This window comes from Lonchura striata, chromosome 13, assembly GCF_050655825.1.
Source record: "Lonchura striata isolate lonStrDom1 chromosome 13, ASM5065582v1, whole genome shotgun sequence".
In the NCBI taxonomy this organism is placed as follows: domain Eukaryota; kingdom Metazoa; phylum Chordata; class Aves; order Passeriformes; family Estrildidae; genus Lonchura; species Lonchura striata.
This window is the reverse complement of record NC_140715.1, coordinates 11,175,921-11,317,668: the sequence shown is the minus strand read 5'-3', so window position 1 is coordinate 11,317,668 and position 141,748 is coordinate 11,175,921. Positions and strand designations below refer to the sequence as shown.

The window sequence follows — 141,748 nt, the reverse complement described above, 5'->3', positions numbered from 1 at the left end:
TCTGAGCACATGTCATGTAACCCATGAATCTCAGAGCAGAAATAACAATCAGTTGTGAACAAGTAGAAGTTTTCTGACACGCTGGGGAGGTCAGGGCTGTTATCCTAACAAAAGGAAGAAAAGTGCACCTTGGGAACAGACAAAATAATCATCTCTGCAACTGTGAAAAGTGGGATTTTCACTATGTGGGGGTTTTTGTCATCATACTACCAGGGTAAGAGAAGTCACATCAAAGGCTCCCACCTCAGCTCTCCTCTCTTTTTTGTAAGTTTTGTTTCCTGTTTTCCTTTGGCACTTTGAATCTTTCCCTGACCAGGTGAGTTTAAACCTGCCTGCAGCCATTGTCAGGGAGCTTCTATCCAGTAAAATTGGTGTCTTCTTACTCTGAGACATCTTTTTTTTTGCTGCTCAGATTCTGGACCCTGACCTGGGTTCAAACTAAAGTCTCATAGGACCAATCCGCATGGCTGAATGGGGGAAAACCTCTGAAACCCTGAGTTTGGAATTGTTCAGACCCAGGAATTTGAATTATCAGGATGCTGAGCTGTAGGATTTGGTTTTGAATGTTTTGCTGTTATTTGAACTATTCTCAATTACTCTCCAAAATCAAACCAGTATCATTTGCTGCCAAAAATATTTGAGATCAGTGAACCATCAGGTGGCAACGACTGACAAAGCAGATTTGGAAGCACATGGAGTTATGCTTCCAAGTGCCATGGAGGGAGCTGAGGACTGGGATGCCCCAGGAGGTTTTCCTGAGTCCTGGCAAGCCGCACACGTGGCAGGAACTGGGGGAGTGGAGGGCAGGAGTCGGGAAACTCTTGGGAAAGTGTCATAAATACCTCTCAGTATTCCCCGAGATAGCAGAGCCCATACATGCACTGCTGGTTGCAATCACCAGCCTCTGTGAGAAATTGTTTGTCTTGGTCTTTGCATTAGGTAAGTGCCCAACCCAAAATCACTGATAACAGCAGACACCAAAAAAAAGGGGAAAAAAAGGAAAAAAAAAAAAAGCCAAAACCAGCCCAGAGACAAGGTCTCCTTGGGCCCCCAATCAGCAACAAAAAAGGCAGCAACCAGACAGCCATTTAGTGAGCATCTCAAAGCTATCTACCGTCTGCTGGAGGGGCTTTAAAGGCATCAGATTTGTGTGTTTGGCTCAAGCCAAGTGAATTGTAGTCTAAAGCTTTTCCTTGAATTCAAGGCTGTGTTTACTGCAGTCAGGGCGAGGGGAAGGAGGCAACCCCAAAGCCCTCCCTCCTCCTCTTCCCCCACCCTGCAAGCCCCAGGCTTGAAACTTGATTTAAAAAAAAAAATACAAGATTGAATTTCAGTTTGCAGGATTAGGGAGATGACTTTTAGGGGCTGCTTGTTGGAAAAAAAGGAAAGCAAAGCAGCTGGGAGGGATTAGGCTGAGCTGGCGTCTGCACTTTCAACTGATTCAATTTTGCTCCACAAGACATTGTATCTGAGCCTTTCTGGAGACTATTCAAAGCAAATCATTTTCATTTTACCATTTGGTAAGTGATCAGAGTCTATTTTTAGTGTCTTGGAAGCGTCGGGGGTTTTCTCTCTATCCTTTTCTTTTATTTTAATTTTTCTTTTCTTTTCTTTTTTTTTTTTTTCCTTTCTCCGCTTTCTTCCACAATTGAATATCTGCATTTGGGGCATCAAGAACAGGCATGTTTGGAGGGAATGTTTACCACAGCCAGCAGCTTAAATTTATTTTATGCCTCACTTACAGAAGAAAGGGCACCAGAGAGAGAGGTTGGACCTGGCAGGGCTGTCAAACCACTCTCTCAAAAAGTCTCCCAAAGCCCAGACTCTGCATCAGTTTGGGTGGCTTTTTGGGTGATTCCTTATGATTTTGGCAGATCCCAGCAGCTGAACATGGGGCTGTTAGCAGAGGTTGGGGTCCCTGTGCCCAGGAGCTGTTGAGCAGGAGGGGAGCTGGGATATATTCGAGGGTACAAGCTGATGTTTCTCCAGGTAATCCCCAATTCTCCCTCCCCCTGCAAGGTTAATTTTACAACTCAGAGGTGTTTTGCAATATCTTTGGTGCTTTTGTTGCATTTTTCATTGAAAAAAACAGAAATCAGAAAACATTAAAAAAAAGAAAAGGAAGAAAAAGTTTTACCACTTGGGAGAAAGACTTCTGCTTTCAGTTTAAATTCAGTTTTCCCACATTTTGTTTTATCTTAATTTCACTTTACTGCAAACAAAAGAGTTTGAATGGTGGTTTTCTCTTTCTTTCTTTCTTTCTTTCTTTCTTTCTTTCTTTCTTTCTTTCTTTCTTTCTTTCTTTCTTTCTTTCTTTTCTTTCTTTCTTTCTTTCTTTCTTTCTTTCTTTCTTTCTTTCTTTCTTTCTTCCTTCCTTCCTTCCTTCCTTCCTTCCTTCCTTCCTTCCTTCCTTCCTTCCTTCCTTCCTTCCTTCCTTCCTTCCTTCCTTCCTTCCTTCCTTCCTTCCTTTCTTCCTTTCTTCCTTTCTTCCTTTCTTCCTTTCTTCCTTTCTTTCTCTTTTCTTCCTCTTTTTTCCTTCCTTTTCTCTTTTCCTTTCTTTCTCTCTTTTCCTCTTTCTCTCTCTCTCTCTCTCTCTCTCTGTCTGTCTCATTCCTGGAGATGTTTGGTCTGCTACATTGCTTCACAAGCTGAGATCCTTCTGCAAAAAGGGGCACAGGCTGGGTGAGGGTCTCACAGCATCCTCTGGCCCTCCACAAACACAGCAGCTCCCTTACACTTTGGGGAGGATAAAGGCTTTTGCAACCAATGGTTAAAAGCCTTTCTCTTGCTGGCCTTGCCACAGATTCATTGTGTGCCTTTAGGGCAAGTTATTTATTGTCTTTGTGCCTTCTCTTACATTAAATGCTTGTAGCAGAGAACAGAAAATGATAAATGCTGGGGCATTTTCCATCTCACACTGTATTGCAAAATATCACTTTGCTCCAGGAGCAGGAGTGCCTTCTCTGCTTCCTAACCCTGAGATGGCAGATAAACAATGCAATATCAAATGCTGCATTTCCCAGTCAAAAGTCCAACCTTGGGACAAGAATCCTTCAGGTTGAATATTTTTCCTTTTTTTGTTATATTCTCCACAATGTTTTTTCTATTAAATGTGTATAAAGAACTTGATTTGAGTAACAGGGTGCAGATTGCACTCTAAATCAGCTGGGTGAGTTTATTCTGTTTAGTCTGTAAAACAGGGGAAGGCACTGTCCATCCCTGAAGGGCATCCCTGGCAGTGTGGGGTGTTTGGAGGAACATGGGCAGGAGCCCTCCTGGCACCACCAGCCCTTTAGCACACACAGGGCCACTCACAATGCAGCTCAAAAGGATGGGGCAAAACAAGGAGGAGGAATGTAATAAAACACCCACTCTGTGCAGGGAGGAGAACTGTGTGCAAAGCCCTAAGAGCACCAGATCCAGAAAATAAGCTGTGGGTGAAGGCAGGGACACCATCCCCTGCCTTCAGGAAGGGAAGCACCTTCAGGAAGGTTTGGTGAGATGCCTAGGATCAGCTGTGCCTTAAGAAGGCAGAGAAAACCTCTCCTGCCTCATTCTTGCTGTCCTGGGCTCAGGCTGCAGCCTGTCTGGGTGTTTTGGCCACAGCAATCCTCCACCCAGAAGAGCCAGGCAGCAAGAGCCTTGTAATAGCAACAGTCCTTTATTCACAAGAGCAGAAAAGGGATCTGCAGGCAGGGGGAGAGAAGGGGGTGGGGGGCAAAACACAAGTGATCTTGTAAAAGAGACCCTTAAAAAATGCCATGCATGAAGGCCCTTGCTCCAGCTTTTTGTTTATCAGTCTGCAGTCAGAAGAGGAGAATGCAATAAGTGCGTGGCACACAGGGAACCAGAGGTAGGAGGGTCTCTTTTAATAAAAAAGAATAGACCTGAACAAAGAAAAAGTTTCTGCTAAACTGATGGTGGCAGATGGCATCAGCCCCACCATGTTCCCTTTCAATTGCGGGAAAATATAGTAAAGCAATTTAATGAAAACGCTTAAATAAGCAAACAGTGCAGTTAATTGAACCCATATGCATTAGGAAGGAAATCTAAAGTATACTGATTCATTAAGTTTTATATAACTGTAAACCCCCAGAACCTAAGACAGAGTAAGAAGCCATGATGAAGTGCCAGCTAGAAGGGGACCTTCTACCCAGCTTCACTTCGATCTGTTTTGTTATGACAAGAACAAGTGGTTTTAACAAGTACACCATAAATCAGGAGTGTGCACTCCAGCCTGGAGCCTTCCAGGTACCAAACTCTGCTGCAAGCTCACATTCCTTTTCCTCTGATAGACTTTTTTATTTTCCAAGACAGAAATAACTGGAACTTGGATGCTGCCATCTGAAAAGAAAACGAGCAGGAAAGCGCTGGCCCTTGAGGTCTATATTATATTTTTTTTATTCAAGAAAACTTGGTGTTGCACCTGGATGATGCTCCCTGAGACACTTAATTGAGGGCTACATGTCCCTCACATCTGGCTTTGGCAGGTAAAACAAACTCCTTTTTTTGGCAGTGAGCATGGTTCCCCAGCTGTGACTTTTGGACAGAAATAGGATAGACAGAAAGCTGGGCCTGGAAAGGTGACTGCTATACTCACAGTTTAAAAACTACCCATAAATAAAATCCTGGGGAGAAAGCAGCTCTGGCACCATTGAAGGAAGTTCAAAAGTTCCCTTTGATTACCAGAAAGGCAGAACTTCAGATCAGATCAGGAAACCTCTGGGGATGTTTGGTTCAGGATTTGCCTTGTGTGATTTGGAGCTGGAGGTATCGACCCTGTTAGCTGCTTTCACTGGGCTTTCCCTGGCTCATGAAACAAGATCCATTCAGTTTTCAGAGAAATCTGGTTTTCTGCAAATAAAATCTGGCAAGTGATGATGAACTGATCCCAAGGCACAACTGTGAGCTGGGTTTTGGATTTTTCAGTGATGCTGATTCAAAATGTCATCACAGTGAGCAAAGACCTTCATCCTCAGTGATTTTGGTCTGAAAGGAAGGGGCCCTACAGCCATGAGAAGGGTCTCAAGGTAATTGGAAGGACATCCAGAGCATCCAGGCTGGTCCAGGAGGTCATCAGTAACCTGTGGAGACACTGAGGCCTTTTCCATCCATATTCACCTGCTATGTACAACTCAGCAGATAGAGGATGTAACAGGAGAAAAAACTACACAGGCAAAAAATTGCAAAAATTAACTTTTCATTCATACGGGTTGACAATGGATGCTAAATCATTGCATAGTGCAATTCTTCTTACTCAGGACTTAAAAAAAACCCAATTACTTGAAAATGAGCAAAAAGAAAGCAGACATCTTTGACAAACATGCAGAACATTATGGAAAATAAATTATTGATTTTAATAAACAATAAAAAAGACAATAAATTTTGAGGCTGAGACTTCATAGAGATTTACAAATATATTGGGTTTTTTGTCTCTCTACAGGTGGTGATGTGGGGATCCCAAGGGATGGGGAGTGATGGGGACATGGAGTTGCTTGTGGTGACCTGACCCTACCACCCAGAGCACTTTGGCCATGCTGCAAGAGATGCAGCCCCATTCTGAAGGGAAAAGTTCTGCTGGTAGGTGACTACTGCAGCCCCTGTTTGAATTTCCTGGATGTCAGGCACAGTTAATGTCAGGGAGACAGAGGGAGAGCTGAATTGTTGGCCCCAATTCAACAAGCCACTTAAGCACAAGCTTAGCTGTAAGTACGCACTTAAGTCCCTCCTTATATAGCAGAACATATGTTAACACCTCGCTGAAGCCTGGGCTAAGTGCATGCTCAAAGTTAAGCGTCTGCTTAAGAGCTTTGTTGAATCAGGACTGTTGTTTACTTCCAACAATTGATGTCTCCTGGAATATCCACAGTTGTAGCTGCAAACCTCTTGCATCTGTTTTCTCTTAAGATTATTAATCGAGTCATTCTTTAAAAAACACACGGTGACACAACCCGTGACAATCTGCAATTGCTGCCTCCAGGAGAGCAGGGAACCAACAAGGCAGGAGCATTTCCATAGAGATGCTTCATGCTCTTAATTTTTCCATTTTATTCTAGGGAGTTTAAGGGAAAGCAAATGTGTTACAAAACAAAGTGGAAACAAAGTGGAGTCATCAACAATAGAAATTATCCGAATTTAACTTGATTACAAGAAAATGTGTTTCCAGTTTTAAGAACTGTAGAGATTGCTGGAATATAGACTTGTAAATGACAAATTGCTTATTGAATATGTCAGGTTAATATATATACATGCAAATCACATAAGTATAAAATTGGTCCGATAAATCGAACAGCTATGTCAGGAAATCTTGAGCTATTGGACATGGCTTAACCCCATCATCAGGCAGTAGAAGGGACATTTTAGGGAAATAAAGGAAATTCACAATATGTGTTGTTATTCCCATTCCCAAGATGATGAGCCCCCAAAGAAATAATGCTCCTTGTTAATGCTCCTTGGACTGTAGTGAGTCTGGGATGTCAGGGTGCTCTCAGGAATGACAGACAGGTAAGGCACAGAGCAACGTTTTGGTGTCTACCCATCTTTTTTTTAAGTTTATTTTCTTTTGCCTGGTTGTTGAGCATCTGTCCTGTGCTCTGCTCCCCTTTAGGAACAAGGTTGCTCCTTCTGTTTCTCCAGGCAGGTGTCCACATCCCCATTCAGGTCCCAGGGCAGATCTGGGGACACGCTGAGGTGCCACAGTGTCCCCAGAGAGGAGGGAGCCCATCCCAGCTGCAATTCCTCTGCCTGGGCTCAGGTCTGTCACCAGCTGTCCTGGCCCTGCTGCATTTCCCAGCAATGCTGGAGACTTAGACCACAATAGAAGGAAATCACTAAAGCTGAATTGCTCCAAGTAAGTCCTCAGCAGGGTTTGACTGGTAAATATTTAACAAGGAGAACTCCCTATCCTCTCCTGGTACGTATTAAACTAATACATTTATTTTAACAAGGGAAACGGTTTCCCCAAGCTCCTGCTCAATTTGAGTCCTTGACTTCTACAAAAGCCTCAGTAAGGCTGGCTTCCTGGGGCTCAGTAATTCACTGGGACTAAACGAGAGATGGCTCTGAGCCATGAACTTGGAGTCTGGAGGTGACAGGACCTCCCCAAGGTTGGGGAGAGCCCGGTACTGGGGTTTCCATTCCCACCTGACTTCAGACTGGTCCAACACCCACCTCAGGACATCCCTGCCACCACCAGCTTCTGACCACTTCAGCCATCCTGTGGAGCCAGGTTGGCTGTATCCCACCTGTTTTTCCATGTAGTTTCCATGTGCTGGAAGCAGTTCTGATGCCAAGTTCTCCCCACAAAGCTTTGCAAAGCGCTGGCTCCACCAGCACCCACCCCACACTTCTTCGACCCCCAGTCCTTTCTGCTGCCTGTCCCCATGCTCAGATGGAGCCGGGTGTCACGGGCAAGGGCACGATGCTGGGAGAGCGAGCAGCTCGCATTCCTTGTCCCCACCTGGTGATGCTGAGGGTTTATTTCCCCTTGGCTCTGCTCTTTCCTCCATTCCATGAACCAGAAGGGGACTGGCACCCCCTGAGCAGAAGTGCTTTTACAACCAGTGATCTTCTGAGATGCCCTAAACCATTTCTCCTCAGGAAACCCTGCTGAGCCATCTCCTCGTGCTTTCTGACCTAAGCAGGACACACTCACAAATGCAGCCCCACACATGGGAGTTTGGTTCTCTGTAAGACCTTCCCACAGGACTGGGGCTCTGCCCACTGTGGGCTGTGCTCCTTTGTGCTCCAAGCAGGAAGGTGGCTGCCTGGTGAATGCTGCCTCTGCAAAGCATGCCCAGAACAGCCCACAGGACATGTCCCTGGTGCCACAGCCCACCCATGGGCACCCACAAACTGCATGGCTGCTCTCCAAGGCGTTGCTGCTACTGGGGGCCCCAGAGATGGTCCCATCCCCTGCAGGCAGTGGAGGCTCCTGGTGCTGCTGCCTGCCATCCCAGCTGGCAGGGCCCAATGCTGCCCTTGAGGGCTGCAGGCAGCTCTGAGGCTGCTGGACTCTCTCTAGTTCTCTCTAATATTTGACTATACTAAAATTTTATACTAATATTTTTTCAGATTTTCCTTCAAGGAAATAAGAATCTCTGAAAGCAACTCCCAACTTTGCATCTTTGCTCCGAGCCATCCCATGACTCCAGCACTTCCACTCTGACTCACGGGTAGAGGGCAGGTTTGAACAACTGTGGCTGCTTCTGCCAAGGCAATTATGGCTCCTGGCATCACAGCCCAAAAGTCTCTGGGAAACTTTCCCTGCTCAGCTTACCCTGGTTGCAGTGTGTGAGATGATGTCTGACATTCCCAGGAGAGATGCAGGCACTTGAGGGGGAAAAGGGAAGATGTGGGGCCTTGATGCATTGGGAAGAGCTCCCTGGTTCCATAAACCATCTTCTGCACACTTGGCATCTCTCCCCATGCCTGGTGGGTAAGTAGTGCTGGGAGATCCTTTCAGGTGATGCTGTGAGCATGAAAACATCCAACAAAACTTGCTGTGGTCTGAGCACCTGACTTCTTTTCTCCTGCCCCAATGATTTGACACATTCACTCTTTGTCACCACTAAAACGTGTCTCTGAACATCCGTTCCCCAAATATTCCAGTCTGCCTTCAGTTCTTCCCAATATTTAATAAACACACCTCTTGAAAAGGGCTGAGGGGAGACAAGGAATGTTTACCTTGCCCTCACAAGCAAACAGAAAGTCTGTCCCTGATCCCATCCCCACCTGTCCCAGCCCACAGCAGGCAGCAAGGTCTCTCCCACTGCCAATAATATCAGTAGGAAAATCCTTTCCACTCTGCTTTTCTGGGATTGTGATTCCAGCAAGCCTTACAGCAGCTTGGCAGTACAGTAAATAAGAAACAGATTTCCAAATGTTTTGATTTACCATCTTTCCTTTGTCGCATCTGAGCCTGGGGGCTGAGGACCTGACTCCAGAGAGTCTCCATCCAGATCACCAACCTGCACCCACAGGCAGTAACCCACGGTGAGGCAGGACCTGGCATGGGCTCAGCCTGCCTGGGGATATCCCAGAGGAGAGCGTGCCACGCAGAGCAGCAGCTCATCAGGCCAACAGAAATCCACAAGCATCTCTACAGAAGTGCCCAGTTCCAGTGCAAAATGGAAAATTGGACAGAAAAGAAGCCACTGGAGCACATCCCATGCTGAGGGTGGTAAGCCATGAAACATTCACCACAGTTGCTTCTGTGCTGGTCTGAGATGTTGTGCTGTTCCTCTTACCATTGTCCCAGCTGCATTTTCCCCAGACGCTCTTTCATAACTGTCAGGATTTTAATGACAGTCTCAAAGCACTGGGTTTGATCCTCTTCCCACATTAGCATCAGTCCAGATTAACTTCATCAGTTGGAACAAGCCCTGGTGCATGGGCATGCAAGAAGAGCACAAATAGCAAGATTCAAGTACATATCCTTTTTATAAAAAAAAAAAAAACATTTTCAGGACTTTTCCTAATCTTCTTTTAACTGGGCTCTCCACTTGTTGAAGTAGGGGGTTCCCACTGAGCTCAAACCCTTCCCTAAAATATTCCTTGAGGTGGCTGCAGGTAGCATGACTTTATGCATTAGAGCATGATGCTACCTGTGATCAAATACAGCATCCATCTGAAGATTACCTCTTGTGCAGAGTGAGGCTGGACTCCACTCAGTAGTACAATTTTGGAACAAACTTTGAGCCCTTTCTCGAGCAGAAAATCTCTGTGGATGCAGTTATCTTGCAGAATAAAGGCTATTTTCCCTGTCTGATTCACACAGGTGATGACTAAGCTCATGAAGCATCTCTCAGCCCATGTTTTATTCACAGACCTTTCATCCAACACCTTCTCTCAGCACAGGAAAAAAACATTCTGCAACCTAATGGTCGCAGAGGGAAACCTTTTCTCTGTCCATGCCTCACTTCCCAGGGTCTGCAGCCTTGGAGAAATAAGTCATGACCCCTCAAGGAAGTCCTCTGGAAAAGACCAGTCACTGGGCTGCATATAAAACCTCCAAACTTTATCCTCATAAATAAATTTTTCTCTTTTGAATACAATACTTCACGCATTGCAGATTTGGTTTTTGAATACGTCAGAGTCAGTTAATGGGCTCAGATTAGTCCCAGCCTGGTTTCACCAAAGCCAAAGTGGCAGCAGTAAGAGACACAGCCTCCAACACCAACATGCCTTTGAGCAGAGTCCTGCTGTCTGCTGTGCAAGGATGACTTGCAAAGTAGGCAGATAAAGCGTGTGGTTATGAATTTCGTAATGCTGGCACTCAGATGCCATGGTGCAGGGTAATCCCACGGATCATGGAGAGAATATTTCGAGGGCAGAGCTTCAAAGCAGTGTCTAGATGCTGCAGGAACTGATGCTGGCATGGATTTATTTCCCAACCCTCATTTTCCCTACTATTTTTTTAGCTACTACAGCCCTTGTTTTAATCCCAGGTGTCAAAGCAGATCTGAGGCAGTGAGTGCCGTGGCTAGAGGGGACAATCCCTGTTTCCCATGAATGTGTGAGCTGGACAAACACGGAGCGAGGATCTGGAATTTGTCACCCTCCAAACCAGGCTCACAGGTACTTCTCATGCTGTTACCCCTTGTGCAGGCACTTATGAACCTGCTAGAGCCTCACAGCAGCATCACAGCTCTGTGTGAGGGGGTGCTGCAGGGTGGTAGGCACAGGCTGGAAAGCAAAAAAAGCGTGGGCAGCTCCTGTGAACAGTCCAGTGGTGTCCAGAATCCAGCCATGGACACATGCACACGGTGTATGATCACACACCAATAAATAAGACAACAGAGTTATGGTGGGCAGTGCTTGATACTAAATAGGCAGAGTCCTATTGGGTTATAGGACAAAATCAACATCACCCTGGTGAGTAACTTGGGAAGTAATTAAGAGCAGTTTTATAGGTGCCAGGTCCCGCTGAGCGATAGACCAGTAAAACTGTGTCTGAGTCTTCTGAGGGATGGATGTGAGGATGGAACACACAGGCCAGGCTCCGCTGCAGCTGGGACAGGTCTGCCCATCCCCACCCCTCTGACACCTGGAGAGCTCAGGGCACTTCACACAGGACCCAGTTACCCTCTCACTCCCATGCTGCACATTCTGGAATGGCTCCACCTGCTTTGGAGCTGATTCACACAAGGTACTAACCAAAACTAAAGGGCCATGCTCCCAAAAGGTTGGACCAAAGTCTTTAAGCAGTTAAGCTTTGAGAGTGCACTGAAGGAGTGCTGCTCCCAGGGTGGGCATGCTCTGCATCCCTCTGATCTGACCACCAAACACCTCCAGGCTGGGCATCCAGAAATGGAGGTGACCAGGAAGAGCAGGGTGTTTTCCCAGAGCCAGGCTTTGGGTTTTTGCAGTTCAGCCTCAGCAGAATGGGCAGGAGGCTCTTTCCAAGATGCCAAAAGGAAACACAGCAGTGGGACCCACCCAGCATTGGGTCCTCGCTCCCTGAATCCTGCAGCCAGCGCTTGGCTGACCCAGCACCAGGGCCTGGGGAGCCAGCTCATGTTCTCAGACCAAGGCAACATTTTTATCACGCCAATTTAAACCATTAATAATTGTCTCCCAAACCCTCCCAAGCTTCCAACATTATGTAAACAGAAGTGAATTAAAATTATTTTTTCCATCGCTGTTTGAAATGTGTGATGCTTTTTCTAAACTGCCCCATGAGCAGAAGAGAGAGAGGGGTTTGAAACAGTTCCCTGGCCTCCAGCCAGGTCCCAGCCAGTACTTTATATCTCACTTCAAGACAGTCAGAGCAAGGGTTTAAGAGGCTTTGAACACAAACAGCGTGAGGTTGGTTAAGTCCTGCTTTGACCAGTGGCAAGCAGTGGAGACATAAACAGATTTCATTTGAACTGGGCTTAATGTAGCTGGGTTTACAGAGTCCCAGCTGATTTGCACATACATCAGAAGTGGTGTACATTTCGGGTGGCAGCGTGGTCCCATGGGGAGGGCAGCCATCCGTGTGGGTGCCCCGGCGCTGGCGCTGACCCCCCGTGCACCTCTCAGCAATCCCCACCGCTCCTTTATCTGCAAAATGGAAAGAGTTGACCTACTTCACAGAGCAAACCTGGAATCAATTAATGTCTAGCCTGCATTTAGGAGAGGCAAAACACTATATAAACATTATGTATCATTTAGCTTCTGAGGAAAAGCCATCGCCTGACAAAAGGGGCCTCTCCTTTCTATTTTATGAAGTCTGGTTCACACTGGTGCAGGCCTCCTTGACTCTTTTGGCCTGGTCCTAATTTTTCCCAGCCCGGATTGCAGGAGACTTCATCTCACAAAGTACATTAATTTGCCTCATTAATAAGTGGGGGTCCCCTTGCTGAGAACCCCATTTCTAGTTTGTCTGCCCAGCGAGTCTCCCCAGCTGAGGGGCAGCATCACACGGCCTGTTGGGCACCAGGGCGGCTGCTGGATCCTCCCAAGACCAGAGACATTATTCACTGCCCTGCCTGCCTGATCTAAGGAGCTGAGCAGCATCCCAACACACCACTCTCTGAGCAACCTGTGCTAGTGCCTCCCCACCTTCACGGGGAAGAATTTCCTTCTAACATCTCATCTAAATCTACTCTCCTTAAGCTTAAAGCCATTCCTTCTTGTCCTGTCACTTCACGCCCTTGTAAGCAGCCTCTCTTCATCTCTCCTGGAGCCCCTTCAGGCAGTGGAAGAGGATCTAAGGTCTCCCTGGAGCCTTATTTTCACTGGGCTGAACAACCCCAGCTCTCTCAGTCCATGGTCAGGTTAGAGGAATTTACCACTCTCTGCCTTTCAGACAGCTGATTGTGATGCCTGGCCCCTGCGTTTATCCCGAGTTACTCACCACTGTCTTTGGTGCATTCTCCTGCTATTAACATTTTATTTTCTGTTTTAAAAATACCTCCATACCCTTTATGACAGGTGTCTCTTCACATTGGTTGCTGTCCTGCAGTCTCCTGCCCTTGCACACCATTCCTGCAACCTGTCTGAGCCCTTCCTATAAACACAGGAAGGCTCAGGATTGTTTTTTGCTCTACACAGAAGTTTTCTCTCACCACCAAAATAATGAAAACCAGGATAACCAACAACCCACATCCTGAGCTGGGGGTGCCAAGCAGTGTGATGCTGCTGCTGCTGCTGCAGGTGCAGTGCTGCTGGTGAGAGCCAGCCCTGCATTTTTGGGCACCCAGGGGTAGCAGCAGTCCTGGCTCATGGACTCAAGGTGACCCTTGTCACTCACACAAACACAAATGCTGCAGGAATTGTCCCTGTTCAGTGACAGCTGTGGGGTGACCCAAATAGAGCCAGTGATGCTGATAACTCAGTTATACCCTTTGTAGAGGGATTTGCTAATCTAAATAAGTAAAGGTCCTTTAACTTTGGGCTCATTAGCTCTGAAACCTGCAATAACTATTTCTGGGGATAGTGTTTGCTCCCCCTTGTTTGGCTCTGGCCTTGAAGCCAGCACACAAGCAAACCTGCAATTCAGAGAAAATTCCAAACAATGCTTTTTGTGTCACCCACAGGCCACAGAGCTGGGAAACCCCTAGTAAAAGAAAATTTTAAGAGAAGGAGAAAAAGTTTAAATAAATAATTATCAAGAAAAACCACCAAGGGATTGTACATGCAGAGTTATGTGGGCTATAATTCTGGAGGAGTGAACAGAATTGGCATGGCTGGGGGATGATCAGGTACCCCACAACCCACTGATTTTCCATCTCACTAGACCATGTGCTGTGGAGATGTCAGAGAAAAGCAGGTTTTCATCCCGTTTCTCCACCAAAAGGGTCACATCATGAATAAGAGCACCACATATGTTTCCATCATGTTGGCAAAGTTTTAGGAAGTATCCCTCATAAAACACAAAATGATTACAAATGAGAACATGAAAAACAAATTCACCAGGAGCTTGTGTCACTGGTTTCTCCCTCACCCTTTTACAAGGAGCTCCTGTTCTCAGCTCTCAGCTGGCTTGGGGAATGCTTTGGGGCACAAACACTAAAAATGGCAACCCAGGGCTGGGACTGGAAAGGCAGATTTTGGAGAGCAATGCAGACGAGATCTCTGGGGTTGGTGAGAGGCAGGCACAGCCTCAACAGTGGCAGGCAGAGCTCTGCAAGATCAACCCACTCTGCTCTGTAGGGGTGCATCAATAATTTTGCTTAGATACTGCTCACGTTGGGGTCTCATTTATTTATTTTATGGAAGCCATAAAATAGTGAAAAGAGGATATTTTCTAGAAATTCTGCCCTGTGATGGTGGTGAGGCACTGACACAGCTTGCCCAGAGATGTTGAGGTCCCAGCTTGGAAGTGTTCAAGGGTAGGTTGGACAGGACTTGGACCAGGACTTGGTCAAGTGGAAGGTGTCCCTGCCCATGGCAGCAGGACTCAAACTAGAAGTTTTTAAGGTTCCTTCCAACCCAAACCGTTCTGGGATTCTGTGTTCCTCTGGCAATGCTGAACTCCCACTGATGGTGCAGAATCACAGGGAATGGTCATACAGAACTGAGAGAAACTCACCTGACGTTACAGCAGCAATGCCATCAAAGGACAACAGCCAGGGCAGAGGAGTAGCCCTGAGCCCCCAGCAGCCCTGCTGCAAGGCACACAGCCCTCTCCCCACACCACCCAGCCACGAGAGAGCCAAACCCCCAGACACCCATTCCTGCAGGCACTCACTCCCTTTGGGCACCCCCCCCGTCATTTCTTGCTCCCTGCAGCAGCACAAGAGCAGGACACCGAGCTGGGGGCGAAGTGAAGCTGTGCAGCCAGTCCTGCTCTGCTAATCCCCACTGCCTGCGTGACTGCAGGGTCAGGGTGCCTCAGCCTCCATCATCTCTGGCACATCAGCCTCTGCCATCCAAGTCACCGTGCCCGGCCTTGGGGAGCAGCTCTGTCCTGGCACACCTCGTGCTGCACGCAGGAACGGCTGCTGCTCACGGCTCTCCTCTTCCCTTCTCCGGTTCCCCCGGGCTGTGTGGGTGTGTTTGCACTAGAACTGCCAGACGAGGCCAAGCAGGTTGTTCCAAGGTGCTAATCAGCACCAGGGCACAGGACAAGCTGCTTTGTTCCCGGGGCTCACAGCCCGTTCCTTAGCGCGGCTCGCTTTGCTGACTCCGAGCAGCTCCTTTGCTGTGCCCAGGCTGCTGGTCTTAGAAAGAGGGAGCTGGCAGGGAGAGCAAGGCAGGCCTGGGCTCTGGGCCCAGCTTTGCCACAAGGTTTCCAGGAAAAGGACCTGGGCTGTGATCTGTTCCCAGCCCGCAGCTGCTCCAGCTCTCAATGGTGAAGTTCCTCCCTCCATCAGCAGCTGCCCTCAGCCAGGACCACAGCTGGTGGCTGCACTTCCACCCATTTAGCTCACAGAAAAAGAAAAGATATTTACAAAACGATTTTCAACCATAAAAGCTTATTTGTCAATCATTCTGGTTTATTTCAATGAAGGTTTGAAGCACAAGTTGTAGGCAGAGCTCCGACAGCCACCAAGGATCGCGCTCTGCCTAAAAGGAATTTAACTTTTCATCCTCTCATGATCTGGTGAAGATTTTACTTTCATGACTTCCACAATCTCTCCCAATATGCCAGTACATTCACAATGGCAATGCTGCAACCTGCAGGGAGAGAAAAGCATGGTAAAAAGATCCCCAAATGCTGTGCAAAATGGGACAGGCACATGGAGAACTTGCACCCTTGGCAAGCACCCTTCCATCCACCCAGCAGAGCAAGGAGCAGTGAAGACATCCCAAGTATTTTGAGTGATGAGCCTCCTGACTCTTTAATATCTTTACTCTCTTTAATAGCTTTCAAAATAATTTTCTCCCAAAAGATCAAAAGAGGCAATCCAGGAGTTGTTTTACAACATGTGCCATGTGCACACAAAACATTTGCAGAAGCCCCAGTCCTGATAAGTGATAGGGAGGAAATAACACAGAGACTCCTGACAATAACCACAGTCACCTGGAGTTTTGGGTAAAAGGGAATTTTTTTATATCCAGGGAATTTTTTCTGGACTCCAGGCCACACTGTGGGTTTTTTAAACAATGGGTATCAAGCTGTGATCACAGGCTTGAATCACATTAAGGTTAACCCAAGATATGTAAAACTCAGCAGTCTCCATTTGGGGGATTTGTGGGAGGTTTTTCCCATTACATGGTTTAGACTTGCTGCCTGGGGTTAGTTGCTCCCCACACAAGATCCAGAGAAGTCCATTCTGAGGGAAAGCCCAAAACAGCCTGGACCAGTGCTGTAAGAAGAAGGCAAGTCCTCCTCACCTTCCAAACTTTAAAGCAAGCACATTCTCCAACCCTGCTGTCCCCATAAATCTGGAATGAGCTGTCATCTCTCTCCAAGGTGTGCTGAGGGGAGGGACACGTGAGCCAGACCAGGAGGATGGAGACTTGCTCAGGACATGCCAGGGCCAGGTACAATGAACAACAGTGAAAACCAGTGACTTTTTCAGCAGGAAATCACATTTAGGATGAACTTTGATCCCACATTGACAGTACATGGTACTGGGAAATGACATTAATCTCCTGATGGGAACCAAACCAGTCTATTTCCAGCACAGGACATATGATGGTACCTTCCTAGGCTCTCAGCACCACCCATGCTGAGGGCAGACACATTTTCCCTAGGGAAAACAGACTCAAAACATCCATTTGTTCCAAGAAAATAATTCACTGCCTCTGAAGGGTATCTTGTTCTGTGACTTGGAGGCTCTCTTGTGAGAGCTGCTCCACCATTCCTGTTCAGTGTGTCATCTTGGAGATCTAGGAAGGGCAAATAGAGGTCAATAAATGGGATAGTGAAACAAAACCCATCCCTAATTATGATATCAGAGTGGCACTAAGTCATTTTGATGTCATCCAGCAGCTCACTGAAATCTTCAGTGATTTTGTGCTGTAAGAAAGAACAAGCACAGGAAGAAAGCACTGTCAGCAAGAAGGAGGTGAAACTTGGGATTGTCACCCCATAGAACCTTCCACTTGTTTCACACCAGATTCTGGCTGGAAAGGGGGCTGTCTGTGATCCCCATCCCCAACACCCTTTTGGAGAAGGCAGATGTGCCAGGCAGGGCAGGAGCTCCTGGGTGCTGATGGAATGGGGATGCTCATCGCAAGGGAGCAGCCTGGGGTCTCTTCAGTGTGGGATCCAAACCACTGGCCCACTCAGCGTGCTACTGACCCAGTGACTCTCTGGCCCAAAGGCAAGAACACTCTCCACCAAGGCATCCTGAAATGTTTTTTTTTTTTTTTAAATTACATTTGCTAAAAGCAAGAATGAGCAAAATTGGAGTCACGTTGATCTAATAATTTACATTTCAGTGACAGCTTTACTGCTTTTATTTCAAGTCAGTTTTGCAAAAGCCCTTTATCAAGCAGTGCAGAGCTCTCCTGCAGAACAGAGCAGCATTTTGGATGTGTCACTTCACTGGGCTGTGAGAGCACGGGAAGGAGCACGACCTCCCACAAGTGCTCACAGAAAGTGAGGCCAAGCCATTCTGGACAGGGTTCTTGGCTTGCCATGACCTAAAAGGGCTTCTTTTTAAACTTCCCTTTGAAGTTAAACTCAGACAAAGCACAACAAAACCGATCAGGAGCTTTCCCCACCTTTATGATACTTCAAGGTCTGTGCACCGTTAGAATACTTTTAGCTGCACATGTGATGAACCTACCAAGGAGGTGTCTAAGATTGACAACCTGGGTAATTATAAAAGTGAGCAAGGAAAGAAAAGGAAATTTTTCCTCCACTGAAAGCAGTCCCTTCACATCTTTCCCTGCTAAACAACATCTGACATCTGCAGACAGAGCTGACTGCCCACAGCCCACCTGCTCCAGTGAGATGGGGTTGGTTGCTCATGTTCTGAGCACAAACTGGAGATAAGCAATATCTCTGCTGCCCTCAGTGCCTGGCTGTTCCTCCCCTGCCATGCAGGATGGATCAGGATGAGAGACAGCATTCTGCAATCATCTCTCACCTCTAAACCTGCTGAGTTTGGTTTGAACTCCTGGAGGAGCCAGCAGAGACCTTTCCTGCCTCCCTGCACACCAAGGGCTCCAGCCTGGGACTGGCAGGGGAATAAAAGCCATTTCAGCCCCCAAAATCAGGTGACATTTTTGCCAGGTTATATCATGACATTGGGCAAGTTTGGGCTGGGGCACACATAAAGAAAAGCAGCCACCCAGAGCTGGTGATGACTGGGGGGCCATAAAACTCTCCCAGCAACTGCAGGCAGGCAGTGCCTCCCATGCAGGAGCATCAGCGAATTTGGGGCTGCCAAGGATCCTTTGCCTGCTTCAGGACCTGCTGCAGAGTCCTGTGAGTTCTTATTAAGAAGGAGCTTTGTGGTTCACAGTCTGCACAAACAGTAAACTACATAGGAATTAATCCCAAATATATTTTTAAAAAGCAAAAAAGTTGTTTTTTTTTTTAAGGTTTTCTTTCCTTCCCCTCCCCCCACTTTTTTTAACAGAAAAACCTGGCCTTTTGAAAGTTTATTTTGAAATTGAAATAAGGCTGAGTGGGGCCTACACTGAAACAGGGATTGCAGCTAACAGAACGTCTCTGTATGGAATACAACAAGGAAATTATTTCCTCAAGGTGGAAATTTATTGCTCCAAGGTGGAAGGCAGAGTGTTTTAAAGAGGTTTTTAATTAATAAAGGGAAGCGTGCCAAGAATGTGTTGCGTGTTTGAGCTCTCTGCATTAAATACTGCTAACCTGTTGAGGGCTAATTTAGACTTCAATTAATAACAATACACACAGAGGCATAAACAGCCTCCTGCACCTTCAGCAAAATGCATTTAGATGGCTCTATCACATTTTAAACAAATTTTAGGCAAAGAGGTTGTCTCTTGGGGTGGCAAGTAGCTCAGGGCACTTGTCTCCTCAGGTCAGGACACAAAGCCAAGTACCAAATGCCCCTGGAGCTGGAGAACAGCAGTGTGGTAGGGCTTGGCAGGATATTTATAGCATCCCTGGAACAGGAAGGGACTGTGAGACACTAAATAATTTTTTTGGGCATTTTTTTCCCGCAGTAATGCCATTCTAGGCATTCTCACCCAAAGCCAGGATGCAATTTCCCAGTGGTTCCAGTCCCTTAGGTGTAAAGTCTCACTGACTTCCATCAAAACCTAATCCTGCATGGCCCAGATTTTCAAAGGCATTTAGGCTCTTAAACTTGCAGATTAGTGCTGGGTGGGATTTTTTTCAAAGCACCTCAACATTTTAAGTGTCTCAAGGGGGAATGGTGCCAAATCTTATCCTACAGGTTTTCTTCCTCATGGTCCCCAGGTAAGGCATCTCCTGGCACTGGGTTCCACAAGTTCAAAGTGTGAGGCTCCACCAACAAACACACGCTTACCCTGATTTAAATTTCTCCCCATTCTGCCATGCATCAATTTTCTCTCTTATAGACAGTCAGCCCAAACTGGAGCATCTAATCCCCCATGCCTAAATAATTCATTATTTCATGTATTTCTGCATCTCCTCCCTTCTCCCAGCAACACAGAATAATTAACATATAAAAGTCTGGTGATAAGTGAAGTTTACGATCCAAACTAGAGGAATGAAGGCTCAGAAGTGAACATTATAAGAGCCCTGTGCCCATAAACATCCCACTTCTGGTGGGCTACCCAGCCAATTAATTACAGGCAGAAATTCTGGCTGAGCATTCATTGCTCACATAAGCTCCTTGCTGAAAAATAAACCTCCAGAGTCGTCAGGAAAAAACCAAGTAGGAGATGGTGTGCTGAAGAGAAAAATACACACAGACCAAGAATAGGACATGACCTGTGTTTTATAGGGTTTTGGGGTTTTTGTGTCTACTCTGCTGTAGTAAAAAAAGAAAAAACCCTCCCTTAGGAAAAAAAAAAACAAAAGACCAAACTGTGCAAGAATACAATGGCCAAGCCATGGGGTTCTCAAAAAATCAGAAATTGTTACTTTTCATCTTTTCTCATAAGCTAATACAAGCATCAGCCCCTATTGGGCCAGGTGGCCCTGACACCTGGGTACAGGAGAGCCTCACCTGGCTCCTGGGTTTGGATCCCCAAGCTCCACACTCATCCCTCTGCTGTACTTGAGGAGCTTGAGCATGCAGAGGGGCTGGAAACCTTGGCTGTCCCCTCCAGGTGGGTGTGTGCAGTGCTGTCCAAGGTGAGACACATGGGGCAAAGGCAGTGAGGAGCACGAGCTGAGATCCTGGAAGCCCAGAATGGTTTGGATTGGAAGGGACCTTAAAGACCATCTCATTCCACCCTCTGCCATGGGCAGAGATGCCACCCACTACATCAGGTTGCTCAGGGCCTCATCCCACCTGGCACTGAGCACTTCCAAGAATGGGACAGACACATATTTTCTGGAAAACTGTGCCAGTGTCTCATCACCCTAGGAAGAATTCCCTTATCTAATCTAAACCTGCCAGTGTAAAGCCATTCCTCCCTGTCCCATCACTTCAGGCCCGTGTCCAAAGTCCCCCTCCAGATCTTTTGTAGCACTTTTAGGCACTGGATGGGGCTCTCAGACCTTTTCTTCTCCAGGCTGAACATCCCCAGCCTGTCTCCAGAGCAGAGCTGCTCCACCCCTCTGAGCACCTTATTGGCCTCCTCTGGAGCTGTTCCATCAGGCCCAGACCTCTCCTGTGCTGAGCACCCCAGCCCTGGTCCCAGTGCTGCAGGGGAGGTGCATGAGAGTGGAGGAGAGGGGGAGAGTCTCCTTCCTCGACCTGCTGGTGTCTGATTTTGAAGCAGCCCAGGGTGCAGTTGGCTGTCAGGAGCTGCAGCCACTCTCTCAGCAGGGGCTGGGATTTGTGTACAGCCTCAGCAATGCTCATTGGTGTAAACAGCAAGATCTGTGACCTGGAAGAGAGGGGGAGATGAGCCCAGACAGCTGCCTGTGGCAGCCAGACCTTGTACACTGAGCCAGCACTTTCACATTAAATGTCCCAAACAACATCTCTGCCCACAGGGACCGTTTCAAGTGTGAGGCAGCTCACTCTGCCACAGTCACCATCGGGGACCTCTGCCCAGTGTGGGGGTCCTGCCCACCTCTCCACACACCGTGTGCCCCCCTGGCCCCTCGGAGCCTGGCACGTGCCACTCGCTTCCCTGCAGGGAGCCTGGTCTGCCCCCAGAGCTCTTGGAAACCTCCAATGCTCATGACTGGCTTTCCTGACATTAGCCAGGCCTGGCTATATATTACTGGGATATACAATTAAGGCTCAGAGGTTTGCATACAGTAGCTGGCTTTTGTAAGACAAGGAAATCAAGGAGTGTGACCAAGAGGGATTTTTCAATGGGCAAATTGAGTATTAAAAGGGTGCTTAAGCCAGCTGAGCCAAAGACACAAGGAGGAAAGGGCTGCTTAGTAAAGGAGCAAACAATTGTGTTTTAAGAATGGTAAGTATCAAACAGATGAGGGGATTTGAAGTTGAAATGCATTTCATACAGACTCTGGGCCAGTGCAGGCAATGGCACAGGAGAGGACAGTGAACTGGCAGCCAGCCCAAGTGCCCACAGGGGCCAAACCTCCATGCCCTCCATCCATCCCCTCCAGGCCATAGCACATGGGAGTACACCTTGCAACAGCCTTAAGTAAATGCTATAAGGATCTGCTGAGAAAATTGGAAGCAACACATGCATCACAGGAAGGATCTGGATGCTCCTTGTGCCATTTCCACAATGAAAACATGAAACAGCTGGGTGATTCTTACCTTCCCCAGCTGACTCTTGGCACAGCTGGGAAGGTGGAACTTGCTGTTTGATGTCACCCCCTTATGAGGTCACCTCAGAAGACACCACACAGGCAAATGCTTGGGCAAATTCCTGGACAGACAAAATTCTGGCATTAGCACAGGCTGATTATTCTTAATTTACTGGGTTTGCACTGCTGAGCAGTTTAGGCACATCTGCTCCAGTCAGGAGGAGGAAATCAGCCATGGCAATGCTGTGTGGACATGGCATCATCCCTGCTGCTATCCCAGGGGAGCAGCCTGCCTCCATGCCACGGTGGGAGCAGCCAGCAGTGAGATGGAAGGATCCCCCCATCCTGCTGGCTAACAGCAAAATCTGATGAGCACTTCCATGAGGGGCTGTGCCTTTGAGCTTTAGGGGGTTGTCCTCCCTTCTTTCCATCATGTTTGGAAGCAGTGCAGGAGCCCAAGCACAGACCTTTGCTCTCCCTGGGACCCTTCCTAAGGCTCCAGCATCCTGCAGTCCATGTGGACTGTCTGGCTGTGACCAGAGACCCTCTGGCAGCCATTCCTGGGCTCTTTGCAGAGTTCACTTGCAAACGAGTTGCCAGTTCCTCACCAAAGACTCCAGCTCTGTGACAGATCTTCAGCCTTTATGTAAACATGTCAGTGGGACAGCTCACATCCATGATTGCTCCTTGCCTTGGACCTTTAGGACAAAGAGCATTAACAATTGCCAATTTACTTTGGTTAGTCAGCAGCTCTGTGCTGCAACTCTGGACACTCTGTGAGCACTTGTTCCAGGACACACACAGGTTTCCTGAGGTGTAACTTTGAGCAAGCCACAAATATTTTGTTTCTTGGAGCAAACAGTGGCGAAAAATTGAAACTAGTTCATGCAGAAGAACTCATTAACTTCATTTAATTGACAATCCCCTCATTACCCTGAGGCTGAAAGGGCCAGAGGAAATGCACACACCTAGAAGAAGCTGTGGAAAGTGCAAAGCTTTTAAAGTTGCTTTTTGCAGGATTGAAAAGCCCCTCAAAGAAGGAAAAGGCAAAACAGGGCTGAGGACCTGGCAGGTTACAAGACAGCACAAAAACAGTGCTGGAGCAGGGATGGGGCAAACCCAGATCCATGGATGCTGCACCCCTAGCCTTGTACTGAGCCATCTGGCGCACATAGACCAACCAAAAATTCCAATGGGATCCACCCTGTGGTTTTACCCTGCTGAACCCCCAAGGCCTAGACAAGGCCAATGAAGAGGCAGCAATGACCATCACAGCAGCCCAGACATGTCCAAGGGGTGCTGTGATCCCTCCAGCCCCATCCTGGAGCCAGGGATGTGTCCCGGACATGTGAAAATTAACCACAGCAATGTATCCTTCCAGCCCGGAGAGCTGGCTGGGTGAGGACAGCTCCTCATGAGCCTTCTCATGTCCAAACTGTCTGAGGTGAGAGGTTAATTAATACAAACCCCACCTCTTCAGCCACCCAGCACGAGTCTGGGCAGCCAGTAGGAGCAGGAGGGACAGGAGGAGTGACTGCCTCCAGACTAAGCCGTAACTCACAAAATTTTGCTTTCTAATGTGTTCCTGCAGAGCTCTGGAACCCCATTCCCAGAGCCCCATAGCACATCAGATGCCACTGCCTCTCATTTTAATATGATTTTTGCAGTTTACTGGACCTGAGCTCCCACAATGGGGAAAGGGATTATTCTCTGGCCCTGTTTCAGAGCTGATGCTGTGAAGGTCTGATCTACAGCCGAGCAGGAGCCGAGCAGTGATCCCAACACACAGCACACTGCAGGCATCTCTTCTACTCTGCTCTCTCAGCCTTGAGTTTTTGCTTTTTAATTTCCTGTGGCCACAGAGCACTACTGGAGGGTCTCCCAGGGACAGTGTTTCCCATACACCATGGTCAAGGTTGGTGGGGGTGACACAGTAAGTTTTATCAGTCTCAGCACAGAGGAGTTGCCAGCAAGAAGGCTGTTTCTGGTGCATTATCCAAATATTTCAAGCTACAATGAGCCTTAAAGCAAAAATCCACCTAGCAATCTAGGGGAATATTTAACCTGGAGACTGGTGATCTGAACATGGAAGCAAACAGGGAAAGGTGACTGCAGGAGCAGCAACACTCAGCCTTGGGGTGCAACTCTGTGGGTTCTTGGGGAGCAGGTACCGAGCTGCCCAGGAGGAGCAGCCAGCACAGCAGAGGAAGCTGCATTTTGGACAGCCCATTTCTGAGGCCCATCTTCACAGAGGAGCATAGCTCCAGCAGGGCCACCACCTGGGAAAGGCCCAAACCTTGTACACTGGCTACTTCTGCTCAGAGCAGAGCAAATTATGTTCTTCTCAAGAGGAGCCTTAGGCTGAGTTTTCTGGCCCCAAACCAGCGCCTACCACTAAATCCTTGATTGTGGATGTCCAAGTTTGCTGTAAAGTTCCAGCTCATGGATATTGTGCATCCCTTCCCCATTACCTATTTTTATATTATTATTTATATTTAATAGCAATGCTCACCTTGCTTACAAGTCTGGGATGCCCCAAACTTCATTATGGCTAAATGACTAAAATTATGGCTAAACAACTAAAATTATGGCTAAAGAAACACTGACCATAAAACAAAGCATTTCATAGCTTCATTCCCAAGCTTCATCCTTCTCATTCCTGAGTATTTTTACCTCTTTGCTGGTCAGGATTCTCAACACCCCCAGCACAGATTTGTGCCATAGCCAGACAGTGCAGCTCTCTGAGCTGAATTAGTTGATAGGGATTTTTTTCCTCAGAGTATGTAAATAAATATCAATATTCTAAACCAAAGACCTCCCAGTAACTAAGTATTATTTATCTTAAATTTATCTTCAAACTAAACAGCTTTGTCACATATGTACAATAATAAAGAAACAAATTACAAAGTAGGAATTTGATTTTATTGGTTTTATTCAAAGCCAATTCTGAACAACAGACTTTACACACTTTATTAGAGATGCTGTCAAAACTTTGGGTGAAGCTCATTTCACTTCCCCACCAGCAACAGGAGACATCACAGCCTGGTTGTTTGTTTTAGTTCTATTCGCTCTTCACAGCAATGACCATTTTCAAACCATATCAGGGAAATCCTCCACTTCACTGGGGAAAGGCACTTGTGAGAAAAGAACAGCTGAGCACGTAGTTTGAATTTGGGTCTTTTTAGGTATTAACTTGATATCCCAAGCAGGGTTACTGACAATAAACCCCAGCATCTTGCTTCCTGTGTGTGACCAATTAGCACGTGATGGTGTGTTTGCTAAGGATTTACAAAAATATCTTTCTCATTTTATCGACAGTCACTTGGGTGGCAGCTCATGGCATTTTGCGTCCCAAAATATCTGAGAGACCACACACCTCGCACGTAGCCCCGATATAGATTTTGGCCCTCGTGCATCTCGCTTCCCGGTAGCTGGTGGCTGTGCCGCCGGTGTCATGCGAGCAATGCACTCCGGCATTTCGGAGGTGTCAATCTCCCGCAGCGCCGCACCCGGAGCTGCTCGCAGGGCATGACAGAGCACGCTGGGGACATCGGCAGGGGCACTGCAGGGGGAGAGGCCCTCCTGCAAGCTCTAAGCAGGATGAAATCTCCCTGCCGGCGCTGGAAATCTGTCTCGGGGAGGATCATAGGATAAAAACAAAGACATTCAAACCACGGAAGAAACTATTTTAAATGTTGTCAGTGGGATCTGCAACTCCTGCAATAGTGTTTGCAACGAGTAATTCTAGCTATGAAAAAAAAGTGGGTGAGCATAGCTTCAGTCAAGCCCAGCTTAGCAAGAATCCTGCTAATACCGCTTCCTTCACCGCCGGCAGCCCTGGCCAGGGCTCTGGGCACTTGGCCAAGCCAGCCCCGGCCTGATCCAGCAGGTACTGGAGCATTACAACACCAACAGTGGCTCAATCCTGCAGGGAGCTGGGCACTGACCTGGCCAAGCACTTAAGCACATGCTTCATTTAATGGTGTGGGAGCTGGGAGCTCACTGGGACATTCTGTATTTGCGGTACCGGCGCTAAAGTTTTCAGCAACTCCAAGATCCAGTCCTGCACCTGGGAGTGTCCAAGCCAGCCTGGGTGAGGCTTGGAGCAAACTGGTCTAGAGTAAAGTGACCCTGCCCACAGCAGGGGGTTGAAACAAGATGAGCTTTAAGGTTCCTTCCAACCCAAACCAGTCTGAGCTTATGTGATTCTATACTCTGAGACGGGGAAAGGCTCTTGAGCAGCAGCTCTGGATACAGCTGTTCCTGCCAGTTGAGCTGCAACTCCAAGGACACATCAGCAGCAGCTTGCACTGCTCTCCCCAGTGTCCTTCACTGGCAGAGATGATGATAACAAGCCAGAGGGGACTGACCTGGCCAGGCTGCTCGTAGATTGTTTGAAGTGCAGAGATGTACAAACCTATAGGAAGGAAGTGGCCAGGCCTGGGGGAAGCTCATATGGCAGCTGCCACCAGTCCCTTTGAGCTTGGGAAACACCAGCACACATGGGTGGGCTCCTGGTTTCATTCCAGCACAGTTTAGTTTCTAAAAAAGGACTGTTCAAAATTTATTTATTGTTGGTTTATCCACTGCATCCTCCTGCAGAATCAGCAATGGGAAAGGACAAGCACAGGTATCCAAAGGAGCCTCAAGACTAAAATACTGAAGGTCAGAAAAGCTCAGCCATTCCTTTTACAAAATATCTTCCCTCTATGGGTTTTGGAAATCAGGATTACAAGGAAAGAGAGATACCATTTGAAAACAAAATATAGGTGCACACTGTATTAAAGCTATTTATATCCTGATTAAACTGAGGCAGCAGCTTTGTCAATAAACTGAGCCAGCTTCACATCTCTCTTGGTCAGCCCACCGCAGTCATGGGAAATCAGAGTTATCTGAACCTGTCACAAAGGAAAAGAAGGAGGTTACAAAGGCATTTTGATCTCTGACATGCAGGCAGAACAGCAGTTCATTGGGAACGTTGTGTCTCTCTGCAGTGAGCTGGTTTTACTTGGTGCTCCTGGCAAGCACCAAGCTGGACCCTCCCTGCTCATGTAAACCAGAAGATGCTTTAGGTGAGGAGGCTTTACAGAACCTGGAATCTCACCAGATGAACCCTTCTGCAGAATAACACAGGCTTTGTATTCTTGGGTTTCATCCAAGAGGAGGTATCTGATTAAATAATTCACTCTTTACATTTAAATTCCATGGATCAGTTTCATGAAGAACCTGGGAATGTGACCAAGCTGCCAAGAGCTGGGTTAGGGGCTCATATTTTGTTAAGAACCAGCATCCCAAAGGTGAAAAAATTCTTAAGCTTGGTGCAGATTAATTAAAAAAAACATAGGTGACACAGCTGCCTCACAGGTCTGTTTAGACTGAGCCAGATGACAAGCTGGGCATTATTTTGTCCTGCCTTTGACTGAGATTTTGTGAAGACTCAAAAGGAAAAAAAAGACAAATTCTGAATATCCTAGAAATCCAAGAGAATCAGGAAGAGTGGGTGATCAGGTTTTTTTCCCAGGCATCATTTAATGTCCTCTGAACAGGGTGACATGAAGGGCTGATGAGTAAGAGTCTCTGCTGGGAGTTTCAGCTGCAAGGAGAGGTGGGATGTCCTGCTCTGAGGATGATGGTCTGAGCTACAGGCTGCTTGTCCACATGTCCTTTCTTCTGGTACGTTTTTAGTGGGATTGGCACATATTTACTAAATGCTACAACAAACAATGTGATACAATGCAATGAGAAGTATTACAAAATAAAACTGAAGGGAGAGCAATAATTTCTCCCTTCACACAGCACCTTTCATTCGAGGGTTGCAGTAATCCTTGTAACCCTTGTAAATACGAGACCACCATCAGTTAGGTAATATTATAAATAAACTTTATAAGCTGCTATGTTGAGACATAGGAGCCTACAATTTTTAAAAAATCAGATCTGAATTGAGACTGCCAGGCTCCCATTTAGGTACCAACTGTCTGCTACCCTACACTGCTGAGTTCCTGACCTGCTGCACAGACAGGAATGAGAGCTGGTGAGTAGTTTTAAAACAGTCATTTATTCAGGTTGGCTAAATAAAGTTTAAAGGCTTCTGTTTTATTTTTAGATCTCAGCCAGAGAGGTGAAGCCACAGGCCCCAACCATACAGCTGGCAGCAGGCGCAAAGGGCTTCATTCTTGATTCCTCACCACTGCAAATCTCAGCATCTCTTTAAATTCTCCAATCTCTTTATAGAGACACTTCTCATTCCCTTACCTTGTAGACAAGCAACAAATAAAGGCAGAGAGAATGGGCTGGTGGTTTGGTCTCCTTAACTCTACTGCAGTGTGAATAACTAGGGCTGAACGTGTTACCTTGCTGTAGACATTAAACCATTCCGGGTGGTGATTCATCTTCTCTGCTTGTAGAGCAACACGTGTCATAAATCCAAAAGCCTAGGGAAACAGAGAGCAAAGAGGAAAATGCTCTTCTACCAACCAGGATTGGCAGTGGATTGGCAAGATTCACTTAAAAATCTCAAAATGTCCTCAAGATGCCCCAGATGGCTGCACCTTGGGTTTTGTGTGCTAGGGGCATTTGAACTTCTTATGCCACTGGAACATTCTCAATAGGGCTGAAATGATCCCCTGCAGACCCTGGTAAATCACCCTGCTCAACGTGACTTAGCCCAGGACTCAAAGCTATTGCATGACATCAGTGATTCTACCTCTGGCATCAGCAGGGATTTTAAATATCCATCCCAAGTCCCCTATCCCCTACTGCATCTTAGAAACGTGCCATTTTTAATTAAGCACCATGCCACTGTATGACCAACACTGCTTCCAGAAACACATCCCTCCATTTAACCATTTTGCTATTTATTTTACTGCGGAGAAAAAGGCAGCAGGTGGGCCTGCCCCTCTGCTTTATGAGACATATTTTCCCTTTAAATGAGTTAAAAGAGGTTTTCCAATCCTCTGTCCGTACACGCTCCCCCAGGACACAGGTTTTATCAGAGGCTCAAAAGGAAAATAATACCAGGCTCTTGCCAAAATACTTAGGAGCAAATCACTGCATTATAAAGAAAATTAGAACGTCCATGCAAATCAAGACTGTAATTATGCAGTGGGGCCTGAAGGGCCTGGGAGCGTGAGCAGGACGCCTCTCAGCAGCAGGCTTTGTTCATACCAAGCTCCATCCATCGGGTTCAGGACCTGAATTAACATGCAAAGCCAGAGAAACATCCACATTACAGTCTGGTTCAGATTATAATACAACAAACCCCACAAAACCATACCTGATTTAGGTAGGTTTTTAGTGCTAATTTATGGAAGAGAATGTATATAGCCCACATTCCACCAAGTGATGACCATTTCAAACAAACATGTGGTCAATGAATAACATATAATGGTTGATAATAGTTTCAAGTCTTTTTCCCTCTCACAAATTGCAAAAACCTTTAAGGAAAAAAAAAAAGAATTGGTGCCTGGATGAAGAATGACTTTGTTGGTCTCTTTGCCAGTCAAATGAATGCAAATGTTATAATCAGAGAAAATCATTCCAATGAGGTTTGTCATTTGGAAATCACCAAACTGTCAGCAATTAAAAAGCTTTTTTTTCTTTGACCTAAGAGCTTTCCAAAATTCAGGAGAATCTAACTTCCCTTGAAGCTCTCGCTTGGTTTAGTTTTGCTTTGAGTGAACAATTACTTTTAAAAGTTTGCCCATGTTTCAGCAGCATGCTTTGAAGTAGAAAGCTGCAAGTTGTGCATCAGATGTTAGCAATGATTTGGAAAACTTCTCCATTAATAGTGATGATTCAAATGCTTTTAGAGTGTCCAGCGTCTTCATAAGAATGCTATTTCAAACACAGCAATCTATACAGATATATCCTCAAAAGTTTAAAACAGTGATGTGTCTGCTACCAAATTTCCTGTACAGAAATAAACAGCAAGGAAAAAATAAAAATAAATTTATAAAACCCCCTAGCAGGTTTGCTATGCTCTATTGGCATCTGTTCATCCCAGGAACTCACCCGCCCGTGTACACACCCAGGTCACACTGCAAACAGTCACTGATGGTGAGACAATAATCATTGCTCCAACAGAAGTATAGAGAGAGAACTTCACAGGCAAATTACTCTAAGAACTTAATTTGCTCTATAGACCTTCCTCCACAGTTCAGATGACAAATACTCCTCATTAGCAGACCACCAAATCCCCCCAGTCAGTGCACCAACACAACATCCCACCGCCCCTTCCCCACAGAGAGTAGAGTCTCCAACTGGATAAAATGGACATTGTCACAAAACTGTTCATCCCACCAAAGACTGCTCAACTTGAGGCTGTCCAACTATGAAAAGGAATAAATTCCAGCACAGAGGACCCTATTCAGGACACGTCCTGCTGCTTGTTGCTCCAGCTGCCCACAGCTGTCCCAGCCAGGACAATCCAGTGTCACAGTGAAGGATGAAGCCTGCTCGCCTTTGTGCATGCCCTGCTCTGCCTGGAAACATTACCCACCCTCACTGCACATTACCCACAGCAACTCATTCCTTGCATTTTGGTTTACTTTAATTACACACAAAATGTATGTCTCACAAAAAAAATGAGCTATGGTTCTACTGAGCAATTTCACCAACACAATCTCCATTAAGGTCTTAAATACTTCCTTTACTAATTAAATGAATTGGAACACTATTGTTTATTAATCACCTTTATATTTGTAGAGCCTTAACCTTTCTTTGGGAAAATACAACTGGCTCTGGAAGGAAAAGATCTTTAGGTTTGATTAGATATGAAAACACTATTACACAAAATCAGTTTGGACATTTCTTCACGTCTTGAAACTTGATCGGTAATTTGGTCTAATTGGTGATCAAGGAAACTATCTTGTGATCAATTAAAGTAATTACTGCATTCCGGCAACACAACCAACCTTAATTTGAGCAGGAGTCTGCACTTCTTCAAATTTAATTAAAAATAATGGAAATTATTATGCAGTCTGCAGTGCAAGATCATTGTCAAGACTGCACTGGTGGGCAGAGTTTATCAGACCATCACACATTTCTTGATGAAAGTGGGACAACCACTTCACTCATGACAGTGAGACCCAACACAGTCTTGACTTTCACTCTATTAATAACAGGGAACTTCAATCCCTTGGCCCCAGATGAGAACTTTATCTGGTTTTTCCCTCAAAAACAAAAATATGGGAAAAAGAAAGGTTTTGTGTATTTTCTAGAAGCCATAAAAATGTATTAAAAGAGACTTTGATGTAGAAAATATTATTATGTATTCTGGTTTTTCAGTAATAGGCATATTAGACACATTTTTAACCTAACCCTTTTAGGACATTTGGGCTAAAATATTATCCAGACATTCAGGCAACTCCACATGTAGACCACACCACCCAAGGAGTGGCGGAGTGCAGAGTCCCTGCAACAAACCATGAAGAGAAATAAAAGTAAGGAGTGAAGCAATCCTCCACAGACAAGACACCATGGGTGCACTGCTATGTCTCCTCCCTTCATGTCTTTTAAGATCATGAAAAAAGGAACTAAAAACTAATGGTGCTTCAGCCATAACATCACATCTAAAATGTTTCTCAAATACTAGCGGCCCTAATATGTCTCCATGAGATAAAAATGAGGGCTACTCTTAGAAAAACAAGCCAACCTAAATAAGTGAAAAAAACCCAAGGTAAATTTAAAAAGAATTCAGCTTTCTCATGATGTTTTCTGACTGGTCAAGCTGCTCTTGAAACTGATATAATCCACTATCACAAAATGAGACTTAATGTTACTTTTGTTGCCTGAGAATGGGAAAACCAGCGCCAGACACTTTGCTGTCAGAACTGGGAGGAAAGATGAAATTCCATCCGCTCCTCTGCCCCGCCCACGCTGCACAGCCCTGGGAGAACGGCGGGATCCCGGAGCTAATCTGCTATTATTCTTCCTTTCACACTTCTTAAGCAAGGAATCCATTCATCTTAATGCTTTTTAAACACGCTGCTTTTGTACAATGCTTGCCAACATTATCTTGATGAGTTATACATCAAAGGCTCACAGGTCGCTGTGTTGTGCTCATACATCACCCACTGCAAGTCCCCCGTGATGGATCACTCCCGTGCATCTCCAGGAGAAAGCAGCTGACAGCACTTGACTCCAAGTGGAGATATTTAAGCAAAACAGCTGAAAGGCTCAACAACATAACCATGAACACTTTTTTTTTTGTTGTTTGTTTGTTTTAAAATGAAGTTTGCACTCGGGCTTCTTAAATCCTCTGGACACTCAGCCAAAGAAAGCATGTGATAATCACAAGTACATTAAGGTTTCTGCCTCCCATCTGTCATTATAATGCTGGAGGCAGCATTAACCCTGACCTTCTGCAGTGCGAGGGCTACCTGTCTTCCCTTCCCCCGCCTCCCAGGCTGCATCTGTACCATTTATCAGTGGGAAATTAATAAATTACTCAGGTTACAGTGACACTGACACACAGGAGATGACTACACCTCATACATTTGCTCTCCACTCACCTGAGTAAAAAGTACCCAGGGTACAGCATGTATTCCCCTTAGAGTTTGACACTTGTAACAATAAAATCAATCACGAAGGTTCACTCCCAAACTCCAGAAGCTTTCACATATCCAGCTGACATTACTAACAGTGAGCTACAAGCCAGCAGATAAAAGGAAAAAGCTCTTTAAAGTCAAGATATTTTAAGTCAGGATCAACTGCTAGTCATGAGGGCTCTCATAACATTTTCTCTTGTGCTCTCAGGAAAAAAATGGGCTTTGTTTTATTTTTATTCTATTTACTCCACCACTATATACTTTTATCATATAAATATGCATAAATCATGTCACAAAGCTACACTCTTTACCTGAAAATTGCAACATAGTTCAAACACAAAAAAAAGAAGACTCTAATTAGTATTTAGGAAGCTTATGGCAGCACAGCAGGACAGGTACTCATTCCCAAAATCATGGGAAATCCTGTACTGGAATTCTTCCCTGTTGGCATCATCAGTCTGCCTGAACCATCCTCAGGGACACTAGATCCACATGGCATTACGTATTTTCCTCCTCCTTTTTGTCTGTGTCTGGATTCATATACAACATAAATCAGGTGAACATCTTCTCATTGCTTCCCCCTTTTTAACATCAATCCATGAACAGCGGGACAGTAATTAAGAATGCAAATAATCATGCACCAAAACAGAGCTAAACTCAGTTTACTCATGTCCCCCATCTCTCTGCTGAGGCCTCAAGGCATGGACAAGACAGATCAGGTATTGTGCCTAAAATTCCATACTCTCTCCAGCCTGGCATGGGCAGTCAACAGGGTCTGAATGTGAACAACACCTGATGAACCACTGGTAGAAATTTGTTTTTCTCCTCTTTAATAGGTCAAGCAATAAAATATTGTAAACAAAGACAACCTTCCCATTCCACAGCATCACCTGGGGTAAGCAGTGCTCTTTACTCTGAAGGATAATAATGAGGGGAAAGGATGAAAGAATAATACTAAAGACATTCTGGCATGGATTGAGATGCCATTTCTGTCTTTGTAGCAATATCTGAAACTTAAAAACTCCAAACACCCACAACTCCAATTTCCAACTGAATTGTCAATGCTTTTCTGTGTTTAAATGTTCTTTGAAAATCCAGAGCTCATCACTCGCACCCCCCATACTTATCTGCATACATCATTCACACAAAAATGCAATGCTGCTTTACCCTCTAAAAAAAGTTACCTATTTACATTCCTGTTGCAGCTGTAAACATTGCTGTTAGATGTGCAGCAGAGAATGTGCAAACCTTTACACCATGTTCTCCAAAGAATGCTGTTTCTGTCTCCCAACACTTGTTTACAATTATGTCTGTGAAGAAACCAGCTTGCCAGCTCTATATCAAACATTTTTGACAGCAAAAGCACAAACACTGATCTATTCTAAGTAGTTTGCCACTCCATGTAATCTTGGAAAAGGCATTCTTGCCTTTGATTCTAAAAATGTTTATACTTCATACATTATGCAAATAGTTTTTTTATATTAAGAAATAATGCAAGCAAAGCTCAAGTTAAATTAAATTCTTCAACAATAACCTTGCCAAAGCACTGATTTTCCTATTTAAAAAAATTATTCCAATTTGTTGATCTTACATTGGATGAAACATACTGTAACAATCTTCATAATTTATGTCCTGTTGGGACACTATGATTTAAAGTAACATAATACAGACCAGCATCACTGCTAATCTAAACCACCTGACCAGATAAACAACAGTTTCCCCTTCTCTCTTCACTGAGAGTATTTCTGTTTATTGTCATATGATTTACCAATTTGAAGAGCATGAAGAATAAATGGAGGCAGAGAGGAGGGGAGCTGGGAGGCACAGCCTTGCCTCGCTGGGGACATTTCTCACCCAGGTACCGGTACAATGTCCAGAGCCGCAGGAGATGACAGAAGGCAATTTCAGGAATGCTGTCCCAGGAAAAGCCACTTGTGGCAAAGGGAAGTTTGCACTCACTCAGCACCCTCTTGACCCAGTGCAGCACTAGACACATCACAGCTCTGACAGTGCTTGAGATGCAGCTCTGCAAAGGGACTGGAGTTCAGGGCTTCACCTTCCCAGCTCAGCAGTGACTGAAGCTATGACATCACAGAATCAGAAGGGCAGAACAGTCTGGGCTGGAAGGCATTTTAAACACCATCTAGTGTGTTTAAACCACTTAAACACCATCCCTGCCATGGGGAGGAACAGCTTCCTCTATCCAAGGTTGCTCCAAGCCCCATCCAAGCTGGTCTTCAGCACTCCAGGAATGGGGCATTCACAGCTCTTCTGGGCAACCTGTGCCAGAGCCTCACCATTCTCACGGGGAAGAATTTGTTTCTATATCAAATGGAAATCTACCCTCTTTCACCTTAAAACCATTAACAATCATAAAGCAGATGCAAGCGTCATTTGCCCCATCTGAGATTTAACCAATTTGAAAAGCAAATTCAATTATTTTGCTATGGTCAATGGACATGGATCAGTGCAAGGAAAGGGACTTGGAGGAAGGTAGAAAGCACTCAGCTGCTGCATTGCAATGCTGCTCCTTGCTTTGCTCTCCTCAAGCTCCTTAAATATGTAAAAAACCCTTGTGTGCAATCTGCACAACAAACCTCAATGTGATCTTTTCTAAGTCTGTTTATATCAGGATTTTAACAACTTCTGAATTTAGGCCTTCTTTCTCTTACTGATAATAAGACACAAAATGTTACATTGTATTACCTTCTTCTTCATTACATCTTGACTTTTCCAGCAACCTCCATGCTGATGATATTTTTTCCTATTCTCCTTTATTATTATGATAAGTGATTGCACTTGCAGTCACTTGCTGTTCATTGGTTTTCCTGAACAGAACACAGATAATATTCTTGGTGATTCAATAAACAGGCTTCACACCAAAACTGATCACCTGTTCCATCAGAAAGATTTATAGATGTGATGGAGAAGAAGAGAGAGAACATGGAGATGTCTTAAGGCAGCATAAAAACTTTTTGGAAGTGATAAAAGTTTCAACGCCAATACAACCATATTACAAAATATTTTCATTTGTTTATAGGTAGATAAATATGATAGCTGCCCATAAAACTTCTGCAAAATGAGTAGATACCCTAAGTCCCAACCACACCTGCAACTAGGTCATGTGGTATTTGTGATGCATCATTTCATATCAAAATACAGAAAATAAATGCTTTAATTTTTCTTTTTATCCCCAGGTCCCTCAGCACTTATAGACTAATTAATATTATTTTTAAAACCTGTAGATCTCTAAATTACATTTTCCAGGTAAAAAAGAGGGAAATAATCCCAAGTTTCAGGACTGAAATAGAACATGGCAGAAATCCTTCAGCCATGTCATAATCTCAATGCAGCTCTCCACGTCCCAAGCTATTTTTGTGTGCTTTTGTTAAAAAATGGAATATAAAGGTTTCCCTTAGGAAGTTTGCACCAAAAAAAAAAAAAAGCTATCTCAAGAAACATGACTTTTTAAAATGAGCTTTTTGCACCCTACCTAAAAACACGAAATAACACAGTGAATTCCCCATTAACTGGGCACCTGCTAAAGTAATCAGGCACTTAAAATTATAAACTCTCTTGGCTGCGCAACTGAAAGAACAATGATAATTTGACTTGCTAAAACTAATGTTTGGTCCAGCAAATCAAACCCTTGGCTGTACTGTAATAAAGCCATCACACAAACTACAATAAAAATAAAGTAGTAATAAGGTGCAGGGAGTCCCCAGTTCCTTCTGAATTCAGGCACCTGAGCCCTCTGCTAAGGCAGAGGGCAATGAATCATCCTTGACAGCACAGTGCCAGCCCATGACATGAAGGTATCCTAAACCAGAGCAAATCAGAATGAATTTAAGTCAATGTTCTACTTCTAAAAGTTTCTCAAACCCTCTGACTTTTACAGAGTGCAGGTATGGTGTAGAAAAACAGAGAAGTTCATTATCTCATCATGCCATATTTTGGATGAAACAGATTTGACTGGAGCAGAACAAAATATTCTGCAATTTTCCCCAATGTTTGTTTTTACTCATATGTGAAGGAATGATTTCATTCTGCAGACATGAAAGTGAACTTCATGTGCCATCCATGCTGTTGATAACACAGGGATGCTTAGACAAAATTCTCCTTGGTCTTTTGGCCAAGATTACATACACTATCAGTTTAATATCCAACATCTTCTCTGCTGAGCATCCAAGGGCAATCATATCCTGCCTCTGATAATCCTCTAAATATTTGCCATTTATGATCCTAAGAACACATCAAAGAGTGGTAAGAGATGCTTTGCTTTATGATGGATTAAGAGAAGATGTTGGTCTCATGACCATTTCATCTTTCACTATCCTGTCAGCTTTTTTGGTTTAGTTTGTTTTTTTAAAGACAAGTTCAGCAATTCAAACACGCAACAGAGAAAACATGATGGAGATTTGAGGAATTTGGACAGGTCTTCCCATCATTCTCTTGGCCAAGCAGAAGCTAAAAAGATCTAGAGATTTGCAATAAAGCAAACTAAGGACCATTTACATCAGATCTAATCAGGGAATCAGCTGAACTGCTGAAGGTATCCTACTGTACTGTCAGAATGAGTTTTAATGTTTGGACACCTTTCTAGTAGAGGAGTTTAGATGATACACAGGGGCAGTGAACTCTGGAGGAGACTTACCTGGGCCAGAACTAGCAGGTTGCTAAATTATATTGCACCATAAAATTCAAATGTTATTTGGCAAACAAGACTTTTCAAGTCTAGACACAACAGATCATTTGCGAAAAAACAGTAGGACAGACCAAGAATTTTCCCAGATAAGATGGGGTATCCTTCAAGCTCCACACAGTCAGGTCCCTTGCCTGGTTTGGCCTCTGGGATCTGTGGGTCACCTCGACCTGAGCTTCATCTCCTGTCTCTGCTGTTGGGAAGAATGGCTGGAGCAGGTCACAGAGAAAAGGATAAACGCAGCTACATTAAGCTGTGTTATTAAAACAAGGCTCACCTAACTGCCAACAATTCAGGTACTCAACCTCAACATTATCCACTGTCTTCAGAGCCCACCTTATGCTCTAAGCACATGCCTGGAAGTGGCAGAGTATGTTCGATGAGTGAAGTTTTTGTTGGTTGTTTTCTCACCAGAACACAAAGGTTTCTCTGGGCAACCCACACTGCTTGTGCATTGTTCCATCTGGAAATGGAGACATAGACTCAGGAAGGGAGGCAAACAGTAATTCTGAGTCCTCTGGTGAACACCAAATTTCTTTTAGAAATTCATATGAGCACAACCACCAAGGGAAACCCTTTGTACAACTCTTGGGTTTTTTGTTAGATTGGGCATTACAAGACATGTGCATAAACCAAACATTCTGGGCTTGTACAGTTTTTGCTCACTATGAGCACCCACCCATTGCAAGACAGAGTAAATGTTCCCTCAGCCAGGGACACCTTGGACATACACAGACATACATTTAACTGTCTGTTGTTATCCTCACCCCAGTCCAAGGAAAATCGCAGTAGATCATGTAATCAGGACTTTTCCCTCTGATCCTAGAAATAAATAACATTTTCCTTCAAAGCATCCTTAGCAATAAATAAACCAAACAGTGCAGTGCTGACTTAGCACAGGGCTTCCCACTCATCACTGTGTTCCCACCAAACCCCTCCAAGACATCACACCCAGCTTCTTGTTTGTCCAAAATGACTTTTCATCTCAGCCAAACAAAACTTAAGGAATAAAGGGCAAGGGGAAGAGCAAGAAAGGAAACTCTCCTCCAAAAAGCCACGTGAAGTGGGTTTGCAGCTTTATAAAAGAGGGCTAAAAAAACCTCCACATGCCTCGCCCTGATAAACGACGGCCCTGCCAGTGGCTTTTCAGAGCAGATGTAACGTTTTAGCCAAACGTGATTGTTTGTGAAAGAAATAATTCTGATCAAAACCCGAAACTGCAGCCAGCAGAAGAGCTGCACTTCGTCACGCTAATCCGCCCTGACGGGGAGCGGCGAGCGGAGATTCCTACTGCGAGAGGAGCAGATGCGAAAGGTCAGCGCTGGCCCGCGACTTCAAACCCCTTAACGTGTAAAACAGTGTGCATTAAAGCCTGAACCGGCTCACGGCGGGATTAACGGATGTCCGCTAAGTGGGTTTGATGTGCTTTTGGTGAGTAATGGTTAATTTTGAAATAGGGGCGTTGTAGTTTTATTTTAGTTTATTCTGCCAGCCGGAGTCCATTTTTAATTACAGCTGCAGAGAATAATATCCCAAAGCGTGTCGCTCCTTTGTGGGAGTATGGGAAAGTGAGAGCTGCTGGTGCTAAAGGCAATTTACAGTTTGAAACTGTAGGCAGGCATTGCTCCAAAAACAAGGGGATGCAAAAGGTTAAACAACCAGGATTGCATTTAACCAGCATCATTCCAGTCCCTCCATAAAAACAAATGTTATTGCATAAAGGAGTTTCCAAAAACCAGTTTTCCTTAACTGAAAAGATAAAAACATTCATCTAAATAACCATTTTTGTCAAAAGAGGCAGTCACACTTGCATTTTCCCAGATGAAGCTATTCAACTGAATTCAAACCTATTGAATTTTCCGTTCGTTTTCCAAAGGTGTTTTATCATGGGAAGTGCCCAAAATGTAGCTAAAATTAGATTGACTTGCTCCCATTTATTGCTTTGAGTACTGTCCATATGGCTGATAGAACATTATTTACTTTGTTTAATTGAAACAATCAGTCTGTGCAGCTAAAAAAAAAAGATAAACTCTACTTTTGCTACAAATCTACAAGACAGCTTGTGAGATCCAAAAGGCATTTTGACAAATAATTTCTTTTGCATCTTCAGATCGATGCATGCAACAAGTATAAAACAAATGCTGCAATAATTTTTACTTGAGTGATAATAAATCCATCTGTTAAGAAAAGCATTTGTATTGGAGTCAACTGGAGAGCAGCCCAAAGGTCAACTGGGCAGATTTTAAACAGTGGAGTGCATAAAAGGAGATACAACAGGTCTACTGAGGGGAGAAACTCAGCAATTAGAAACACCACACCCCACTAATTATAAACAATAAAATAATGGTTTGTTCTAGGGAGAAATATGCTTAGCTCATCAAGAAAATGAGTATGCCAAATTACAGTTAAGTCACAAAAGGAAAAAAAACAAAACTGATCCAAACTCTACCACAGCCAGGATGGCACATTTTGCATGATGTAGATGAAGGACATATGCCCATGTGTGAGTCTTCAATTTAAAGATAATTATCTTTATTTAAATTATTAATATTGTGATGTTTTAAATAACCCTGGTGGCCTGACACCACTGGCAGTGCCACAATGAAATTATAATGGTGATGTGGGTACTGTAACAGCACTTGTCATAGGCAGGTAGGACACAAGCGTGGTGGCATCTGCACACACCCACCCTGGCAAAGAGGAGATGGGATACTCAACAGCACAAGGAGGACCCATCACCTAAAGGGGATACAGGAGAGACAAGCGGGGACTTCTTACTAGGGCATGGAATGACAGAACAAGGGGGAATGGCTTCAAACTGACAGAAGGCAGGGTTAGACTGGATACTGGAATGAAATTCCTCCCTGTGAGGGTGGGGGGACCCTGGCACAGGCTGCCCAGAGAAGCTGTGGCTGCCCCATCCCTGGAAGTGTTCAAGGTCATGTTGGACAGGACTTGGAGCAACTTGATCTAGTGGAAGGTGTCCCTGCCCATGGCAGGGGTTTGGAATGCGATGAGCTTTGAGATCCCTTCCAACGCAAACCATTCTAGGATTCTATGAGTTTGTATATGGCAGGCTATGATGGCTGCGAGAAGAAAATATATACCTTATTTCCCAACTCCCAACTCCAAGGATTTCATTTCTTCTTAGAAACAATCAGATAACACATTTCCACCAGTACAGACCTCCAAGCTTTGCATAACCTCTCACCACTGACTGCCAATTAGCTGGAAGCATCATTGGACACAGGACATGCTGACCAGAGTTCCAACATCATCTCTTCCTTCTCCAAGGCCAAGGAAGGAGAATCATAAGCTTCCAAACAAGCCATCTCCCTGGAACCTCTCATCTCATTTCCCCCAGACCCTGCACTGCACAGGCAGCGCAGGCAGGTGGATCATGGCCAGATCCCACAGCTGCACCCTGACCCGCCGACTCAGAGGCGAAACTCTTATTTACTCAGTCAATCCCAAGAATAAACCCAAGGAAGGTGTGACCATCCAGGAATCATATATTTTTACTGTGCTCTGCTCTGAGATACCTGATGTAGTTCATTGACTGTGTTTTGGCCTGCAGGTTAACCTCTGCCAGTCCCAGAAACTTCACTATCAGTTTCTAATAAAAGAAAATGTCAACAGGCAAATATGCCCAAAATTCATTATTTTCAGATACAAAGATATTTCCAACTCTGTAAACCCACTCATAAATAATTCTGATTTATTGTAAATCGGTTATTGTATTCATAAACGCTGGGAAGTTAGCGAACAACATAACTACCAACATAACTACCAAAGTTATGAAATACTTTCATAACTTTGCAGGTGCACAAATCACAGCATATGGGAGAGGACTCAAAGGATAATGGAAAATGAAGCAGTTTCAGAAAGCCTATATGAAAACTAGCACCTACCTAGCTGGATAAAAAAATAATTTATTTTTAGTCGACAGGCAATCAAATGCAAAACTCTAGCAGAAGGAGCTGGCAGAGCACTACTACATTAAAAATAGCTATTCCTCCCAAAATGTATGAAAACAGGTCCAACTTTCGATTAGCAAAAGTGACAGTTGGGCTGGGGCTGCTCAGGCTTTGAGGTTAAACACAACTGACACAGGCTGCACCTGAATCCAATCACTCCCCGGGCCCCGAGAAGATTCACACGCGAGGACTAAATTTGTCACAAATGGGTTGGTTTCCGATCCTCCTGCAGCCAACTTGCTTTATTCTGACCCCCATTTAACAAATCAACTTAATGGGCACTGGGAGTGCTATAAAACTTAACAATGGAGTGATTTTAACTTTTAAAATATAGTTATGAAGCAAAATGTTGGAGAGCTCCTTCAATACTGGAAATCAAATTAAAACTAGACATTTTTTAACAGTCTTGACAGATATAATCCTAGTTACCATGTAAATTTATGGTAAGCTGCTGTGATATTAGCCACAGGTGCTACTTTTAATATATGGCCTGCATCTGGCTGGGAATAAAATATCTCAAGAGGACTGAAAATGACCTCACTATCAGACAATGGAGAAGAAAAAAAACCACAAGACCGCTGTGGCATATAAAAAGCTGGAGATGTGGTCCACAACTGAATATTTACCATAAAATTCATTTTAACTCTGCAGATTGTAAGTTAAAGGATATAATGTTTTCAATACATAAAAGGCGTGGACGTATTTTAGACAAACAGCCAAAAGATTAAGTACATAAAGTGGAAACAAAATACACTGCCTATATGTATAAAACCAAATTTTCCAACCTTTGATGAATGTAAAAAACAAAGCAATGTGCCAGGAGTAGAAAAAGGAAGGACGGACCCAGATTATATTGAAGGCACTGGCACCAAGTACTTGAAAGAAATCAAGAGTATGCATTGCATATCCTACCAAATTTGTTTGGATGTGGAACTGGGATCATACAACAAGAATCATCAATTTAAAGGGACAAATCTGAGCATGCCTCCCTACAGCCAAAAGAAAAAAAATTTGCATCACCAGGAGGGAGAAAAAAAAATGCATGTACCATAACATGCTCTGTCTGACTTTTTTCTCCCAGATTCCAACGAAGAGAGACGGCAAATCTGGAAAGGAAATGCAAAGTGAGAAAAATAACTTATTTAATACACCTAGATTTTTTACAGCACATCTTTAAATATGTTCTCAAAACCCAAGACACAAATTGCACTGAGACACATATGCCTCTAATCTTAGTGCATAGCATTTCTGTATTGTCCCCTCCACTCAGACTCATCTTCCACCTTCACCCTCTTCCCCCAAAAGACAAAAAATGTATCTGAAATAGCTTTAAAACTCTTAGAGCATTTGATTTCCTGTCATTTTAGAAAATGACGTTAGAGGTCTTATGGAGACTTCCTACAGAATCTTTTTTTTTAAAAAAAACAAACTTAATTAAAAACTTACCCTATAAAAGAAAGCAGCTGTAAATTCTGAACCTGACCATCAGCAAACTTGCCCACCTTTGTAATTTCCTAACTGCATTTGCTGCCTTGGTGTGATTACCTACGGAAACGCAATCACACAGGCAGTTGCCCCTTAAACCCTCTGGTCAAATCCAACCAAGTTTGACAAGAGACATGGAAGTCTCAGAGCTAAGATGTTCCTGCAAATTCAGGGAAAATGAGCAGCTGGATACAGGACCCAAACTGAGCACTTGGCACCCTGCACTCACAGCCTTTTGCAGCTGCCCACCCAGGCCAGGAGTGGGCTTGAGGTGAAACTGGGAGAAATTCACATCTTTAAACCAGACCTGTCCCTTCTTCCAGATCACTGCTCCCAAGGTGAACTGACCTGAAATGCTGGGAGAAGTTACCAGCATGACCTGAAGGCATAAACTAACTTTCTATCCCAGTTCCCAATTTTGTTTGAGCAGACTGGAAGCAGAGGGCTTGCTCCACTGGAAGAAAACCATTTTGTTTCAGTAGCACAAAGATCTGAATGGATGACAACATCACTTCATGGTGCTGGACGATGGCCTGAAATCCTCACCAGCCACTCTTCTCTGCCCTGCAGCCTGGGAGAGAGGCCCCAAAGAAGCTCCCTGATGTGGCTGTGAGGTGTGTAGAGGCTCATGAGCACAGATGCACAGCAGGAATTCAGACTTGCCATGGAGTGCTCCAAGCCCACCTCCTCTCCAAAACCTCACTCACAGCCAAAGGTTTCAGCCAAGAACAAGTTCCTTTGGAAAAGGGACTCAGCCCAAGGGCTTTGAGTAAGTGCACCCCATCGAGGGTCCTGAAGGTAAAAGACTGCAGTGTTAACTCATCACAGCCTACCTGCCACTCCACAGTGGCAATAGTTCAGTGGCATATGGAGGAAGAGAGGCATTGGTGCCATCAGCACAGCTCTTCTGGACACAGAACTCTCCTCTACAGCTGAATTGCATTTTTCCCTCCACCACTGCTGTGTTTATTTTATACAAGATGCAGAACACCAACCCACCAGGAGCCTGCCTCACATACTGGGAGCATACATACAGTCAGGACTGGTGCTTGGTGGGCATCCACAGCAACAAAAACAACCAAGCACTTTCAGTAGAAACTCCAGGCTGGCTTCCAGCTTTTTTCAGAGAATTGTACCACCGAAGTCCATTTTTGTGAAAATGTATCCTCAGACTAACAAACACCATTAGTGCTTTCAAATTCTGGGTTACAAACTAATTCTCTGAGCCAGAAGTGTCATTAGCTTGTCAGCCTTACAAAGGCAGCTCACTGCTGACCGCTTTTAAGTGAACTAATCTCAGCCTGAAAGCTTCAGGAATCTAAATAACTCTTGTTTCACAGAAGTTTCATTTCATTCTCATGCTGAAAATAATATACATAAACCAAGCTCATGTCTACACATTTGCACAACTTTATAATAAAAGTTGTGTTTATATTCTTAACATCTGTTGACATACACAAACTTTGTAAACCTGGCATGGATTTTGAAGCCACAGAATTTTCCATGCATCATGAATATTATCTGCAAGAAGCAATAAAAAAAAAAAGCAATGAATACATTAATCATACCAATATCATCTGCAAAACATAAATTTGAAATACCTTTCATGTCAGCTCAACTACTTTTTTTTTTGCATTTTTGGGGGTGATTTTTTTTCCACACCTGATTTTACACCATCTGTAAAAAGGCAGGAAGAAGATCACTGAGGAAATGACATTTCTCAGTCCTTTGACTTTTACTAAACACTTTAAATCCTGTAAATAGAATATTTATTGCATTAAATGAAAGCAGTTGTATCTACAAGTTCCATTTTTTCATTGCAGGATGAAATTCTCCTAAAGTACAAGGCAGGTATAGCTCCACTTTTGCCATTTGTTTCCTAGGTTGTAGTAAATATGGTGTTTACTGATAGTCATTATAAATACAAGTATATGTGCATAATTTAATAAACTTAAGCATACATGCATAATTTAGATTTATTTTCAGCTCCAACTTATCGAAAGGCAAATACCAGCTAAGGATCTAATGCCCTTGGGATCTGCATGTTGAGCCTGCTCCTGGACTACAAGAACAGAAATGATTTCTGCCCTCTGCAACAGCAAAGGGGACAATGCAGTAAATCCACAAAAATCAGCATTGAAATTCTGCCCTTACATGTTCACATCTACACTTGATCCAACCAGAGCTGCCCAGAGCACCCACCTGCAAGGCTTTTTCTCCCAACTGGGGGCAGAAATTTCATTTTGAACCCAACTCTCAGCCTCTGCTCTTATTTCTGCCTTACATCCATGAAAGCAGCTAAGCATGAAAGACACTGTTCTAATATCTCCCAAAAAATTCAAGTGGCACTTCTTTAAAGTACTCTTCCCATGACTACGGGTACCAGAAGTATTGACATATAGTTCATCATTTACCAACAAGGTAATTTAAATATACTCAACTTCCTATACTGGTATGTGCTCCATCCACCTTCAAATCAGAAAGACATATGGATATTTACCTAAGCTGGTAGGTAAGACAAGTCTACACTGTCAAAAAAAAAAAAAAATACAACTTTGTAAATTTTTGTCAAAGTAATGTGTTTTCCAGATATCTGCTGGTGCAGGACATTGATTTGTCTCCTCACCTGTCTATTGGCAGACAGGGACTGTCTAAATCCATCTGATCAAACTGAGTTACTAATTTACAGTGGGAAAAAACACTTTTTAATTAATTTTGAGGGCAACTTCATTTCTAGTTGCGCTGAATCAACAAAGACTTTGACCACAACCAGGCAGAGATGTAATTTCATGAATATTCAAAGTCAGAAAATCTCTGCTCTTCCAAGGGTCACTTCTATCCTGCCACATTCCTGGTTGCTCCAGCTCCCAGCTGCTTACACATCTCACCAAGGCTTCCTGTGAGCTCCCTCTCATGGGCTTCTCCCCTTCACTGCCCTTGGAATGAACTGATTTGGTTCTATTTGCTCTGTATTAACATTCAGGTTAAAAATGTACTCAGGGTTATGGACATGCTCCCTAGACCAGTACTGTCCTGCTAATGAGCTGGATTTTTCTGCAGTTGTTTTCTCTTTTACTTTCTCCCAGCTCACCTCACCCACCTTCTCTCTACTGCCTGAACTTTCCTTAATATGGCAACTACTGAAACAGTCAAAACAAGGGTCAGCATTACAAATTGTTGTTTATCCAGCTCACTGTGGTTTCCTAAAACATCTTGTTCTGGGTTTAGGCACAGCCATATAAACAGCTCACAACACAGCTCTTTGTCCCTGCACACACCAATAAACCCACAGCATCCCCAAACTGGAGCTTGTCATGTCCCTCTGTAGTGAGGGAAAGAACCAGCTTGGTGAGACCCATCATCCCAAGAAACCCCTGGAAATTCTTTCCCTCCCAAGAAAGAGTTCACCCCTCCCTCAGAAATAAAACAGAAAGGAAATGCATCTTCTGGGAATGTGACTTTTTCTAAGCAATGTCATGATTCCTCAGAAGGGAATTTTCAGTGGAATGTAGCTGAACAGGGATCTCAAGACAAATTCAGTATTTCTAAAGCAAGTTTGCAACTAATGTCTGAGACAAGTTCTTGTGAGTGTGAGATGTCACTCAGGATCCTGTTTCCAAACAAAAACCCAGTGAGGTAAATAAAAACCAGCACTGTGCAATCTGTGTGCCAAAGACACTGAAAGATAGCTATTACAATTCAATCAAGGATATACTAGAACTTTGTCTTCCTGTTTAGAAGGTGAAATGTTTCTGTTTTTCCCACCTTGCTTGCCAAAAGTTTGTTATTTCTTATATTTACCTCTTTTTTTTCACGTATTTCCCTGAACAAAAATGATCCCCACTGCCCATCACTTATATATTTCTAGCATTTATTTATCAGTGCTAGTAATGGAAAAAAAAAATTCAGGATCAAATACTGCTTTTTCTGATTCCACAATACCAGCCTTGCCTCTGACCTGAATATTAGAATCAAGAAACTGTAACATTAGAACAAATCTACTTATCAACTACAACATTGAATTAATTTACTCTACCTAATGAGATCAGAATCTGAGAGCAATTCATCAGGGCAAATCCAAGAGGATTTGGCCCCACCAGGATACTCCCAAACTTCTGAATATAAATATTTTCCCATCAGGATCATATGGAAATTAAAGCAATTACATTTCCTTTATATTAAAAGTGGCATATAACAATCATTACCTGATTAAAATTTTTGAAATTGAACTCCTTGTAGATGGCATCTCTTTCACCCAGCTCAGACCAGCCTGAAGCTTTGAGATCCAGTAAAACTTGATTCCTTTCCTCTGTCGTCAACCAGTGAGACTGGGAGGACTGTTGAAAAAAAAAAATAAAGGCATGGCACAAGTGAGGCTGAGGTTTTCTTTTGTACATCAGTAAGAAAACCACATTATGAAATTGTGGTTATATATGGTGCAAAGGTGAGTATATGGAAAATTCACTGTACAGTTTCTTACCATTTATAATTTCACAGACCAGCTTAACCTAAACCAGCCAAACCCTGCCATTTCTATTTGGGCAGGTAAGTTCAGCCAAATGCTTTTTGTACAAAACTAGTGAAAAGCAACAGACTCCCAGGAATGAAGATGGACATCAGCATACCTGTACCCTTGGTCTTCTGAATTATCCAGATGCTGTAACATCACATTTAATTTCCAAATGTTCCATTCTGTCTGGTAAGTAAAGGATGATTTACATTATTTGCTAAATGTACAATTATAAGGCTAAACAATATCAGGAAATACCTATTTCAAAAGAGAGAAGAGAAACAGGAGTTTGAACTCTACCTACTTTTTATTTTACTATTTTAAGAAAGTGGGGATGGACTTTGAAGACAGCACATGCTGTGGACTTCTACAAGGAACAAAGAGCTCTGTAACTAAATCAAAATAAAAAAAATGTCAATACATGGATGAACCTGCACACGATTACAAAAAGTTTGAAGCTACTGGTAAAAGCACTAGATTCTGTAAAGCACCAGTGTTTAAGTATGGTTTACTTGAAGTGACAGGAGTCCTCCTGATGCCACTGGGTGCACAGACATGACAGATTAACACTCTGCTGAAATATTGGAATCAGGGGCTGAACCACACACAAGGCCAGAGCCAGACACAGAGGAATGTTCTGTGGGGCTTTCGGAAGAGGTCTGATACCTTTTCTAAAAGTGGGGACTAAGATCATGAGCCCTTCCTCAGACCACATATTCTGAGAGATGGGTCTCTGACTCATGATAAATGCAATGCTTCAGTGGGAAGAACCTTTCTCCCCAGCTACATTCAGACTGGCTTAGTCTTTATTTTAGCAGCTGTCTCAGCTTTGTGAGATCCTCCAGAAAGGCAGTTTTGCTCCAGAGGTTCACTCAGACGTGGGAGGCAGCGAGGACCAGCTCAGCAGCTCAGGAGTTTTCACCTTTGCCAGCCGGTGCTCCAGCGGGAGCCCCGGAGCCACCAGATGGGGCTGTGAGTCTGAGCAGAACAGGAATTAACGCAATTAATGCGACCTGAGCAAGGCCTTAAGATACACGAGGGCCAGAGAGCAACATTTTCACCAATAACATAGGATAAAAAGCCCCACATGGAGTAAATCAATCTAACAGCAATACTGTTATTGTTTGTGTTTAGGGGGATACAGAGCTGTAACAAGAGATGGGTTTTACAGGCCCCAAACTGAACAAGTTTAGGGTCATTACACTTCAAACACAATGTTAAGCTTGCAAGAACACAAATTTCAGATTTGTCATTGCTATCTATAACTGCAGTCATAGGCATAAATTTCTTACACTCTTCTTTTTTATTCTTCCCCAAGCATATACAGAAATCACCAAAGCTAAAGGCTATGTTGAAATCTACTGTTTTATCTGGCACAAGATTAAATTAGACTGCAAATGTACAAAAAAATCATGAGGGTGGAGGTTTTTTTTTTTGAGACAACAAAGTCCAGGGCTGCTGGTGTCCCAAACACAAAGTCCAGCTGGCACAGATGTCCTGTGCCAGCTCTGGGGACACTGTGGTGCCCTCCAGACACCTCACCTGACACATGGCCATAGAGAAGACATTGAAATTCGATCCTATTAAAAAATAGGGATACTGAGACCACATTTTATGCAGGCCCTGCTGAACACTGAGCGCGTTTCACATTGTGGAGGCCACGTCCTGAGTCAGCCCCTTGACACATGACGATGTTCAGAAATGGAGCAGAATGCAGGAAGGAAGAAGATAAAGTGGGAGACTGCAATGGCTTTTCCACGCTCAGCCCTCAGCAGCTCATCACGGGCATGGCCAGACCCCAGGGAAGCAGGAACGGGCACCGGGTGCCAGGGCTGACCGAGCATCCGAGCTGCGGGCACCCAGCGCACCCTCAGCGGCTGCTGGCTGCTGGGACTGGCCGAGTGATGGATACTGTTTGTTCAGAGGAAGCTCAGGCAAACAGTCATAACTTAAAAACAAAATAGAATTAACTCTCATGCCTGAGGGGTGAGGGTTGAACCCTGCACCTGCTGTTCACTATGAGCTTTGTGTAAAATAAAATAATCAGCTGTGAGGCGGGAGAATCACAGACTGATTTGGGCTGGAAGGGATGTTAAAACCCATCTGCCATGGGCAGGGACACCTTCCCCTCTCGCAGGCTGCTCCAGCCCCATCCAGCCTGGATGAACACTTCCAGGGATGCGGCAGCCGCAGCTCCTCTGGGCAGCCAGTGCCAGGGTCTCACCATTCCCACAGGGAAGAACGTCTTCGCGATCTCCCATCTAACCTTCTATCAGTGTGAAGCCATTCCCCCTTATCCTTTCCCTCCGCGCCCTCGTCCAAAATCCTCTCCAGCTCTCCCCATGGCTCTCCCCATACTGAACGGTGCCAAGCAGGTCTCCCCGGCGGCCTCTCCAGGCTGAGCAATCCCAATGCCCCAGTTCCGAGGGAACAGGGCCGGGACTGACCCGAGCGCGCTGCCTGCCCATGAGGGGCCCGTCCGCCCTCGCCCTCACCCTCACCATGGCCGCGGGGCTCCCGGCGCCGCCCGCCGCCCGCCGCGCTCCCAGCAGCGCCCGCCGCAGCCCGGCCCCGCCGCCCGCCATGGCCCCGCCGGGCCCGCCCCGCCAGACCCGCCCCGCCGAGCCCGCCGGGCCCGCCCCGCCGCCCGCCATGGCCCCGCCGGGCCCCGCCCCGCCGAGCCCGCCCCGCCGAGCCCGCCGAGCCCGCCCCGCCGCAGCCCAGCCCCGCCGAGCCCGCCGAGCCCGCCCCGCCGGCCCCGCCGCCCGCCATGGCCCCGCCGGGCCCGCCCCGCAGCCCGGCCCCGCCGGACCCGCCCCGCCGGGCCCGGCCCTGCCGCAGCCCGGCCCCGCCGCGCCCCGCGGGGCAGCGGGGGCAGCGCGGGGAGCGAGCCAGGGGAGCGGCCACCGGCCAGGAGCGAGCAGGCTCAGGCACCGCATCGCTCTGGGCCGTGCCCTGCAAGGAGGGGGGGGGACACCGATCTCTTCTGCCGTGCCTGCAGTGAGAGGACAGGAACTGGCCTGAAGCTGAGACTGGAGCATTCCGATCAGATGTTAAAGAAAACCTTTTCACTGTCGGGGCGGCCGGGCATTGTTCCGGCTGCCCAGGGAGGCGGTGGGGTTGCCAGCCGGGAGGGGCTCCAGAGGCGCGGGGATCGGGCGCTGGGCCATGCGGTTTAGGGGCTGGTCTGGACGGTCTAAAAGGTCTCTGTTAACCTTGATGTTGCCATGATTCGTGACACCTACCCCGGAGGAGAGCGGCCGGCCGCGGGTGGATTCTGTCACACAGTGAGCGGGCAGGTGTCATTCCCACCCCACTGAATCAGCCCCGTTCTGTTTGTAAAAACATCCCTGGTAGCGGTGTGGACGTGAGCACCGGGACAATCCAACCCTGGGCCTCTCAAACGAAGCAGATGGCCAAGGCAAGAATGCTCCAATCTATCGTTCACGGTCTTTATTAATAACATCCATCAGGCTTATCTTCAATAACACCGAAGTTTTACCAGTGCAGTTTCCTTTTTGGACACAGATATACATGACCTCTTGGTTTCCAGAGGAAAAGATAGAGCCAGCAGAGAAATTAATGAAGGGATTACATTAATTACATTGCGGGGATATGAGCTATCTGTTGAAAAATAAGTCTTAAGACTATCTTTGTTTTATGTTAATTTGCTCTCTAAACCACCCTATTAGGATACTTTGGCAAGCCTCCACCATGATAAATTTTATGCAATCACATAATCCAAACCCCACACAACATACCAGCCCATACCTTATTCAAAGCCCTCCATACTAATCATATCTAAAAAAAACCCATAAATTCTTTATGTAGCCTCAAGTGGAGAGTGTGGAACTAGCAAACATGGTATTAGAAATTTAAATAAACATCAAGGCTGGTCTTGCTATTTAGGCAGGTGAGCTGTAGTTCAGAAATTGCATGTTTTTACTTCTGAAAAATACATCTTAAAAGGTTACACTAAAAACCTGATTGATTTTTTTTAAAAGGACAATTAATACAATTTCATCCAACGGGAATGTGGTAAATAAGTTGTATACACACACAGGAATAGTGAGGTGAGCTTGGAAGTGACTCTAAATCTCACAGAGAATTGTTACTAAGTCAAAACTCAGAGTGAAGTGAATGAGAAAACCAGCACTGAACCCCAGTGCCAGAGGTGGGAACAGTCACCTCCATGGGAGTGAAAAATCATTTAAAACATCTTCATAGTTCATTTTATGGACAGTCAAACTAACGTACCAACACCTCCCTTCACCAGTGTTTGCCTTGTAGTGCCACACACAGACCAATGTGCTGTAAAAACCTTCCCTGATCTACAAATTGGAACTGCAACACTAATTACATCAAAATCCATTAAAAATAAGTAAATCAGAGCAGCTTAATAAATACTTTAGTTCATATTTTTTCATACTTGTTCACTTACCACTGGAATCGCTACAAATGTTCTTGTCACAGATTCAGTAGTTCATAAATAAAGTCAATTTTTAGTCATTATTATAAATTACAACCAACAAATTCAACAGTTCATTCTTAGGTACTTCTAGTCCATAGAAATCCCCACTTTACCAATAAGTGGAAAATTTTGTCCCTGTTTGAACCTCTGAAGTTATTCCTGATGTTCGTGCTCTTGCCCCGGGATGAGCCAGCGGATGCTGTCGGTGCGGATGGTGGCGTACATGACAAAGCCAGCCAGGAACAGCACCGAGAACAGGAGCAGCCAGTCTATGCCCTTCGTCAGAACACTTGGCAGGGGCCCCTCCCAGTCTTCCTCTGTCACAGCCACATCACTTCTGGCTTCTATCCCTAAAAAACAAAGTACTTGGTCAACATCATAATCACTAAATACAGAGTAGCTGCTTCTATCTTGAGCTTTGCTCCTGCTCCCAGACTAAGGCTCAAACACAGGTAGACTTAAAATTTTGGTGAGATTATCCTTGTACAATAACATATGCCCAGGATATGATTTACTGCTATAAAAACGTAGTGATTTTTATGGGAGAAGGCTTGTTCTGTCCTCCCACAGCACAACCCTGGACAAGTTGTGGGGGTGGACATTTAATTTAGCATGTTTCAGGAATCTCATTTTTGTGCATTTCTGGAAATGCAGATCCAGACAGCACTTCAGTGTGGATTAGAAGAGAGCTAGCTGAATGGCAGAGAGAGGTTAATTTATTTCACTCTCAATTAAATCTTTGGGCAGGAGGATATACTCCATCCTTCTGGCAGCCTCCCTAGCTAAACCCCAGCGTTCCCCCTGCTCTGTGACAGCACCCAAGGAGCTGAGTTCCTTCTCCCAGCACAGGCTGAAATCCAGCTCACTGCAGCAACTGATTAAGTGAACCTCTGCTAGATCCTCTCAGGGTTTTTATGACATTCATTTTAAAAAACACACACAGGGACAGGAAAGCCCAGTTTGGACCTTAAAGCCAGTCTGTTCTTCCCACTGGCAAACCAGGGCTGATTTACACACCTGTCTGGTTAAAGATGAAGTCTTTCAGGGTTTCCAGAGTTCTGTCTGTATGATTAAACCTAGCCATAGGTTTAGCACCTTGGAAAAGGAGAATATTTGGTACAGCCACTGTTCCAAATCTGGTTGATAAACTACAAAAACAAAAAATAAAGTATAAAGGAAATTAAATTTTCTGGAGGAAGAAATAAAGACAGTCACAATACTGAAGTGTCAGTTTCACTAAATAAAATTGTCAGTTTATATAGGGAAAAAAGGTCACTCCTGTTTTTAAAACTCAAAGCTAACAGAAATTAAGTGCAGCTAGAGCATAGGGAGTGTGAGTTACCTGCTGTGCTGGGATGCATCCAGTGCCAGGAAGCGAAGAGTTGGAAATGCTCGGGGCAAAGAGTTAAAATGAGGTGCCAGGCTGGCAGAAAAGCGGCACCACGGTGTGTAGAACAGGACCAATGTACAGTCACTGCTGTTTGGGTTCAGGAACTCCATGAGGTCCTTGGAGAAAGCATGAGAACAAGCATGGACAATTACATATTTAACAGGGTTAAATTCTGTGTAGGGATGCAGCATTCAGCAATCGATTACATACTTGGCAAAACCGATCAAGCAGCCTTACCTTTTGAAACAGGTGGAGAATTGCATATAACCTTTTTTAAAGGTTGCTTTAAAAGTTTATTACTTAAAAATATACATATACATAACCATTACAAGAAAAGAGCTGGCACTAATTGCCATTAACGATTTCCAAGTGAAACACCAGTCCACAGAGCAGAAGAGCTGGCAGTACCCTGCAGACACAGAGATAACAAACACAGGCACATGAAACGAGCCGTAACTCAATTTTTCCGGCCCAGAATGGCCCAAAAATATACATATACATAAGCATTACAAGAAAAGAGCTGGCACTAATTGCCTTTAACGATTTCCAAGTGAAACACCAGTCCACAGAGCAAAAGAGCTGGCAGTACCCTGCAGACACAGAGATAACAAACACAGGCACGTGAAACGAGCCGTAACTCAAGTTTTTTTTCCGGCCCAGAATGGCCCAAAAAGCCTCCTTGCCCAGTCATCTATTTTCTTCGGTAGAGCCGTTGCACAGGGAAATTCACTACGTGGAGCACTGAAAGCTGACGGGGCACCCTCAGCGCTCACACCAGCGCCGGGCAGTGCGCGGCCACCCGCCTACCTGGGACACGTTCAGGATCTGCAGCGTGAAGCGCTCGATGCCCGTCGTGTTCCTCTCGTCGCAGTTCACCTTGGGAGCCCTGGCGCCGTCGGTGCCGTTCTGCTCCTCAGCGGGCGCGGGCAGCACGGCCTCCAGCACCGGCTGCTCCCGGCCCGGGGCGGCCGCGGGGCCGCTCCCCGCCGGGCCGCACGCATCGCCCGCCGCATCGCAAACCCCCGCGGGGCCGCCGCTCGCCCCGGCCGGCACCGCCGACAGCAGCACGGGCTGCTCGGCCAGGGCGCCGCTGCCCAGCATCGCGTCCGCCATCTCGGCCGTGCGGTACCGCACCGGCTCGGCGCCGCTCCGCTCCGCTCCTGCGGGGAGAGAGGCACGGAGGGCCGGGTCAGCGCCGCGCCCCGCCCGCCCCGCGCACCCGCAGCCCCCGGCCGCACCTGCGGGAAGGGTCGCTCCGAGCCAGGCCAGCGCCAGCAGCAGCCGCCACATCCTCACCCACAGCCCCGCGGCCGCCGCCGCGTCTCCCCGGACAACGAGCGCTTCCGCCGGAGCCCGCGACACTTCCAGTTCCGCTGCCCCCGGACGGCCCCGGGAAGGGCTCAGCTCGTGGGGCGGGACAGCGCAGCGGGGCTGCGCTCCGCTCCCGTTGGGCACAACGCGGTGGCTTTAACCGAGTTTTCTCGCCGCCCCGCCGAGCCCCGAGCTGGGAGCGTTCAGCCCGGAAAAGAGAGGGCTTCGGGTGACCCGATTACGGCCTCTCAGTACCTGATGGGAATTTATAGGGAGGATGGGACAAGACTGTTTACAAGCGCGTGTTGTGACAAGGAAGAATGGTTTAGATTAGATAATAGGGAAAAAAATCTTTACCGAAATTATTTTCAGAAAAAATTTACTGCGAGCATGGTGCGCCCCTGGCACAGGCTGCCCAGAGCAGCTGTGGCTGCCCCATCCCTGTAAGTGTTCAAGGCCAGGCTGGACGGCGCTTGGAGCAACCTGGGATAGTGCAACGTGTCCCTGCCCATGGCAGGCGTGTGGAACAAGATGTTCTTTAAGGTCCCTTCCAACCCAAGCCACCCCATGATTGTGACCCCGCCTTGCAGGGCTGAGCCGCACGGTGATGCCCGGGCCGGCTGTCGGGCTGCTGAGGCTGCTGGAAGCATTTCACCGTTGATTTAAATCAGTTCAGGTCGGAAATTCTTGCAGCGAACAAGTGCCATCCCATGGCTTCGGCGGGCTGCTGCGACTGAGCAGTGATGCCTGTAACTCCAAGCCTGCTCTGGTACCAGCCCCAGCTCTTCCCACAGCCTGGCGAAGGATTTGCCTGCTCCCACCCTCGTTAGGAAGCACGGTCCCGTCTGGGAGTTGTCTGCACACAAACTGTGCCTTAACCTACAGCACGCTGGGGTAAGAGTAAAAGGCAGCAAACTATAAAATAGTTCTTGTCCAGCAGCTTATCAACCAAAGCTCCCAAGCAGAAAGGCAAGATAAATACTCCCATATTCCTTTATAGGAAATTGTATTTTTCATGTTGCAGAATTAGTTTTTACTTTATTTCAGTTTAATAGTGAAGCCTCAAGACTCTTTGGGACATTTTGAAAATGAACACATTACTTCCAGTGCTGCTATCTTTTTGAACACACTTCCTTAAAACTGCCAGCAGTGCACAATGAAATTTTGCCACAGCTCTGCATCTGTCAAAAACTGATAAGTCATGACTGAGGGGAGCATGAACCATGCACATGGGAATAGGGCAGGAAAAAGCAAGTAATTGTGTATAAATGAAGATGGGGGTCACTTATTACCGAAACTGGACGTTTAGCTTTGTTTTTACTCAGGTGTACTTCTCCAACTGTGTCATTCCTTACAGCACACATTTTCTCGCTTGAAGCTTTTTCTTTTGAAGTCAAATTTGCATAAGCACTAATAATGAGGACATAATAGTCTAAAAATAGAAAACATGAGGTTTGCACATAGAGGGAAAATATTTAATTAGATCAGCTGATATGGAACAAGCCTGAAAGCAAAAACACAAAGAGAATCCAAACCAGCGCAGACTAGCAAAGAACAAGCTGCCTCATTCCCCCTTCTCCTTATGTTTTTGTCAAAACAGCATTTTAACTTGAAAACAATTTCTTACTGTGAATTTAATCCTAACAATCTCCTTCCTGCCACAGCACAAACATACCTGGAATACAGGCAGAATAATGAATTATGACCACCATTCCATTAAAATTTTATTTATGAGTACTTTCAGTTTGATTTCCATGTGCAACAGAGGAAAAAGTTAGCAGCTGACTATTTATCTATACAGGGTTATAGCTCATTTCCTCCCCTTTTCTCCACTTTGAGCAAAAGAAGAAGTACAATTAAGTTAATGTCACATTGTTTTCAATTCATTAAAAAATAAGCAACATTCCTCTATCTCCTGACACTGGCAACTCAGTCTTTTTGCCTTAATGCAAATACATGTAACATGTCTGTAACAAGCAGGTAACGCTGTCAACTCGCATCTTCAACTAGAATTTAAAAGGTATTAAAAAAAAACAACAGGGAAAACCAGCTAGGTCTTAAAGTATTAACTTTATTAATAAATATACATCCATATGATGATGTAAATACAGATCATGAACACTACTCCATTCCCATACACATAATTGCACACGAGTAGCTCAAGTTCATGGACATAAAAACATACACAGTATCTAATCAGGCTTTTTACAGCAGAGGACAGGGTGCTGATACTAGTTATTTAACAGATTACTGTTACCCCCAAAGTAAACCTGTGGAAAAGCAAATGATGAAAGATTGAAGGAACAGAAAGTGGTTCAAATTTCAGAATACAGTTTCTTCTATTTCGGAAAAAAGTCACAAGGAGAAAGGTCTAGTCTTAATAATAAGTCATAAATATATGTAGCAGTGTTAAAATATATGCACTAAAATAGAGAAGAATGAACTTTTTGTAATCAGAAATGAAGTTTGCAGTTCCAAGTATTTATGATTGTTATCAGCTGTTTTATCTGTCAACTCTAAGGGTAGTGTGAAACATTATTATACATATAACAAAGAACAGCAGAGCCACAGCTAATGAAACCATTGCACAAATGACTTCACATTGCTCTGCCTTTTAAAGCTCTTCAAAACGGGGGAGGGAGTTAAAATTCTCACTGAATTACTCAGTGTATTGTAATTCCAGGTAATTCTCTTCACAGATACATCACTTTTCACTGACAAGGCTTGGTTGTGTCCTGACTGAATATTAAGATCCTTCAGACAAAATGAAAATATATTCATTCAGAAGAGAAATCTTTAATGGCTCTAGTTAATTTGATTACTTTAAACAAAATCCAAGATTTAAAGAACATTGCTTTAATGACAAAGCTAAGTGCTGATTTTAAAAATACCATCTTTGATACCAAAGTCAGCTGCTGATGGTATCTGATTTTTTTCTGCCAAAATATGATGCTAGCATCTTGAATCTGTCCAGTGCAAGACTTTATAGTAGCAAAATTATTTGGTTTTAAAGTTTAAGTAAATTTAATCAAGAAAATGAATAGTAGTTATTATATGTATCTTAAACAGTGAACTTTATAGCATCATTAAGGAATAATAGCAAGCTAATACATTTCATTTATGTATAAATAAGACATTAGAAACTTGATAATTAAAAGAAATTATTAAAACCTAAACTTGACATGTCGGTCTTCTGAACAGTGTTAACACACAACAGTGATCCTAGCTTATGAATAGCTGAATTATGATATATAATATAAAATAAGCAATTTACCTTACAAGTAATGTTTTCATACTATGGGGGGAAAATGCCAGTTTTCCCATTGGTACTAATAAAGTTTAGGCATTAACATGCTGTTTCAGTGTTTCTCATGGAAAAAAAAAAGTGTTGAAAAAAGCACAATGTATTCTGCAGAGTATACACAGAAGAACAGAAGTATTTGAAAATTCCATTTCTAGTCACTTTGAATCTCCTCTTTTTTTTTCCCCTTCACTGCATGGCACCAGTAAACTCTAGTCAGATATAAAATAAAGTAGAATTAGGAAATACCAGCAGTGCACTTCTGATCTCCTTCCTAAATCCAGAGAGCCAAGCAGCACAGTGCAGGCTCTCTGAACACTTTTCTATTTGATGTTCATCATTTCACAACTGACAACATTAATTAGTTTTTAGTGGGATTATATTTCATCTGATATAATTAATAAACACTGTAATGAACAGAAATTGCTTAGGTGATTTCATTATTTCATCAGCATACGTGAATACAAATTATACTAGCAGAACAGCAATACATCTGCATTATCTCCTGACACACAGCACAGCACCATTGAGTGGATGCACAAGTGAGGAACGGACAGGAGCAAACAGGATCAACAGGAGGAGGTAAGGAGTGGAGTTTTTCCAAGGTACAGTGGTGACATGCAACACGTTCCTTGCCAGCGAGGTGTGACACTCCTGCAGTTACACATTCAGCTGAAGAGGACTGCTTGCCCAGCTGAGTTCAGGAAAGAACTTAAAGCAGTCTTTTGTTGAAAAATTATCTGATTAAAAACAGCCAATAAAACACAGATCCTGAGGGTGAATGAACTCACATTAGCATTTTGCACGTGTCAGAAGTTACATCTTCTGAGAGAGACTGCTAAATTTCAGACTTGCGAGTTTGTTGAGGAACAGAACGTACAACTGGATTTCAGAGCTTCAGCATGAAGAAACTATTCCTTAGTAGCAATTTAGCTGCCATTAGTTCATCTACTGACTAAGGAGCCATCCAGTATAAGTTGAGGTTCATTGTCTTAGTTGCCAGTCCATACACAGTTCCCCCAAAACAATTCAACACACCTATTGTAAAGTACAGCAAAAGTCCAGCTCAATATGTGTTAGGCATCACTGGAACACCTGAAGGCTTGCTGCTTTTTTCCTGACAAAAAAGGTATGAGACATGACATCTGTTTCTTAAGTTGTCATCACTGAAATCAAGAGGTCTAGTCAAAATGACAGCAGGCCAGAATAGCATTTATGTTAACAAAAATGACCATCGTTACCCATTCAGCATAGGCTCAACCCAAATATTATACGCCCCCCAAATCTGCAAAATCTACATATTCCCCCTCCCCGGGTATTTCAAGCTACAAATATATCATAAAGTCATTTTATATGTGAAATTACTTAAATGTAAACTTTCTTCCAGATTAAAAAAGAAAAAAAAAAGATGAAAATTAATTTAGAATGAACACTATGTAACACTGAGGACTATTTTTTTTTTTCTTTTGAAGTCTGGATTAAAGTATTTTACACAATCACACTCACACATTCTCCCACACTTAAAAAAAATTACACACATCCAGTTGAAAAATGGAACATTTTTTTGGGAGGAGGGGAGGTTTTAGTTTGAGTCAAGAAAGTATTTATAGTTAACCAACAACATTTTTTTCTTGCTTGCATGCATAGATGAATTCTCTATATCTGGGATCTAGCAGTGCAGTAAACTGCATCCTGTTTGCATCAGCTATACAGTTTGCTTTTATAAATTATGAAAATGGTGTCCTTTGGTAGATATATAAGCTTCCATAACTTAAATATAGTATAAATGCCTAACAATGAAATAACTATTTCCAGGAATATCTGGCAAAACTGAGTCTAAAAATTTGGCAACAGTGTCTATTTAAAAAGTTTAATTTGTAAACATTATAGGTTATTACTTTAAAAGCTATTAAACTGTCACCATCTAAGCACAGATTTGAAAGGCAAAAGCCAGCGTAAATAGCTATTTACAGATTTAAGAACATATTGTTTTAATATTAATCAAGTGCCTAACTAGAATGAACAGTACTTAATTTCTTACAAAATTTTTCAAATTCCAAAGAATTATTTGTGGTTTGGTATATGTATTACTAGGCATTTCAAAATTACCCAGCAGAATCCTGTAACAGTGTAATTAAAGGAACAGCTCTCACCTAATAGCAAAGTAACATGTCTTTGTAAGGCGCTGTGAAGCTGTAACACACGGTACATATACTCAGGATTGTTTAATATCTTCCAAAATATTTTTGGAGCATTAGTTGAAACTCACTTAATGCTACAACTCCAGAAATAAAAGTCACTGGAAATCACTTTAGGAAAAAAGGTTGGGGTTTTTTGTTTGTTTGTTTGTTTAAGATTTAAGTCTATTTTAAGTATATCTGAGGTCTGTAGAAAGTCCTGCAGAAGTGGAAAATGTGGCTTGCCACTTTATCAGTTTTTCTTACCAAGTAAGAACTTTACTGGCTAAGTTGCTTATTGTGGCATAGGCCACATCATGAACCATCAGCCAGCTAATTTCTGTCCTCCTTATTTCAATTATTTAATGCATAACATACATCTAGATTTATGTGAAACTGAATTTAAAACTAGGGACATGAACATTACTTAAATATTGACACCAAGGCATAATGTACCATTTTAGACTTCCTTATAAATTATGATTTTAAATCAATAGAAGCTGCTTTAAACCAAAGCCTTCCCAACATTCTGTAAAAGTTATTAAATGCACCTGTAGGTTATGGCATTATTGGAATAAAACCTAGAAGCTCAGACTTAAGCAAACATTACAAGAAAACTCAAGAAACATGCCCAAAATCAGCATAAAGCAGATTAGTAAGGAGTTACTCATTCCCTCCCTTCATTCATTAGGCTGTTTGATTTTGCTGCTAGTTTCACCAGCAGCATGCACTCCTCTGTTATGCACCATAGGGTAAGGAAAAGCTGCACTGCCACAAGTATAATTTAGATTTGCAAGCCGTGATAGAGCTTTAATGCTACCTGGAGGTCTGCCTGGGCTGACTTTGTATCCTGCTGCTTTAGTTGTACCCAAGGGTCTGCCTGGACTTGTCTTAAATCCAGCTGCTTTGGTGGTCCCCAGGGGTCGACCTGTGCTGGTTCGGTACCCTGCTGATTTCGTGGTCCCTGACGGCCTTCCACGTTTCCCGGAGCGGTTGAGGTTTTTCTTTTTCTTTAGTTCATCTTTTGTCTCTATATTCCTGCCACTTGTGGTCTGCAAGTGGGGGTCGTTCAAGGCATCTTGTCTCTGGCAGGCAATGGGTTTGTGGCTGACTGCGTGGCTGTACTTGCTCTGCTGTGTGGCGTAGAGGTCAAACTGATCCGCAGCCCTCACACTGTCTTCATTCAGGCAAGAGCTCTTGCCGGTCCCACAGAAAGCTGGATTACTGCTGGCAACCGGGTGCATCATTTTCTACCAAAAACAGGAGAGGGAAATACTTATCAATATATCATAATACTGCAGTGTTCCACAAAAGAGAACCTCTCAAAAGCTACCTCTGTTTCATAAATTAGTCCAAACTACTTTGTCTATTTTTAGTAAACAGTACTGATGTCAGTAAATTAATTCTGAAATGAGTTTTATTAAGCCTTCACTTGCGGTTCTGCACAGTAACCTTTACACATACTTAAAAAGGAGATTTTAAACCACTTATTATTACTTAGGTGTAATTAGGGACAAAGTAAGTTAAAAAATTGAACAACAGCATTTCATAAACCAAGACCTACAATATTTGCTCGTCTATGATTCCAAAACCTTTCTAACCAAGTATCATTTTAGTTGTTCTATCTCTAAGATTAATATGTGACTCAGCTGTAAGCCAAACAAAGATATAACTCTCTTGATATAATAGACACAGGATCCTAAAGATTTTTTTTGTTTGCTTAACTGCAGCAAAAGAATGAAATGCAAATCAGTTTTCTTATTTCATGTCACAATTAATGTCGAAGAAAGAAACACATGAGGCATTTGGCAACACAATGGTGCCATAGTTGGGAAAGCAGAGGGATGAAATGAATTTGTAACGAAGTACAAGATGCTGGATTGCAGAAATGCCACTGCTGTCCTAGTTAGGAGAGCACGTACAAGCTGCTAGCAATGCCAGCACTGAGATACGTTGACATTGATGGCATTGCCAACAACTCCAGGAAATAAAGCAATTACATCTTCCATTCAACTGGTTCTACAACTTAAATAAGCTGCAAATACTCAAAGTCTAAGATAATATTTAGCCAGGCTGAAGACAATATTAAGCCAATAAATAATCTGGCCCTTCAGAGTATTTCTATGTCTTACAGCCACACTTAAGACACCAAAAATGTCTTCCCATGTTAAATTTCTTAAGTAGATAAAGTCTGGAAGATTTATTATCTTTTCCCTACAATAGCTTTGGAATATCACCTACAGCAACATAATTTAAACTCTAACATTGATTACTGAATTTATTTGGCAGTTACAAATGTTTCCTGCCAGCCAGAGAGAAAGCACACAGCACAGTCTATTTACCCTGGAGTAAATCCCCGTGCTCTTTTCTCCTGATTACAAAGGATACATTCCCTGTTGGAACACTCAATCTACCCTGGCTTGTCAAGTGCACATTACAGTGTGCATTACTCTTGTGCAAATATATGATTATGGGTTTATGTCAAATAGTGAAATTATGACAGTAATATAGTTTAAATATTAGATGTTCTAGCAGAGATAATCCAAGTGCTACAATCCTGGTGCATTGCATGGGGTACAGTAGAACAAAAGTGAAAACACTGTTATTGCAGCTGTTAACGTCCAAGCCAAACAACTAAGAATAGTTTGCAAGCCTGCACTTAGCAAAGGACAAAGGAAATAAGCTCAGGTCAGGAGACCAGACAGAAGGTCTTATCTGTGCAGCAATACAGAAGGAAGCTTAGTGTTTTCTACAACTCACAGTCAAAAAATGTTACCTTTCTTTAACCCCACTAAAAAAGTGCCTGCAATTATCACAAAAAATACCTGAGATTTTTCATGATCTGTAACTGCAAACATGAGGGTTCCATAATGTTCTTTTGCTGCAGAGAGTGTAAAGCCCAGCAGCTCTGAAAGGCAGTTCAGCTGTTTGTTGATCCACTAGAGTAGTGACCAGCATTCTTGTCTCAGTACTCATTTTGAACACAGGAATACTGGCTTTGGCCCCAAAAATCTGCTCCAAGCTCAACTGCCACAAAGAAGGATCGGCCCAGTATCCAAGGAACACACCAGAGCTGGGAGAAGGCACTAGATAAAAGCAGGGGCTCCTGGTATTTCTCATTAAACCAACCAGGCTCACGCTCACTCCTGTGTTACATTCTTATTCTCTGCTTCTTCTCCTCATTACACTTGGGGGGATTTTTCCATCCATCTTTCTGGGGGAGAGCCATCACAAGCACTCCTAGACAGTGAATATATTCTGCTGAGGCTGATGAATGCTGGAGCTGCATCACCATATGCATGTGCTTTGTGTCTACTGCAATACCACTGACAAACACTGACTTCACACACAAGCCCTGCCTGATGATACTTTACCTTCCATCTGGCAACAGCCAGCATTACTGGAATGGATGAACGAAGAAAGACAGTACAAATCAGTAACTGTTTAAAATTTCTTTCTAGAGAAAGCTTAACAAAACCCCCAATCTCAGTGGAAGATTGCCAATAGGATTTTTTTGAATGCATTTCCCCCCATCTCTGCACCATTTTTCAACAAACCATGCAAATTTCAAGTAGTAGCCAAGGTTCCTCTTTTATCTTCTTTAAGACTTTTTTTGAGAAGTTTTTAAAAGGAAATCTGTAATCAAGCTTAATTGCCCTAGCATGGAATCTCCAGCATAATTTTCCCTCATTCACATTACAGTAGGGAATAGAAGAATGTAGAGAGTCTATCTGCGGAGTGGAAGCAGGTTTCTTGGCAGGGAGATATACAGTATAAAAGAAAATTGGAATAAAATGCAAAGCTATGTCAATTTAAAAATTACACTCTAGCTAAACTGTATAGCTAAACACATACAACTTTGTGTGCAATCATTCTTGAATAAAACCCTCCAAAAAGTTTCCAATAAGATAGAACTTTCTCATTTTAAACATGTAAATAGACCTGTAAAATATTTGCAACAGTTTACTTAAATCAGTTTTTAAACTGATTTAACTGACTGGCTCTGAATATCGCTGTATCAACAAACAGTTAAGATCAGGCACTGCAACAAGGAAATTAAGTTGTATTTCAAAAAGATTTGCTGGAAAGTGACTGTGGAGGATTTTCTGTATGGATCTTTTAGTGCCTAGTAATTTAGATCCATACAAGTGCTGGGGAAGGGAGGAGGCACTGGATAAGCTGGCTTTGGGAAAGGAGAAGCAGCTTCTCACGCAAACAAAGCACAGAAGTTCCACCACTGCTAGAAAGAAACAGGACAATCCAGCTGGGACCCATAAAGCTTTGCTACAGGGGGATGTCTGGACATGGTCATGACCCCCACTCGTATCCCTGAAATACAGCTTAGCATACAGCTCCAGCTCACAGCTGCTAAGGCTCCTGGTATTGTTATGGCCCATCTCTCTCTCCAGGCTTTCCTCCTGCAGGAAATTCCCATTCATGACCTGTTCACCACACAAAACTGTAATATCAAAGCTACTCAAATCAGATTACATAAAAACATCCTCCTGGGCTGTGATGTGATGCCATCTTTAGATTTCAAACATCATACCTTGCCTTCTTCACGGGCATGACTTAGCTGCCAGTGTAGACAAGATGAAACCTTTGATAAGCAGAGAAGTTCACAAGGCCTCCCAGAACAGGCACTTGCTCAGTAGTTATTTTATACTGAGTACTGGACCTGAGACCCATTATCTGCCCTGAGCAGAATAATCAGCTCCAGCACAAGCAGCAACCGCCTTCTGTGGCCTGGTGAGTGCCAGAACAGATCTGACTCAGCAAGTATCTCTGACTTCTGCTAAAACACACCTGAATCATAGCAAAACTGCATAAAGCTCAAAGTCCACCTATATTACAGCTTTCCAAATGATGAACACCAGGAAGGGTGAACTCCTCACACCAACAGAGACAATTTTGATTTTAATGAGGGTTAGTATACAATACCCACTCGTTTTTCTGAGGTTTTTCACCGCTGAGCTTGCAATAGTTTCCACAGTATCAATGGGGCTGTGGGAGGCTGTAGCAGCACATTTTCATCATCATGCAACACGTACGAAGTATGTGACTCGCTACTTAACAACACCAGCAGCCACAAGCATCACTTGTGCAGAGCTCTCTGAAGGTCACTGTGGCCAGTGAAGGCCGCGGGAGCGCAGCACAGGCTGGCTCTGTTCAGGATCCCTCATAAAGGACGCTCTATGCTGAGCTCCACGGCCCTGCAGTGTCACAGGGCTCCTCTGCTTTGCAGGGGGGGTGAGCAGCAACAGCAGCAGGAGGAATATTTTCCCTTTCAAGACCACAACAGAAATATGGTGTCAGTTCTCTTCTTCTCTCTTAGGACAGCGTGTGTGAGAAATCCTTTCATCACTCACTAAGAATTCTATCAATTTAAATGTTTTTCACGTGTCCCTTTTATTGTCAGCTCCTTTTCTACACATTAACTCTTGCTAATGCAGGGCCTTACCCAGTTTTTAAACCTCTGTAACTGCTTGCTTTCACAAAGATACATCTTACCTGGAGTACTCACATAAATATAAGTATTTTAAAAATACTAAGTATTAAATTCTATCAGTGGCACAACATACACTGTAACACCTGAATGTACAACTGAAATCTTAACTTGTGAAGTTTGATAACCAGCTTTTCTACACTGTGCTTATGAAGCCCTTTCTGCAGTTGGTGCATAATATGTGTTTTCTCAGTGTTTGACATCAGATAAAATGCCAAAATATAAGAAATAATTTCTTTACAGCAGTGACTTCCTAGAATTACTGCATGACAACATAAGTCTGCAAATCAAGAGACAACGTAATTTTGGAATTTTGGTTATTCTTAGAAATCAAGAGTTCTCCAAGCAATACAACTTACAAGTATGGTCCTTCCCCTGGTGACCCAGAGTCATTTTCTTATATGACAGAAGTTAAGAGAAGAGTTATTTGGAGCTGAAACACCCACCCCCTTCAAATTCCCCTTCCCCAGACGGGCTAGGCAGAGTGGGAGCCTTCCCCCATCAGTATCTGTGCCTCCTGCTCCTCACCAGAGAGCTGCAACCTGGGTGTGGTCTCTGTGCCCCCGGGAGTTCAAGTCTTTTGACTCAGACACCCCAGGAGAAACAAAGCTCTCCAAAGCCTAAGCACCAGCTTTGTATTACAGACAAAGCTCAACTGCTCTCACAAAGAGTTGATGTTGGCAAGCACCACTAGGCTAAGTGTAAAGTAAACTGAACTTTTAGGGTTCACTCATTATTTGATTGCAAAACCAGGCAAACAAGTAATTGTTGGCTTCCTAACCCTAAAAAACAAATAACCCAAATCCAAGGGCAGTTTCACTAGATGCTAACATGAGCAAAGGTGTCAGCTGACTTTTTCCCACCCCAAAATTAAGATAATATATGATGACGATGATGATGAACAGGACATCTTGAAAGGCTTAAGACAGCTTCACAAAAATTAAGGAAGATGGCATCAATGATTTAATTATCTGTGTACCCCAGCCACACTGACACAACTGACAGTTTGGTTTCATAATCAACAGAAAAACCACTCTGAATCCGCCCTTCTTCTGAACAGGACAATCTTGCCCTTTCCTCTTCTTCCACATTCCCACTCCTTCTGCCAACACTAACTATTGTGCAAGGCCAGGACAAAACAACACCAGGGATCTGATCCAGGTGAAAACTAATCCAACAAGAAAGCAAAAGCAACAGTGTGTAGGCACGGGGGCAAGAGAGTAACAGAAACCCACATTTCCATTAGCACAGAGACAGTGCCAGGTCAGCCTAAGCCACATTACTCACTGGCTGCCACTGACCCCACCCCCTGGTACTGTTACTTAAAAAAAATAACAAGATCTCAAAAAGATGGCCTTAGCAGACTTCAGAGACCTGGATGACAGGCATGACAAGTCCGAAAGACAGCACAGGGAATGGAGGTTGCAGAAAAACCCCAGAGCTGGGGATGGAGCAGCTCAGAATCGAGGCAGCCATTAGGCCAGACAGACTGGCTCAGGAGAGTGAGGTGAAACTGCACCCTCATTATTCTGTGGTTCTGCAATTACCAAACTTCAAGGCAAACCAAATATGCATATGAATGATGGAGCAGGTAGAGGTGGATCTTTATAAAGAAAGGATTATTAGTGTTTGTGAATTGTCCATTCACCTGAAGGGGCTATTCCGAAAAGGAACAGCCTTTTGGGAATTGGAGCAGTCCTTGCCATAGCCTAGAACAAGGGCTTTGAGGAGCTGGAGATGCTTATTCATCTCTGTGGGTGTTCTCGCCCACTGCTCTTCTCCCCAGGGCTGCAGCCTCAAACAATAGCTCCAGAGGTAAGAGGTGCTCATTCATCTCAGTGGGTGTTCTCACCTACCCTCTCTTTTGCCTAACCTGCTACCACAAAAGGACTTTCAAACTTAAGAGATGGATCCAGTATCTCCTTCCTGATGTGCATTTTCACACTGCTTCTCTGTGGCCAGGCCATGCAGAAGGCTCTGGGCACCTGTCCACATACCCCAGCAGTGCAGATGGGGTCTGAACACCTGTCCACACATCCAAACACAGCCACAGCAGCGTCCTTGTGTGAGACTGCTGAAAGACAAAGTCTGCTTGTTGAATCTGTTCAACAATGGCCAATGGAAAAACATGTTGGATTTTTTTTTAATTTAAGACTGCATCTTAAATATGAGGGGTATGAATACAGCCACACACACATACACACAAAATTCTAAGAGAAACTGTGGCATCTGAAGACTGAAATAGAAATAAACAATAATTTAAGAAAGATTTTAACAGAGTGCCCCTCCTACCCTTCCATTTTACACAAATAAAAACCACATGGATCAAAATAACTGTGAATCCAGGGAGAACTGCACAAAAATTTAATGTGCAACTATACAGTAATTAATTACACCAGAAGGACTATGCACAAGCAAGAATGCACTAAACTATCCGTAAGTGAACACGAGAATACACAGCGCTGACACATGTTGTATCAGCAGGCAAAGAGGCACAGAAGGGACAGAGTGAGGCTCTCCAGGTACCCCGATGTGCAGGTGAAGAAGGCATCCGCTACTCAGGTGTGTCAGGAAATACCTCCACGGGCTGTAGGCACACACCCAGATGCCCCACGAGAACGGGATGCTCTAAGTAAACAGCCCCGCACGCAGCTGAGGGTGCCGAACAGGGGGAACAATTGCCGGCCGCAGGCTGGAGAGCAGGAGGGCCCGGGGCCGGCTGGGGGACAAAGGGGCGGCACACCTGCCCGCGCCTCGGCCGCGGCGGGGCCGGCCCGGCGCGCCCCTGCCCCGCGCGGGGGGCGCGGGCCGGGCCGGGCCCGGCGGGCGGGGACGGCGGGGCCGGCGGCCATGGCGCAGCTCCCCCCGCGGGGCCCGGGCCCGCACCCCGGGCCGAGGAGACCGCGGGATCGCCCTCGGCAGCGGCGAGGGAGCGGAGCGGGGAGAGGAGAGCTCCGCTCCCCTCCCCCGCCGGCCGCGGCTCCATCTTGCCCGCCCGCCGCCTCCCACCGCGCGGAGCAGGGGCCGGGGCCCGCGGGCCCGACCCGCACCTACCTGAGAAGCTCGGGGCGGCGGCGGGCGGAGCGGCCGCCTCCCCACACCGCGCCGGGCGCTGCAGGGAGGGGACGGGCGCAGGGAGGGAGCGGCGCTGCGGCGGGCGCGGGCGGCGGGGCGGGCGGGGCGCGCTCCCGAGCGGGACCGCGCTGCGGGGGCGCGCGCGGGGCGGCGCCGCCGAGGCCCCTCCCGCCGCCGAGGGTCGCGGCCGCGCGGCCGCCGCCATTTTGTGGGGCGGGCGGGCGGAGGTGAGGCTGTGAGGGCACCGGCGTGAGCCGAGTGCGGGAGGCACCGGGCACGGCCCCGCACAGCCCCGTGAGGCACCGGGCACGGCCCCGCACACCCCCGGAACCGAGTGCGTGAGGCACCGGGCACGGCCCCGCACAGCCCCGTGAGGCAGCGGGTACGGCCCCGCACACCCCCGGAACCGAGTGCGTGAGGCACCGGGCACGGCCCCGCACAGCCCCGTGAGGCAGCGGGTACGGCCCCGCACACCCCCGGAACCGAGTGCGTGAGGCACCGGGCACGGCCCCGCACACCCCCGTGAGGCACCGGGCACGGCCCCGCACAGCCCCGTGAGGCACCGGGCACGGCCCCGCACACCCCGAGGAGCCGAAAGGCATTACTTTGGTGCTTCCATCACTACCGTTTGGATAGAGCAGTGTGGCATCTTCTGTGCCAACAGCACACACACACAGGCTCGCTTGGGGTGGAAAACAGCTCTGGGGTCACCGAGCCCAAGCTGTGGCCAAGGCCACCTGGTCAAACAGACCATGGCACTGAGTGCCACATCCAGTCTTTGCTCAAACACCTCTGGGGGCAGCGACTCCATCAGCTCCACTCCACCTCACGCTGCAATCCATTACAAACAGTCCAGCTTCAGGGCTGCTAGAACGATGTATTCCATGAGTTCTGTCCCTGCTGACTGCAGTGAGAGCAGCTGCCGTTTCCAGCGTAGCTCACACGGGGTTGGGCCCATGGACCATCGGTGGGACTGATGGTTATTAAGTACTCTGCTTTGTTTTGTCCATCCGTGTTCTGAAGAGTTCAGTCTCGCAGCAGCACTTCCTTATAAACACAATTTCATACCCGCAAGCAGGAACAGCAGCTGCAGGAATTGCAACTTCAACTGTTTACAAAAACATCCCATAGAAACATTTTAAGTGCCCAGCACATTTCACCATCCAACCTTTTGCCCACTTGGTGGAGGGCTGTGACCAACATATTTTTTAATGCACATATTAATGTAACATATTCTTGTCCTTCTTGGTCCAGGGTCTGAATGACCACATTGGTCTTTAAATGACTGACACACAAAAGAGCCTGAAAAATATGGTGTATTATTCAGATGAGGTTTTAGATCATAAAAGCAAAAAAAGACCAGGAAATAAGAACCTGCACAAATGGTTAATTCTGCTTTAAAAAAATATTTTCATCTCCTGCTGTTGTTTGAGGAGTAGACTGCTGTACTTCAATACTAAGATATTCCATTTCTACAATACTTGGAGCTCTTCAGGCCAAAAATTGCTGTGAAACATCCTGCCAAGATGATGATTCGTATTCTAGCCATTTCTTCCTAATGCATGCAGGAATCCTCACTTGCAATATAAGAAAGCAGCAGGGAAAAGCAGCATTTATTTAGCTTAATTTAGCAAATGATTCAGTTTATTTACAAAGCTCATCTTTTCTGCTCTTCAAACGCCTGTTGGAAATGCCAATGAAAAATGGTTCAGTTTGATACCTTTTCAGTATCCTGTTATTTGCAGTATTTTAATCTGGAAGGTGATGAAGTCAGGCTGGGCTTATCCTCCTGATTTCTGCAGAAACTGTGGTCTCAACAGAGCACAGAAGCCATCAGACCCTAGAGGAGTGGACCTGCAGTGAGGCAGTGAAAGGCTCCATCCCGAGCTGTTGTCAAGGCTGTTGCTGGCAGAGCAGAGCAAGATCTAATTGTCTGACCTGGAACTGGCCATGGCTCTGTGATGGCCAGGTTGGTGTCACTGCCCTGCACCAAACTCCAGGCAAACCCACACCAGCTGAGCCAGCTCAAATTGTCATCTGGTAGCAGCAGGGCCGGGTCACCTCGTGTGAAACTGCACTGGTAACAGGGACCAAATTCTGATAAACTGCTCTGCTACGGTCTTCTTTTGTCACAGCTCCCAGGGCTTGGAGCACGGATGTTCCTCTGTTGTGAATCTGCTTCCTCCTTTTCTTCCTCTAAAGGACTGACTCATTAGCAGTACCCAATGATTGCATTAATTATCTGTAAGATAAGTGATGCAATGAAATGTTGAGCCTTCCCACATCCAAACCACAAAATGCCATTCTCCTACTCTCTCGGGGGATTTTGCCGAAGGATACACATTTTCAAGGAGAGGAAGGGCCTCAAAGCACAAGTTCCTTCTGCCAATACAGGAGCTTCTCACCAGTCCTGGGCTGCAGAGCATGCTGAGCAAACAAGAATTCAGTATGGCAGCTGCCACAACCTCCTCTCTGTTTAACTGTGAATTATTTGAGCTGGTAATTTCTACAAATTCACTTCCTAGCTAACATGCTCAGGCAAAGGAAATGTAGGTTTTAATGAAAACCCTTAATCTTAACTCTAAGTGTAACATTTTCCTTGCTTGGCCATTCATTTCAGAAGAGTTACCATGGGGTATTTACTATTTTGAGAAATGTTTGTGATTATGAACTTCATATTTAGAATGGCCAAAGTATAAAATAACTTCCACAGTAGGTTATTAATAATTTCTTAGCTCACTAGAACAATTTAGATCTGAGATGTTAATTAATTTGCCTCTGCTTATGCTGGTCAGCTTAACAATCTTGTATCTTTCAGTTCAACGAAAGAAAAATATTTAAATCTGTTTCAGATGAAAAGTCTCAGAGAACCAATGTTTGGGTGGCAATCACTCAGACTAATGGTCATTTATTTAAAAACAATTGTTTCCACTGTAGCTAAAGCTATGAAAACAAATCTTCCTGCCTAACATTGTATAAACATTGTACATTTTGGGACAAATTTGAATCCAGCTGTGCCCCTTTTATTTCTGCATTTTTAGGTTGCTCTCTGCCTCCACTCCCCCATACAACCAGCCATGGTTAGCTGGAAGCCAGAATTTATTCTGCAAACGCCCAGGGTCTAAGAACACAAACTTGTTTAAGCTGAGACCATATTTGGAAGAGATCTGGGTCAAGGAAAATAATCAAAGGAAAGGCATTCCTGGAGCATCACGTGAGGAGGCCACAGCGGCACACTGGGCCTGGCGCTAATGCTCAGGGACATCCCGCAGTGCCTCCCTGCCCCTGAGAACCACCTCAGCAGCAATCTGGGGCAAAGCCAGCCCCTTGGAAACAAGGTGTTCAGCAGCACACCATCCATGGCAGAAAGTTAAAAACTAATCCAGACCAGCTCCACAGGCTTCATCCTCATAGCCACAGGTACCTGTTTGTAATCCTGCCATGACTTTGGCTGAAGCAATGACCATTACTTACAACTGTAAGCATGCCTGAAGGACTGAAACACCAAAGTGTTCTCTAACTCCCTGAAATTCCAGCGTTCTTTTTCTTATTTTAGGAAGCCTTTGGAGTTTGTTTTCTATTTGGTTTTTGTTTTTGGTTTTTGTTTTATATTTGGCTGCCACAATTGAAGAATTTCAGGAAAAATTTGCTTAACAATTTTTTTTTTCCTCCACTTGGAAGACTTGAGTAGAAAAACCCCTACAGATGGTACTTTTAGCCTGTCAATAGTTTATTTAATTAGCAGCCAAATGTACATTAACTAAATTGCAGTGCTTTCATTGTACAAGTAAAATCTCTAGCAGCCAGCACAGGCAACAGGTACAGAACATGATGGCTGTGATCAACACTCACTGTGCAGGTTTTTGTTTATAGCATAAATTCAGCATGCAAAATCGGCCTTGAGCTGCCTCTTCTAAATTAAAGGTGTCACCATGAACCTTTTAGTTCAGGGAGTATAACATTCTGAACTGTGATAGCACACATTTTTTATCTTGCTGTGAATTTTTTTCCCCCAACACTAAATACTGGATTTAGTCTCTCCCGTTTTCATGCCTTGGGCATTAATCCTTTGCAGGGGTGGTGGTTTCGGGGGTTACTGCTGTTTGAATCTCTGATGGGTCACTTGCATGGAGAATGAGGGAGCTGGGCTGGGAGCAGGGATCTCACCCTGCTTTCCCTCCCTGGTGTGAGCCTGCTGCACAGTGACACCACCATATTATGTGACATGCAAGATAAAGGTCATTCATGATCCAGTGCCAAATACTTTTATCACTTATCCACCCTAAACATCACTGTTCACTCACTGAGAGCATAGAGGCTCTTGAAAGCTGGTAGCATTATCAGCTGTGCAGGTAACAGAACAAGCTCTGCTGATGTGTATTTAAAAGGAAAAAAAAAAACCAACCAAAAAATCAGCATTCCTGTGCTCTTCCCACAACTGGCAATGTGAATCTGACCAGAGCAGATTCCCTGGAAAGCAGCCAAATCATGATGTTTATAAAGATCTTGTCTAGGTCCATGGACACTCTTATGAAGAACTACATAGAGCTTTTCATTACTGAATTCCATCTTCTCCAAACTTTTATTCTCATATCGTTTCCATTGTTTATTTGAGAGTCTCTTTATCCCCAGCTTTTATGCATTTTGCTCCTGTTTTCATGTATCCAAACATCTTCACTGTGACTTTCTTAACTGAGTCTGGGCTGTGTGGCATTGCATTTCCAGCACAATAACAAATGTATAAGCTGCTGTTCCCATCACCCCTCTCCAAACAGCATGAGGTTAACTGTCATATGAAAAACCACAGAAGCAGTGCAAATGCAGAAAACAGAGGAGCTATTCAGAAGGACAGTTTCTGAAAAATATACATTGAAATTGTTTTTATTTTTGCTGGAATTAAAAAACCATAAGAATATTGACATTGCATTTAAAACCCCCAGGAAGTTAAAGATTATACATTTTTGCACCTTTGAAATCCAATAAAAGTATCTCCATCATGCCCTTTTTAGGAGATATCAATGTATGAACATTTTGAACCAAAACTTTTAGACTGTCAGGTTGTCCAAACTCCGCAGTGCTCTTCATTAAATACACAAATTGTGTCAACTTCCCTTCTGGGAAGGGACACTGTCCAAAAGTTAGACAATTCAACAAAGGATTTCTAGGAAAGACATCAAACCCCAGTCCTTAAGGAAAGGAAAACATGTATTTAAATGTAGAACAGAACTTCACTTTGGGATTTCTGGTTTAAGTTTTGAGAAGTGTTACTGTGTGTGCTGCTTCTCTCTGCTCTACTTTTACTTATCCTAAAAGTAGACTGTTGAGCTGGGACAGTCATTCCTTTGCTTCTTCCCTGTACTACAAATAAGGTGCACTGACAGGGTAACAGACAGTTGTATGCAAACATGAAGAGCCACTTAAATTACCTGAAGTTTGGAAAGAAAAGTTGTGAATTTGTACAGCCATGATGCAGATTGTATGATTTGTCTTCAGCAGGGTTAAAGCAGTATATACACAGCTGGTTTAAAATGACACCTTTCTTCTCAGTGTGTCAGGTAAGAAAAGCTTTCTATGAAAGTCCTTTTGAACGTTATCATCTTGAACGTCTTGCAGATACTAGAATGAGACAATTCAAATTGCTACTGCTTTGGCTCCAGACAAGCAGAGAGAAGTTAAATGCTTAAAGTTCACCATGAATCCTACTGGATATGGGCATGAGACCTCAAAAGCACCAGTAGCTGTCCCAGTAGCTTATTGACTGCAATGATAGTATTTGTGGAATTCATTCATAAATATCACTATACATTTTTACTTAAAGCCATGTCCTAACAGTAATAAAGATTACAATCCTAGGGGAATAAACACATTAAATGTATATATAAGAACACTATAAAAGAGTGACAAAGTTGTATTTCATTACAAAAGAGGTTTCTCTTTTCCTGCAAATTCCTTTTTAAACTAAAACAGGCTTTCAGTCTTATGTCACCGAATGAGCAAAAAAAAAAAAAAATCCTAAAATTCTGATGTTTAGGAAAAAAACAGGTAAACTATTGCCATACTACAAAACATTTCACTTTACAACAACCCCAGAGAGTTATCTATTACCTGGATGATAAAGAAAAATGGGGACATGAGAAGGATAAAATTCTTTAGTCTGATCAATGCAAGACTCTCTGACCTTAGGGGGACTTTTGTACAGGGAATGAATGTGTGTGAAACCAGCCAGAGAGATGCTATGGATCAGAAGAAAAATCCTGCCTTTATTTTGGTGTTTTATAATTTTTCCAGTATAAACTGATGTGTGAACCATTTCAACAATATGAAGCAGGTACATTCTAACAATTTCCAACACAAATTCCAACACTTTCATTTTACTTAACAGTATACTGTCTGTCAAAAAAAATTAAGTTGGTTTATTTAATATTCTTTACGATGAAAAGTGTATAAACTGCACTTTTAAATTAAATCATGTTTCACCAAAACTGGTCTGCTTTAAGACTGATAACTTTAGTAGAGAGAATTAAGATGCTTCAGCAAGTATCAATTTTCTGTTAAAAAAATGTCCGCAAGATGAAATAAAAAATTTTCTTAATTTACAATAAGCAGTGTAAACAGCAAAAACAACAGAAGCCACAAAGTTTCACGCACCAGCTGCTAGCAGACAGGTAACTCCAAAGGCTCATAGAACTTTGTATCTTCCTTTGTTGGTTGGTTGGTAAGAATTTTGCTGCAAATAAAGAAGAGGATAATCACAGTTAAAAGTGAAGATGGATAAATGAATTGCAATAAAACCCCACTAAGTTATTAGCTGGGTACACTGTAAAGCTACAGCAAGCCAGACCTCTCAACACATATAAAATATCAGAATGAGGGGAATAATCCTTTCCCCTTCCTGATGGTGCTGAAATTAGGAAATTTATTTGGACCCAACTCTTTGAGGGTCCACATCCAAAAAGCTCTGTCAATGTGTTATCTCCATCTGCTGGCTGATAACAGCTGTGTTCTGGCTGCTTAACCAGTGCCATGGATTTTTAGGCTGTTCCCTAAACACTGTTTTTGAGATCTATCAGTCCCAGTCCCTGATATTAATAAAACCTTATGCCAGAGCATCAACATTTGCAGAAGTCAATCTCATAAAGCACACATTAAGGCACTTTCCCTCTGCATTCTGGATATTGCACTCACCAATCTGATGAGCTCCTCTTTTATAAGTCGTGTGATTTCTGCCTTTGCTTTCTGTACAGCAAGTTCATTGGCACCTGAAGATAAAAATATGTATTATAATCTTAAACACTTTCTGTATATGAAGCCTACAGCATAAAAATTTGACTGTGTTCTCTTTTAAGGTAGATACTACAGTCATAAATCATACTGTTCAGAAATAAGTAGGATTCAATGTTTCTTGAGAAAAACTCAACCATCATGACATTTGCCAAGTTTTTGTTGTAGTAGTTGATGTAATTTCTTATACCTTTAACAGCCTAAAGAGATTTCTAGTTTCTTCCTTATTTCACACTGGCACAGACCTCTTTGTGCCAATTGTTCTCTGTGATCCCCATGGATCATTTGATAAGTGTATAAAGATAAACAAGTGTTTTTCAGTAATTGCAAAGTAACTGCAGTGAGTCTGTAACTTAAGTGTCCAAACACTGACTACAGAAATTCCATGTCTAATTACAAAACTGGACTCATAGCTTTAACAGAAATATTTATAAAAAGAATACCTACTTTCTATAGCCAAATAAATCTTTCGTTCTCCTTCTTTGGGTTCTTTGCCTGGAGGGAAGTAAGTTCCTCTGATTGTAATGGCAGCTTCAGAATATTCACTGATTCTCTGCAGTGCTTCTTTGGAGGTAACTTTCCATCTGGCAGTCTGCAAAGTAAAGGATATGAGAGGATAAACAAGGAGAAAGGCACCACACAAAATGCCAATCCATCAGTTCTGCCAGCATGGGCAGAACCTCAAAAGATAAATACAGGAAATTTGTACTTGATACTGTGAAATATAAATCCTCAAAATAACAGATGAGTTAGATCAGAGCAGCAATATTCTGAATGGCAGAAACACTCAGGTACTAAAAAAAGGACAAAGAGTTGTATCAGTCATGGCAGTAAAGCCTTTGCAAAATACACCAGATAGTGTCAGAGATTTGGGTATCAGAGAAGTGGGTAGAGGGTAAAGACATTTTTGTAAGATAACAAATACTTGTTTTTCTGGTACTCTCTGGAATAAGTCCAAAGCATTGCATTTTATAACCTGAGAAGTAATCACAGTTAAAGTAACAATTCAATTAGGAATTATCAGAAATAGGGACATAGTATTTTACTGGTGTTAAGTACGAAGAGAGGTTTTGTTAAATGATGGTCATTTATACTTGATTATAGCAAAATGGTTACTTGCCTGTGGGAAGTCATTGATCTCTAATTCCTCTTCATATCTCTTGAAGGATTCATTCTGTCCTCCATCCTGTTTCTCTTCCTCTTGCTTCTCTATGGGTACATAATTGAGCTTGGCATTGATCTTTTCAGCCAGTTGTTCTGCAATGGTTTTGGCAGACACGGTAGGAGCTTGGATTGTGCCTCCTCTCAGGATAGCATTTGTAGCCTGCTGCATCACATCCTGTAAAAGCACAGGTCCATACTGAGAACAAGGTAGCCAAAAAAAAATCCTATATAAACGAGTAAGGGTTTAATTAAAGCTGTCTATGTAATTTTATTGTCTACATAACAAATACATTCTCCAGACTTTTGTTCTTCCTTCCTTCCTCTCAATAACTCCCTTCACATCTGCAAAGAAAAGATCTTGGAGGTCTTCTGTATTTTCAGTTTAAAATATCTTTGGATATTCCAGAACAATTAAGCTCAATCTAAACACACTGTACATCACATGTACATCTCGTGCTTCAGCAGAGAAAGATGTTCTGAAACTCTGCCAAAGCTGATAAAACTAATTTTGTAATGTTATCAGTAATGAATTAACTCTTTGCCAGGGCAGACAAAGCATTTATAGTTCTATAGTAAGTCTTACATCAGCTCACTTATAAATCCTATATAAGTGAGTTAGCCCATCTTAAATGAGATCAACAATGCAGTATGTTACTACTGTGCAGAAATACTAAATCAAATGGCAACCAGAGAACAAAGAACTGAACAACCTTTATTAAAAAAGAATAAAATTAGTCTGTAAAGAGCCTGACCTTAAAGTGGAAGGGAACCATGACTTGTGCCTCTGCTCCAAGATTCTTCTGGGCATTGATTCTCAAAGCCAATCTTTTAGCAATTTCCAATTTTTCTGCATTCCCAGCTGATGGTGTAGGAGCATTTGATGTTCCTGGTGCTGCCATGTCTTTTACTCTTTTCTTTGAATTGAACATGCTTTCAATTTGTTCATCAATCTAAAGAAAATAACAATTATTTGATCACTGCATTTACCACTACATAATCTTGTCAACATAAAGAAATACTAAGGGGCATTTAGTTTAAATGTTCTTAAAGAAATTAATCTTGTATAAATGGTATAAGCCTGCTCAAAAGTACAGCTCAACAAAAGGATGATCTAATCAAGAAAAAATATGAACAGTGTTTACTTGCAAGGTCACAAAAAGGAATCCATCCAACATTAAGAAAGGAATTTAGTAAGATTTAAAATAGAAAATGCTACCATGAATGTCTTTAAAACACTTCAAATAAAAATATGTTTGCAACTGAGGACCATTGTTCTATTTCATTTATGCAAGATTAATATCCCAAATAATTTATGTGACATTTACACAACTACACACGTTAAGTGTAAAATACCAGTAAGTCAAAAAGAGACACTGAAAATCTTCCTAGATCTTGATATTCATAGCTGTATCTCTATATTTGAAGAATAAATGCAGTCAACAACAAAGGTCACAGAGTAATAGAAATCCATGCTCCTGCAATGTATTATGTAACCTACTGGGGGAGAAAATCCAATGCATTGAGAAAATCCACAAGCAACTTAAATCCTATTCCCAAGTGCTTACATCAACAGCTGTATCTTCATCATCTGAATCTTGCAAGCCAAGAGCTGCTTTTTGTAGCTTCTTTCTTTCATTAGCCAAAGCCTGTTCTGTTTCATCAAATTTAAAACCTTTGCCAGAGAATCCACTGCTTTTTTTAATCAACTTTCCCTCCTGAAAACAAAAACATGTATTATCATACTTATGAGTTTCAAATCCTAGTCCTTTAAGATTATAAACTTTAACTTTAAGATTATACAAATAATTTTGAAGTTCTTTAAAAAGCAAATCCTAGCACAGTCGTAAAGTGCTTCAAATTTAAAAGCTGCATTTCACAATGAAATGTAATAAAAAGAACCTATGTTAATTCAGCAGAGACAGTACTCTATTGGGATTTTCTGTAAGCATTTTAAATGCTTTTCAAACCCAGTAAAAAAAACCCCTCCATTTTTTCATATCAGAAAATTCCAAAGTCACTCTTCTCAGCATAAGTGAGATCCTCTGATGGTGAGAGTTCTAGAAATAATCATACAAATTCTGTGAAAGGATTTCATGATCTTGTATGTGAATTCTGTTAAAAGCCAAAATGCCTCTTATTATCTATTACAAACCTGGTGACAATATTTAAATTCTCAAGAACAGCTCTTTAAATGACATTCAAGAGCCCAATCTAGAGGTCACTGACACACTCAGCCAAGCACACGTGTTCCCACAGAAGTGACCCATGTATGTACACTGGACAACTGGACATATGCATGCACAGGCATTAAACCTGGACCAAGTCCCCTACAGAAGTAAGAATTACTTACAGCTTTCTGTTGGTCTTTAAAGTCAGCCCAGAGCTTCTCCAGATCAGGAGGAATTGGATTCCCAGACAATTCCAAAGCCTTAATGATATCACCAGCATAACGTGCCTGATCCTCAGTAATGAATGTATATGCATACCCCTGGTCAAAATTCATTTAAGAGACAATTAGGAAAAAGCTCTAAAGACACTATCTCTAAATTTACTGAAGCACCATTGCAGAGATGCTGATTTCTAGTCAATGAAAGTAATCATGACAGTCATGCAATAACTCCTTTTTAGTGGAAGTGTAGAATGAATAATGTGATTTCCCAGGAAGCTGATACAGAGGTAATCATCCAAAGATAGTAAACATTGAAATCTCTCCTTTCAACCAGTGTTGTCATGGCTAAAAGTCTGAAAAATTAAAATCTTATCAATTTAGTAGGGCACATTTCCAACAGCGAAAAACACCCAAACTTTCAGCCACAAATGGGACTTAAAAGAACCCTCAGACATCAGAAGAACACATAACTTCAAAACTTCAGACTGCTGAAGTTCAGAACATACTAAAAACACTCTTCTCACCAACAATACAAACTATTCCTTCTGTAGCTATCCCTTGGAACAACATCAAACAAGAGAGAAGGGAAAAATGCCAGTATTAACCAAACCTGACAAGGAGTGTACATACTTTGTTGCCAGCTCGCCCAGTGCGGCCGGCTCGGTGCACGTAGTCCTCATAGTGGTTGGGACAGCTGTAATTGACCACCAGCATCAGCTGCTTCACATCCAAGCCCCTGGCTGCTACAGATGTGGCCACCAGAAGTTTGCAGGTTCCATTCTTGAAGTCATTAATGATGCTGTCCCTGTCATACTGATCAATACCTTCAAGACAAAGCAGTTAATTATAAAGCTCTGCTTTAAGTCATGAGAATTTGTACACAGGTCAAAATACCCTCGAACTTCAAACAACCCAAACCACAAGCAAATAAAATTTCAATACTGTCATACTTGTGAAGGCAAAATACCTTAGCCAAAATAACCTCTATTATTTAGAATAATTTTTAGTTTTTCAACTACCAGGAGATGTTTTCCCCATACCAAGATCCTCAAAATGTTTTTTTTAATATTATTTTCTATTGTGTACTTCAGCTGAGACCTCATCTGGAGGCTTTGTCTGTTCTCTAAAGGCAACAGAAATCCGAGAAGAACAAGAATATTTCTCCCTCTTCCATTGCTGCATTCCTGCTGAACGGTGATTTTGTACTTACTGATTTTATATAAAATTCTCTAAAAAGTACTTTAAGATACACTGGGATGGACAGCATTGTAAAGAGATTTTTCTCCTCTTGCTACTTCCATTCTATTACTACTTGACAGAAGAAAAGTAAAGCAACAACTGCTGTTACTGTGGAATCTCAAATAAAAATACCATGTGATACTCCCCAATGGCACCCACTACTCTACAATAACAAGTAGTTAGCAATATTGCCTGAGAGGTGTTAACTCTAAGTAACAGTCCTCTTGCACAGACACAAGATTTGGCATCTGATGACATCTCACAGAGAACAATGAAGAGTAATTACACAATATCATGTCTATTTCAAATTAAGAGACAATTATCCTCCCCAGTTACACAGCAAAACCAGCTTATGAAGAAGTAATAAAATTGGTACTATACAGAAACTAAGTGATTTTTAACTACTGGATACCAACATTCTAGTTGGGAGTAGTTAATGTAAGTCCTTAAATTTGCAGATTACCTCCATGGAGAGACAAGCAAGGATAAGAGGCCCTCATTAAATCTTTCAATAACCCATCAGCGTGTTCTTGCTTATCTACAAATATGATAACAGATCCTTTCTCCTGATAATGTCCCAGTAGCTCCAGTAACTTCAGAAATTTGTTCTCCTCTTCTATGACAATCTGGAAAAAGACAAACAAAAGAGTATAATTTGTATCTTGAGTCAATATACAAATCCAGAGTATATAAAAGTAAAAATCAGGAACAGGAGATGAGTTTTCCAGGCTGTTCCCACAGCTAGTGGTAAAACAGCTGTTCAGCTTAGTGCTACAAACCAACTTTAAAAAATCACACTGCATTTACAGATTAGGGTGTTAATTTATTCTAAGTTCATTTTTAATAAGGCCACTAAACTTCTGAAAATAAAAGCTCTGTGGGTATATTGATTTATATTCAACATTGCTGGGAACAATCCTTTGCAAGCAAATGAGAAGATAAGCAAGGCAGATGTATCATACTCACCACGTGTTGCTCCACATCAGAACAGACAACACTTCTGCCTCCAACCTGCACCTCTATAGGTTTGCTGAGGATCCTGCGAGCCAGGGCCTCCATAGCTCTGGGGAAAGTGGCAGAGAACATGACAGTCTGACGGTCAGGCCTGACGTTGTCTACAATGCGCATGACCTGCGGCGAGAGAACATTCCCTGTTAACATCCAACTGCTGCAACTCCATTTCACACTCATACAAAGCTGTCATCTTTAAAGTCAGGTGGTATCTGCACCTCCCAGACTACAAAACATTCTTTACGGATTTCTTCTAGGCACCAAGCTGCTGGCATTGGAAGATGGCAAAACTTGCTGGATTCACGAGGAAGTTGCATGGCAATATGCAATCTGGCAGCAGCTCAGCAAAAATCCTAGGAAATGCAGCAGAAACTCTACAGCTCAAGAGACAAATAAAAGGAATTTTCCTAGTTTTGAAGAACAGTACAGCCCATGACAACTGGATGAGCCCTGGATGTCCAAAGCAGGATTTCCAACATTTCGTTCTTATCTCTTGCCAAGAGACATCAAAGACTTTATAAACAGACTACAACTACTAACACAACACCTGTATCAAGGAATTACACAGGGATACAACAAGGCCACGAGTATTCAAAATGAGTGTGTAAAATACTCTGTGTATTAGAGAAAAATCTAAGCTCTAGAATCACAGAATGGTTTGGGTTGGAAGGGACTCTAAAGATCTTCCAGTTCCAGCTCCTTGCCATGGGCGGGGATACCTTCCACTAGATGTGAGGATAATGTGATCTTATAATAATGTGAGTAATAAATAATGAGAGTTATAATGAGTTATAAATAATGAGAGTAATAGAAATATTAATCAGCCTAAACTGCTGTCCATATGCAGCATATCTTTTTGAACACCCACTGGCAGTGTAGTAATAATGTAGCGTTGTAAAACCCTCGACGTGAAAACCAGTATATTTTGGCACCACCCCTAATGTCATGAATTACCTGAGGCTCAAACCCCATGTCAAACATTCTGTCAGCTTCATCAAGTACAACGTACGTGACTCTACGCAGGTTTGTCACCCGTCCTGTGAAAGGAGAGGAAAAAACACATGGGAAACAAAATCAAATGGAAATATAGTTTCCCTTAGGAATATTTTTTAAAATGTTATACAGTCTCACTATCTTCTAACAAAGACATTAATTAATTTTTTAAAAAATTCACTAAATGTGAATTTTAATGTTCACACTTTAATCACACATACATTCTGGGAAATGTGTAAGTATGCACAAGGCCCTTTTAGTTTGTCAAACTCTTCTCTTGCATACCATCATAGGGCCAGAAGAACCTGTAAAATTCAGAAAACTGCCCTCGCCAAAACACATCATAAAACTAAGACTGAGCTGAAGCAAGGAGCCACATCAGCCAGTATCTGACAGCGGCACCTAGAAAAGAACATATTAGAGATTACAGCGTATGTGTGGAAGGCAAAGCCCAGTGCTAACTGCTGCAGCCTCAGAAAATTCCTTTATACACAATCTGTAATGCTTCCTTGGAATTAAGAATAACTATATGAGGATAACCATACTAGTTCTAGATCACTCTAATAATAGGAATAAAACAGAGCAAGCAGTCTTTTCAAAATTACTATTATATAAAGATTAAAACCTACCCAGTAACACTACTGAACTTAAAATCAAGAACCACCCCAAATTGTGGGACAGGTTGAAATAAAATAAGCAAGTTTTGTTTCTGTGAACATTTTGAAATTATCATGGACAGGATAACTAGCACCCTTCCCAAACAGTGAAGAGATTCCCTTTCATGAGAAGGATTTAACTCAAGGGTTTTAGAATCTTACTCTCAAACAATATAAACACATTCAGTACCACACAACTGTGGAATGACACTGCTAAATGCTCTCTGAATGGAAAAGATTTGTTATATTTTCTACAACTATCACTCAGACTTGTGCTTATCAAACTACAGAAGAATTTGGTCCTCTCAGCTTCAGCAAATTGTAGCTGAATCCTCAAATTACTTAAGACATTATGCGCAGCATTTTTTAATATGGAGTACAATATTAAGGAACAAAGCAAGTATTCCTCATATCTACACATCTATTTAACATCTTAACACTTTCATCCCCAAATAATAACTTTGTAAAATTACTTGGGAACAGCATTAATGTACCTACCTTTGACGATTTAAGTCTTGGAAGCCCAGTTCTATATGTCTTGAAGGTACTTTTTTCACAGAAGTTAAATAATGTCAACAGTTTAGTAGAGGTTTTGATGTGGAATAATTTAATAATAAAACTTTATCTAATAAGCATGCAATGGTTACACTAGGACAAAACCTCTTAAAGCTGCAGTGGCTCAATTTAATCCATCTGAATATCTGATATAAGGTCAGTTCTTTTACTTCTGAGCAGGTATTTAGGGAGGGCTTCTTTGTTTTTTAAAGCCAACAGATAAAGGCAGAGTCAGATGCTCTTGTAAAGCAGGGAACTGCTGAGCTACTCCAGCACAGGTAACGAATCAACGGGCAAACAAAATAAGCAACTGTTACATAACCTTTATCTAAATGACTCCAACTTAAAAAATTTGGACCAGCACATTTCAAGTTTAACAATGATAAACATTCTCAAAAACTCTTCAAGAATGTAGTATTTCCTGTCCTCCCCAAAAAAGTCGAATCAATATATGCTTAAGCCTATGACTAGTGCTATATATTCCCAACAGCTATACAGTGCAGCCTGAAGAGATATAAGAAAATTCCGTAAGACCATTTATCAAAATACATGATCTTTTGAATTTGTTAGAATTACACAACAAATGTAAAATAATCTCCAAAGGAAAAGGTTTTCTACTCACCATTGTTAGCTGCTAACATGTCAATCATACGTCCAGGTGTGCAAACAATAATTTCAGCACCTCTTTTGAGTTCAGCTATCTGATTTCAAAACAGAGTAAACAATCTATTACTTTTTGCTTTGTGATTTCTTTCAGATTTTTTAAAACATATATCACCTTGCAGAAAAGAAAACCACCTACACTGTAATACAGCTATTCTACTAACATGAATTATGTAAATATTTTAATTAGTAATTTCTTCAAGTCTTTGGAGAACTTTGCTTCCAAAGAGTAACCACCACCTGAAGCAGTTTTAATGAGGTTAAGACTTCAATGTGGTTAAGAGCCTTTAAGAAATGTCAGTGTTACATCAGCAACAAGTGATAGTAGACACACCACGTTCCACCACAGATGGTAACTCCTGTTGTTTCCATAAATGGGTGGGGTGGAGGTGTGGAAAACCTTGAAATTAATCTCTAAGTTACTTCAAGATGCAATATTTGATAATGCAATAAACCAAAGTTACCATTTTCAGACTTTTATTGTCATAAGGGGAACTCTCAGAAAAATACAGCTTCCTAGTAACTTTCAAACTATCATATCCCACTAATAATTCAGTTTTCATTTAATGCTCAGTACATACATAAAGAGAAACAAGTCTGAAATTTTAAGGATCATATCTAAGACGTTCCAGGACCATTACTATTTAAGGCTAAGTTATATGCAAAGCTTTTTGCATTACTACCACTTCCACAGAGAAGAGCCATAATGAAGACTGCAAATGCACTGGATTAATGGAAAAGAAAAAGCAACTAACTTTGCTAGAAGAGAAACATTCACTAATGAAGCCCTAGCACTCTTTGACAAACCAGGCATGTGTTTTGCATACCTGTTCACTGATTCCTGTTCCTCCATAAACACAGACAACTCGAAGCCCAAGTGTCTTGGAGAATTTCTTGCACTCCTTGGTAATCTGCAAAGCCAACTCACGTGTAGGTGTCATAATGACAGCTGAAAAGCAAAACATTTTCATCATATATTGCAATACAAGAGATGCTGTAATTTCCACAATAGAAATTAATATTTGTAATGATGTTTACAGCAATTTACTCCCTATTTTTAAGAATGTAATTTCAAGGAAAAGATAATTGAAACATGAGGAAGGAGTGGAAATCTGGTCCAAGTGTGAAAATCAAGGGAGGAAGGTCTTCCAGATCTGTGGACATGGGAGTGCTACTGAAACAACATGAAACAAACAAATGAGATAGCACAGTAATCACAAAACAACATTAAAGAGCATGGTGATCTTTAACTAAAAAAGAGACCACTTATCAAGTGACATTAGTAAGCACTTCTCCCTGTAACCACACAAAGAACTGAAATCCCATCTAAAGCATATACTTGATGTTATATTTATTTAAATAGTAACTTCGAAAATAAAATCTTTTTACCTATGGGACCTTCTCCTTCTTCTAATGCTCTCTGATCCATAATGTGTCTGAACATGGGCAACAGAAATGCAATAGTTTTTCCACTTCCTGTTTTAGCAATGCCAATCAAATCCCGTCCGTTCATAATTGCTGGGATAGCCTGGGTCTGAATTGGAGTGGGCTTTTCATAGCCATGTCTTAAGGCAAAAAAAATATTTTAAGAACAAAACAGAATTTGACAGATGTGACTCATGAAGTTATGCTAAAATTATTTTACATATTTTTACATATTTCATATTTACATATACATATCAGTGCCCTTCAAAAATACAGATCAAAGTGAGCAGCAAAAGCATGATACAAATGGCAGAGAATAGTTAATAACAATAATTCAACACAGAGTGATAAACACTCTGATGACTATATATGTAGGATTTACAAAGATGGACATGTGGCATTCATTGTGCAGCAAAGTAAAAGGTCCTTCTCGTGGACATAGGACAGAACACAGCAAGCAAAATCAAGGATGATACAGTTCATAAAGTGCTTGCTTACTTTTTGAGGGCAGTGAGAATCTTCATAGAAATACCACATTGTACCCAGGTTTTTATTGGTTTGGGACAGCCTTTTCCCTTGACTGTAATTCCTTCCAGCTCCAGCCTGTATACATTGACCTCTGAAATAAGAGTTTACATTTTAACAAAGCCAAACTTGACACTTCAACAGGGATGCACCTGATTTAACACTTTTCTATAGCAAATTGCTCCAAATACTTTTACATTGCAAAGAATTTGCTGTTCCTTAGCACACTGAAAAATCCACCATTCTTTTCTTCAATATCACCCAAGGTGTTCTGGTTGTATTTCTGTTTACCTTCTTGAGTCATTTTAGCTAGTTCTGGTACTTCAACATAGAAGTTTTTCCTGAAAGGTTCATATTCTATCTTTCCATGATCCACTGGTTCTAGCAGCTTTCTCTGCTTGGTCTGATAGCCAGTCAGGGCAGTCTGAAGGTCAACTTCCTCCTCTTCTGAGGAATACTGCAGAGATCACAATTTTTGTGTACATTAGGATTAATAAATTTTTAAGGAGATTGGCTTTTCTCATTTATAGTAAAACTATTCAGAAGTAACAGGTACTTCTTACTCTACTAGACATGAAACTGAAGACCTGCTCTTAACTTATATGTCTCAGTTGTTCTTTCCTCTAATGCTTTCATATTTCTCCCAAAACTTAACTCTCACCACGTTTTGTGTTACTGTTACCAATGCCAACTGCCAGCCCTGTCATTCAGAAATAATCACTGCCACACAAAAGAAACAGTAAGAGAAATTAGGAGAAAGCAGCCAGTCAGTAGACTGGTGTCACACTGCAGTCACAGCTCAGACAGATGTCCCCAGGTCAGCTTTGAAGAAGCAGCACTACAGAGCATGGCCTGAAGTGGCTGAGCTCCGGGGCCTGCAGGGTATTGGGTCTGTGACTCGGGCAGTGCTGACCCTGCACAGGCTCCTGAGCAGCAAAATACCCACACCCTTCACAGCTCTTCAGCCCAAACAATTCCACACACAACCAAAGGAAGCAAGAACAGGCACTTTGCCTGTTCACAAGAGAAATACAAAACATTTCCATTACCTCCATTGCATCTTGGTCATTCTCCATGAGTTCCCCTTTCTTCTTTTCTGACTCAGCAGCTGCCTTTTTGGTTGTCACCACAGTAACCACCTTGGTAACAGTTGGTCCAGTTTTCTATAAAAAATGTTAAAAAAAATTAATGCACCATTGTATGTAACAAAACCCATTCTGTAAAAAACATTAATAATATTTGTACTTCTGGATACATTATACTGAGCCATTTATTTGCTACTTCCCTTAGTGAAATTTTATCAGAATAATACTTGATAAACAGTTTAATAAAAACACCAGGAAACAATAGTTAAAGCAAACATACATTAAAACACTATTAAAACACAAAGTTCTCCATCTTTTAAAAGCAAGAAATATTTAACAAGTGGTTTTACCTTTTCACTCCCACCTCCACCTTTCACACTTCTCATATTGAACTTCTTGACCTCTTCTTTTACTTCTTCCATATAAGCATCTAAAGGATCTAACTCCTCATCTTCAACCTCACTGCCTTCTTTTTCTCCTTCTGCAGTTTCCTCTTCATCATCTAACAAGAGTGAAAAAGATGGGGATAAAAGACAGGGAAAGACAGAAATCCTTACATGTGTCAAATTACTGTCCACCCAAATAATTACAGTCCATTATATTACTATATAATTTTTCCTCATACAAATCTCTCCAGTTGGTTTATCAAAAATGCATCTTAAACCACCTGACACCATGACCAAATTAGGCTTTTTTATTTTATGGTTCACATTCTAAAAAGTAATTAGATGCTTTAAAGCTGTTGTAATAAAAATATACTAGGAACAGAAGTATTCTGTTATATATAAAGAGATTAAATACCATCATCATCTTCTAAACTCCATTTTTTCCCCTGTTTCATCTCTTCAATTTCTTTTTTTAGCTCTCCTATGTTTTCCATTGCCTTCTTGCGTTGTTCTTCCCTCCATTTCTCCACTCTTTCTTTTCGTTTTCTCATTTCTTCTTCTAGTTTGTTCTGATCAAAATTCTATGACAAAAATCAACCAAAAAGTAAAAATTAATGGCCACTGGCTTTACAAATGTAACCACTGAATGAGCAAGCTGTAGAAGACTGGACATCCACAAACATCCTGGTTTAAATTCTTTATCTTTTACATGTACAAGTGTTAGAAGTCTCTACCTCAGTGGCCACAGCATTTGTGGTAGCATCTTTATCTTTCTCTTCCTCTTTGTCATCTTTGTCTTTTTTCTTTTCTTTAGAGATTTCCACACCTTCTGTCTTTTCTTTAGATCTTGATCTGAAATGTAAGAGGAAAAGTTTCTTAGAACATTGCAGCTTTTCTCAGGGGGAGAATACATATATGGTGACAGAAACTTCTGTGGTTTTTTTTTTTTCTATAATCACCCTGTTACATTTTCAAACACCTCACAAAACACACTGCTTCCCAGACAATCTTTCCATGTAATGGAAATACTTCCTCTATCAGTAATATAGACTCCAACCCAATCCAGCAATTTATGTGCTTTTCTCATTTCTTTGCAGACTTGATTTTCAGAGCTCCTACAATTGATACTCCAGTTGTTCTGCGTTTTATTTTACACCTCCTTGAAGTCAGCATTCAGAAACGAGAACAGATTTCCTGTTTGTGGAATTTCTGGAGAAAGGTAAAGTGATCTAGCATCTTGCCATGGAAGTGTGAGCATCCCCCTAATCATACTGTCCTGGCTGACAGACAAAAGCTCTTCTCCCTGGGAAAAGCTACTCATATAATGCAAACATAACAGGCAGACTTGCACTGAACATAAAAACCATTTATAACAGGTTTTGTTATACTTACTTGCTTTCAATTTAAAAGAAAGCATCAAAACCTAATTTGTGCTAGCTTATGACAATAAATATAAAATTCTCTTTAGCTAATTAAGTATCATTAAGTTTTTTTCTTTGGACTATTCTGATACAAAACATACACTTATTCCCAAAGCTTTTGTGATTCCAGCTTGTCATGATTTCTAGAGTGCCATCACTACTTACGCTGTATACAGACTATTGTTATCATTTACAGACTTCCTGCTCACTTTATAGCAGAGCCTGACTATATGCTGTTTTCAATTATATCTGAAAACCTCATCAAGATACATTTAAAAGACAACGACCTGCAGTAAGCTTTTACACATTTCTAAAGCTAAGAACACTAGAATACCTGTTTTCTGCTTTCCTGTTCTTGCTTGGACTGGAGGATCGCGACCGTCTCCCTCTACTCCTGCTCCTTGAGCGCCTCCTGTCTCGGCTCCGGGATCGTCTCCTCTCTCGGCTCCGTTCCCTTTCTCTGCTCCTTGAACGTCTGACATGCAACAAAATTGTCTTTACTTAGGATATACTCAGAGCATAACTTTATGCTTCTATTGAGGAACAGGTTATAAAAGGAACCCACCAACCATCAAGACCGCTAAGAACTTACAAACTCCAGCACCAGCAAGCCAGAAAGCATTAAATAAGGAAAAAGCCTTAAGCATTGTGAAATCCACCACAGGCATCAGCAAAGTAACTAGCTGGAGTGGGAGAACATCAATATTCAGCGGACAGGCACTTTTAGTGCCTTGACTGGAGCTGCCGTCGTACCTTTGACGCTTCCTGTCCCGCGAGCGAGACCTTCTCTTGTCCCTGCTGCGCGACCTCTCCCGCCTGCGGTCCCGGTCCCGGCTCCGGGAGCGCCTGTCCTCGCGCTTCCTCTTGTCCGACGGGGAACGGCTCCGGGAACGGCTCCCGGAGCGCCCCCGGGACGCAGAGCGCTTCCGGTAATGCCTGCGGGCACGGTCAGAGTGAGCACCAGAACCATGTGCAGCAGGCAGAATAATTATCTGAAATTCTTGGGCTTCTTAAATGTCTAAACTTCTCCAATCATCTTGGCAAACTGATTAATATACATACTGTATGTATAATATACATATACACTCTTAATGATGCTGAAATTAGAAGGATTATTTGCTCATTATTTTTCTTTTAGTTTTAGAGTATTATTATAAGCACATGAGAACACCAGAACATCAAGAACAATTTCCTTTTCAGAAATCCACTGATTTCCATTTAATATATAGGAAAATCTGAAGGCTCTTTGAAACTATCTCAAAACCTTTCAGACAAACAAAACTGCTCTTTGTTACTTTTTATGCAATAAATGTTTACCCATATAAGGTAGGTGAACTATACTTCTGCTCAGTGGGAAAGCTGTCAGACTGGAATTAAAGAAACATAAACCCTCAAGGAAGTAACACACCTGTGGTCAATGCCTTTACCATGCTGACATTAATAGAAATTCTGTAATATCAAATATCACAACAGAAGCTGTCGAAAGTCAGCAAGATTGAGGGGTGTGAGGGAGATGGGTGTCTGCTTTCCTCCTCTCATTAATGCTCTTATCCTAACCACACTGTGGGGCAGAGCAGGGAAAGGAATTTTCTAGGAAACTCTTCAACTGAATGTAGAAGTCACAGAGGGACTGTGACTGTGACCATTTCCTCTTCCTCCAATCCCAGATTTTCAGACACCATGCCAGAATCATTCCTTTGTCACTCTCCTGTGGCTCAAGACTCACAGAGCCTTTCTCCTGACAAGCCCAATAGTCATGCTTGAGAAGAAGGAAGAAGCAGAGAAGACAAGACTTGAAGCCCCCCACTCTTTGTGTCACTTGCATGGTAGTATTAAAATAGTTCAGCTCTAAAAATAGCAGTATATTTATATCTAGTCTATGTTATGTGGTATATTTAGGCAGCACATGCACTTGGAGTTAGTACAGTAGCACATATCCACATCCTCCTGCCTATCAGCAGGATAACTGACTGCAAAGAACATCCTTCTGCATGGAGACTTTTGTTTGATTTTCCATCTCCATCTCAAAATGGCATGGGATCTGCTCTATAAATCCTCTCTTTCTAATCTTATAGTTTTAGAGAACTACTTTTGTTTTTATTTTTTCTTCCTCTATAGTGTGCAATAAAGACAAAAAGATGATTTCAAGTTCCAGAAGCCCCAGTGTGAGGAACATTTCCTCACACCAACCCTAACACATGCACCCATCTCCACCCACCATTCACTCTCACTCTCTTACCATTTCTTCACTTTTAAAACTTTTTGTACGTTAAAATAGAAAATTAATACAAGTTTAAACCCACTTTTAGCATTATTTTTAGCCCAAATAGAAGGACTCTGTCATTTTCAGAAGAGAAGCTATATTGTGATAAGCAACTGAGTCCTGCTGGCTGGAGTGCCAGAGCCTGGTTTTCAATTCAGAAGGCTGTAACAGAGCCCTGTACCACCCACTGCTGCCCCAGCTCATCTGGAACTAATTTAGATAGGTTTGTGGGAGTGCCTAGCTCTGCAATAGATCACTAATTTGGGCCCAAGATGGTTGTTAAAATTTCAAGTAATCTGTCTTTCTTGGGGTGAATCTCCGTGATGGACCTGGGAACTATTAGAGTGTAGCAGAACTGCATGTGAGGACTATCATGTCAGCTTTAGCATAAAAATCTGATTAAACTACGAGACAGAGGCATATGCCCGACAGCACTAGCAAATTGTGGAATGGCTTTAAAGCCTGGTAGGTGTGAGCAGCTCCGCATCATCTGGAGCACAGGTTCGGCCCGAGTCACACGCAGCACAAGGGCACATTACTGCCGAGCTGGTTACAACCCTAATCAGGGCTTTACATCACTGGGAGAGCGCAAAATATACTGCTCCATAAACACAAAAGACACGAACAAAACCATCCAAATCAAGCTAACCCCTCTGCGTGGGCAACGATGACATTTTGGAACAAACCCGTGAAGGCCGGAGGTGCTGGTGGCACCTCGGACCCAGCCAGGCCCGAAGCGCCGCGCGGCCTCAGCGCGCCCGCCGCCCGGGAAAGCCGCGCCGCGTTGTCCCCTCACGGCCGCCTCCCCGCGCCGCGCCGCCCGATCCCCGAGCGCGCCGCGGCCGCCGGGCGGGCGAGGCGGCGGCGCCGCTCCCTCACCTGGACTCGCGGCCCATGGCGGCGGCGCTCCCGCTACGCGGCGGCCATTCCCCGCCCGCGCGGCGCGCGCCCCGGGAGCGCCGCCCCTTCCGGCCGCGCCGGCGCCCCCCGGCGGGCGGAGGGCGCAGCGCCGCCCCGGCCCAGCCGCGCACAGCGCCGAGGAAGCGGGTAACCGAGAGGCTTTTAATAGAAAACAATCGCTCCGGCAATAAACGTTAAACACAACTACGAACACCAGCAGAGGTAAGTTAAAAACGGAATAAAAGAGATTGGTTTCTTGGTCTAAGGTCGTTTCTTGATCGCCGTTTCTTCATCGAGGTTTCTTAATTAAGCACAAGCCCCTCCTGGTGCTCTGCCCATGCAAGGGTATTTATCTGATTAAAATTTATGGTGAGGATTAAAATTCATAGCTTTTTACAGGTACTGGTGTAGGGATTTTTCCAATTTATTTGTATTACATTTGGGCATATAAATAGAGAATCAGAACAAGTAATTTTTAAGTAAACTCATTATTTATGTATCTCAACTTTATCTTAAATTACTGTAATTTCAGTTTTCTGAAATTACTATCTAATATAAATAAATTTAAAGTTGCTGAATCAATACCTTTGCTGAAAAACCTAAGTCAGAATTTTCTGCAACCCAGCCCTTTATATCTGTAATATAATACTCACCATAACAGAACCAGTTTAAAAAAACCCCATGAAAATGGTCAAATCAAAACATAAGGTTCTTGTATTCAGGCCACAAACATGTCTCTAATTTAAAAGTCAAGAAAGCATCACTAAAATTGCAGGAGGAAGCTTTAACAAAAAATAATCAACTGAAAGCTGGGCCATTTAGAGAGATACAATTAAACACATCTGCGCCCTAAAAGAACCTCTGCAGGCAAATACCAAGTTAAATATGTAGTTTACTATGCTAAAAATAGGCAACAGCCTATACTACCTGAAAGTCCAGACTTTAAAAAGAAAACTACAAGCTGAAAACACTACCAAATTTCGCTTCAACAGAGATTTTCAGAGATTATCAGTGTTTAAATTGACTATTTGGAATGACACTTCCTCTCACTGTGCAAAATTCCTAAGAGATTGAAAACAAAACTGTATCCCTTGTAAGTTTTACAAACACTAGAGCAAAGATTTGATACTGCAGGCTGGGTGCCAATATGTAAAATTCTCATGAGACAACTGGTAACATAAAAAAAAAAGTATCAGTACAGGTGTGAGCTGCACTAGGATTAGGTTGCTGGAAACTCATAAACAGATGTGGTTAGTTCTATTTTTTCTTACTTTTTGAATAATGACCTTTATAAGCACCAAGACCTTCTTGTTGTTGGTTTTGCCCAGCTCTTTTCCACAACAATCAAATTAAGTTAATCACAATCACAACAAGTAAAATATGGCAAGGCAGGGATAAGAACAACTAAGTGGCAAGTTTCACCAACATTCTCCAGAAAGCAGCTACTTGGTTTAACATTCTGAACTTGAACATTTGAAAAGAATACAGGGATTTCTTTTCTTTAGAGCTTTCTGTAAAAAATGGGAACACCAAAAAATGAGCAGGTCTTGTTAGCTATAGTCATACAGGATATACACATATATATGGTTCTGCTGGAGGGAATTCTTTTCTTGTTCTCACTGAAAAGAACAAAGGCAGCTTTGTAAATGTTTATGAAGGAGGCTGAGAAGGGTGTCATCTAACTAAAACAAATAAATCATCCACTGTCACTTGCATCCTAATCTTCACATTTGTAATATGTAGACACAGTATTTAAATAAACTGAACCAACACAACTGGCAGTCTGGGACCCTGCTCTCCCTTTCCCAAAATTATTGGATTTAAGGCCCCTTTCAAGCATTCTAACAGGTAAGAATTTTAATGAAGGTTTAGACCTGCCTGCACAGTCAAATGTTAAAAGGAACAGAAAGCTTTAGTGTAGCTACTGTGTGGAATTCTACAGTCATCATGGTACTTCAGAGCCAAAAACCAAAATAAGTTCATGGCAAAAGATAAAAGTAAAGAAATAGACACAAAGGTCTGTGAAAACATCTCCCATTTTGCTGTAGGTGTCCATGGAGCGACTGATCACTTCTGCAGGGATTCCAGAGAGGAGAAGAGCAGCAGTCAGTACTGTTGTTTTCACCTTCTTCTCACACTAGAAGGGAAAGAAAACCAATATCATGTTAGTTCTCCTAATCCAATTCTGCTTTACATGTCACCGATGTTGTGCTAATTTCACACGTTCCAAATGCGTTGTCAGAGTAGCAGGTTTGCATTGATCCTGTCCAGACACACTCCAGGAGTCACAGCACTTATCCGAGACACAGATTCCTGCTGTGATGGATCTACCAGTGACAGGCTGGCTAACAGCAGATAAAATTCATCCTGGATATTCTGCCTCCTTCACACTACTTCTCCCAGCAGGCTGAGATGTGAGGCTGGGCAGCTGCTCCTGCATGAGTGGGAACATTCCCAGACAAGGGAAATCTAGGTGTAAGGAGCCAAGCCTGGCATCTCCACTGTCAGAACTCGATTAATCCATTCCACTATTCAGCAAAAAACAGAATCCCAGAATGGTTTGAGTTGGAAAGGACCTTAATGCTCATCTCATTCCAACCCCCTGTTATGAGACACCTTCCACTAGACCAGGTTGCTCAAAACCCCAGAAATATTGTTAAGTTTTCTAAGAAAAAAATTATTTAGAGTTGAAAACCAACTTTTCTGTTTTAGAACAACTTACTTTGGTAGTTTTATCCTCTGAACTCAGAAATGCTCCAAACTTTTGAAAGCTGTTCCATCCTTAAGATGAGGAATCCCAAGGATGCAAGTCTGACATGCAGGAAAAGGTGATAGTAGCTGAAAATTCTAATAATTTGATGATAATTGCTGGATATTTTAATTTAATCCAATCTAAATTAGGCTTTCTGAATATTTCTGTGTTTCATGGGAGAAAAATGAAGGTTAACAAAGGGATTGACCTCACCCACCCACGTCTAACTGCAGTAAAAGCAAATTGTGGAAAGGAGCCACCTCTTGAATTCTGAAACTGAAGGGTGGATTTTAAGTACACAAGAAACAAGATCAAGGTGATGTACCAGATGAGCTGGTGCAAATCTAAGGCTAATCTTACTGTTTTGTGTTGTGACACATCAGCTTAGAATGACTATTATGATATGCTTAACTACAAAACAACTGCTGATTTATTCTGATTTTCTACAAGTAATCTATTATTCCTTTTAAAATGCAAATTTTCCCTTTTAACTGTGGATTGAACATCATTCAATCCCACTCTGCACCACAGAACTGACAAAATCATCAACCTAACAAATGCTTAAGGAACAATTACTTGTTGTAAATATATAAAGCAAGTGGTATAGCAAATCTTGCTAATAAGCAGCAAGTTTCACACACAGATAAATGTCTCATTTCAAGCTGTCATTTAAACCAATACCAGCAGTGGAAAAAACTCAACATTCTGCCTCATTTTTTAACAACACTCTCCCAGATTTCATTGGGATATTATATGCAGAACAGCTGTTTAGCAAAACAAATAATAACCGGGGAAGGGCATGGTCTAGAAGAAAAGCAAGTTTCCTGAAGACATGAAAGAACTACCTGGATTTCCTGGTCAAACACTTTGAATTAGGCTACAGCTACACAAGCTGCTAGTTTTCACTGCAGCTTTTAAAAATATCCTGGACTAAATCTGGAAAGATTAAAAACTAGTATAAACTATCAGCGCTGGTCATTCAACTATACAGTTTAAAACAAGGGAAGAATACTTCACATGCATCGGTCCTAAAATACAATCTAAATACAAGTTTAAACTTAAAACACCTCAAATTAATCTAATTCTGAAAAAAAAATTACCTTTGGAAAGTACTTGGACAGTCCCATGTAAGCAAGTTGTAGAGTAAGAAACGGTGCAAATATTGACTGAAGGAACAGAAAAGAATATATAAAAATTAACTTGGTCAGAATAGCTAAGAAACACAAAGATTTAATGCTTCCAAAGCAGAAAAGAAAATTATTAGGTAAAAATTAATTTGTGGAACAGAGCAAAGTTGTTCTTGAATACTAAAAATCTAAGTAGACAAGTTACATGCCAAAAATAAGGTTCTGCCTAATATTCATTGAGCCAAAAGAACTGAAATGGCAGAAGAGAACAGCAAAGTGCAAAACTGAGCCCAGGGATCCAGGAGCTGTATGGCTGCAGCTGCATCACACCTCTGTGCTTTTGTTCTCGCTGGCACTGGGAATACTGAGGAACTACTGATAAATGAGTATCTTGGTACAACTATTATTCTTAGAATCACAGAATTATTTGGGTTGAAAGTGGCCTGAAAAGCCATTTCATTCCAAACCCATGGGCAGGGATACTTTCTACAAGATCAGGCTGCTTCAAGCTTCATCTAACCTGGCCTTGGACACTTCCACAGATGAGAGCTCTATTCTTACTCTATTATTCTTTTGTAGACCCTAAACTCGAGGAGCAGCTGACTCATATGCTCACCAAGATAGGAATAAACATGCAGGGCATTTAAGCTGCAACAACTATTCCAGTGTTCCACAACAACACACACAACAGACCAAATGTGCTGCTCTCAGTGGTTACACAGTGGCTGTATTTGTAGCAGATAAATCTCATAGAATTCAGCATTTTTTTTTAGGTTTTATATAATTTTTGGAAATATAGAGTGCCTGAAGTTCCCAACTGGGTCGTTACCAATAGACTTCAGCCCCAGATATTTCCCAGTAACTTGCACCAAGCAGCAAGCCCCAGCAGGACTGTGTCCCTGAACTCACCAGGTACTTGCACACGAAAGCCCTGACCACGATGGCGAGCAGAGCACACCCCAGCAATCTGAAAATGCGGAAAGAGTCAAACTCCTCCGCCGCATTCCCGTTCTCCTGGCTCGGCTTCTCACTCATCAGCTGGTTCCTCAGCTTCAGAGCTTCATCAAACCTGGACAGGTACTGCTCCAAGCCATGTCTCGGTGGCCGTGGTGCAGCCTCAGAGGGCAGCTCTCCCCTGTGACGCTGACGGAGCTCGCCTGTCCCCTCGGTGACCAGCTCTGGGGCTTTACCAAACAAGTCCTTGTCCCCTCTGAGCTCTGCCATGCTGCCCGCATGCTCGGTCGAGCCTGTCACGTTACACATAGAATCACCAAGCACAATCCGCTTGGAAACTGAAGGAATGGAAAGGGAGTTTGATTTCTCTTGCTCGTGCTGAAGCTTTAATTCTGTGTGACCTTCATCATCTAAGGAAGAAAAATAAAAACAGAGTTACGCATGCTGTGTACATGGAACAACACTTCAGCTACACTGGGTCAGGATCCTGGGCCTCTGCTTCCCAAGAGAAAAGACACATTTATGATTAAAGAGGGCACTCTTCATGGAGCAGACACAAGACATAAAGCTGTGCAATGCAGGTCAGAAGTTGAGGCAATAGAGATATTAAAACACTGAGCTTCCTTAAGCAAGAGCACTGCACACACAAACAGAAAGATCCAAATACATGGACTGAAATTAAAAAAAAAAGACAAAGATTTGCAGAAAGTGACCCAACCAAAAGAGCACTAATACCTGACAAAGAAGCAGACAAGAGAAGTGCACTTTAGCTTGCTGTTCTACTGTCAGAGGCAGAGCAGTGTTAATCTGTTCTGTATGAAGCCTGAAGACCCATCTTACAGAGACAGAGGTGAAGGCAGAGAGCAAAAGGCAAATCAAGAGCATGTCTGGACCTACCACAGAGCAAGAACTAACACTTCAGGAATTCTTTTCAGTGTTAAGTCAGACTGATTCACAGCTCATGGGCATCCTTATAAACCAAAATCTGAGAATTTTTCCTGACAAGACAGCCCATTTGAAGAATGTACAGAGATATAAGTGCACTACCCAGTATATGGCTCTGCAAGAAAATTCTGCGTAACAACCACAAACATCTATGTCACTATCCAAATGTGAGATAACTTGGCTATAAAAAGCCAGCTATGAAAGGCAACAGCTACTGACTAAAAACATGGGGGAAGCTCATCGATTCTTCAACTAAAAAACCTACTTGCAGTGAAATGACAGCTTGTATGCTCGCTGTCTAGGGACCGTGCCGGGCCCAAGTCCCGACCTTTCCGGCGGCACAGGGATTTTTTGGGCGGGTCCCTGGCGGAGCAGGGCAGGTCGTGCTGTGGAAGCATCCCTGCGGACGGAGGCGGCACTGAGGGGAGCCAGCCGCTCCTGCTCACCAGGGCACCGCGGGCAGCGCTCACGGCCGGAGAGGCCGAGGCGTCACCGCAGCCCCGGAGCCCTCACACAGCCCCGCCGCACCCGCCACGGGGCTCACCCTTGCCCGCCGCAGGCCGGTGGAAGCCCATGATGCGGTTGATCCGCTCCTCCGAGTTCATGAGCAGCTTCCTGCGGCGCAGCTCTGCGCGGCGCTGGGAGGCCGAGAGCCCCGCGGGGGGCCCCGGCGGTGCGGCCGCCGCTCCCGGGCCGCCGTCCGCCATCCCCGGCACCGCAGGCCCGCCGCCGCGGGCCCGCCCCGCCCACCGCGCAGGCGCCGGCGCCGCCCGCCTCCAGCCGCTGAAGCGGGCGCCGCCATTTTGCGTAGGGGCAGGAGAAGGGCGGGGCGCGCTGGGAGAGCGCTCCGCGCGCCCCTCTCTGACGGCGCGGCGCCCGCACTCAAGATGGCTGCCGCGGCCTCAGGCGTGACGTCAGGGTGCGGGGGTGGGAAAGGGCGATGGTGGCGCTGAGGGGAGGCGGTGACGGGGACACACACGGGACAGCCCCGAGTCTGGCACGGCACCGCCGCGGGGCTGGCGGTGCACGCCGAGGACACACCAACAGACAAGCACCGCTCGAGGACGCCAGAGCTACTGGCATTATCGAACAGGGAGCGTATTGACTTCTTTGCTGTAAGATCCAGTTGGCCTAATATCCATCTTTATGGCCACCGAAAATCCGGCAACACCTCTCCTTGTGTGCCAGGTAATAAAACTGCCACGTTACCCTGACCAGCCCATGACACATAGGGCTCCCATCAGCACCACTGTCCTGGCACCGAAAAGCTGCAGTGCCCTGCTCGGAGGCGCTGCCATGGGAGCGGGACTCGCCTCCAGAGCCCGGCAACCCAAAGCCACGGCCAGGACAAACCCGCTGCCAGGACAAACCCACGGCCAGGACAAACCCACGGCCAGGACAAACCCACGGCCAGGACAGGTGCCCACTGCCAGGACAAACCCACGGCCAGGACAAAGCCCACGGCCAGGACAAACCCACTGCCAGGACAAACCCACGGCCAGGACAGGTGCCCACTGCCAGGACAAACCCGCTGCCAGGACAAACCCACGGCCAGGACAAACCCACTGCCAGGACAAACCCCACGGCCAGGACAAACCCACTGCCAGGACAAACCCGCTGCCAGGACAAACCCACGGCCAGGACAAACCCACTGCCAGGACAAACCTGCTGCCAGGACAAACCCACGGCCAGCACAAACCCGCTGCCAGGACAAACCCGCTGCCAGGACAAAGCCCACGGCCAGGACAAACCCACGGCCAGGACAAACCCACGGCCAGGACAAACCCACTGCCAGGACAAACCCACTGCCAGGACAGGTGCCCACGGCCAGGACAAACCCACGGCCAGGACAGGTGCCCACGACTCCCCCAGCCACTGCAGGAGTGGTGGAGTTCAGCAGCAGCAGGCCAGTGTTATGTGTATTGGGGAAAAAAACAGAGCTGACAAATCCAATTAATATTTCTACAATACTGAACGAGAGAATTCTGTATTTAAAACCAGTTAAATACAGAAGTCAGACTACCAAGCTCATGCATTAACTCATCTATAATGGGCCAGAGGCAGCAGTGAGAACATCTCAAAAAAATCTGTAAGCATTAAGATGGAATGGCTTTTACAAAAAAGCTGCTGAAATAATGGGATGTTAAATGAAGATAGAGGATTAGCTAAAATGAAATTGATCACCATCTTGGGATGTTGCTGAAGGCTAAATTCCAGCCATCACTGTCAGCAAGCTCCTGTGATCAACATGGTGTTTCTCTCAATTAAATACATTGTTCTACTTTTATTTATAAGAAAAGAGTGATGGACTGGCATGAGTTCTTTCAATTAATTTTATTGAGTAGCCAAATCTGATAAATTAGCACAGATAAAATAAGCATTTGCATGTGTTATAAATGACTTTTTACAGGAATAAAACAGTGAAAATTACAAACTGTAAAAAGGAGGACAAGTAAATCCTGTCTCAAATTCAGAAGGGGGAAGATTTATAACTTCATACTGAAGATCAAATCTTTGCATTCAGAGAACAAAGATTTAATATTACAATATTATACACTAGTTTACAAAATTAAATTTACTATAAGGATTACATCCATAATAGTAAACAGAACCTTAAAATCACATTTAATGGTCCCTTAACTTAACAGCCATTCTGCATCTTTGATTAAATTCTGTTAAGAAATTAATTCTAAATAAAAGTGAATCATTCTAGTTATTGCAACATAGTCTATGGACTTAGACTCAAATATATTAATTTAAAAACAGTAATGAAAGCAAAGTAAAATGGATGGTAACAATGTTGGCTGAACACTTATGTGTCAAAATAAGAAATAGTATTAAAAAAAAAAAGTGACTACAAAGAGAGACACCTTCACCACACATTTATAGTGGTGGAGTTGTGGTGCTGAGATCTAAGTAGCAGAACCACTCTTGCCTATTTTTGTAGTCCATCTTCAGTGTCCTCGTTTTACAATTGTATGTAAAAAAGCAACCACAGGTAGTGTGTGTGTTCATGTTCCCTGTATTGCCATTACAGCAGTACAAGTGAACCAGCAGGCCTTCCCCCCTGCAAGGGAATAAACAAAGTTCAATAATTTCTTCTGAAGTGAACTCCCAGACGGTTCATCTGACTCATTTATCATGTTTTGCTCTCTAAAACTTAGGGACTCATCTTCAAACTTGTTAACTGCCACAAAGACTGACATCTTCAGCCATTAGTCTGGTGTACATAAAGCACATAAAGCAATGAGGCCATCTCCAGTATTTCTGTGTCTTAAAAAAAAGGGATATAGTAGCAAAATACAGTCACAGTAAGAAATAGACTTTGGGTGGGCTATTTGATGTAAGGATGGTTTTCAATTCAACTTCTGAGTGATAATATACCCAAAACCACAAGGTTTAGGGCAGAACCTATGCAAGTGCAGAGGTTCCATTTATGATTTAAATGAAGAGATCCCTTTCCCTCTCCCTGTGGGGGAAAAAAAATCAGACTGCAAAGCTTAAAAGACATCTCTTCACTATGACTAGAAACTGTGCAATTCTCTGAAAAGCAGTTCAAGTAAATATATTCCTGTTTGCTACGGAGGCAGCAGACAGGGAAGCTTAAATTGGTTCTTTAATACTATTTTCATGCTGTTTTAGCCATTGTTCTGAACTTTAGCTTCTTGTGCTCAAGAACAATTTCTCCCAAGCAACTCCTCCCCTGTCACGAGGCAAATCCTGACAATTACAAGCAGCTACAGCCTGAAATGGGAGCAAATGTATACCCAAAAGTTTACCCTACTGACATTTTTATCTCCAAAAGTCCTAAGCACAGTACATTTGACCACTCACAAGTGTTTTACCTCTTCAAGTTACTTGCCCCACAAAGTAGGTTTGAAAGACCTTTAAGCTTACCACTATTAAATAAAAAAAGCAAACCAAGATTTTTCCATATGTACCACTTCCATGGGCATTGGAATACAGTAACTTAAAAACTTTTTACATTGGTAGCTATCAATGATAGCTTAATCTTGAAAACTAAAGAATTATCAATACACCTCTATAAAATTATTTAAATATTTTTTGTATACAAGCTTTTACTTCAAATCCGTTGTCAGCTTCGGTCTGTAGCTCTGGCAGGATCTCAGAGTATATTTAAAGCTTTTATTTGGTGCACAGTGGCCTTGGACCTGGGCTCATTACACAGCTCCAGCAAAACACCTTTTTTTTAAAAAACTTCAGGCATGTCTGCAACCATATACATATCTTCAAATTCATTATAATAATTTTGTTCTTGGAAAAATAATTTCCAATTTGAATGTCAGAATATTCATTGTTGCAGACCAACATTTGGTCTGAAGTGCTGCCAACAAACTTGCTTCAGAAACACCAGATCTGAGGGGCCCAACATTCACTTAAAGTAAACAAGACCTAAAAGTCTACTGAACATAAACCAAACAAAATCTGAGATAGCCTTCCTTGCTCTTCCCCTCCCACACTATTCATAAGTAGATATTAAAACTATTCTTTTTACTGAAGAAAAGCAAAGCTTACAATCCAAGTCTACCTTTGCTGCCAACTCAGCCAATGACTTTTTAAAATCTGCCTCATGTAGGGCCCACTTTTCCCCACTGTTTTTAAAATTAGAATACTGACTTATTAAAAGCCTCAAGAAATTCATCCACCTTATCCAGGTTAAGCTTACCTTTAGTCCTATTAGCCATAATCCAATCCAAGCACTGGATTCTACACTTCACAAGCATTTGTTCATTTCACAATGAACACTTCTTTCATTGCTACTTTAAGCAATAAGTTGAACATTGAGATGCTCTGTCTACAATCACTGGATGCACTTAGAAAGAATTTCCCTGCAAATCATGATCAGTATTGTGAGGTTTTATATCTAGCAGCAACAACAACAAAAAAAAACCAAAACAGTTACAGAAATATACATTTTGAACAACAAAGAACTCTTTATTTTACAAAATGTATTTCACCTTTTCAGTATTGCCTTTGTAAATGTACTTCATGCTGCAACTACTTACAGTAAAAACACAATTTGCAGCAAATTAAAGGTGCTCAACCAGTTCCAACGGTTTGATTTTTAAGGTACAATATTATGTAGTTGCACATTTGAGTCTCAGATGTGGTCCTTTATTTGCTTTAGTTCGTTGAAATCACAGTGAGAACTTCTCATCAACTGCCTCAGGCCACAGATTTAATGAAGATACTACAAGCACAATCATTCTTTACTGCAAAATCTTTCCTTAAAGAAGTAAGCCAGAGGCTAGTGTTTCATTTATTCACTTGCTGCTGTATATGAAGGAGGAATTCATAGTATGATAAGGCTGATTCTGTTCTGTCTTCAATCATATTTTGCAGAAAAATTGATTTCAATGGACTTTCATCCCTTAAAAACAAAAATATAAGTGTTTGAGTGGAATTAACATTTGCCATGGGCTACCATCCACTAATAAAATTACAGGTCAAGTGGCAAGACATTTCAAAAGCTTAAGGACATACAAAAAAAGGATCTCAAATAGTCTTCAGTAGTGATTAATCCTAATAAGTGCTCTTACCAGCATTTACTTCATTTATCTGACATTGCCTAAAGATTCCTCTGTGACATTTATTCTTAGTCTTTTGAAATTCTAATTGGAGACAACTCATAAGTCATATCTGTAGTCAAATCTGTCAAGCACAGCACACACTATTGTTAAGAATTCCATTAGGAAAGTTCAGTATATGATATCCAAGTATGTATTGTTAACAGGTTGCTGAAGAAGCAAAGAGACTTTTAAAAAACACTTACTTTATTATATATAGTATAGGAAAGAAAGGTCTCTGCTCCCTCAGCCAAGAAATGAAAGTTCGTGTTCTGATGGATTCTGCCGTTTCAAGTTCTGGGAGATGTGTCTAAAAGCCAAAGGGTTTCATTAATACAAATTTTTCATAAAAACAGTATAAGGAACACTTCAAATAGTCCAACTCATTAGGTATAAAGAAAACCCAGACAGATCTGTTTTGTGATGTATAGTTTCAGTCTTGTCTTCTCTGAAGGGGCTTGAAATAGTCAAGAGCACTAAACTCCTTTCAGCAATTAGCTGTCAGAATGGTGATGACTGAGCTGTGATTGATTCCTGTTTTGTTGCAGAAACTAAAGGATTTCCCACTAACCCATGGTGCTCTCTATTTGCAAGTGTTCTTAGTCTGCTCCCACAGGTCTGAGAAACTCAATCATTGTCAGCCTCTTCCTACTGTGTCTTCATGAGGGGAAACTCCAAGAGGTAACAGCAATTATTTCTTTTCTTGGATCTGGATCTATACCACTAGAGGGCTAATATCCGAGTAGTGTAATTTAATTCTCATGCAAATGATATTCTGGCAGCGCTGTATGTATGACTGATGTGCAGAGCAAGCACGTACCATATTCTGTGGTATTGAGCCATAATTTGGAACTCCAAGGACTTGGCTGATAAAACCCTGCCCACAGTTCTTCCCAATCCACAGAAACATCACCTGAAAGAAACCCAACAATAACATTAATCAAGCCCAAAACACACCTCAGCAGTCTCATACATATTTTGGGTTCTCAGAAAGAACACACCAAGTAAACTTGGATACTTTTTTAAATCCCCCCCACCACACAACTTACCGACCCAGCATCCATAAGATAAGCACCATCCCTACTCAACTTCTCCACTGACAGCTGGAGAAGGGGTGGCTGAGGTATTGTTCTGTCATTTATGTTAAGAGCTCCCTAAAAGAAGGATGGAAAACAGTGGTTCATATTTTGATGAAAAAAAACCAGAGTATAACACTAAATAAGACGAGGATATATTACACTGAATACTGGAACTGGACCATTTTTTTCACTTTAGCTCAAGCCATTCTGATCACTTAAAGTGATAATTTACTTTATTAATTAGTAATTTACTAATAAATCTTAATGTTTTATTTAGAAAGGGTAGATGTCATCAAATGTATTTTAGTTAATTACTTCTAGAACTGGAATATCTGATTTATTATGTACCAAAGATGTGATTTCTAAAATTATTCAGGGTTTTACATAAACATTCCCTGTTCTCAAAACTGTTTGATATTTTAACATAAAGGAAGCTACAAAGGGACAAAAACCACATTATGATGTCTTTATGTATATGTGACTTTATAGCACAAGATAATGACACAAGGCAAGGGTGAAATAAGTTAGGAAAAAACTTTCCCCATCCATCCATAGCAAAACACAGCTCTTCTCCAGAATTCATCAATCCAGTTCCAAATAACAAATGCATAAATGCAACAAGTGGGGAAATACGAAACATTGCATTTTAGCTATGCAGCTTTAATATGGAAAACTTGGGAGATTTCTAACACATTTACTTTCACATCACATAGATCTTTGGAATCAAACAGATTATGCAGCAAGGCCAAGACTCACCTCATCTGTGAGACTATCAACTCTGTACAGACTGGGATGTGTCATGAGCATGAGGTAAACAAGGGGCTGGTTTTTCACCTGACACATGGTAAAGATGCGTTCATCCAAACGTGTGTTTGTCCCAGTTTGAAATGATTTCTGCAAACAACCAAGCATTTAGTTTAACCATTAAAGCAAAGCAAGATAAGACACATTGCCTACTGCTTAAGTTTTAAAGATGTACCCGAAGTCTTTTCTCATTGTATTTTACTTCTCCATAGTTCTCTTCAGTGTTTCACATAGAAATCAAACATTTCTGGATTTTAGAACTAACCTCAACCTGGCACCATCAGTCCTCTCTTACAGCTATGAAAGCTATCTCTTACAGAGATGAATGCACCCTAAAATACTAACATAGACCTCAAAAATGCTACTTCATCAAAAATGATGAAATTTAAAAGCATAAATATTGGAGCAGTTTACAATTGGTTTCAATGTACACAATCTTAGGTCTGTATTAACAAGAAAGAGATAGTCCTGGCTTGCTGGGACAAAAAAAAAAGCTATAAATCAAAGTAGGGCTCACTCCTCCCACCTGACTGGATCAAATGCTTATCAAGCCTTTCATATGAAAAAGCTCAGTATGAACATGCTGGTTAATTCCTAACCAAGATGTATGAATCCAAAACTTCTTTTTGAACCAAGAAACCAGTCTGTCCAACACTTAAATGTTATTTCTAGTATCAGTTCAGGGAAATTAAATTTAAAAATACTTACACTGATCAAATACTGTGAAATGCTTTAAACCTGTTGCAAGAACAGCCAGCCAACTCCCTCTCTGCCACACCCAGCTCTCTTCTAATCCACACTGAACTGCTGTGTGGATCTGCATTTCCAGATACACACAAAACTGAGATTTCTGAGAAAACGCTATCAGTACCGTGACACATTCTCTTCACTAGTCAGTGTCTTTATTATTTTGCCATCCATTGCTTAAAACATTTATACTTTTGGTTTAATGCACACTTCTAAATTCCTACTTTTGAACTAAATCATTCCCCATCAAAGAACTGTCCTTTGACTTCAGGCTGACCTGCCAGACAATCATCCTCGTGCCTGGCTTCCCTTCCCCTCTTACCTGTTTTAAGAGTGCCAGTATATAAAGTGGGAAGAGCCGCAGTGAGAAGGGAGCTGTGAGCCCTGGCTGTTGGATGCTCAGCACGGAGGAGCGATAAGCAGCTAAAGAATCGATCACTGCATTGACCAAGGCATCCCGAGCATCGCTCAGCGTGGCGGAAACAGAGCGGTCCACAGCTGACAAAAGAGTGCAAGGCTCAAGTAAGAGGGGCTCCTCCCTTGGCAGGAATACAGTCACAAACATGAACTTCTTTCATGTTATCATATATGTTGATGCAGCTTAAGCTTTTACTACATTCTAGGGGAAGTCAAGTGCTTCAGAAAAAAGCTGGGGGCCCATTATGATGCACCACACTGAGCCTAAGCCCAGGTGATTACACACAGCTCTACTGATCCTTCACCTAAGCCAAGCATTAAAACCTAAACTCTCTTAGGATTGCAACTTCAAAAGCACTCTTAGAATGAGGGAGAATCTTTTCTTCTAATCCAGAGGATTATTGCTCAGACCTTTAAGGATACAATCCACACATATCCACACAAGCTCCTAGCACACTCACCCATATTGGCTAGGAGCCCTGTGATGGCCTGCACATCTGCCCCCAGGTACACTTCACTCAGCGTTGTGACAACAGGTAAGCACATAGTGTGGACACGAATTCGTCTTTCACCTGCAAGGAAAGACAACTGTAACCTCCATGCTTGTTTGATGAAGCAACACTACAAAAGCCACTGCTGGCTCAATCTAACCTTACCTTTGCTGGAGGTGTACAGGAGAGCTGACTGAAAAGAAACAACTTGCATATCAGTAAGACTCTCTTCCACTGACATTTGCACAGCGTATCCCGCATCTGGGTTTACATTGGGTAATGACAACAAGTCTGTAGATCGTACAAAGAAGTTCCCATGGAAAGTATGAATGGAAAGACCTACAAGACAATAATGAATCAGTATGGGTCCTATAGCTGTGAAGTACAGGCACTATATACAGATCTGCCATCAATATGTATGACTGTACTGGAAAGTTCCCTCTCAATGAAATACATTATCTTCAGAAAGGTAAACACTGCAAGCTGACAACTCATCCAAAGAATCTACAAAGCCTAACAGAAAGTGGGAATTAGCAAGGCAAATCAATGCAGAGTAGTAGAGAGTATCTAGATTATACAAACAGTCCCTTGCTGAAATAGTTCAGGAAATTTTCCCAGTTTTGACCATTATAAACTGGAACCTGAATGCCAAAAAACACACTGCAAATACAGTGTTAAAAAAAACCTGTCTTATCCCTGGTACTGAATTTTACTTTTCTGATCATTACCTTTTAATCATTTGAGGTTACAAAATAGCTAGAATACCAATGAAAACATTCCCAAAGAGTAGCAAACACCCACTTCCCTCTTCTTCACCCTGCAAAAGTCTAAGAAGATTTTTGTGAATTCAGACCTTTGGTGCATCTTATCCTCATGACAGCCTCAAACCCAATTTTTCTAGTTAAATATCGCTTCAGTTCCTTTTGCAGTTTCTCCACCTGGACAGGGTTGTGTTTATGATGGTAAGATTGGTAGTAGTAGACACTACCTGCAGAATACCTTGATATACAACCTGAAACAAAACCAGTATACATTGGAGAGTGGAGACAGTTGCTGCTGCAGTCTTTAAAGTATTCAATTGTTCACACCTGCAAATCACTCAAATACGAAGTTACAGATCTGCCTACAGAGACAAATGTAGATACAACTGTATATTCTAATATGTGACAAATTTCAGGTGTGAAATAGTTTTCCATTGACCTGAAATTACTGTCACTTGAAAGTTTGGTTAAATAGAAAAAAAATAATTAAAATGCTAATAAAACTTGCTCTAAAGGCAATGACACTGATGGTTAAAAGGGCATAAAAAAGGAAGAAACTATTTCTGCAACTTGCATCAGTAGCACAAGAATCCTGAGTCACTAAGGGAGGACACGAAAAGAAGTAGGTTAAATCAAGACTTAAAAGATCACATTCTATTCACCGTCACTGCCCTGCAAGGACAAGTTTGTATCTTGACACACTAGTTTAATTCAAATCACGTTCATCTACTAAATATTAATATAGATTCTATGCATTTTCTCAAAATACAAGAGTTACATGCCCCAAAAGAGCTTTATATGACGTACCTAGAGAAGCCAAGTCAGAATATTGCCCACTAAGAAGAAATAAATCCACTGCAACCTGTTGCCCTGAACAGTCCAAGGCCAACTTCTTGTAAAAATCAGTTGATGGTGTCAGATGTATATCCTGTTAACACAGTGGAGTATTACAAAATACAAATGTAATTAAAATAGATTCATACATTTATTGTCTGTTTTCAGAGACACAATCAATTCTCCATCATTGATTAAAAATATTTCCTTAAAAAAAAATCAAGTAATTATTTTGTGTTTATATTGTCTGGTTTTTCTTTTGGTTTTTCCTGCCACTTTAAAAGGAGCAAGACAAGCACAAAATTAACCCAGAAGAGGAAATCCCAGAACCACCTACATGCACAGAACAGAGTTGTTAAAACTCTCAACCTTTTTGCTTTCCTAACCTTTGCTGTTGCTCTTTGGTTTGGCTCCTCTCGTGACTTTAGTGCTCCCATTCCCACAGACGGGAGCTGTGTCTGGAAGACAGTGATTCTACCTCCAGTGGGGGACATCAGTTTAAAGGCAGCCTGCAATGCAGGCCCCAGAGCACTCTGAGTTTCCAGGGACTTGGTAAACATCTGTGGCAATGTCCTCAGCAGATCTTGAATTAGCTACAAGTGAGAAAACAGTATTAGGCCTATGAAGGTTTTCTACTTTATATAGACCGATAGCTGAACATAACCAAGTATTAACACTTCTAAAAGTCCTAGAAAAATTGAAGTACTGTCTTGTTTCAGGTTGGCAAGAACTTACAGTGACATAGATAAAAGACCTCTTTTCTTGCCTCAAACCTGGCATTTGAACAGCTGGTGTTAATGAGCATTAATTAATCAAAACATTACCAAACATATCCTCCTCAATTATGTAAACGTCACTAGTTATGTAAAAAAGTCCTTGCTTCTTACCTCTTTATTTTCATTCAAATTTACTAATAAGTTTTCTGGCATTGGTATAAACACATCTGAAAGGGAAAAAAATGTTTGAGTTATCTTTTAAAAACACATCAAGCTTTCCCTGACTTTATTTGCCAACCATCATACTTATGGGAAAAAAATACACAGTATCAGTGTATTAACCCATGTAAACATAATTATGGGGATTTCTTTTTTTTCCTCATAAGCATTCCTGTGGCTAGAATCCCATGTTAAGTGCAGCTATCAACAGGGCTGAAGGGTAATCAAGACTGTTAAATAAAATCACATCAAGACTGTTAAATAAAATCACATAGCAAATATTTCCAGTGTTCATTCTACCCTGCCCAATAATACCCAGTGAAAGGTGATTTGAAACAAAAGGCAGGACAAGCACTAAGCACCAGCTACAAGAAAATCTATATAAAAGTATCTAGCATCAGTATTAGGGATTTCAAGAGGAATCTAGAGATTTGTACAAATTAAACTAGAAGTTAGGAAAGCTGTCTTCATGTTTGAAGTCATGAGCAGCCACAGCATTGCTCAGACATGAGGGAGATGTCTTCATAAACAAACTTGCAAAATATGGTATTTCTAAAGTCATTACTAGAGAGACTAATGGTGTGATCTAGAAACTCCCACCAGATCTGTATTTTTAAAGGCTGTCATAACCAGAAGTCATTAATAGGTACTGATCACAAAAATTATTTTTGCATACCTTCAATATCTGAAACTATAAGCATCTGAGGCTGAGAGAGACCTTCCTGAAGACTGTAGAAATGGATTGTGCTGTCAAACGTTATGAAGCCTATTTTTGTTCTAGTGTTCCCAGGAAGCCTGAAAATGAGACATATGGTGTTCAACAACATGAAATTTCATTTCTGCAGGCTTTTTTTTTTTTTTTAACATCCACTGCATCTCTCTGTGGTGGTTACCAAGCAGATAGTTTAACAGTTAGACTGCAAGAGCTTCACTAAGTCATTCTGGAAAGAAAAAAAGCCACAACAAAAAAGTAGCTCATGGTAGAGTCAACTAGCAGGCAGGTGAAAACCTTTTAAGAGGGTAATCAGAAGTGGAAGAAAAGGAATAAATAAACTGCAAAATTCCAAGTAGTGTTTATATAAAATTCAAACAGTATGCATTTTATGACAAGTTTATTAGATGTATGACTCTTTTCAGCAAATACTTATCTAAATTTCAGCTTCTTAAAAAATACAGTTCAAAAGATAAGCATGATGCTTACATTCTTTTGGGGATTTATGAAGCATATAGGAAAGAATCAGACTGAAAATCAAGCCTCAAAATTACCTTTTATACTGGTGTAGCTGTGAGGGGAAAAAGACTACAGCTTTATGGCCCACTTTAACACAACACTGGCCATTGTTTGCCCACACTAGAAAACTTGTCTTCCAGACAGAAAGGATTGGCATGTTGGTGTCTATCACAAGTTTCTTAAGGCGAATGAAAATTGGAGATTTTAAGAAAAAAGTACTTACGAGTCAAGATTGTCTAACAAGGTCTGACAGACTGTGTTCAAGTATCCTGTCTCCACTGCATTGTGAGAGACATCAAACACAAAGAGGTACACGGGTGGCTGAGGTGGACGCAGCTGAGCAAAGAAAAGATTACCTTTCATTTTCAAATAGCATTTGTTAGATTTGGTTTATTCATTCTATTCCAAGTTTAAACTGCTAAAACAGCACACAGATGATAGCTAAAATTTCTGGATGCATTTGCCTCTTATTTGGTAATACCAGAATTCTAGTTTTCTTCCCAAAATACCTACATATTCCAAATACAGAACAACTTTGACATCATAAATGTTTAGAAGTGAACTCTAAGGTCCTCCCCATGATACACTCCTTAAGGCAACAGCTGTTCTACTGAACTGGAAAGCATCCTCTGAAACAAAGCTTTCTCTGATTTCCCTCTAAAAATAAAACAAAGGGAGAGAATAAGTAAATAAAGCCTTACCATGTATTCAGATGGAGCCATAAACTCAATAGTAGCATTCTGGACTTCAGGTCTTTTATGAGGTTCTCCATAAACTCTTGTCACAGGATTATACAGGAATTCTTCAGGAACTACACAGATAAGTTTATAAATTAGTATTTCACACTAGTATTGGCTGTGCTACATTTTAAAACAAATACATCAACTCTTTTGTGGCTGTTGGGCCACATGGGGAACTATACCAGGCAGTGGAGTTGTTACACTTGTGCAAGGGTACTGTGAGGGACTACTTGGGCTCATGGTGTTTCTTTAGGGACACCACTGTCACTGGGAAACATTTCTCATGACTCCCAGCATGACTGACAACAATCCCCCTACTTGATGTGACCAACAACACTCCAGCCTCAAAGGCCAAGGTGAGAAAGGTTAATTGCAACACTTTCAAGCACATCTACAACTTACCATCATTGACTCTATAGCACAAATTGCATTTCCATCTCCTCTGGTCTAGGAAGCTGACAAAAGGGTTGATATACGTCCGGCAGGAACGGCATCTCACAATAATACTGGAAGTGACCACTGGCAATTGCTGGAAAGGAAAAGCTTCCTGTTTTAAAGCATCCTCACCCTGCAGCTGCTCATCTGTGGTAACACCACCACCTACACTGAGCTGGCTAGGGAGGCAAAGCATCCTTGTTGAAAGAAGGAGTACTTCTGCATCCTCACAGTATCACTGCAATTCCTTAGTAAGACAGGTAGGAACTGAACTCTTAACGTATTTGACTGTGCAGGTTCCCTTTCCAAGCCTCTAAATTCTTGAATTTTACACTGATGGTTTAAGATCAAGTCCTGCACCCAATACAGATCAAAAAACAGAGGGGGCAAAAACCCCACATGTTTGAAAAAATCAGTTAAACTGAGAAAAAAACCCAATGTTTAAGAAAGATACTGCTAAATTCAAAGTTTTCTGGCTATTTCATGACATCCAAATCCATTCAACTTTGTCAAGTCCTGAGTTTAGAATTAATACTAGGTTTGAAATTAATAACTACAACTGATATGTGACAACCTGGAATTTAGGTGCTGTCTTCTACCACAGTCCAAATTCTGTGCTGCCTTTAAGCTTCTGGGTTTTTGAGGTTTTGGAGGCTTTCTTTTTTAATAAGAAGTGAGACCTGAAGGTTTAAATATGGTAGGGAGAAATAATTGAGAAAAATTACAGCAATCCTTATGGAATAAGGAAATCTCAGTTACTATGGTAATTCTTCTGGGACAAGATACCTGTCATTGTTTTATAATTCATTGTCCATTGTCTGGACTCTAGTAAAGGCATAGTTGATATTTCAGCATGTAAAGTTTTGAATATTTCTCATACCGATAAGTCTTTGAAAGGATGAAGCAGGAGCCCCAAAGGAAGTTTGGCTTTATTCAATAAGGCCTGAGTTTGAGGAATGTTAGTCAGGGTACAGCGGAACAACCTACATGGATGACAAAGGGTTATTTTCAGAGGCTTTCAAATAAATTATGATTTCAGTAGTACAGTATATTTCTCTAGAGCTGTTAATGGTGAATTTCTGTTTCCAGATGAAAGATCTCTATGTCTGTCAAATAATTTTGTTTCTGAGCTTGACCCACAGTACATACTTTGAGTTCTTATTTTACACAAATGTTCTTTACACAGAACTGAATGTTATTTTAGTCACTCAAGTCAAAGTTAAGCCTAACAATATTCAAAGTTGCAATAAATCTTTATATACTAAATGTTATTTTGGAATAAATCAGAACCAGCAATGTTTAAAAGGTGGTTTTAAAAACACAGTAACTATAAACAATCCCACAATCATTTTCGGAGTCTTGAGCACCTAGCAGCAGGTGCAGATGTATGTGGCAGTTTTGCAAATCCTGTCCAGCTTGTTTGCATGAACAACGTCACAAAGGCGCTGTTATTTCCTTTATCTACCATAAAAATATTTGCAAAGCAGAAGTCCCTGGCTATACACAGTCTGGTTGGTCTCCTCAGAGAGAATAATTAACTAACTGCCAGTCTCTTGTTTGAAATTTCATTTACTCCATTGTTTTAAATGGTTACTTTTCAATACAGAGGTCACCCATGTTTCCTCAGGCACAATCTTTTTGGTGTACCTCACCTGATTGAATTAACTCCTATTTTATATCTTCTCATCCATACTCACTCCCAGGCATAAAACTTGTATACTGTGCCTATCTATAGCTGCCATGTTAACAACTTTTTCCTCATACTTTCTACAAAGATTATTTTCCCTTCTTCAAAGTTAAACCCACTCACACTGTCTTTATTGTAACAGTGAAGCCCATTTTCAATATTTTCTACTCATAAAATTAATAAAGTATTTAGTGAAATTATGCTTATAAGCAGGAATTTATATTTCTATTTTGATGTATTATAGCAAATGCATGCTCTTACTCAGGATTGCAGTTGAGCTTCTGGATATCTTCATGCAAGTTGGGGACAGGAGCCTTCAAAATGGTGGTAGGAAGAATATTTCTTTCTTGAAGAAGATTCACAGGTCTTAACCCTTCCTGCTGTAGACTCAGGCCAGCCATTGATGCAGTTAAGTGATTAGTGCCCAGAGCAGGCTAGAGTCAAATCAAATTTCACAAATTAGCACCAACTACTTGGATGAAACCCACAGTCTGTTTAAAACCCCATCTATATCCCTTTCAGGTTTTTTTTGCTCATGTACTAATTGCTATTGTATAAATATATTTAGAAATGCTGGTTGTCACATGAACTTGAATTCTACATGTAACATAACAGAGTTATGAGAAGGAAAAAAGCATAGATTGCCTATAAAACTTTTGAAATACAGAGGCTCAGCTGGTGAAAGTGTTGGTCAGTTCACTTTGAATGTTCAGTGTAAGAAAAACCAAACACTTCAGCTAACAATAACAAAGCCACGGAAGAGAAACATGCCAAAAGCAGCTGAAAGTTTCAAAAGAAACATCCTGAACATATTTGAGGGTGGAACACTTCACAAAGAGCTGGCACAGAGCTTTTCCAAACTGGTACCAAGGCACAGACAAAAGCATTAATTCTGGGCTATGTCTGTCCTCTTGAACAAATGGTGCCCAAGCAGGGAATAAAGAAGCAGCATCCTAGGGATGCACAGCACATACCAACCATCATTTTTCTTTATCCACACACCCCCAGCAGAGGTAGTACTGAGATAGAAACCAGACATTTCCATTTTACCTGGTGAAAATGTTTTGATCCATCTGGATATTGCAAAGCAGATGCATTCATTCCTGGTGCTCCAGGTGGAGAAGTATGTTGGTAGCCTGGAGGTAATGCAGGGTAAGAATACCCAACACTTCTACTCATCTTAAGATTCGGGGCTGCAGGAGAATGATGTGGAGTTGCTAGAAGCAGAGTAGACAGATAATTGCTGAAGAACTGTATCTTACTTGAGGCATTAGTAGAACAGGAAAGCTGCCTGTTTAGTTTCTAAGTTTAAAAATACAGCTGCTGTCAACTTTGCAAAGGGCTCTCACCTACTTTACATATCACAAATAAACACATGCTAATTGTCAATGCTGCAAATTTTGCATTTAGCTCCAAGAAAGGCATTGAACCAAGTACATATGTTTGTACATAAATGCTTAAGCTTCTATCTTTCCCAGACTCTTAAAAGTTCCATAATAATAAAAACCATTTTTCCTCCAAAAGCCTTACCCATGAGGCCACCACCTTCAATTGCATCGTAGCTATTTTGCACTACAGACCCATCACTGGCAGCAGATCTGGCATCACCTTTAAATAAAAACAACAGGGAAAATTTGCACAAGTTATGAAGAAGTTTTAATGAGGTAACTGCAAAAAAAAACCTACTTGCTGGAAGAATATTAAGATAAGCATAGTTTGAATTTACTTTGGTTTTGAGCATCATAGTCTTTTTTTTAAGGAAAACGAAAGTCCCTACCCTTCTGGTTGAATAATCTTTTATGACTCCTTCCAATTAGGGATTTGCTATAGCTTCCAAGCCAACATGCAGTAAGGGGTCAGGGGATGCTCCTTCCTCAGCAGAGGAAGTCTATTTAGGCTAGCTGTAGTTTTCTAGTAACCTGTAGCTTAGGTTTCCTTAGTAACCTTTAGCTTAACCCTGAAGAACTTTTCCCTCTGATAATTCACAGAAACACTAAATTCCCTACACTTACACATTTAGTTCACTACTACTCAGCAAACAGTAACAGCTCTGACATAGTAATATACCAGTCAAGATAGAAATTCAATCTAAGATAGGAAAAACCTTGAGACTCAGAGAGTGCTCCCAAAGGACAGTTTTTGGTAAGTCAACTATGTCTAAATATACTAACACAACTATATATTGCTAAGGACAAGTAGGTACTCTATTTTTATTACTGTTTTTTATTAAAATCTTCAAAGATGACCCAAAAAAAGGAACTTGCATTACACACTGCATCTTCCTAGCAGCAGTCAACCTGCTTCATAGACGAAACATTTTTATCTCTCCAGGGCTCTGGAAATGTTTCTTTTCACGACGAAGAAAATATTTTCTAAGCAAAAGCTATTTCTAATGCATTTAATACATTTCAAACAAAGTTAAATCTGAATATACTATTTTTGTGCTCACAGAGCTACCACACATGAGAAACTGTCAATCTGAACATGGAAGGAACCAACAGCATTGACAGAACTGTGTTTGTAAAATTAAAGCTGCCAGCTCACACACAGCCCCATCTAGCATGGGCACTAAATGCCAAACAACCAGAGTCTGTCTGATACAGAGCCCTGAGGAGTTCTTAAACAATGGCATATTTGTGCAGAGCCCACAGGAAAAACTAAGTCAGGTATCTGTCTTCAACAGCTGACACTCCACAGCCTCCAGTAACTTCCTTCAGAATGCTAACAAATGCAAGATGTGTATTTCAGCGATTTTACACAGAGAAGAATACGGTACAGCTACATAAATAGCAAGGAATTGCAAAGTCCATATTTTATCTCTCCCTGTAGAATGAACAATACAGGGAGTCATACATGGATTTCTGTCCTAACAGTAGTCAGGGATGCAGAGAAATGAGATCCCTATCACTTTACAACACACAAAAGGAAAAAAATTATGCCAACTCCAGCAGACATGGCCATGTAAAACAGCACTTGGAAAACTTTTCAACTGTTAATTTCTTAAATTTTATCATGTCTGTTTACAATAATTTTTCTTCTTTCCAGGTCCTTACCTACTCTTTTCAGATTAAATTATTAGCTGTATTAGAATCAATTTTACAATTTGAGTTTCTAATAGAACAATGTGCTTGGCTTTAAAGGTTGCATATTACAGCAAGTTGCAGTGTTTGAATTCAACATAAAGAGCAAATTGCTCCTTACCTTCTTGGTTTGCAGCTGATTTTAGCAGAGGCTGTGCACTAGGTGGTCCTGCTACTGGTGGCCTAGGTGGACCACCAACTGGTGGAGGTCCTAAAGGCGGCCTTGGAGGGTGGAGCGGAGTTAAAGGCTGAGTCACTGGTGGAGGTGCAGATCCTATAAAGAGATTAACTTTTAGGAGGAGTTTAACCCAGCTGAAAAATTCATAAAAGTTTTGTTACAAAAATGCACAGATTGAATTCTAAGTATTTTTGTTATTCAGAGGTTGAACAGCATGAGATACATAATCCTAACCTGTGGGTAGAGGGTCTCAACTTCAGGTTGTTTCTATCATGCTTTTCTCATTCTGGGTTCCTGTATCTACTGATCTTTGTTGCTATTGTTGGCAAGAATTTCAAGATGTACAGAAAATATCCCAACTCTATAACCTAGTCCGGAATGATCATCCAACGTGTTTTAATTAAAAGTGAGCATTGTTATACAAAAAAAAAAAACATACCAGGGAAATGGCTCAGGAGGATTGAATGGCTATAAAAATTACTTATTCCAAACACTTGCTCTCATTCCGTATGCCACTTTCCAAAATTTCTCTGCATTTTCCTCACTAATTCCAAACTACTAACTGTTTATTCTAATTAAGTGCCAGAATCAGTTAAATAAATTCTGCAAGCTTAAGATATTTTGAACAGCATAAGAAAATTAGACAGGCATATAACAAAAAAAACTAGCATCAATAAAAATCTCTAATGAGGCTAAAAGCACTTAACAAGAAAAATTATTTGCTTTTACATGGAATATATTTCTGTACATAAGTCCTGTTTGCATGCTTAGTGAGAAAAAACAAACAACATACAGCAGTTTGGCAAAGAGAAGCTTGAGTACTAACTGTGTTTCCACAATAATCACAAGTTGCACAATAGAGCTATTTTGTATTAGAAAAGCTCTTACCATTGCATATACCAGCAGTAAAGCAGCAGGAGCAAAGTCTCCTATCTTTAGAGACTTTCTGAAGACTTAGAATTATCATTAAATGTGAAAATTACATGTTTGGGGAAAGGAAGCTTTCCATTGAACTGACCTCTATTTCAACAGCACAGAATGCTTTTCAGCTTTCTTTCCAGGCTGTGCTTCAGTTATTTGCATCAACCTGACATGCTATTCAGAAAATTACCTGAATCAAGTGGTTACTGACCATGCTTACTAAAGAGAACTAGTTTTCAAGTACTGGACTGATGTCCTGGTAAAATCCTGGACTGAAACATACTAATGCTCCAACAGTTATCCCAGGAAATGGTCTAGATCACAGAAACAGCATCACCCACACACAGCATCCCAAAACAATGGGACGCCATTCAGGAGTTACCTGCTCAGCCAGCTGAAACACCCACCCTGGGCACAGAACTTCCATTTCTAACCCAGAGATAGTATCCAGGTAGTTCTGATGGGTGTATCTGTTTTAACAATCTTCCACAAGCAAAATGTCACTGCAGAGTCAGTTCTGTACTAATTATTTTAAAAGGTCATTGAAAAATGGACATGGGTAGAATATCAAGAATTTTGATTACCTGGCTTCATGTAGCTGTTCTGCAGCGGAGGAGCCCCTGGAGAAGCAGCATATTGATAACTCCCTGCAGGATTTGTACTTCCTGGTAATGAGGATGGTGGCTGAGCTGACCCTGTCCCAGGCACATGAGCCAAATGGCTTGTTTGACCCCCAAGTGGCTGACTCACAGGAGTCTGGCTGTACTGCCAGTTTGAAAGCACCGGTGGGCTGGCTCCAGGAGGAAAGGTCCCAGCACAAGATACAGCAGCTGAGTTCTGTAATGCAGGCGGCAGCACTTGTGGAACAGGACCTGGCTGTTGTACTGGTGACCCAGAGAAAGCTGCCACTGGTGGTCTGTTGAGAGTCTGGCCAGGTCCTTGGTAATTGTTTAATTGAGAAACATTCTGAGAGCCACTATAGCTATACTGTCCAGAAGACTGATGTGGAGGAACCTTTGCCGGCATCTGATGGGAGTACGATCCTGGAACTGCAGGGCTGTATCCCTGGCCATCGGGGGACTGCATCAGCTGATTCTGAACAGGGCCTGGAATGAAAAAAAACAAAACTATATTTTTTAGAAAGGCAGTGCTGTGTATCACTTCTGAAAATAAAAGATGTTCCTGTGAATGTCGTTCCTTAGGATTTTATTAGTCTCCAAGCCATTTTAAATTTAAACCATTAGGTGTGACATAAGTACTACTGCAAGGGACATGAATTCAGCAGCATTTTGCTATTGACACTTATATCTTTGTTTTATTTCACAGTAACCTTGAAACCAGTAAGCATTCCAGTACCATCAATTCTCCTGGATTGAAACTCACACAGGATCCCATCCAGTCCTCAGAAACCCCCAAAAGCAAGCTGCCCACAGAGGAGCACTGTCCCACAGCAGCACACAGGAGCAGACCGAAAGCGGAAGATCCATTGCGTAAGAACTGCATTTCACAGGATGGCTGACACCAGCCTACACGTCAGCTTACCACAGTGACACTGCCAGCCAAGTGCCAGCACAGGTCACCACGCTACTTCTCAAGTGACTGAGTTAATCTATGAAAGTTTCTGCAGTTAATTTTAGTATGAGAACTATTCATACACATACAGCTCACGTGAGTGGCCAGCTGGTCACCAATACAGAATGAAGGGTAAGTTTATCATAAAATAATTCATTAGTCAGAAAAAAAAAAAACTTGACAAGTTGATGATGCTCTGTATGCAAATGTTGGTTGGTATACATGAAGTAAGTTTTACTCATTTGAAGAAGAAAAAAAATAAAAAAGGTTAATAACTCTCCAAAGAGTAAACAACATGGGCAAGAACATCATCAGATTTCTGCTTTACAGAGGAACAGGCTGACAGAATCCCATGGGATTTCCAGTGCAATAAGAGCTCCATCTACTACTGCAGATTGCTCATACCATTGCCACAAAATGGACATGCTGAAGAGAGACTATCAATTTTCAAGTGAAATCCTTCTGAGCAGAACACACTAGATGCTGCAGGCCATAGCCAGCTATGACTCCTTCACAACTATCAAAACACTTTCCCAGTGTTGTATCATTCAATTCAGCCAGTCGCATTGTGGCTCTCCTCATCCCCTAAAAACACAATTTAGATACTGGAAACTTCCACACACAGTCACACATTTAAAAAAAAAAAATATGGCTGGTTTCCTATTAGAATGTCATGGTTAAATTCTGAAAGGTGAGCAAGATCACATTTCCAAGTTAAAGTAACTCACACATTTCTGACAATAAATTAAGCTAAATGCAGAATACGTTGAAATTCTTAGGACAAACGCTGCACTGATAATTCAGCTCCTCATTCCCTAGAAAACCTTAGGCTCTGGGTCACACACAGCTGTTAATTCACCAAATATTGCACAAGTACATATAACTACTACAGCACCAGTGACCTCATCCCCACTGCCTCTTCTTCGTGCATAAAAGGTACACCCCGTATTATTATTACACCCTGTTTTCTAATTGTTCCATAAAGGTATTTAAAATGCTCTTTAGAAGCCTGATACTATCTCTTACCTTAACTTCAGGAGTATTATTCTCCAACCATTAATTTCAACATGCAATTTATCATTCAGTTAGGAAATCCTGTTATACCATACTGCCCTTACAATGCTGCTCCATAGATATTTGCAATTAATAATTCTCTAAAATCAAGAGTGTTTAAAGAAAAAGCTCACCAAGATGAAAATGCTTACAGTTATGAGTAACATTCAAAAACTACCCTGCAGTGTATCAGATGGGTTTCCAACAATCTATTTACAAATCCTACTGGCAATTAAACTTGCTAACTTTAAAAATTATGAATTCTTATCAAACCTTTTGACTGCATCTGCACAAACATTGATATAACATCATCACTATAAACTGTAGGAAAAACACAGAACAAATACAAATTGATTTAATAACTTGATTTTTCACCTTAGGGCATGATTCTATCCCAGGCAGAAATCAGAGTATTTGGATTGCTCTCTTATACACTGTTTTCCCTGCTTGAGGATAAAACAGTGGAAATGAGGTGATATCAAAAACTGACCTACTTGATATTTTCTATGGCACTTTATGCAAAAATATAAACGTTCCAACTTCAATTTTTATTTTCAAAGTCAGAAGCACGATGAAAAGTCTTGACATCCTCTTGTAATAGGTCATGTTTCCAAAATAATTCTGCACTAAGCTGCCAAAAAAAGTTATAGAAATAGCACTAAGGGACAAAACCCCTTTACAAAGAGTTTCACAATGCACAAAAACTTCTCAGGACTCGCTATTTGGCTGCAGCCAGATACTCATCTTGACCCGACCTCTTCACTGAGACCCATCAAGGAGTATCTAGGCTGTCCAGCTTTCCCCAAATGCTGCTGGTTTTCTGTGAAGTCGGAAGCAAACAAGGAATTCTGTGTGGACTGAAGTTACTTCACTTGCACAGCAGCAAAACAGCCAACACTCTGAGATCACAGAAATTAATTAGGAATAGAAGAAAGGCCACCTATTTAACAGCAAAAGTCTCCTCCACAACACAAGGCCATTTAACATTTCTAAGATATCAGGAATAGCACCAGAATATACATGAAGGTTGCTTGATGGTTTTATAAAATGGTCAAAGTACTAATGTGGATGGCCAGGATCCAAGTAATATTTTCTACCACGCAGAATTTCACTGTCCCCTACTCCAAGCCAGTTACTCAGGACATCACTTTTGCCAGCCACAAGCTCTAAGGAGATGCAAAGATAAACACTGAAAAGTTATGTCCCAACAGATGCAGTGGAATCAGCCACCACCAGTATCCACTTCATCTGACTCGACCCAATGGATTCCAAACCCAGCAGCTCCTAAAGCACCTCATGACATCAAAGTACCATGCTAAGGTATCACGAGAAGAGCAAAACATTCTAAAAGAATTGTTTCTCCTTCTTGTTTGCACTTAAGATCTATCAACTAGAAAGCAAATTAGACACCTGCAATTAAATGAGTACAGAATACTGGTCTTATTAAAAAAGACAAACAGAAATGAAGGAGAGGAAGGTTGTTGCTAAGCAACCCAAAGCTCTGTGCTAAACAATTTCCTGGGCAGCACATGGTGCTGCTGTGACAATTTACTGCCTTAGTGGACATGCAAGTTCAGGGAGTTACCTGCAAACACTCCACAAGCAACAAGTTGCAAAAGAAGGGCTGACAGGTATAGAACAATTTATCATGCTGTTGACGGTTTTCTTTCCTCACAGGCCACACCACTACAGCACTCAATACCCCCAAAACTGTTTTATAAAGCTTTGGTGTTAGTATAAACAGCAAGGATCACAGCATCCTCTCAACACACATTTTAAACAATGCTATGAACAGCCCATGCTTGAACAATTTAATTTATTTCAAAGGCCAGTAACCCAGACCTTATCTCTAACATACCATAACAACTGTTTAATTTGCATAACTCTACATTTCAGTTCTTTATTTTTCATACACCTGACAGCTGAATAGCCTGAAATTCCTCTTTCTCAGCTGCCTCTCCATAACTTCCATTATGTGCTTAATCTGACACTAGGGAAATGAGCAAACATAAAGCACTGCCAGTCTCTAAACCATCCCACTCAGTTACTCCATTAGCTAACGTTCTCTTTGTACAGCCTCTGCTCAGACCATAAGCTCCCAGGACACAGCTTCTCTCTCCACATTATGTTCATACTCTTCCCACTCTCTTGACCCTAGAAGCAACTACACAGTTAATTGCAAATTGTCGTTTTGCTGATGACTTTGAAGAAAAGCAATAAACACACTGTGCAGGAGGAGGGGGAAGAAAAATCAAAAGATCTCATTATAACTGAACTGCTTATGATGCAGCACAGCTACTGAAACACACAAGTGTATAATTAAGGAAGCAAGTGCAGAGGATGTGTATGCGAAATCAGGAGACACTTCCATCAGCACAGATTTGCACACATGCAACGAAAACAGACAGAGACAAGGCTGGCCCTGAATTTTTTAATCCTGGCTAGTAAGCTCAGTTTCACCTTCAATATCTCGTTATAAAGAAATACATTTTGAGGGGAAGAAAGTAATCAAGACTTTCCCAGTTTGCAGCACAGCGAACCAGATAATGTCGGCTTTACGAGAATGACAAGATAAGAAAGCCCCGCAGCGCCGCAGGCTGAGCTCAGCGATAACCACAGTGCCACATGTACAGCCCCGTTCCAAAGGGTCAAACCTCGGCTGTGTCACCCGTGTCACCCACAGGACCCACCCTGGCCAAGGGACAGCCGAGCCGCGCGTGTGACCCCGGCAGCCCCGACACGGGCTCTGTGAACGACACTTTCATACCGACAGACAAATGTACTCTGGGACACTTCTGCCATTAAAACAAACCAGAATGAAGATTTATTTTGCCTGATGAGCCGCTCTGCGCTTTCCTCAGTGACGCCAGGGGCAGGGCCCGGACCGACAGCAGCTCGGCCCCGCTGCCGGGGTCGCACCGGGAGCCGGCCCCGCCGCCGCTCCTTTCCTGCCTTCCTCCGGGTCAGCAGCCCCGGGCCGCGGCTGTCCGGGCTGCAGGGAGGGCACCGCCGCCTGTAACCCAGGGCCCGGGCAGCGAACGGGCCGTCCCCAGAACCCCTCCCCGCGCTCTGCCCCCGGGCACCGGCCCCGGCCGCCGCGGCCCCGGGGCGAAGGGCAGCCTGGGCCCGGGGGAAGCGCCCCGGGGCGGGAGCCGTCCCCTCCAGGCCCCGTCCCGCGCCGAGCCCCGCGAGCCTGGCCCGCACTCACCGTTGCTGTAGGGCTGCTGGGCCATGGCTCGGCCGGCTGCGCTCGGTGCCGTCCGTGTGGCGGCGCCGGCCGGGCGGGGGGACGGACCCACCGGAACTGCCGGGCGCGCGCGCAGCCGCACTGCGGACACGTGGCACTTCCGGGAGCGGCGCTGCGGCTTGAGGGGGCGGGGCCGGGGGCGGGGCGGGGCGGGCAGGCGGAGGGGCGGAGCCGAGCGAAGCCGAACCGAACCCAGCCGAACACAGCCGAGTGACACCGAACCGGGGCGAGCGCAGCCGAACTTAGCCGAAGTCAACTCAGGCGCGACCACGCCCGCCCACCCGAGCACAGACGAGCCCACCCGAGCACAGACGAGCCCACCCGAGCACAGACGAGCCCACCCGAGCGTGTGCGCCGCGCGTGCCGGTGCCGGAAGGAGCCGCGGGGGCGGAGCGGGCGCAGCCGCGGGTGAGTGTCGGGGTCGGGGTCGGTGTATGTCGGTATCGGTCGGTGTCGGTGAGTGTTGGTGTCGGTATCGGTGTTGGTGCCGCCCGAGTCCCGGGGCACCTCAGGCTGGGCGGTGGGTGAACGGGGCGGGCGGCGAGGGGCCGGCGGGGAAGCCGGGCGAGCCCGCAGGACGCTGGGCCGTTCCGTGTCCCGCTGGGAGCGGCCTCCGGGCCGCGGCGGGGCCTGCCCGGGGGTCCCTGCGCGCCCGGGGAGCCGCGGCCTGCGCGGGGCTCGGGGCCGGCCGCTCCCCTCCCTTGGCTCCCGTCCCTGCTGCCGCCTCCCGGATCTTCCCCCGGCACAGCCCCGGGGCTGCTCGGGCCGCTGGCGGCGCCGGCCGGTCCGTGGGGCTGTCCCGGCGCTCGCAGCGCTGCCTCAGTGGGTGTGCGGTGGTGAGCTGTGCTAAGTAACCCCATAACCCACCGATGCCCTGCAGCTCCCCGGGCAGCCGTCTGCCACGCTGCATCGACCTGGCAGCACTTGTTTGAAGTGTTGTTATGTCTTCAGAAGTTGCTGCTCTTAAGGGTTTTGTTCCTAAGTCGGTGAATGGTGCAGCAGCCCTGAGGCGAGGATGTGCTCTGACAGCTGGGCTTTGTGAGCCAGGGCTGCCCAAACCTCTACATCAGGTGCCCTTAGGAACTCGTGTGTTGTAGTGTTGTCTTCACAGGTAAACTGCTGTCTCAAAATTGCTGTCAAAACATTATTAAAATACTTTAAGAAAGTCTATGCTTTTATCTAATTTTCTAACTATGCCTTTCTTTAGCTCTTAAAATACAGCATCCAAATGCAGTTTCAAATCAAAGAATAAACTGTGTTTTAGAATCTCACTTAATCCAATGACTTTCCTATGGTTTTTTTACTTTTGTTGCCTGTGGTAATATTTTATAATGTTATGGTGATCATGTGTGAAATTATAACTTTTGAGTTACCATGTTTCTACCCTACTTGAAAAACAAAAATACACCCTTAGCAGTAGGCTTTAAGCCATTGCTTGCAGGTTGTGGTTTCAGACTGAACTGTGGCTGAAACTGTGGTTTGGTGCTCTCAGGCTGGACTGAGATTTCTTCACTGGCTCTTGCTGCCAGTCCCCACACAGGTGCAGCACAGTGTGTTCCCAGTTCATGCAGGAGCTGTTCACTTGTGTGTTACTGGTTTCTGTTTTCTAATTGTTCCATAAAGGTGTTTAAAATGCTCTTTAAAAGCCTGATACTGTCTCTTACCTTAACTTCAGGAGTCTTCAGAAGTGAGCACTGTCCTGAGGTTTGGAAGTGATAAAAGACTAAAAGATGTTAAAGGTGTAAAAGTAGTTGGTAGCAAAAGACTGTCTTGGTCCAGCACAGCTTTTTGTTCAAAGCTTTTGCCTGTTTCAAGTGGATTATTTTTAATATTCTTGAAATAACATTAAAATAGTATCTCTGTCTCCATCATGGCTTGTGAACAGTGATTGCTGAGTCTTCATTGTTCTGCTTTTGTGGCGTTTTTAATGTGAGCCTGAAAGTTTGTGTCTGTATATATTGAACAGCCTCAGCTCTTCCCTGAATTTCCTTGCAGTGTAACAACTCTCAAACCGGAGCAGAGCCACTCCATTTTGTAATGCTTTGATTTGGCATAGCTCTGAATTATAAAGTTATTTCCTGTGTGATAAGAGTAGATTTATTATCACTATTCAAATATTACCTGTGAGCCTTTACAATTAGCTGTCCATTTTTTTCCCATTTTTAAAGTGTTTTCCTTTAACTGCTACCAGCTGATATGGAGGTTGTTCTGGGAGGATTTGGGTAGCTCTGCTTCCAGCACCACTTTTCTTACGGTGATGGAAATTGAACCAGTATTAATGCCACTTCAGCTGTGTTTGTAGAGTAATCCTGTTCTCAGATTAATCGTTTGAATCTCACCCCTTAACGTTTTTTTTTCTGTAATGCATGAAGATTGTTTTGGTTGATGTTTTTTGGAAACCTAAGTCTAGTAGATTGAACAGGTTAATACAACTGAACCCTGAAGTTATTCTCACCTCAGTAATCTGAGCACTTCTCTTACATCACACTGTTTGCCCTGATTTGCAGGTTATTTGAGTCGGTTTCCCTAAGCCCCTCAGACGCTTTTCTCGATTGGTATTTTGCTCAAGCAATAAATAAATCTGCTGACGTGTGTGTTCTGCCATGTTTGCTTATTCTTGACCTTTGATTTTTAGCCATGCAAGGGACAGTTTCAGTCATGACATTGTGTAACTGGGTGTTTATGCATTGACAAGCGTATTTGATTGGTATTCTTAAAATTGTGCCTGTTGCAGCTGCTGTGTTGTTCAGAGTAATGTAGACATGGTTAAAGGTTTATGGGTTTGCTGTGGCGAAACCAAGACACCTGGTGCTTTGTCATCTGAACAGATTTTGATCCAATGCAAGCAAAGGTCATTTAAATATCCACTCCTCTTTCCACATTATCTCTCTATGATGTACCTGCTGTTGCATAGCAAAGAAACTCTGTCATGAGTTGCTATGATGAATTTCTGGGCTGGTTCAGACCTGTATTTTGACTCCTGTGTGCTGTACTCTAGTCTCAGAGCTACCCTGAAGTCTTCTTGTGATGCCCCAAGGCAGCCCTGCAGCTTCTAAATAAGTGTGGTGAGAACCTGTAGCAGTGTGGATGCATCTGCCAGCTGTGTTTAGCAGTGTAGCCCAGTTTTTCCAGGGTAGTCAGACTCCAGTGTCTGCAGTGGTCATGTATTCCAGTAGGAATTAGCTGGCTAAAGGCTCCTAAGGATGTTGCCCTTTAGTCTCCAAGAGAACTAAAATGCTCACAGTTCACTGTATCAAACTGGTGCTTTCAGTGTGATTTAGAGCACAAGTTTGATGAGGAGCAGCTGAGGGAGCTGGGGAGGCTCATCCTGGAGAAAGGAGGCTCAGGGGGAAACCTCATCACTCTCTACAACTCCCTGACAGGTTGTAGCCAGGTTGGGGTTGGTGTTTGCTCTCCAGTGACAAGACAAGAGGAAACAGCGTCAAGTTGTGCCAGCAAAGATTCAGATTACATATTAGGAAAAATTTCTTCACTGAAGGGTGGCCAAGCCCTGACACAGGCTGCCCAAGGCAGTGGTGGGTTCACCATCTCTGGAAGCACTCAGAAGTCCTGAAAATGTGGCCCTGGGGACTTGGTTTAAGTGTTGAGCATGGGGGTGCTGGGCTAACAGTTGGACTCAATGGTCTTAGAGGTCTTTTTCCATCTCAATGATTCTATGATTATCCTCACTTTAGATAATGAGGAAATTAAGATGAAAGCTAGGAAATTAATCACTCATGGCTACACAATGAACCTAGTATGGGCTCTCAGCTCAGCCTTCTGTTATTGAATCCAAGCTGAAGGAATTCAGTGGGGAAATACAGGAGTCTGATGGATTTTTTTAAGCAAGACTTTTGCATTTTTACGTTTGAATTGTAGCAGCCTGTGTTGGGCAATACAGGAGGTTACTGTCTTTGGAGGGTAATTCCAGTGCTTTGTGCTAGGTAATTGTTTTCCATAACAAGCCAAAGAGACAGGTTCTATGTGGACAAGGATTTATTTGGTATCAAACTTCTCTAGATTCAACTCTGCAAAATTTCTTTGCTTCTTTCTGTCTCCACTTAGAACCCCAGCAGCTCCCGGGGTGGCTGGAGCACTAAATCTGCACTGATATCCCTCTAGTGCCCTCTCTGAAGTGCCACCTTTCCCCAGTTGAAAAGTGAAAATCCTGTTTAAAATCTTCAATAGATCATCACATACCTTCAACAAATTGTATTTTGGATAAAATTATTTTTACTTCTTGCAAAGACTTCAGTCTTTAGTGTTCAGACAGTGTACAGACTTCAGTCTGTAGTGTTTTCAGTGCTGTTTTCCCGAGAGAGGGGATAATCTTTGCTGTTGTTCTTTAACAGGTCTATGATACAGTTTACCAAAACTATTTTTTTTAAACATAGGATTTTAAATTATTTTTGTTACCTATAAATATTTTACAATGCTTAATATGCTGTTCTGACAGAAGTTAAGTGCATTATGTTTTCTCTTTATTTCAGACTGTAAGATTCAGATATGTTCCTATTTGATTGGATTTACAGTGGTTTCAGTAGTGTATTGCAGTTTTTAGGTAAGTCATTATTGTTTGGGGCTTTTCCTTTCTGTTATTCTTGTGTAAAATATCTGTTCACCTCTGTTATCTTCAAATAAGACTGCTGGGTAAATAATAATATTTGGTTTGGTGTACATTCAGTAACACTCAAACAAGTTTCACTTACAAATACTGAGCATTTCCAGAGTGTGCTCTCCACTCCATCTTACATTAATCCTTCTTGAAAAAAATTATATTTTATGTCATGATCACAATAGGTTGGACTTTTCTAATCATACTACATTTAAACTGGTGTAATTCAGTTGGCCTTTATGGGTCTTCTCCTGATTTTTCTCTGCTGTAAAGATCTGAACTCAGTTATTTTAATTCACTGCTTTTGCGCATGAGGATATAATTTCAGAATCCGAATAGGAGGGACTGTCTGCAAAAAATTAGTGTCAGATATTGAAACCCTTTCTCATGTTCAGCAGCGTATTTTTCTGTGATTTTTTTTGTTCTGTGCCACAGAAAGTAATGTGAAACTTCACTGGCATCTACTCAAGAGCCTCAGAAAATTATTCCCTGTTCAAAAAGTCTGCAATCCATGTCAGTTCAAGGTGAAAAAAAACCCACAACCATGAGGAATATTAATGATAGGATACAATTAATTTTAGGATACTAAGAATGTGATCTACAACTTCTGATCCTTAGGTAAAAGTTTCAATTTTCAAGTTCAAAGGATTTTATTGAAGTGGTAAAAAAAGCATTTGAGGCTAAGAAGTCATAGCAAGCTGTGCCACCTACCTTTTATCAGTTGAAAGTTTAAAGTTTTGCACTGAAGCCAGACCCTTGGCCTGCTATCAAAATGTTAGCCAGTGAAATTTTAACTAAGTTGACTAATCTTTATCTCTTCTTCCTTAGCTGCACAGTGATTACTGCACACTGGCCTGCTCTTCCATTTCTGTGCAAGCAAAAGCTAATTCTGCTGAAAAATAGAGGAGCTTGAAGAAGCTCCCTCTTTTATGTCCCTCTTTTTCTAAAAGAAACACTTTCTCTTTGCATTTTCAGTTAGAGTTGAAGAAGGCAGATAATAACATTTGGGAAACTGCCCACAGTTCCCTGTGCTGTCCTGTCAGAGGACTAATGGGATCACTTTAGGAAGAATTTTGCACAAGTGTACTTCTGGAAAGCACAGAAACATTTTTTAATTTGTATGTAGATATGAAAACTCAGGATTTGGTGTAGCCAGCAGCTGAAGTATGGCTGCCTTTTAGTCTTGTGTTTCTGTGAAAGACATCTGGGAAGCTTGAAATGTTGTGCAACCAACAGCATCTGACTGGGAAGCAGACTCCTCGATCTGCAGGCTGAGAGTAGGAGAAATATTATTGTTTTCCTACAGGTTAATAGAGTTTTGTTTAACTCATAAGGTGAGTGTGAACTGGAGTTTCTCCTGTGATGTAAGTTAGTATATGAAAATGTTTGTCCACTTCTTTCTCTGTAAACTTTCTCCTCCACTCAGTAGTTTAATAGTTAGTATGTATATGGGCATGTGAGGTGAGTTTGGGAGGTAAGAGTTGTATTTGGAAGAACTGAAGACACTCTGCAGGACCTGGAGTAATAAAGATCATTGATGAAATAAGATGAGGAATAGGAGTTCCTGCAAGTTACAAAACATGTCCAGCTGGAATGTGATCCCTGAGATGAGTTGAAAGGCAGAGGAAGAGGTGAGCAAACAGCAGTGGTGTAAAGGTCTGCCGGGCAGAGGCACCTCTGCCCCTGGAATGCTGCAGCATCAGTGGGGCTGGCTGAACATCCCAACACACACGAGGGTAGCACATTACAGGAGATAGGGTTTTTTTTTCAGTACAGAACAGGATTGATTTTTTTGTTTTTAAATTACTTTATCTTAATGTTTTACTTTGGATATCAATAAGTTTGAAGCAGTGAAAACTAATTCTGGCAGAGGATACAGTGTTGACAAGTTGTAAGAGAATTGCCCTTTGATAATCTCCAATTTAAGAAAATATGGTGTTCGTGTTTTAAACATCTTTCCTTTCCTTCACAGCAACTGTTGCATTTTTGGGGTTACAAGTGGAGGGGGAGAAGAAGGGCAGAAGACATTTTTATAAAGATGACAGCCAATGAGAATAAAATTTCTTATTCCCGTTAGGAAAGCATTGTCACATAGGACAAAGTGTGTCAGAAGTGTACTGACAATGCCATTCAGGATGTAACCAACAGTTTTCCTGGGGGTGTGGGTGAAAGTTACTTTTTGTCCAGATAATATGTTAACCAATATTAAAGAATTTATACACAAATTATGATTATTGACGTTGAATCCAATTTCTCTATATTATTGTGATTGAGGTCTGAATTTTCTTTTTTGTCTCAGGCGAGTGTTTTGCTGTAATTGGAGGTAGGTGCACAGAGTTCAGGTTCAGAATGGTCCATGGTCCAGAGCCTGCTGTTAGTGCTGTGCCCACCTCTTCACCACCTGTGAGCAGAACTGTCCTTTTGCTGGGCCAGAGTAAACTACACTGGTAGTATTTAGTCCTGTTGTGTCATGCTTTTCCTAAGATAATAGGATGCATTTCCATGCTTGACACATTCACACCAATTTGTGTTTCTCCTGCCAAGCATCCTGTAAGCTGCATGTTACCTGGTGCAGCAGGCTTGTGGTAGGTGAGAATTCATTTGTACAACATGGATGAAGGGCACTGATAAAGGTGTGGTGGAGTTTACCTGGTCTGTATTTTGTACTGTGACTGTAACACTTTGTTCCTAGGAGTGAAATCATCTCTAGTGCTAAAAATGAGCTCCTGCTGGTTGAACTAATTAATCACTAGGTCCTTTTTTGTTCTAGGACTGTACAAGAAATCAGGCAAACTAGTGTTTCTTGGGCTGGACAATGCTGGAAAAACTACACTGCTGCACATGCTCAAAGATGACAGATTGGGACAACATGTGCCCACGTTACACCCCAGTAAGTTAACAGTGCTGTTCCTTAGCTAGAAAGCATTTGAAGGATTGCAAGAAAAGCAGGGTCTGATTATTCCAGATTTGATTATAAGACCACCAGTGTAACTGGGGAGATACAAAGGGATTTTTGGGATTGCAATCCATGGATAGTTCAAGTAATCTTAAAAAACAATGTGTGTAGGATAGTTCAGAGTGCTATATTGAAAATTAAGAGGTGAATAACAAGCAGAACAATTAAGTGGAGTTTGTACTATAGAAGCTGAAAGAAATAGGGGCTTGCCATTTTTGGGAACAGCTTTTCTGTATAATTAGAAAATCAGTGTTTGTGTCACAGAGGTTGTTGTGTAATTGTTATCCTGGTAACCTTGCAGGAGAAAAAGTTCAACACAGGTTGAAAATGTGGATTGAGGAAGTCTAGTAAGTTCAACAGTAATTTGAACTTTCTAGTAAGCTGAACAGTATTGAAAACAAAATGCCAAATGCAAAATCTTTTTTGCAAATCAGATGTCAGAGCCAACTGTTACTTGTGTAATATGTAGGGATAAATAATGTAGGAATACTTTGCTCTTCTTAGCATTGTAGTTATTTCACACATGCTTTAATGGTTAATAATATTTTGGTGATATATGTATGTGCCACTGATTTTGAGAGAATGTATTATTCTCTTGTTCTTCTTGAATAAAAGAATACTGGAAAGAACCAAAAGAAAGTAAAATCTATGTGCTAGAAGGCCAGACTTTTCCAAAGCACTGCATAATCTTCACCTAGAACATAATTTTGTGTATTTCCAGCTTCAGAAGAGCTGACAATTGCTGGTATGACTTTCACTACCTTTGATCTGGGTGGACATGCTCAAGGTAAGAGTGTCTATTGACTCACTTAAGCTCACTGAACTGGGCTGGAGTTGGCTTCCAATCAAAAACACAGCCCTGTTGCAGAGACTGACTTCCCAAACTCTTCTGTGACAGCATTAAAGACATTGGCTGCTCTTTTGCCCATCTCCACTATTTATCACAAATCATAAATATGATTTAGCAAGAGCTGCATAGAGGAGAAAATTATGACTAATACTGTGATGAGGAGTTCTGTACTTTGAATTCCTTGCATTTACCTTCAAACTTATCTTTGTTAACGTAATTCTTGGGGAAACCAAAACCATTTCCACACATCAGCATTCATGCGGGATAGAACAGTAATAGCATTAGAGCAAATTATAATTTTGTTCTGTTATTTCAGGCTTTGTAAAACATGAAATTGCATTCCAAAGACTGGCAACATAAGCTAAGAATTAAAAAAAATCAAATTAATTAACCCACACACACCTGTTACTTCTTAATTACTAATGTGCATTGCTCTGTATTTGGGGATAATTTACTTTTGTTTTTATTTCTTATTTTCCCTGTAGCTCGCAGAGTGTGGAAAAACTACCTGCCTGCAATTAATGGTGTTGTGTTCTTGGTGGACTGTGCAGATCACGAAAGATTGCTTGAATCAAAAGAAGAACTTGATGTAAGTTTAAATAAGCTTTTGAAAGTTTGAACTTCTAAGAACTAAGCTCAAATACCCAACAGACCTCTGCAAATGAGTAGTAGTGATTTGACCTTCTGTATTTTGAATTAATCAGCCCTCCTTTCTCCATACCTTTGCAGTCACTAATGACAGATGAAACTATTGCTAATGTGCCTATCCTAATTCTTGGTAACAAGATTGACAGACCTGAAGCCATCAGTGAAGAGAGATTACGAGAAACGTTTGGTCTCTATGGCCAGACAACAGGAAAGGTATTGTTTTTCTGTCCCTTTTTTTTTTTGGGAGTTTTTTTGCTTAGGCAGTTAGTCTGTCTTACGTGTGTGTTGACTCTGGTTTGCTCCAGCTATACAAAATACATGTTTTTCTAATTTATAAAGTACTTAGTACATAATAACAGTTTATAGAATGAATCCCAGAGTCTCTTTGTGTGTGTGTTAAATGTATGTCGACTACAACTTTTACGTCATATAATGCCACATTTTTTCAGAGAAAATGTATTTGTATCTGGAATAATTTTTAGTACTTCAACTTTCTTATGCACTACTTTTAAACAGTTTTCAGAGGGTATAGTTGTAGAGTGAATTATGAGAAAAAACTGAATAGAATCTTTCTCATTTCAAGTGCAAGCTTTAATAGTTTTCTACCTAACATATTTGCCTAAAGCTTAGAGATAAATTTACACCATTGTAGAAATCTAAGTTTGTAGGTTGTGGGGAGGAATCAGTAGCATCAGTAGCAACAAGGCAGATTTCTAGTAAGGATCTTTGTGATATTTCAGCTCCTCTTAATGTGAAGTTAATACAGTGCTCTGTTTGTCAGCATTAGAAATGGTGTTTGATGTCCTTGGCCCTTGGAAAGAAACCTCCCTGCAGCTGACAGTCATTCCACTGTGGCTTCCAATCACAGCTCCCATTAGCTGACCAGCTCTGCTGAGGGCACCTGCCTTGCAATTCCTCTTTGCTTATTCACTCTTAGGTGCCTCCCTTTAAGTTCAGTGCCAGTCGTAGTTTAGGTTAGGCAGGAACAAATAAAACTTTACTTTCTTGTTTGTTGGATTTTGTCCTCTGGTTTTTTGGTCTTTACATCACATGTATTTGATGAAGCATGGACACCAGTGTGAATCTCCAGTTGAACAGCAGCTTTATTGCACTATGCTGATTTTGGCAAGCGAGCACATGGCACTCTTGCTTTGGTCAATCCTAAAATTTGTAGCAAATGGTGTTTTTATCTGGTTGGAAAACTGTGGCAAACAGAGCGGGCAACTGTGACTGAACACCAAATATAAGCTCTAAAATTCTCTTTGCATGTTTGCTGTTCCATTCTGGTTTCATGTGACTCCCCCTCTCCAGTGTGGATGCACATGAGGACATGCACAGTGTTCTTGTACACAAGTTGCTGAGATTAAGGTCCCATGTTCTGGTCTCTGGAGGTGTCAGGCCCAGAGAAGCTGGGGATGCCCCATTCCTGAAGTGTTTTCATGCCAGTTTGGACAGGGCTTCGGGCAACCTGGTCTAATGGAAGGGGTTTGGAATGAGATGAGCTTTAAGGCCTCTTCCAACCCAACCCATTCTATGATTTTAGATTCATTTATTTTCCAAAATTCCAGTGTCAAACACAAGTTAAATAGGGGCATTCCATAGAAGTAAATCTCAATATGAAATAGATGTTGTTTCTAAGGGAACTGTAAGGGCATGTTTGTATCTCTCTGCAGGGCAGCACACCACTGAAGGAGCTGAATGCCAGGCCCCTGGAGGTGTTCATGTGCAGCGTGCTGAAGAGACAAGGCTATGGGGAGGGGTTCCGCTGGATGGCCCAGTACATCAACTGATCCCTGCCAAAATCTCAGCAGCACATCCTGGCCCGGGTCTCAGTGTTGTCTGCTCCTTATTTGATCCCTCAGTGTACGTAACTTGAATTCATTTGACTGTTCAATTTTAAAAATACACATTTTTAGCTAATTATATCATTGATGCTAAATTGTAAGTGTGAGGATTGCAAAATTATTTCAAGCAAGTTTGTAAGTTTAAATACCACAACCTGTGAGCTTTCTAATCCCATGCAACATCCTTTTGCAGCTTTTAATTTAATGAGTCTCCAGCACCATTTTTGGTCAGAGCAACTTTCCAGTACAGTATGTTTGAATGCACTTTTTAACAGCTGAAAACGATGAACATGTGAAAAATATTTAATGCTTATGTTAAATTTTTTATGTACTTTTTTGAAACTGGTTTTATAACTTTAGAGTATATAACCATCTTTCAAGGAATAATAAATTAGCTGATGGATAATTGCATGATGCCTTACATTTTTCAATAATACACTTTCTTATGCAACGTCATGCAATAAATTTAAATCCAGTTTTTGGCATCTGTAATGGGAAATGTTTCATTTTAATGTGTCTTAACTAGTGAGGCTGATCTGAATATGTGGGATATTTTCCTGAAACATAAGCAGTCTACAAAATTGTTTCACTGTAGATTAGAGTGAGGTGGGTTTTTCAGACTACTAAATTATATTTGTTTTAGGATTTTCCATAGTAAAGGAGAAACCTACTGTGATGCCCTTATAATTACCACAAATACAAAAAATCTAAATGAGTTGTGCCAAAGTAAATCTTGAACTAATGACAAAAGTGGTCTTAATCTACTGGTCTCTTGAATTAAACCCCTGATGTAACGCAAGAAATACAGTTTCTTTCTGAAGAAATAAGAATGCCACAGCACTAAATATCCCATTTCCAATTTCATTCATTTTTGGGTCTACCAGAAGATTTGCTCATGAAATTTCCAGGAAAAAAAAAGTTTTGCCATTGCTGCTTTTGCAAGTTTACCAGATCACACTCATTGGCCAGTTTTATTTTCAGGACAGGATGGGTTCTTTTACGTGGTTTTGCCCTGAAACCTGGCCAGGGTGGCAGCTGCTGGCTGCCTAGGGCACTTATTTGTGGGGTAAAATTCAGTCCCTCTTTTCCAGTTTCTGACTGCTTTCCCTGCCTTTGACTGTTAATTCTGCAAGGAGAAAAGCAGGTTATCTTTGAAGAAAGGGTGTTGCAGCACATTTTATTGATGCTGGCTGGGAGCTGTGGTGGGTGCTTTCTTGTGCTGGGCAAGTTTTACTCCTAATTTGTTAAATGAATGTTCAGCCCTTCAGCCCTGGAATCACGATTTCACTATGATGGGTTTGAGTTTCACTGTGTAGTTTGTTTTGTCCTTGCACAAATACAAACTGCTGTAAGATGTACTGAATCCCTTTTACTTCATGTTTTATATCTTCTCCAAAATACTTTAGGCCTTATGTTACCAATATTCATGGCAGCAAATGTATTTCTGACTGGTTTGATTTCACAAATGACTTTTTTCTGACCTCTGGGCTTGAAGCTCAGATCTAAAGGCTGTAGGCACAAAGCAAATAAATGAGACTTACTCCTTGCCTGAACCTGAACTGGTATGATTGAATATTGATGATCAGTTCCCCACAGTCCTAGACTGTGCATCTGAATAATTCAGACTCTAACTAATATAAATTGTAAATGAAGTTTATTACTGCAGAATCACATGCAAAACATTAAGCCCAGTTTGTGTGTGGTGCAGTTCAGTGTGAGGGCATTGGAGGGCTTTTCCAAACGACCAACATAGAGAATTCTGCATTTAAACTCATGCTCAGCTGTAGAGTGGTGTCTCTGCTGCATAAATCCAAACTGGAGGCAAGAAGTGGCCTCTCACCACTGTGTGGACAGTGTGTCTCTTTACTACCTACAGCCAGTATGTAGGGGGATGTGCCTCTTGGTTTTTTCTCTAGCTTTTTCTGATGATGGTTATAATGCAGAGAACCACAGCTAAGTCACTATATGGTGTAAATATTAGAAGTACTATTTGCAGAGTCACATTGTGGTGTTGATGTGAGAGATTTGGGACTGTGTTGCCCATGCTTATGGAAATGAAGCTGGAAGTGGAGATGTTCTGCTGCACTTCCACAGGCTGAGCTATTGCATGGGCTTGGAGGGGTCCTCTTCACCTGCTCTTCCAACCAACTGTGAACAGCAGCACTAAAGAAAGGGGTAATCCTATGGAAAATTAAAAGGAAGGGAGGTGATGGTGCTTAAAAGTGTGTGTTAAGAATAGATCCCAGTGTTGTGGAAACACTCTTGATTCCTGGTTCCTGCTCTGGGATCGTGGCTGAAATGTTATTGTAGTAAGGGCATGAAGAAACCTGGACCTTGTGTTATCCATCTGGGTATGTTGTTGGAATAGGTGATCAATGCTCAGTGAAATACATAAATAATCTTGCTCTATTTCATTTCATTCAGCAGAGGAAGGACCTTTCTTCTGTAGTTTACATATTGTTGTGCACATGAATGTGAATGAGTGTTGTGTGTCTTTGTGTGAAGACTTTATTAATAGACAAATATACTGAGGAGAATTTTCCTGGTGGTTCTTATCCCCACCCCCTCCATATCCCCCTGGCCATTTATTTCTATTTTATTCCTATGATTGTGGCCAGTCTTTCTTCAAAAAAAGTAGTGTTCACATTTGGGTCTGACTTATATGATATTTTTTTTTTTGCACTCTTGACTATGCAGATTTTAATTGAACATCACTTTAAAGAATGTGAAAAAGAAAACTCATTAATAAAGATGTTATTTATGAATTGTCTCATTTTGTTTTTGCATTGCAACAGTTCCTTAAGAGAAATGAATGCAGATTTCTAAGATCCTAATAACTACTTCTGGCAGTGGCCTGTATTTCATGGCAGTGACCCCATTTACTAGCGTCTCTGGGTTGAATAAGATTTATTTTGCTTGGATGTAATTAAAATTGGGGTCTAGTATGTATTGTATAACTGAGAGGTGACTGCTGTACTTTAGTCTTAGTTTAATACATTTTTCAGAAACAATTATTGGCATTGGAGATGGGACAGCTCTCCAAGCTTTCTCATTTATTTTCTGCCAGATCAGGATTATTTCTGTGTTCAGGTCCTGACTACGATGTGCCAAAGGTGACCTGTGGCATTCACTGGAGTACAGTACCTGCATGCATGGGAGCTTTATTGTATTTTGATAATTGGATCTGAGCATCAAATAGAACATTTGGCATTCACTTATTTATAATAACGTCAGTTCAGAAAAATGATGGAGGTGGTCTCCAATCCCAGTGAATTCACAGGTCTGCTGGAGGTCAAATTGTTCTTCTCTTGTTTGTCCTGTCAACGTATTTGGTTGTTACCAACCAAAGTCCAGTGTTTCTGTTGACTACAACGTGCTCACATTTAGGTCACACTATTGTTAGTTGTGGACTGAGGAGTTACATTTGAGCCCCATCCACTGGGGTCAGTGGGGACGTGTAACTTCTTGCACTTGGACAAACCACTCTTTGCACTGGTGTTTCTGTTCTGAAATGTGAGTGCGCTAAATGTTGAAAATCGTAATTTATATAATAAACTGCAGAAGAAAAGCTAAACATGAATGTGTTCTTTAACATGTTGTCGATGCATTTGTCATTATGTTGTCCCATCTTATGTTGGAAATACAAGTGTTGGGAATAGAAAATAAAATTCTGCTTGAAATTTGAAGGAGTTTTAAACAGGTAGTTCTTGACATATTATCAAAATCAGGAAAAAAGCATGCTCAGTATATGGTCTAGGAGTGCATTTAGGTTTTCTTGGGTGGGTATAGTCATAGTTCTGTCTCATTTTTTGCTCAACTTCATGGGTGTATGGAAAAAAAATCCTCTATCTGGAAAACTCTTTGAACATGAAAAAAAACAGCCTTTCCTTTGTTGCAGTTCTAAAATAAGATGGAAAGAGATGATCTTAGAGGTGACTGATACTTCCTTAGAATCCAGCTGTGCTCTAGGATTGGCCCTGTTGGTGGGACTATGGAGTGGGGGTTGCCACTGAGTTGAAACTTATCAAACTGAGTGTAGCCCACAGGAGAGTGTTAACCTACTGTTAGAGAACTGTTTTCCAAGCCTAAAAATACATTCTCCTTAGGTTACATTTTTCAAATTATTTTGTGTCTGCTTTTCAATTACAATTAGAAACTTGATGAGCAAGTATGATAAAATAATAATTTAAAAATATATCCCTTGTTTTTCTTATGACCCTATTTCTTCTTGCACATGTTGCACCATAGTAAGAAATTGTGCAGTAATATTTTGGAGCTGTTGATTCTTTTCATTTCTCAGAGCTTTCAATGTACTAATGCTGCCTCATCATCCTTGTGAGTGGAAGGGCTCTTGTCCTTGGTTTGCCTCTGGTGACAGGGGTGGCTGGAGGGATGGGGTCATGCTTGCTCTCTGCCTGAACAAGAAGAGCTCTCCCAGCAGCCTCGAAGGAAGAGGTGCCTCCTGAACGTAGGCAGCATTTGCCCATGACTGCAACAGGATGAGAGAAGCCTCCCTCACACAGAAGATACTGGAGATATCTCACATTGTGTAAATTAGTGGCACACTGGCTGCTGTCCCAGATGTTCACAGCACAACAGCCACTCGGGTGTGTGCCACTCCTTGTGTTGCACCCAACCATGACAAGATTCAGTAAAATACAAGGTCAAAGAGCAGCAGAAAAACTTGCAATGTGTACACTACAAAGCTTGGATCTATTTAAAATTTCTGATTCTCCTTCCTAAATCTAAATAAACATTTTCATGAAGGAGAACGTAAAGGCATGCTTTCACTATCGGGTCCACTTGCCTGTTTTTGGCACAGGCAAGTAAGAATTTATATAGTTTGGTTAGGTTTTCCCCCCACAAACTAGTACCTCACTGTCAGAGTGCTTCGATGAGCTTGGGGCAGGGATGAGCTGCTGGAGATCTGATTTTGGCCACTTGGTGATATTTGAGTACCCACCCGGGGGAGGTGGAGGGGCCCTGGGGACAAGGGCTGAGGTGTCACAGGGGGCTGGGCTGGGACCGGCACTGCAGCAGCTCAGCTTCTGTAGCACACAGGGGTTTTGAGCAAAGGGATTTGGTTTTCAGTGTGAATGTGGATCTTGAAAGGAAGGGCAGAACCTAGGTTCGAGTTTGTTTAGATTTTGGTGAGAGCTAAAAGCTTTGCTAGTGGGCATTGAGCAGGCTGGAGGAGGGGTCAGTGTTGGGGACATGGGGCAGGGGCTGCCCTGCAGGTCGTTGTGAACATCTCTAGGAAATATTTGACCAAGTTCTCTCTGTAATGGAGGAAGGGAAGAATTAGTTGGGTTGAAACATGTCCTTTTGCCAGTGAGGTAGAAGGGAGAGCAATTACAGACAGGGCTCCTAATGCTGCCCTGCCACAGCTCGTGTGTGGGCTGACTGCAGGGCGGGTGTTTGGGAAAGCAAAAGGGAGAGAGAACTTAGGGAGTGATAGAAGCTGTATTTCAGTCAGTCTGTGCACGCTGTGGGGATTCCAGCATTTGCCAGGTTATTTCAAAATTACCCAGTATCCTAGAATTAAGCTGGGGTTTGCTAAGTCTCTGAAAACTGCTGCTTCTTGGACCATTGATCCCTAAAAATAAAGCTGAGGTCATGTGTTTAATGCACTTGACTTATGACCAGATAAAAGCACGAGCAGCAAAAATTAAACCTTAAGTTCTCTCATGGCCCATTGACACTCGGATGAATTTTGAGTTCACCCAAGCTCTGGGTTTCAGCCCCATGCTGTGTCCTCTGCTCTCTTAGAGCAGGACTTTGGTTTAGGTTTAAGTAAATTGAAACTGTAAAAGGAAAACTCCTGTATGGGCCACTTAACTCTTCTATTCCTTGCTTTCTATGTAATATATCTATAATATGTTTGTATATATTTATAAATATATATACACACACACAAGAGGTTTAATATAAACCTGTGCAAAATATTGTTACTGAGATGCATCAGTATGAAGTTGTAGAGGACATTTACTACAAGTCTGCACTCATAGTAGGTTTTAAAGGTTAAAAAATCAGCAGTCTGCAGGAGAGAAAATTAAAAGCTTTTGCTTTACTGGCAAATAAATAATTAAAGGGGGTAGTGTGGGAGAAATTGAGATGTGCAGCTATGGTAGGTACAGCAGCTGGAGCTCTGGATGCTGCCTGGAGAAACAGTGGTTAGGCAGAGCTAGTAATGTCATTTTCCCTTTTTTAGAGCTTATGTTTTGTGCCTGGGATTAGAAAAGCTTTTAGCATTGGTGTAAAGAAGGATGGGTGTTCTTCAAAATTAGAGGTTTGCTCGAGGTTGTTTTTTTGGAAGTGTGTCCTATCCACTTGCTCTGACTCACTGCCCTGTCAGTGACAGCTGTGTCTGGGGAGATTTGATGAACATCTCCAAAGGAAGGTTATGTTGATTTGACATTTGGACCTGAAGATTTGTTTGTAAAGAGAACTTCTTTTTGATTTATAGTATTTTTTATTTTTTTCAGTTCCCCTCTAGCCCTCCTATCTGCTATTACAAATTCTGTAATAACCTTTTGTTTCTTAATCTGTAATTTAAATTGCCTTCCAACTTAAAAAAAAAAAAAATATCTGATTTTCTTTGTCCAAGGCTGTTTTGGGGGTAGCTTTATTCCAACATTTTGATACTTAAAAATTCTGAGAAAGAGAGACCTCTATCAAAGAAGAAATTCTGCTTGTGTTTTCAGAGCCATTGTCAGGCACAATGCAAGAGAGAAGCAATATGAAGTTTATACATATTGTTTGCCATTATTATTTTGTGAGAAGTGAAGAAATCCCAAAAAGTTCCTCTTGGGTAGTTGAAGTTAACTGAGCTGCTGTGAGTCCGACTGCAGTGAAGAATGTGTAACAGATCCTCACACATGTGACTGTGAGTCTATTTATGTCTCTGTAAACATGAAATTATGAAATACACACCATGGAGATGGGGCTGGTGGAGTCCTTGGCTGACCTGGTCAACTGTCATTTGGCTTGCACCTCTCTGGGAGTGCAGAGCCAATTTCAACTTGCTGCAGAACATTGTGCTGCTGGAAGATGTTTCGTGAAAGGGAAGCAGGTTCATGCAATAAAGCAAAAAAAAGCATCCTGTGTGTTACCAGATAAGAGGGAAAATGCTGTGTGTTTCTGTAATAATAT

General features: G+C 42.5%; 7 protein-coding genes and 1 long non-coding RNA gene across 22 annotated transcripts in view; 2 read left to right on the top strand and 6 right to left on the bottom strand.

The window, feature by feature from the left end:
- The window catches only part of LOC146766176 (uncharacterized), a 16,131-nt gene extending 3,131 nt beyond the window's left edge, over nt 1-13,000 (top strand). Inside the window, exons 1-3 of the long non-coding RNA XR_014958306.1 lie at nt 1-1,520; nt 4,318-4,490; nt 5,444-13,000. The exon at nt 1-1,520 is cut by the window's left edge and continues 3,131 nt beyond it. This is a non-coding gene — a long non-coding RNA (uncharacterized LOC146766176). The remainder of the gene's footprint in view (nt 1,521-4,317; nt 4,491-5,443) is intronic.
- An 11,611-nt stretch (nt 13,001-24,611) lies between these two features.
- On the bottom strand, nt 24,612-49,565 carry PCBD2 (pterin-4 alpha-carbinolamine dehydratase 2). 4 transcript variants are annotated; one of them, XM_021549460.3, is made up of 5 exons: nt 49,420-49,565; nt 46,614-46,745; nt 41,972-42,029; nt 28,048-28,128; nt 24,612-26,595 (listed from the first exon to the last, which is right to left on the bottom strand). In XM_021549460.3, exons 1-4 carry the CDS (start codon nt 49,501-49,503, stop codon nt 28,061-28,063), a joined length of 342 nt encoding a protein of 113 aa, XP_021405135.2. In that variant the 5' UTR covers nt 49,504-49,565; the 3' UTR covers nt 24,612-26,595; nt 28,048-28,060. The 4 variants fall into 4 exon arrangements, with proteins under 4 accessions (XP_021405135.2, XP_085447402.1, XP_021405134.2 ...); XM_085591276.1 differs by having other exon boundaries at nt 49,414-49,538; XM_021549459.4 differs by lacking the exon at nt 41,972-42,029 and having other exon boundaries at nt 49,420-49,564.
- Nucleotides 49,566-50,356: 791 nt separating this feature from the next.
- TXNDC15 (thioredoxin domain containing 15) lies at nt 50,357-54,160 on the bottom strand. Of its 2 annotated transcripts, XM_021549480.4 has the most exons (5): nt 54,018-54,160; nt 53,587-53,939; nt 52,732-52,895; nt 52,407-52,537; nt 50,357-51,739 (listed from the first exon to the last, which is right to left on the bottom strand). In XM_021549480.4, exons 1-5 carry the CDS (start codon nt 54,067-54,069, stop codon nt 51,543-51,545), a joined length of 897 nt encoding a protein of 298 aa, XP_021405155.2. In that variant the 5' UTR covers nt 54,070-54,160; the 3' UTR covers nt 50,357-51,542. The 2 variants fall into 2 exon arrangements, with proteins under 2 accessions (XP_021405155.2, XP_085447397.1); XM_085591271.1 differs by having other exon boundaries at nt 53,587-54,084.
- A 1,981-nt stretch (nt 54,161-56,141) lies between these two features.
- Nucleotides 56,142-68,278, bottom strand: C13H5orf24 (chromosome 13 C5orf24 homolog). Of its 2 annotated transcripts, XM_021549428.3 has the most exons (3): nt 68,129-68,278; nt 60,389-60,818; nt 56,142-58,508 (listed from the first exon to the last, which is right to left on the bottom strand). In XM_021549428.3, the coding sequence occupies exons 2-3, from the start codon at nt 60,813-60,815 to the stop codon at nt 58,468-58,470; spliced, it is 468 nt and encodes a 155-aa protein (XP_021405103.1). In that variant the 5' UTR covers nt 60,816-60,818; nt 68,129-68,278; the 3' UTR covers nt 56,142-58,467. The 2 variants fall into 2 exon arrangements, with proteins under 2 accessions (XP_021405103.1, XP_021405102.1); XM_021549427.3 differs by having other exon boundaries at nt 56,142-60,818.
- A 4,690-nt stretch (nt 68,279-72,968) lies between these two features.
- DDX46 (DEAD-box helicase 46) lies at nt 72,969-92,157 on the bottom strand. 3 transcript variants are annotated; one of them, XM_085591267.1, is made up of 24 exons: nt 92,085-92,157; nt 89,696-89,878; nt 89,277-89,417; nt 88,256-88,373; nt 87,937-88,102; nt 87,486-87,637; nt 87,100-87,213; nt 86,342-86,507; nt 86,024-86,144; nt 85,490-85,665; nt 84,928-85,049; nt 84,060-84,138; nt 82,188-82,270; nt 81,189-81,353; nt 80,686-80,848; nt 79,614-79,807; nt 78,945-79,082; nt 78,160-78,309; nt 77,347-77,544; nt 76,551-76,769; nt 75,878-76,022; nt 75,335-75,408; nt 74,798-74,876; nt 72,969-73,004 (listed from the first exon to the last, which is right to left on the bottom strand). In XM_085591267.1, exons 1-23 carry the CDS (start codon nt 92,099-92,101, stop codon nt 74,829-74,831), a joined length of 3,132 nt encoding a protein of 1,043 aa, XP_085447393.1. In that variant the 5' UTR covers nt 92,102-92,157; the 3' UTR covers nt 72,969-73,004; nt 74,798-74,828. The 3 variants fall into 3 exon arrangements, with proteins under 3 accessions (XP_085447393.1, XP_085447392.1, XP_021405223.1); XM_085591266.1 differs by having other exon boundaries at nt 73,002-73,765; XM_021549548.3 differs by having other exon boundaries at nt 73,002-74,876.
- Nucleotides 92,158-92,508: 351 nt separating this feature from the next.
- On the bottom strand, nt 92,509-98,608 carry CAMLG (calcium modulating ligand). 4 transcript variants are annotated; one of them, XM_085591270.1, is made up of 5 exons: nt 98,428-98,608; nt 96,894-97,348; nt 95,958-96,023; nt 94,828-94,916; nt 92,509-94,242 (listed from the first exon to the last, which is right to left on the bottom strand). In XM_085591270.1, exons 1-4 carry the CDS (start codon nt 98,588-98,590, stop codon nt 94,851-94,853), a joined length of 750 nt encoding a protein of 249 aa, XP_085447396.1. In that variant the 5' UTR covers nt 98,591-98,608; the 3' UTR covers nt 92,509-94,242; nt 94,828-94,850. The 4 variants fall into 4 exon arrangements, with proteins under 4 accessions (XP_085447396.1, XP_085447394.1, XP_021405151.1 ...); XM_085591268.1 differs by lacking the exon at nt 94,828-94,916 and having other exon boundaries at nt 98,149-98,608; XM_021549476.3 differs by lacking the exon at nt 94,828-94,916.
- A 1,590-nt stretch (nt 98,609-100,198) lies between these two features.
- Nucleotides 100,199-123,802, bottom strand: SEC24A (SEC24 homolog A, COPII component). The gene is made up of 23 exons (XM_021549426.3): nt 123,645-123,802; nt 118,396-118,917; nt 116,834-116,986; nt 115,163-115,240; nt 114,683-114,849; nt 113,894-114,066; nt 112,826-112,928; nt 111,913-112,039; nt 111,472-111,581; nt 110,994-111,106; nt 110,216-110,334; nt 109,492-109,547; nt 108,991-109,197; nt 108,578-108,698; nt 107,863-108,021; nt 107,175-107,348; nt 106,980-107,090; nt 106,424-106,599; nt 105,307-105,444; nt 104,521-104,625; nt 104,292-104,384; nt 103,678-103,781; nt 100,199-103,275 (listed from the first exon to the last, which is right to left on the bottom strand). Exons 1-23 carry the CDS (start codon nt 123,667-123,669, stop codon nt 103,161-103,163), a joined length of 3,249 nt encoding a protein of 1,082 aa, XP_021405101.1. The 5' UTR covers nt 123,670-123,802; the 3' UTR covers nt 100,199-103,160.
- A 54-nt stretch (nt 123,803-123,856) lies between these two features.
- SAR1B (secretion associated Ras related GTPase 1B) lies at nt 123,857-138,170 on the top strand. 5 transcript variants are annotated; one of them, XM_085591264.1, is made up of 7 exons: nt 123,857-124,091; nt 128,174-128,244; nt 131,069-131,188; nt 131,976-132,041; nt 132,590-132,693; nt 132,834-132,965; nt 134,431-138,170. In XM_085591264.1, the coding sequence occupies exons 2-7, from the start codon at nt 128,190-128,192 to the stop codon at nt 134,626-134,628; spliced, it is 675 nt and encodes a 224-aa protein (XP_085447390.1). In that variant the 5' UTR covers nt 123,857-124,091; nt 128,174-128,189; the 3' UTR covers nt 134,629-138,170. The 5 variants fall into 5 exon arrangements, with proteins under 5 accessions (XP_085447390.1, XP_021405097.1, XP_021405098.1 ...); XM_021549422.3 differs by having other exon boundaries at nt 134,426-138,170; XM_021549423.3 differs by having other exon boundaries at nt 123,857-124,139; nt 134,426-138,170.
- Nucleotides 138,171-141,748: the final 3,578 nt, after the last annotated feature.

Bases quoted from the DNA above. Each gene is read 5' to 3' on its own strand.
- SAR1B (XM_085591264.1), top strand. From the start codon at position 128,190: ATGTTCCTATTTGATTGGATTTACAGTGGTTTCAGTAGTGTATTGCAG. The intron at 132,042-132,589 runs GTAAGAGTGTCT...TTTTCCCTGTAG, and splicing joins TCTGGGTGGACATGCTCAAG to CTCGCAGAGTGTGGAAAAAC. The intron at 132,694-132,833 runs GTAAGTTTAAAT...ATACCTTTGCAG, and splicing joins AATCAAAAGAAGAACTTGAT to TCACTAATGACAGATGAAAC.
- CAMLG (XM_021549476.3), bottom strand. From the start codon at position 98,590: ATGGCGGACGGCGGCCCGGGAGCGGCGGCCGCACCGCCGGGGCCCCCC. The intron at 96,024-96,893 runs GTGAGTTCAGGG...CTGTTCCTTCAG, and splicing joins CTTTCGTGTGCAAGTACCTG to TCAATATTTGCACCGTTTCT. The intron at 94,243-95,957 runs GTAATTTTTTTT...TTTCCCTTCTAG, and splicing joins TGTCCAAGTACTTTCCAAAG to TGTGAGAAGAAGGTGAAAAC.
- PCBD2 (XM_085591275.1), bottom strand. From the start codon at position 49,503: ATGGCGGGCGGCGGGGCCGGGCTGCGGCGGGCGCTGCTGGGAGCGCGG. The intron at 28,129-46,613 runs GTAATGATTGTT...CTGTTTCCCTAG, and splicing joins ATTTCAAAAATTTTAATCAG to GCTTTTGGATTTATGACACG. The intron at 26,596-28,047 runs GTAACACGTTCA...CCTTTGTGACAG, and splicing joins GGTTTAATGTCTACAGCAAG to GTTCAGATAACTCTGATTTC.
- TXNDC15 (XM_085591271.1), bottom strand. From the start codon at position 54,069: ATGTGGCGGCTGCTGCTGGCGCTGGCCTGGCTCGGAGCGACCCTTCCC. The intron at 52,896-53,586 runs GTAGGCGGGTGG...GCTTTCTCCAAG, and splicing joins AGATCCTGAACGTGTCCCAG to GACCTCATGGAGTTCCTGAA. The intron at 51,740-52,406 runs GTGTGTAAATCA...TTTGTTTTTTAG, and splicing joins CTTCATCTTTAACCAGACAG to GGATAGAAGCCAGAAGTGAT.
- SEC24A (XM_021549426.3), bottom strand. From the start codon at position 123,669: ATGGCCCAGCAGCCCTACAGCAACG. The intron at 112,040-112,825 runs GTATGAGAAATA...TTTCCTTTCCAG, and splicing joins ATCCTTTCAAAGACTTATCG to CAATTGCCAGTGGTCACTTC. The intron at 103,782-104,291 runs GTACGTGCTTGC...TTTGGCTTTTAG, and splicing joins GCTCAATACCACAGAATATG to ACACATCTCCCAGAACTTGA.
- C13H5orf24 (XM_021549427.3), bottom strand. From the start codon at position 60,815: ATGATGCACCCGGTTGCCAGCAGTAATCCAGCTTTCTGTGGGACCGGC.
- DDX46 (XM_085591267.1), bottom strand. The intron at 87,214-87,485 runs GTAAAACCACTT...CATTTTTTATAG, and splicing joins GTGGAGGTGGGAGTGAAAAG to AAAACTGGACCAACTGTTAC. The intron at 80,849-81,188 runs GTGAGTATGATA...GTCTTTTTCCAG, and splicing joins CTGATGTGGAGCAACACGTG to ATTGTCATAGAAGAGGAGAA.